Raw genomic sequence first — 123,686 nt, forward strand, 5'->3', positions numbered from 1 at the left:
TTAGCTGCACCGTTTTATAATTTGCAGGGTTCAAAGCGTAGGAAAAAAGTAGTGGTTTATTTGATTTGATTTTTATTAAGGATCCCCATTAGATGGTTGCCACAACAACCCACTAGTCTTCCTGGGGTCCACAATTCAATACAGTTACAAGTAAAAGCATATAATTATAACTACACAATACAGGGGAAAAAATAAAATAAAAGTATCAATTAGAAAACAAGCAAACAATTTACAGTCACAGGATAATAATTACCATATAAATGAAACTACACAATATAAAACCAAACAAATCATCAATTATAATGCAAGCTTGATTACATTACAATAGCACGTACTAATGTGCATGAAAACATGTGACAATTTAGTAAGTATGAATAGTTTTAGTTATTTTGTAAAACTTACAAACGTTGCTTGGATTGATGAACGAAGAAACCATACGAGTAGAAACGCTATGGACGACGAGAAGAGTGCACGACGCTAAAGAGAAGAAAATACTAGACGTTCAACCCGCAGCACCTGCGGTGAGCCAACTCGTCCAAAAGTTGGCTCCCTATCACAAACAATAACACACGTTTTAATCCTTCAACGAGCCGCGAAGTTGTATAAGCCGCAGGGTTCAAAGCGTAGGAAAAAAAAGTAGCGGTTTATAGTCCGAAAAATACGATATGTATGATTCATGCAGTACTCAAGGCTCCAAAATCGGTATTGTTTCAGAAGTGAAAAGCTGTATCGGGACACCAATAACTAAACTAAACCTTAACTGTAGATTGGAACCCTCACTATAATCCTAACCCAGGTTTTACCTTAATTTTAGAAGAACATAAGTGTTTTCAAAACGAACAATTTCATTATTAAATTATTAATATATGTAAAATACACACTAATATATAAAATATTAATTTGAATTTAGAAATTAATGTAAAGTTGAAGGTTAACGTTTTTGTAATGTAATTTATTCTTGAATCTTGTCCCTAAGTATGCGCTAATGATGCTTTCATAATATTGAGTCTCTCCTGAAGCAGCATTTCACAAACTTGTCAACAGGTGATGTAGCGCCCTCCAGTGTTTGTTTTGCAGAACTACACTATTTACACACTTAGAAAGGAATACTGCACTGGTGATTCATGCTTTGTTGGACACGTTTTCATTTTCAAAAGCATGATTGCGTTTCAAATAGTCTGTGATCGCTACTGCATTTTGGATTAAAAGTCAGTAGGGGAAGGTATTTTGGGAAATCACTTGACTTTATTTTTCGTCTTTCTGCCCTGAAATTGCTCTTTGCTTGTAAGAGGAATTGACTTAAGTTTGGTCGAGCTGTTTGTGGAATAATCTGTCGCCATCTGCTGGCACTAACATGTAATGCAGTATGATAGTATTCGTGTGCTTTTTAAAGTATTTTAATAAAAATGTATTTAGTAGTATTTTTTCACATTTTTGCCACAATTTAAATAAAATATTCGGTATCCGAATGTATTTTACAATAATATCAAATATTCGTTTTAAATAATTGTTTTCACATGTTTACCAATAATTAAATACTTGATACAAAAATATTGTGTACAACACTTTACATAAATATCCATTATTGTGCTGTCCAAATGCATTTTATAATATTGAATATATTTTCCAGAAATAAATAATGACGCCTAATACAAACATGTCACATTGCCTAACATTAACTATTTATTATTGTGCTTTCCAAATGCATTTTATAATATTAAATATTATCTTTGAACATTTTTGCCAGGATTATTGTATTATATTATTGTGCTGTCCAAATAAATTGTATGATATTTAATATTTTAAATTTTTGCTACAATTATATAGTGTTGCTTAATACAAAAAACACTTTTTAATATTGTTTTACAGTAAATAATATAATATTGTGCTATCTTTATGCATTTTCAAATCTTTAATAATACTCAATGATAATCAAAAATGTTTAACATTTTAATATAAAAACATTTCCTCTTACAGACTTACACCAAATACAATTGTGCATTTTTCAATATTTAATCATGGAAAATGTTTCAATTTTTTACAAGAATTAATATAACTTAATACAAAAAGCATTTTATATTTGTTTACAATAAACATGTATTATTGTACGGTCCAAATACATTTTGTGATATTAAACGATTTACATTTTTTTTGACAGAAGTAGTGTCGCTTAGTAAAAATGATTTTTGTTTCCAATCAATATGAACAGTATTATTGTGCTGTCCAAAAAAATACTGTGTATTAAATATTTTGCATTTTTGACACAATTGTATAGTCTCACGCAATACAAAAAACTATCTATATTACTTTACAGTAAATATGTTATTGTGCTGTCCTTATGCATTTTCAAATAATTTAAAATAATTTTTAAAAATGTATATTTTTGCCAGAATTAAATGGCGCTTAATACGAAAATATTTCCTATTACACTAAATGGGTATTATTGTGCTATCCAAATTTTTTAAAATATTTTAATCATGGAAAATGCTTAGTTAAGATAATTAAATGACACTTAATACTAAAAGCATTTTATACCTTTAAAATAAATAAATTTGTATTTGTGTGGTGTCCAAATTGAATTTATAATAATAAATTATTGAAAAATGTTGACAGAATTAGTGTCACTTAGTAAAAATACTTCTTCTAACTTTACAATCAATATGTACAATGTTATTGTGCTCTGCAAATACATTTTATATTAAATCATTTACAATAGTATAGTGTGGTTTATATTACTTAACAGTAAATATTTATTAATGTGCTGTCCAAATGCATTTTCAAATATTTAATAATAATCCATAATGTATAAAAACGTTTGCCAGAATTAAATGGCACTTAATACAAAAATATTTCATATTAGACTAAATATGTACTATTGTGCTGTCCAAATGCATTTTATGATATGAAATTTAAATATTTTTGACAGAATTCTTTCATGTTGCTTAGTAAAAATATTTTTTATAACTTTAAAATATGTCCAATTCTATTGTGCTGCCAAAATAAATTACTTATTACATTTATATTTTTGCCACAACACTTCATATTACCGTACTTTACAGTAAATATTTGTGCTGTTCACATGCATTTTCAAATATTTAATAAACAAAAAAGTGTTTAAATGTTTGCCAAAATTAATAGGCGCTTAATAGAAACATATTTCTTTTCTTTTTTTCATTTTATTTTTATTGACATCCAGCATCAGACATTCCTATCCATTGCATCATATTCACATAAATCATATATATATTGTCTGCACTAAATGTTAAAATATTTGTGTTTATATCCCATCCATACCCCCCCTCAAAAAAAAGAAACAAAAAAAAAAGAATATCTACAAATACATCGATTAAACAGAGAAAAAATAAATAAATTAACAAATAAAATATAAACATATTTCATACTACACCAACTAAAAATGTAGTGTGCTGTCCTGATGCATTGTATATTTTTATTTTGCCAGAATTAAATACAAAAACATTTGATTTACTTTACCAAATCCAAATGCATTTCATATTATTGAATGTTTTCCAGAATTAAATAATGATGCTTAATAAAAAAAATTATATTATTTAATATATATGTATTATCGTGATGTCCAAATGCATTTTATATCAAATATTTTCTTTTAAAAATTTTTCCAGGATTAAATAATAATTGATAATGTTGTGCTCTCCATAGGCATTTTCATATATTTAATATTCAAAAATGCCAGAATTAACTGGTGCTTCATATTTAATATTACACTAAATACGTATTATTGTGAAGTCCAAATGCATTTTTGCAATATTTAACTATGGAAAATGTTTTTTTACAATAATCAAATGAGGCTTATTACAAAAAACATTTCATATTTCTTTTCAATGAATATGTATTATCATGCTTTCCAAATGCAATTTCTTTTGACAAAATTAGTGCCACTTAAAAAGTACATTTTATTACTTTTTTCACATTTTTGCCCGAATTAAATGTTTACAAAAGAAAATATAGTATTATATAAAAAAAAACATTATCCATATAAAATAATGATGCTTGATACAAAAATGTTTTTTGCTCTCCATATGCATTTTGAAATATTTAATAATCAAAAATGCTAGAATTAAATGGTGCTTCATTCAAAAATATTTAATATTACACTAAGTACATATTATTGTGAAGTCCAAATGCATTTTTGCAATATTTTAACTATGGAAAATGTTTTTTTTACAATAATCAAAGGAGGCTTATTAAAAAAAAGCATTTCATATTTCTTTACAATTATGTAATATTGTGCTTTCCAAATGCAGTTTTTTGACAGAATTATTTCCACTTAATAAAAAGTACATTTTACTACTTTTTTCCCCACATTTTTGTCTTAATTAAATAATGCTTATAAAAGAAAATACAGTATTAGAAAAACTTTCCCCCTGGCGTGTCAATTAAACAGAGAAAAAATAAATAAATTAACAAATAAAATATAAACATATTTCATACTACACCAACTAAAAATGTAGTGTGCTGTCCTGATGCATTGTATATTTTTATTTTGCCAGAATTAAATACAAAAACATTTGATTTACTTTACCAAATCCAAATGCATTTCATATTATTGAATGTTTTCCAGAATTAAATAATGATGCTTAATAAAAAAAATTATATTATTTAATATATATGTATTATCGTGATGTCCAAATGCATTTTATATCAAATATTATCTTTTAAATTTTTTTCCAGGATTAAATAATAATTGATAATGTTGTGCTCTCCATAGGCATTTTCATATATTTAATATTCAAAAATACCAGAATTAACTGGTGCTTCATATTTAATATTACACTAAATACGTATTATTGTGAAGTCCAAATGCATTTTTGCAATATTTAACTATGAAAAATGTTGTTTTTTTACAATAATCAAATGAGGCTTATTACAAAAAACATTTCATATTTCTTTTCAATGAATATGTATTATCATGCTTTCCAAATGCAATTTCTTTTGACAAAATTAGTGCCACTTAAAAAGTACATTTTATTACTTTTTTCACATTTTTGCCCGAATTAAATAATGCTTACAAAAGAAAATATAGTATATAAAAAAAAACATTATCCATATAAAATAATGATGCTTGATACAAAAATGTTTTTTGCTCTCCATATGCATTTTGAAATATTTAATAATCAATAATGCTAGAATAAAATGGTGCTTCATTAAAAAATATTTAATATTACACTAAGTACATATTATTGTGAAGTCCAAATGCATTATTGCAATATTTTAACTATGGAAAATGTTTTTTTTTACAATAATCAAAGGAGGCTTATTAAAAAAAAGCATTTCATATTTCTTTACAATTATGTAATATTGTGCTTTCCAAATGCAGTTTTTTGACAGAATTATTTCCACTTAATAAAAAGTACATTTTACTACTTTTTTTCCCACATTTTTGTCTTAACTAAATAATGCTTATAAAAGAAAATACAGTATTAGAAAAACTTTCCCCCTGGCGTGTCATCATTTTTGGGATACTCTCCCATTTTATTAGAATTATATTGTATAAATCATAAGCTCAGTGGTATAAAAAAAAAGGTATATTTCTTGGAGGCAACATTGTGTTACATCATCTTAGATGGCAGAAACAAATGAGCTGGAGGCATTAACTTAAAGAGACTTTAATTCACTTTGTATTCATCTACAGCAGTCATATCCACAAAACCACCTCCTTCCCTTCCCTAAGCTACGTGTCTTATCTACAGGGATGCAGCTTGATAAGTGAGGAAGGCACACGCTTGGCTTCCTACTCTTAGCCTGAAAGCTCTGCAGACAACTCAAGAAAACGCCCGGTGAGTAGAAAGGAATGGCCGTTATTGTCGATAAAGCCATTTTGTTGACACAGCGAGAGAGACAAACAATTTTAAGGCCATTTGCGGAGCTGCACAGAGATGACACACACTTAGTCGTGACAGATGCATGCTTGAATATGATAACATTTCTTGGAAGACTTTGAAATTAAAACAAAAATAACATTTATTTTTATTGATACGCGTTTGATACAATATTCCTATAATAATCAACAAAAACATTATTCAAGTCTTTGAATGGATAACATGGAATTTTACAAGATTGTGGAAAAAGTACATTCAACATTTTTATTTTGAAGGGAACTAAATTAGGAGGCAAAGGAAAAACACAGACTAAGGCGCTTCTCAACAAAAAAAAAAAAATACAGATAAATTAAACATCTTGATTGTCAAAGTTGCACAAAATAAAATCAAACTGTCAATGTTCATTTTACACACACGCCATTAAGAGAGAAAAAAACCAGCAAACTCTACTAATTGTTTTGTCTTTTTTTGCACATTTTGTTATACTACACGCACGTTTTAATCATAAATATAATCAGACGTTTTTTGGGTGGAGGGAATATGCAATAACTCAAAATTACAACAAAAATGCAAAATTCACATCAAAAGGTGCATACACAAAAAAAAAAAACGTAAAAAGTGCTTAAACAGTGTTTGCGTGGCGTAGAAAAATTTAACCAAAAAAAAAAAAAAAAAAAAGGAATATTTCAAAAGCGGTTTTCAGAGTGTTTGAGTGAGTGGAAGAAAATGACACGATGAAGGCGAGCGAGAAAAGCAAGTCCACAGCAGGTAAGGCAAGTTTCCGGCCCAACAAAACGAGATAAGTGTGTAATTTAGACGTCGACTTTGTCATATTCTGATAACACGCTGCTGAAGTGGTGCACTTTAGTAAACACCAGCGGATCAATTTACGATTTTTGCTTTAAAAAAAAACAACCAAAAAACATACCGTATTTTCCGCACTATAAGGCGCACCTAAAAACCACAATTTTTCTCAAAAGCTGACAGTGCGCCTTATAACCCGGTGCGCTTTATTACGATTCATTTTCATAAAGTTTCGGTCTCGCAACTTCGGTAAACAGCCGCCATCTTTTTTCCCGGTAGAACAGGAAGTGCTTCTTCTTCTACGCAAGCAACCGCCAAGGAAAGCACCCGCCCCCATAGAACAGGAAGCGCTTCACCCGCCCCCGGAAGAAGAAGAAAAAACGCGCGGATATCACCGTACGTTTCATTTCCTGTTTACATCTGTAAAGACCACAAAATGGCTCCTACTAAGCGATCCGGTTCATAAAAAGACGCAATCTCTCCATCCGCACACGGATTACTACCGTATTTCACAGCTGATATTCCTGTGAACCGCACTGTGGAACGGGAGCACGTACGGTGAATATTCGCACCACAGGGAATGAGAAGTCATCCTTCACTGTGGTTCTAGCTTGCCATGCTAACTTCCACCCATGATGATATTCAAAAGGAAGACCTTGCCAAAAGAGACCTTTCCAGCCGGCGTCATCATAAAAGCTAACTCGAAGGGATGGATGGATGAAGAAAAGATGAGCGAGTGGTTAAGGGAAGTTTACGCGAAGAGGCCGGGTGGCTTTTTTCACACAGCTCCGAAGGCGAACACACCTTCACTAAGACGGGCAGATAGCGCCGGTCGACATACGCCAACATCTGCCAGTGGATCGTAAATGCCTGGGCAGATAGTTTCGGTCACAACTGTGGTCCGAGCTTTCCGGAAGGCAGGATTCACAGAACTGCTGCACAACAACAGCGACACTGAATCCGATGACTTCGACGAGGCGGAGCCGGCCATTTTTGGATCCCACGCTTGCGCAACTTTTCAATTCGGACACCGAAGACGAAGAATTCGAAGGATTTACGAATGAAGAATAACTTCAGAAGGTGAGCGCTATGTTTATTTTGTGTGTTGTGACATTAACGTTCGAGCAACATTATGTTGCTATTTATTGCTCTACACCATTTTGAATTTTACTATGTTTGTGATTGCACATTTGCGTACATTTTGGGACAGAGTTGTTAGAACGCTGGTTTTCAATATATTATTAAAGTTTGACTGAACTATCTGACTGTTTTTTTGACATTCACTTTAGCGCAGCGTTTTTTTGACATTCACTTTAGCGCAGCGTAGGCGCGGCTTATAGTCCGGGGCGGCTTATTGGTGGACAAAATTATGAAATATGTAATTCATAGAAGGTGCGGCTAATAATCCGGTGCGCCTTATAGTGCGGAAAATACGGTAATAGAGCAGATTGCTGTTCTATTCTGCCTCCGTCAACAAGTAGCCCGCTTGCTAAAAAAAAAAAAAAACAGTCAGGAAAAACAAAACAACTTCCGAGCATCTCAATGCCGCTTTTCAATTCAAGAAGTGAAATCAGTCAATATTGATGATGAATACTCACATCGTTGTGTTTGGTGATGATGCACAGGTGGATTTATTTGCAGTGACTATTATTTGAGTGGCGCCGTCTGACAATTTGTAAGGTTTCTCCAAAGACTTTGGGCGAAAAAAAACAAAAAACCCAGCTCTGGCTCATTGCCGTCATTAAGAAACGGACGTGTTAATGCTAAAAGAAAAACAAAGACGGATGAACAAGATTTACGTTAAAAAAATATATATTTGGCTCGAACTTCAGGGCTAAGGAAGAACCCATTATTTTGTCGTTACTATTTGTACGTCGGTCTGAAGCACCCAGGAAGTAGCCTGCTAATTAAAACAAAAACAAACAAACAAACGCTACCAGTTGAGCCTGAACTCGCATTGTTGCTATTGTTAGTCGCTCAGCACTGCTTGGACTCCTTTAAAATAAAGAAAAAGTACATTAATCGGTCTTCTCCGTTTCGTGCCCTGCTCCTGCACCCCGTCTAGGCGGGTGGTGAACAGATGGAGGTAAGCAAGCGAGCCGGATTGTATGGATGAATGTGTCAATCGTCTTTAAGGTGGGCAGCTGTGTGGTACTGCATGTTGTGATATGGCAAATCAATTGTTATTAGCAACAATGACAACACAAAAAGGTTCCTACATCGTATGTACACCACGGATGCAGGCACTTGTATCTTTGGTTGGATAATCCCAACATTGCGAGGAGGAGTTCAATCATTCGCCGAGCTCTTTTGTCTTTCTTCTTCTTCAACTTTAAAGTCCGCACAGAGACCAACAGGCAACCGAGTGCTTGTCCCTGGGTCTTTGTTTAGAACCGGTCTTACAACTGATCTTCTCGTACCGCCCGATTAACCTTCTGACAGAGCCACCTGCAAGACAAAACGATGGGTTGAAGCGCAGCTTAATTCCAACAGAATTATTAATTTAAACAAAAAGGTGAACATGTGAAAAGGCAGGCTTCACTGCACGTGTTAAAATAAACCTTGACAAGTTTGAACTTTTTCCTTTTTCGTCGGTGAATAGGCTGACCAAGCATTATAGCGCACTCATACTTGCCAACCTTGAGACCTCTGATTTCGGGAGGTGGGGGTGGGGAGGGGGGGCGTGGTTGGGAGCGTGGTTAAGAGGGGAGGAGTATATTTACCGTACAGCTAGAATTCACCAAATCAAGTATTTCATATATATATATATATATATATATATAAATAAAAATAAATCTCCTGACGATTGAGGGTACCCCCCCCTCATGAAACAGGCCTGTAGAGATGAAATAGTCTTGTGATTTTTTTCCCCACACACATATATTATATATATATATATATATATATATATATATATATATATATATATATATACACTCAAGTATTTCATATATATATTCATATATATGAAATACTTGACTTTCAGTGAATTCTAGCTATATATATATATATATATATATATATATATATATATATATATATATATATATATATATATATATATATATATATATATATATATGTATGTGTGGGAAAAAATCACAAGACTATTTCATCTCTACAGGCCTGTTTTATGAGGGGGGGTACCCTCAATCGTCAGGAGATTTTAATGGGAGCATTCGCATACCATGGTTTATATAGGGCACAGAGTGGGTGGGTACAGGCTGGCCTAGGGGCGTGGTGATTGGCTCATGTGTTACCTAGGAGGTGTTTCCGTCTGTGGCGGCATGTTGTTACAATTTCGCTGCGCTTGTTGAGGGATGACAGGTCTGGACGGTAAATAATAAACAGTTTCTCTTTCAAGCATAGGTTGCATCTTTTATTACCACTATTGTAAGGTGTGCTGGATGCAAGAATTTACCATGTTATTGAATATTCAACATTATTGTCTTTGAGGTCCCAAATGTGTTTGCTGAGTTCTGTGGTATTTCGCAGGTTTTTGTTCCTGAAAGAAGCCTTGTGATTGTTCCATCTGGTTTTGAATTCTCCCTCGGTTAATCCTACATATGTGTCGGATGTGTTAATGTCCTTGCGTATTACCTTAGATTGGTAGACAACTGATGTTTGTAAGCACCCCCCGTTGAGAGGGCAATCAGGTTTCTTTCGACAATTACATCCTTTGTTGGTTTTGGAGTCGTTCTGTCTGAGGGCCGACGGCTCATTTGCAATTGTTTTGTTGTGGTTTGAGATGATTTGTCGTATATTGTTCATGCAGCTGTAGCTCAATTTAATGTTGTTCTTGTTGAATACTTTTCTTAGGATGTTGTCTTTGGGAAAGTGTTATATATATATATATATATATATATATATATATATATAGTATAGCAGTTGTTCACTGCACTCTCTAAAAGCCGTAGATGTTATTGTCACATATGCATGTACAGTAGATGGCAGTATTGTCCTGTTTAAGAGTGTCACAACATTGCTGTTTACGGCAGACGAACTGCTTTACGGTAGACGAAAACGTGACTGCTGTTGTTGTGTGTTGTTACTGCGCTGGGAGGACGTTAATGAAACTGCCTAACAATAAACCCACATAAGAAACCAAGAACTCGCCCTCCATCATTCTACAGTTATAACGTGATCGGGCAGGCATGCTGTTTATATTGTGGGAAAGCGGACGTGAGAACAGGCTGGCCGCTGTCGACACGTCACTCGGGTCCGCATGGAGCTGGAGGGGGCGTGGCCTCCAGCTCCGCCTGAATTTCGGGAGAAAATTTGTCTCGGGGGGGTTTTCGGGAGAGCCGCTGAATTTCGGGAGTCTCCCGGAAAATCCGGGAGGGTTGGCAAGTATGAGCGCACTCAGCTATGCTAGTGTTGCTAATGTTAAGATCAGGGGTGTCCAAACTTTTTAACTGGGGGGCCACATTGGGCTAATACAACTTGGCTGGGGGCAGAAAGCATGTAAAGTAACTATATATACACACACAGTATAAGTAAGGCTATACATACTTTAGATATGTGTATATATTGATATATTTATACATAATATATTCACATAAAGGATATATAATTAATCATTAATATAATTGGATATTAAGTAGGGATGTCCGATAATGGCTTTTTTGCCGATATCCAACTTTCCGATATTGTCCAACTCTTAATTACCGATTCCGATATCAACCGATACCGATACATACAGTCGTGGAATTAACACATTATTATGCCTAATTTTGTTGTGATGCCCCGCTGGATGCATTAAACAATGTAACAAGGTTTTCCAAAATAAATCAACTCAAGTTATGGGGGAAAAAAGTGCCAACATGGCACTGCCATATTTATTATTGAAGTCACAAAGTGCATTCTTTTTTTTAACATGCCTCTCAAAACAGCAGCTTGGAATTTGGGACATGCTCTCCCATGAGGAGGTTGAGGTGGGCGGGATTGGGGTTATTGTAGTGTCCCGGAAGAGTTAGTGCTGCAAGGGGTTCTGGGTATTTGTTCTGTTGTGTTACGGTGCGGATGTTCTCCCGAAATGTGTTTGTCATTCTTGTTTGGTGTGGGTTCACAGTGTGGCGCATATTTGTAACAGTGTTAAAGTTGTTTATACGGCCACACTCAGTGTGACCTGTACGGCTGTTCACCAAGTATGCCTTGCATTCGCTTGTGTGTGTGAAAAGCCGTAGATGTTATGTGATTGGGCCGGCACGCAAAGGCAGTGCCTTTAAGGCATTCCCCCAATATTGTTGTCTGAGTGGAAATCGGGAGAAATTCGGGGGAGAATGGTTGCCCCGGGGGATTTTCGGGAGGGGCACTGCCGAAAATCTGCGGTATTGGCATTTTTTTGGATCTATCCAAGGCCTTTGACACAATAGACTTTGAGATCTTATTGTATAAACTATATCACTATGGTGTCAGAGGGGTACCTCTCGATTGGTTCCGCTCTTACCTATACGGAAGGCAGCAATGTGTATGCGTCAATGATCACAATTCACCCTGTATGACCATAAATTATGGGGTTCCCCAGGGATCCATCTTGGGGCCTCTCCTTTTTATCCTATACATAAATGATTTTGTAAACTCCTCCGAAACTTTTCATAAAATAATTTTTGCTGACGATACAAATTTGTTTACCTCACACAGGAGCCTACACGATCTACAAGTAACTGTCAATTCAGAGCTTGTGAAAGTAGATTCCTGGTTCAAATGCAATAAGCTCTCACTTAATGTAAATAAAACAAATTTTATTCTATTTCGTTCTAATAAAAACCGGACAAATACTGAGCACTGCCATATCAACATCAATGGGCAGGAAATACAGAGAGTGTACTCCACAAAATTCCTGGGGGTCATCATTGACGAATACCTCAATTTCAAATGTCACATTAGAAACAAATTATCCAAATATGTTGGCCTGTTCTTTCACCTTCGTTATTATCTTCCTCTTTATGCTCTACTCACCCTATATAAAACTCTCTTTGAACCACATCTAAACTACTGTAATGTCATCTGGTGTAACACCTTCCCTACCTACCTCCACAAATTAGAATCTATGCAAAAGAAAATCATACGGGCCCTGTCATGGTCCAAGTTTAATGCCCCCACTCGACATCTATTCCATAATTATCATCTCTTAAGACTGACAGAGTTCAATATTTATCAAAATGCTTGTTTAACCTATCAAGTCATTTACAGGCTGAATTTAAGGCTCTGTAGCTTGGTTCCTATCTACCATCCCCAGCATGCCCACAACACTCGTAACTTAGATTTGATATCAGGGAAACATCGTTTACTGGATTGTACCGCTCGAAGTGTTGTATGCAGGGGACCAAAGATTTGGAACCGGCTTAATGAGAGCCTCAAGATGCTGTATCCATTCTCCAACTTCAAAAATAAACTAAAAACTTATCTATTAACCACCTATATTTAATGCCTCATGTAGGGTAGACTACTGTTGGGTTTTGCATGGTTGAATGAATGTATGTATGTATGTGTATGCTTGCTTTAGTACTATTATCTTGTGTTAATTATATAGCGTTGTTTTTTGTTTTGTTTTTTGTTGTTGTACTTGCTACCATGTTCCATCATTCCATGTATATTCCATCATTTCATGTATATTCTATCCTCTGGACCCCCTGTCAAAAGCTTCTTCTAGCTTATTTGGGGGACCCTTTCACGTACCAACATCTTTAAATGATGATATTTTACTACTATTGTATTTGTTATATGGTATTGTGAATAAACTTGAAACGAAACTTGAAACGAAACTGAAATTCGGGAGTCTCCTGGGAAAATCGGGAGGGTTGGCAAGTATGGACCATGTGTGTTGACTTTTTGTGTTAGTTTTGTTGCGCCGTGAGTTTGAAAGGTTGTGTGGATTGGGTCATATGTAAAAATGTAACCGGAGTTGCTCACTGTGTACACAAGATGGGGGGCATTAAGTTGGAGGTACCCCGCGGGCCAGTTTCCTATTAACACGTTCATGATTTTCCCGTGGGCCAAACGTAATACGCCAGCGGGCCGAAGTTTGGACACCCCTGGTTAAGAGTCAACCTAATGTTGCAAGTGTGCGATGTGACGCCCGTTAGCGCAGAGTGACAAGCGTAGATGCACAATGGCGGCTGTACCTTTTCGGGGAAGAAGTCAGGGCTGCTTTGCCGCACTTTGCCAGGCCTGCCCTTGATGACCGCATAGCAGAACATAGTGATGACCATGACGAACAGGAAGTAGCTCGTGTGCATCAGGTGGAGGTTGATGAGGGAGCGGTCATCCTGGTGAGAAAAAAGGCTAAGCTATCACTTTTCTACACTGTGTGGATGTCAAAAGTTTTAGGGACACATTCTCATTGGATAACAAGACAAAGTGTCCCTATTGTTTTGCTTGCGACTACAGGTAAAAGCCAGTAAATTAGAATATTTTGAAAAACTTGATTTATTTCAGTAATTGCATTCAAAAGGTGTAACTTGTACATTATATTTATTCATTGCACACAGACTGATGCATTCAAATGTTTATTTCATTTAATTTTGATGATTTGAAGTGGCAACAAATGAAAATCCAAAATTTCGTGTGTCACAAAATTAGAATATTACTTAAGGCTAATACAAAAAAGGGATTTTTAGAAATGTTGGCCAACTGAAAAGTATGAAAATGAAAAATATGAGCATGTACAATACTCAATACTTGGTTGGAGCTCCTTTTGCCTCAATTACTGCGTTAATGCGGCGTGGCATGGAGTCGATGAGTTTCTGGCACTGCTCAGGTGTTATGAGAGCCCAGGTTGCTCTGATAGTGGGCTTCAACTCTTCTGCGTTTTTGGGTCTGGCATTCTGCATCTTCCTTTTCACAATACCCCACAGATTTTCTATGGGGCTAAGGTCAGGGGAGTTGGCGGGCCAATTTAGAACAGAAATACCATGGTCCGTAAACCAGGCACGGGAAGATTTTGCGCTGTGTGCAGGCGCCAAGTCCTGTTGGAACTTGAAATCTCCATCTCCATAGAGCAGGTCAGCAGCAGGAAGCATGAAGTGCTCTAAAACTTGCTGGTAGACGGCTGCGTTGACCCTGGATCTCAGGAAACAGAGTGGACCGACACCAGCAGATGACATGGCACCCCAAACCATCACCCAACCATGCAAATTTTGCATTTCCTTTGGAAATCGAGGTCCCAGAGTCTGGAGGAAGACAGGAGAGGCACAGGATCCACGTTGCCTGAAGTCTAGTGTAAAGTTTCCACCATCAGTGATGGTTTGGGGTGCCATGTCATCTGCTGGTGTCGGTCCACTCTGTTTCCTGAGATCCAGGGTCAACGCAGCCGTCTACCAGCAAGTTTTAGAGCACTTCATGCTTCCTGCTGCTGACCTGCTCTATGGAGATGGAGATGTCAAGTTCCAACAGGACTTGGCGCCTGCACACAGCGCAAAATCTACCCGTGCCTGGTTTACGGACCATGGTATTTCTGTTCTAAATTGGCCCGCCAACTCCCCTGACCTTAGCCCCATAGAAAATCTGTGGGGTATTGTGAAAAGGAAGATGCAGAATGCCAGACCCAAAAACGCAGAAGAGTTGAAGGCCACTATCAGAGCAACCTGGGCTCTCATAACACCTGAGCAGTGCCAGAAACTCATCGACTCCATGCCACGCCCCATTAACGCAGTAATTGAGGCAAAAGGACCTCCAACCAAGTATTGAGTATTGTACATGCTCATATTTTTCATTTTCATACTTTTCAGTTGGCCAACATTTCTAAAAATCCCTTTTTTGTATTAGCCTTAAGTAATATTCTAATTTTGTGACACACGGAATTTTGGATTTTCATTTGTTGCCACTTCAAATCATCAAAATTAAATGAAATAAACATTTGAATGCATCAGTCTGTGTGCAATGAATAAATATAATGTACAAGTTACACCTTTTGAATGCAATTACTGAAATAAATCAAGTTTTTCAAAATATTCTAATTTACTGGCTTTTACCTGTATATCTTTCAGAAAGCTAGGATAATGCCAGGGCTGGACGATTATGGCAAAAATTATAATTACGATAATTTTTTTTATTCATATTGAAATCACGATTAAGTACGTGATTATTCATTAATTTAAAAAAAAACGAGTTGTTATGTACCACCGAAACTCAACTTGAAATATAATTCAAAAGAACAACCGGATATAAAATGGTAACATACAAGGAAAAAAATAATAATACATTTAAATGACAAGAAAAAAAAAAGTTTGTTTGAATTTTTTTGAATTCCATTTTACCTTTTGATTTATTATGGGTCTACTGAAAATGTGAGCAAATCTGCTGGGTCAAAAGTATACATACAGCAATGTTAATATTTGCTTACATGTCCCTTGGCAAGTTTTACTGCAATAAGGCGCTTTGGTAGCCATCCACAAGCTTCTGGTTGAATTTTTGACCACTCCTCTTGACAAAATTGGTGCAATTCAGCTAAATTTGTTGGTTTTCTGACATGGACTTGTTTCTTCAGCATTGTCTACACGTTTAAGTCAGGACTTTGGGAAGCCCATTCTAAAACCTTAATTCTAGCCTGTTTTAGCCATTCCTTTACCACTTTTGACGTGTGTTTGGGGTCATTGTCTTGTTGGAACACCCAACTGCGCCCAAGACCTAACCTCAGGGCAGAAGATTTTAGGTTGTCCTGAAGAATTTGGAGGTAATCCTCCTTTTTCATTGTCCCATTTACTCTCTGTAAAGCATCAGTTCCATTGGCAGCAAAACAGGCCCAGAGCATAATACTACCACCACCATGCTTTACGGTAGGAATGGTGTTCCTGGGATTAACGGCCTCACCTTTTCTCCTCCAAACATATTGCTGGGAATTGTGGCCAAACAGCTCAATTTTTGTTTCATCTGACCACAGAACCTTCCTCCAGAAGGTCTTATCTTTGTCCACGTGATGTCAGATGAAACAAAAATTGAGCTCTTTGGCCACAATACCCAGCTAGAAATAAGGTTTTAGAATGGCCTTCCCAAAGTCCTGACTTAAACGTGTGGACAATGCTGAAGAAACAAGTCCATGTCAGAAAACCAACAAATTTAGCTGAACTGCACCAATTTTGTCAAGAAGAGTGGTCAAAAATTCAACCAGAAGCTTGTGGATGGCTACCAAAAGCGCCTTATTGCAGTGAAACTTGCCAAGGGACATGTAACCAAATATTAACATTGCTGAATGTATATTTTCAGTAGACCCATAATAAATTAATAAAAAAAACCAAACTTCATGAATGTTTTTTGTGACAAACAAGTATGTGCTCCAGTCACTCTATCACAAAAAAATAAGAGTTGTAGAAATTATTAGAAACTCAAGACAGCCATGACATTATGTTCTTTGCAAGTGTATGTAAACTTTTGACCACGACTGTATATGTTGATGTCATATTGACCACGCCCATAGCCATGCCCCCACCGCCACGTATATAGTGGCAATGTAGGGGAAACCCTGATCGTGACATCCCAAACTTCTAGGGAATGCGCTCTTTTTTTCACTAATTGGCTCCTCATCCGTTTCACCGGCACAAGCTTAGGAAACTGCATGCTCATTGCTCGTCGTTTTTCTTGATTATAATATTTTTATGACCGTGAGAAACCGAAATCTAGATTAAAAATTTAGCGAAATTCTCCAGCCCTAGATGACGAGTGATGAGCTTACATCGGGCACGATGACGGTGAGTTTGGGGTTGAGGGCGTGGTACACCTTGCCGATGGCGCCCTTGTAGCACCAGAAGGGGTTGTAGTCCTGGCTGTACTTGGTGTCCGAGTCCCGCACCGTGGTAAAGACCTTATACCAGGAGGTGGCGTTGGTGTACGTCTCTGGCATGCAGTGTGGCGGCTGACTGCAAAAAAAAAAAAATTATTATTATTACATTATATAATATATACAGGTAAAAGCCAGTAAATTAGAATATTTTGAAAAACTTGATTTATTTCAGTAATTGCATTCAAAAGGTGTAACTTGTACATTATATTTATTCATTGCACACAGACTGATGCATTCAAATGTTTATTTCATTTAATTTTGATGATTTGAAGTGGCAACAAATGAAAATCCAAAATTCCGTGTGTCACAAAATTAGAATATTACTTAAGGCTAATACAAAAAAGGGATTTTTAGAAATGTTGGCCAACTGAAAAGTATGAAAATGAAAAATATGAGCATGTACAATACTCAATACTTGGTTGGAGCTCCTTTTGCCTCAATTACTGCGTTAATGCGGCGTGGCATGGAGTCGATGAGTTTCTGGCACTGCTCAGGTGTTATGAGAGCCCAGGTTGCTCTGATAGTGGCCTTCAACTCTTCTGCGTTTTTGGGTCTGGCATTCTGCATCTTCCTTTTCACAATACCCCACAGATTTTCTATGGGGCTAAGGTCAGGGGAGTTGGCGGGCCAATTTAGAACAGAAATACCATGGTCCGTAAACCAGGCACGGGTAGATTTTGCGCTGTGTGCAGGCGCCAAGTCCTGTTGGAACTTGACATCTCCATCTCCATAGAGCAGGTCAGCAGCAGGAAGCATGAAGTGCTCTAAAACTTGCTGGTAGACGGCTGCGTTGACCCTGGATCTCAGGAAACAGAGTGGACCGACACCAGCAGATGACATGGCACCCCAAACCATCACTGATGGTGGAAACTTTACACTAGACTTCAGGCAACGTGGATCCTGTGCCTCTCCTGTCTTCCTCCAGACTCTGGGACCTCGATTTCCAAAGGAAATGCAAAATTTGCATGGTTGGGTGATGGTTTGGGGTGCCATGTCATCTGCTGGTGTCGGTCCACTCTGTTTCCTGAGATCCAGGGTCAACGCAGCCGTCTACCAGCAAGTTTTAGAGCACTTCATGCTTCCTGCTGCTGACCTGCTCTATGGAGATGGAGATTTCAAGTTCCAACAGGACTTGGCGCCTGCACACAGCGCAAAATCTACCCGTGCCTGGTTTACGGACCATGGTATTTCTGTTCTAAATTGGCCCGCCAACTCCCCTGACCTTAGCCCCATAGAAAATCTGTGGGGTATTGTGAAAAGGAAGATGCAGAATGCCAGACCCAAAAACGCAGAAGAGTTGAAGGCCACTATCAGAGCAACCTGGGCTCTCATAACACCTGAGCAGTGCCAGAAACTCATCGACTCCATGCCACGCCGCATTAACGCAGTAATTGTGGCAAAAGGAGCTCCAACCAAGTATTGAGTATTGTACATGCTCATATTTTTCATTTTCATACTTTTCAGTTGGCCAACATTTCTAAAAATCCCTTTTTTGTATTAGCCTTAAGTAATATTCTAATTTTGTGACACACGGAATTTTGGATTTTCATTTGTTGCCACTTCAAATCATCAAAATTAAATGAAATAAACATTTGAATGCATCAGTCTGTGTGCAATGAATAAATATAATGTACAAGTTACACCTTTTGAATGCAATTACTGAAATAAATCAAGTTTTTCAAAATATTCTAATTTACTGGCTTTTACCTGTATATATATATATATACTATAATAATTGTAGCAAAAATGCAGAAACACGATAACTTCACCAGCTTGGGGAACCACACTTCTGTCATTTCACCCATCATCTGATTCACAAGCCCTCTATCACCCTATTTACTATATCTATAGCTACAGCAGCCCGTTTAAACAGCAACACTTGTATTAGTTCCCCCCTCTACTGTTAGGTCAGTCCAATCTGTTTTGCTTCAAAACTAATTATGTATGATTAGAGTTGCGCGATTTATCCACCCATCCATTTTCTACCGCTTGTAAACTATATAAATAATATCAATTTGGCCGACCATTGAGCTTTTAATGCTGTCGTTATATCATGATAATGCATGTTGATGACACATTCTAGCTGTGTGCCACAAATTTGACAACAAGCGAACCAAGTGTCAACGCAATAGAGCATCCTTGCTAGCGAGCCAGTTGCTAATGTCCCTCCACAGTGCAACTACCAAATCACTAATTTCCGCCTCCATGGCAGAAAAATAAACTGTTTCTTGCATGTATTATTAACACTGGAGGACTAGAGCACAATTAATAGCTAAACATGCAACAAACACACTGTTGGACGGTAGGAGGATACAAAAAAACATAGCTAAGCTGAAGCGCTTGAATGTAAACAGGGGTGGGCAGATCAATACAAATATCGACAAAAACAAATCAGCAGCGTCATACAAAAAAGCTTTTATCAATTACGCCAAATAGCGAAAGTGAAACCGCTTCTATCAGGGCATGATCTCGAGAAATTAATCCACGCCTTTATCTCGACTCGTTTAGACTACTGCAATGCCCTGTATGTAGGCATTAGCCAGGCCTCCCTGGCCCGCCTGCAGCTCGTGCAGAACTCTGCTGCTCGTCTGCTAACACAGACCCGCAGACGTGAGCACATCACCCCCTATATTAGCGTCCCTTCACTGGCTCCCTGTGCGTTACCGAATCAATTTTAAACTCCTTCTATTTGTTTTTAAATGTCTAAACAACCTCGCTCCAACGTCCTTCAGCCTTACTGCCCCACCCGATCCGTAAGATCAGCCGATCAGCTGCAACTGACGGTCCCTGACACAAGGCTGAAGCTTAGAGGTGACAGAGCTTTCGCCGCTGCTGCTCCCAAGCTCTGAAACGACCTACCTCTGAGTGTTAGACAGGCCTCCTCTCTTCCTGTTTTTAAATCTCTCTTAAAAACATACTTTTATTCCATGGCTTTTAACACTGAGTGATATCCATCCTGCTATGGCGCCCCATAATACACCTGCTGTGAACCTGTTTTTATGTTCTATTTATTTTAGTTATTTATTTTTTTATCGTGCTCTGTTTGTGTTGTGTTGTGTTTGCTCGTTCTCGTATTATCTTTTAACCTGCCCTGTAACAGCACTTTGGCTACCCCTGTGGTAAATTTTAAATGTGCTTTATAAATAAAGTTGATTTGATTTGATCTGATCGACAGTAAGAATACCAATACCATTATATGGTAAATACGACAGGGATTACGTCAATATTTTTTGTAATTGATTAATCGTTTCTGTGGTTTGTTATTGTTTATATATTAGGGAAATAAAAACCAATAGTAGTTTGTGCTTTTGTTGTTTTGCACCATTGACTATTATACATTTTGTATGTACAGTCATAAAAGGGAATAAGGAAATTATTTGAATATTAATTGATATTGTTACACCACCATCCTGTTTTTTGTCACATTACATTTAATGATCCTGCAAATTTTAAAGGGGAACATTATCACAATTTCAGAAGGGTTAAAACCATTAAAAATCAATTCCCAGTGGCTTATTTTATTTTTTGAAGTTTTTTTTCAAAATTTTACCCATTAAGCAATATCCCTAAAAAAAGCTTCAAAGTGCCTGATTTTAACCATCGTTATATACACCCGTCCATTTTCCTGTGACGTCACACAGTGATGCCAATACAAACAAACATGGCGGATAGAACAGCAAGATATAGCGACATTAGCTCGGATTCAGACTCGGATTTCAGCGGCTTAAGCGATTCAACAGATTACGCATGTATTGAAACGGATGGTTGTAGTGTGGAGGCAGGTAGCGAAAACGAAATTGAAGAAGAAACTGAAGCTATTGAGCCATATCGGTTTGAACCGTATGCAAGCGAAACCGACAAACGACACGACAGCCAGCGACACGGTAGAAAGCGAGGACGAATTCGGCGATCGCCTTCTAACCAACGATTGGTATGTGTTTGTTTGGCATTAAAGGAAACTAACAACTATGAACTAGGTTTACAGCATATGAAATACATTTGGCAACAACATGCACTTTGAGAGTGCAGACAGCCCATTCGTAAAACCGCGAGTAATGAATAAAGTTTTCATCAATTAATATATTCTGTAGACATACCCTCATCCGCTCTCTTTTCCTGAAAGCTGATCTGTCCAGTTTTGGAGTTGATGTCAGCATCTGCTTTGGATATCCACACATTCTTGCCATCTCTGTCGTAGCATAGCTTTCGTCGGTAAAGTGTGCGGAACAACTGACTGACCATTTCGTCGGCTTTCCCCACAGCCTCGTATTTTGAACAAATTTCGTCCAATTTCTTGCGACTTTCGCATCTTTGGGCCACTGGTGCAACTTGAATCCGTCCCTGTTCGTGTTGTTACACCCTCCGACAACACACCGACGAAAGTGAGAAAATGGCGGATTTCTTCCCGATGTGACGTCACAACGTGACGTCATCGCTCCGAGAGCGAATAATAGAAAGGCGTTTAATTCGCCAAAATTCACCCATTTAGAGTTCGGAAATCGGTTAAAAAAATATATGGTCTTTTTTCTGCAACATCAAGGTATGTATTGACGCTTACATAGGTCTGGTGATAATGTTCCCCTTTAAGTATGAACATTGGTAAGACCGACACTGCCCCTGTAACTATTTGGTTACGGGGGCAAATGTAATAAGTGCTTATTACAATTGAACAGAATTGTAGATAGAACCATGTTTGAACAGAAAGTAACCATATATTACTACTACATTTAACAAGTATATTAATAATAATTTGATAAAATCATACAACTGTAAATTATGCAATGTTCCTGTATTTGTCATCAGCTATATTTGGAGTCTTTGTAACCCATTTTGAACAGGTTCTATTGTTTATTTACAGTATACCAAAATATATTGTGATATATATCGCAATATAGGCTTCAGGCCGTATCGTCCATCAGTCCTTATGATGGATTGGTGTGTTGGATCAATGAAGTTCTGCATGCAAATAGTTGGGAGTGCATGTTACGCTTTCCTAGTACACAAATCAGGGCAATAGTCCTAAAGTAGGAGGATCCCGTCCAACTCACACTGTGACCGGGAAGATATTGCTGGCGGCAGAGATGGTCATGCACGTGCTGAACACCACCTGCTCGCAGTGGCCGTGCAGGATGCAGTCGTCAGCGTTCCAGGAAACGGGCAGCGTGAACGTGATGTTGATCTCTTCGTGGGCTTCACGGCCTGAAACACCAAAAACGTGTGAAACAAACATTTACAGCTGGCAACACGGGGAAGTGGCATAGGACAATAATGGCTACATGTGGCATCATTTTCAGTGAATGGAACATTTTTACTGCTGTATAACCTGCACACTGGCTACTTTGAAGTGTATCAAAGTATTGAACTTTAAAGTGACAAAAATTAATTGGGCAACATTGTACTTTTGCCTTGGCAGGCTCGCCCCTGGTATATGCAGGGTGATAACTAGATGGAAGGAACCATTATGATTATATAAGGGGAGATGCTTCCACTGATGTCATTGGGACTCAAATGCACCTTGTCCACAGTGCGACCCGCAGCTAATTTTTTTAACAGCCCGTGGAACATTTAAGAAATATTTTTTTTTTTTAAACATAAAAAAGTGGTATAAAAGAGTAAAGAGATTAAATATACAAGAAAAAGTTGCAATATTGACTAATGACAGAAAGATGCCATGCAGGCTGTTTTTCCTTAAAGCTGTTGTTGTTCAAAAAACAATGACTCAAAATTAATGTTATGAAGTATTGAGCTATCCAAGGCTCCAATTACTTCACATCAAAAACTCCACTTTTAAATATTTTGTGTGTTTGCCATATGAACATTTTTTTTTTGACAAAAAAGGCATAAAACAACCAACAAAAATAATAAAAACATAATCGACGGATAGCTCTGAAGGGCTCCCCTCAAATTCGGTCCCGGGGAAGGATCTCAGTCATAAAACTGTTAAAAAATAAGTTATGTGTGCATATAGGTGTGTGTATATATATATATATATATATATAATATATATATACACACACACAGACACACACATGTATTCTCACGCACACACATACACAACTTATTTTTTTAACATTTTTATGACTTATTTATTTACTTATTAACTTATTATTTAAAAATAAGTTGTGTGTGTGAGATTTTATATATATATATATATATATATATATATATCTCACACACACAACTTATTTATATATATATATATATATATATATATCTCACACACACAACTTAAATAATAAGTTATAAGTAAATAAATAAGTCATAAAAATTTTAAAATAAGTTGTGTATGTGTGAGAATACATGTGTGTATATATATATATATATATATATATATATATATATATATATATATATATATATATATACATACATACACACACCTATATGCACACACAACTTATTTTTAAACATTTTTATGACTGAGACCCTCTCCCGAGCTTGAGGGGAGCCCTAAAGGTTAAAAAAAAGAAGTCTATGTTGTATTGGTTTTGAAAATTAAACTATGCTTTGATTTTTCAGTGTGTGGCCCTCTGTGCAGCCCCCTGTACTGTGACTAGGGATGTCCCGATCCAGGTTTTTGCACTTCCGATCCGATACCGATATTGTTTTTGCACTTCCGATCCGATACTGACCGATACCGATACCGATACTGGCCTATCCGAGCATGTATTAAAGTTTAAAGTTATTTAGCCTACTTAGTTGTCAGAATCATGTTGAAAAGGGTTTTAGTACCCTTGATAACAACTAGCCAGCTGAATTAGGGGTGTTTGAATAATACACAATGGTTGGTAACAAGAAACTGACCTGTTTATTCAAGGATAAACACAAAATAGACAAAATTATACATGACAAACAGAAATGGCATCATTGAAACTAGGGCTGGGCGATATGGCCTTTTTTTAATATTGCGATATTTTAAGGCCATATTGCGATACACGATATATATCTCGATATTTTGCCTTAGCCTTGAATGAACACTTGATGCATATAATCACATCAGTATGATGATTCTATGTGTTTTGATTGATTGATTGAGACTTTTATTAGTATACATTGGCAAATATCGGATCGGGACATCCCTAACTGTGACCATGCTTTGGTTGCCTTGGTTTCATGTTGACGAAATAAACTCAAACTCACCAAACAGGCCGACCTGTTGCCCGAGCACGGCGGCGTACAGATGGGTGATGTTGCGCGAGTAGCCCCCGAACGGACGCTGGGGATCCAGCGTAAGCGTGATGGGCACCGAGATGTTGACGGAGCCCGGGTCCTCGGAGATCAGCGGCACCTGCGTGCTGGAGCGCGCCTGCCCGCTGGTCAGCACCAGGCTCTCGGGCGTGGTGGACTCGTTGAGGCCGTGCTTAATGGTCTCGTTCTCCGACACACACAAGTCCAGTTCGTTAAAGCGCAGCAAGAATGTGTTCCAGTCCTAAAGAGGCAAGGTGCGGGCATAAAAATTAGGGACTGGGTTACAGTCGTCATTGGTAATTAATAAGCATGTTTAAAAGCAGGAATGTAAAAAAATAAGTAATACAATAATCCATTAAATTGCTCTGAAGCAAAATAGCTGTCGCTGATCACTTTTGCGTGGCATCAAAACACACCTTGCTGAAATGCACACCCACTTAACATGCTTATTGATTTATACTGAATATTTGAAATGATATGATGTAAAAAGGTCTGTGCTCTGCACATGAATGCCATACATAAATATTATGTTAAGCTTAGGGCAGGGCGATATTGCCTTTTTTTAATATCTCGATATTTTTAGGCCATATCGCGATACACGATATATATCTCGATATTTTGCCTTAGCCTTGAATGAACACTTGATACATATAATCACAGCAGTATGATGATTCTATGTGTCTACATTAAAACAATGTTCTTCATACTGCATTAGTATATACTCATTTCAAACTTTCAGGTAGAGAAGGAAATCACAACTAAGTCAATTGACCAAAACTGTATTTATTAAACTGTTATTAAGCAGAGGCACAAACATTCATGTCATTTCCAAAACAGAAAGTGCAAGATTGTCAGAGACATTTTAAACAAGACATTTTAAAACAAGCTATTAGTGCACTTTTTTGTGCATGACGTCACTAAGATGACATATCAAAACAACACTAAATTAAAGTGCACTTTTTGTACAGAACGCCACTACAATAGTTTAAAACATGTCACCAAGATATTTCAATAAGTGTCAAATAAAAATGAGCTGCATAATAGGAAATCAAATAGTGTTCGTCCTCAGTGTTGGGTTAGTTACTGAAAACCAGTAACTAGTTACAGTTACTAGTTACTTTATTTCAAAAGTAACTCAGTTACTAACTCAGTTACCTAAACCAAAAAGTAATGCGTTACTGTGAAAAGTAACTATTTAGTTACTTATATATATTTATTTTTATTTTTTTAAGGCCCCATTTAATGCCCTTTTAGCCTTCATTTTAGTACTGTTATTGCACTGGAGAATAATACAATCTGTTGATCAACTTGACATGCATTTGCATCACTGAACTCTGCTAAGCAATGTGCTCTACATACAACACACAAAGACAAAGATATGTTTTAAAGGGCCAATTTGTTTCAGACCAGAACAAATTGACAAAACTATTTTAAATAGCTGCAACTTAACATACATAAGTAACAAACAGCATAATAACAACATAGCTGTAAAACAAGAAAGGCACACACTACATACATAAAGCCTAACCAGGCGTTTTCTCAAGGAATTCTGAAATAAAATCATGTCTGAAGCCCAGAACACTCTACACATTTCCCCACTTAGTTTAGAGAAAAGGAAATATTAGCCTGGCCCACTAGTATCCCTCTTTAGGTTTGTGAACTTTATAGTCTAAACATTTAGAGTGATGTGATAATCAAACACTCTAAAAGTTTAAAATGAAAGAGTATATAAGAGAATTGACAGAGTGTGTGTACCTTCAGTGTGCAGTGCCTCATTAAAATCCAGCCGCTGTTGGAGGTGAAGTGTGTGTCTCTTTACTAGCTTCGTCGAAGCATGTTGTTTTTGTCGCGGTTTCAGCATATTTGAAACTTACATTCAGCTAAAATGTTCTTTTCTTTGTGGTCGATAAAAGAAACGTACTGAAAATATCTCCATTTTAAGAAACTCGGCTTCGGGGTTCGCCATGACGTCTTGATAGTAGACACAGACACAGACACACACACACACACACACACACACACACACACGTACACACAGACAGCGCGCGGCGCGCCTCTTTTTTGTCGCCTCTTCAGCAGCGCTGCAACACTCAGATCTTCTCAGTTTCTAGCCAATACTACATAAAAAATAACGCAAAATAACGCAGTAACGCATCATGTAGTAACGGTAACGGAGTTACTGAATATAAAAAATAACGCGTTAGATTACTAGTTACCGCCGATAGTAACGGCGTTACAGTAACGCGTTACTTTGTAACGCGTTAGTCCCAACACTGTTCGTCCTTCGCTATGTGGTAGGTTCCTGCGGACGTTATCTCCTTTTGTCGTGGACTCTTTTTTTCATACGGTGTTGATGTGGAAATGTTTGCCTCGGCATTTTGATGGTGTGGCACTGAACAAAGATGTTGACATGCGGAGTAAGCACTCTTGATTCTCTAGCGGGTGACTTTTCAAATGATGCTACGTATTGGCAGTAATGCTACTTTTTGTAGAAACGCTTTTGCCCCACACTTGACAAATTACGGTTGTCTGTTCAACATATTCCCACTTGAAGCCAAACCACTGCCAGACGATGGACCCCCTGTTGTTCTTCTTGGGAATTAATTCTTCCTTAATTTGTTACCAGATTCGCACCTTCTTTCTTTCAGCTAACTTTAGCCATGCTGCTACGTCTCTGCGCCGCGAGGGCGTATGCATATACTTATGTCATGACAGTATGTGACGTATGTAAGAATGTGCGCTTGCTGTCTGTGAGAAGGAGACCCAAGAAAGAGTGGGAAGAGCTTGTCGTGTAATGCCAGCAGCTAAAAACAATTGCGTGAGAACGTATACTCCGATATCACGACATAGTAATTTTTTATATCGCACAGAGACAAACCCGCGATATATCGCGTATATCGATAGATCGCCCAGCCCTAGTTAAGCTGAGTAATTGTAATGAATAGAAACACTGATGGATCTGTATGGTCTTTATAAGATGACATAACTGCATTACACCTTGCACTGCAAACATAGCTGACTTGTTAACGCCTTTAAAAAAAAGGTGTTTACAAAGGACTTCCGTGTTGTGCGATGTTACATGATATTGGTGATGTACAACCTCTTGTCCGAATAAAAATGGTAATAAAAATGCATTTTTAATCACATCATTATTTACACCAATGGATGTAAATTGCGGACTATAAGGCGCTACTTTTTTTCCTACGCTTTGAACCCTGCTGCTTATAAAATGTGCAGCTAATTCATGAATTTTCTTCGCTGACGACTATGGTGACTAAAAGGCATACTTGCCAACCTTGAGACCTCCGATTTCGGGAGGTGGGGGGTGGGGGGCGTGGCTAAGAGGGGAGGAGTATATTTACAGCTAGAATTCACCAAGTCAAGTATTTCATACACACACATATATATATATATATATATATATATATATATATATATAGAATTCACTGAAAGTGAAGTATTTTCTTGATATATATATATATATATATATATATATATATATATATATATATCAAGAGGGACAGAGACAGCACACAGTGCATGTGGATCACATGTTACCATGGCAAGAAAACATGGAGAGACTGGAATGTAATAGAGTGATCTATGTTTGTCTGTTGCCATCTCCTGGTGAATGTTGGCTATAGCGTACTGTGATTACTTTTTGGTTGGCCAACGATTTACGTGGTGTTGCGCACCTGAACGTCAAGTCAAGTGTGTGAGTCTGTTCTGAAGTCTACAGTAAAGAGACGTACTTCATCCCCTCGCCTGTTTATTGCCTCCAACTCAATATATTACAACAACATTGCTCCATGCGGACCTGGAGGGGGCGTGGCCTCCAGGTCCGCCTGAATTTCGGGAGATTTTCGGGAGAAAATGTGTCCCGGGGAGGTTTTCGGGAGAGGCGCTGAATTTCGGGAGTCTCCCGGAAAATCCGGGAGGGTTGGCAAGTATGCTAAAGGGTGTGTTTGTGCTATGGCGCCATCTTTTGGACGAGTTCGCTCACTGCAGTTGCTGCAGTGCCCTTCAGTTTAGAGCTTTTAACCGGAACGTCCATAGCGTTTTTACTCGTATGGATTCTTCATCCATCACTCCAAGCAACGTTTGTAAGTTTTAAAATATAACAAATATGCATTGAATGTTTCCATTCATATTTGCACATGCTATCTAAGATCTAGATTCACTCGACATCCATTACAAAGGTCGCCCAGGGGTGGGGGGTCCCCACATCTGCGGTCCCCACCAAGGTTTCTCATTGCATCCCATTGGGTTGAGTTTTTTCTTGCCCTGATGTGGGATCTGAGCATAGGATGTCATTGTGGCATGTGCAGCCCTTTGAGACACCATTTAGGGCTACATATATATAATCTTTGATTGATTGATTGATGATCTTAAAGTAATGAAACTAGCGTTGGTGGCATTAGCTAACACGTTTACGAGTGTCTGTGTTAGTATTAATCTACAATGGCATTCTTTTTGTCTTGTTTCAGTTTCGTAAATTCACCAAAACGTCGCTGTGGAAGTCTGTTTACCTAATCGGAGAGCTAGCTTCCGCAGCTAGAGGGTCCATGACAATGACTTCTGCTTTACTGCGGTGTGACAGACACCGTATGGAAACAATTAAGGTATGTAAAAACACATTTACAAAATCTTTCTGTGTAAATACCTCATTTAACAACATATACATATGCGGCTCATAATCCAGTGCGGCTAATATAGGGAAGGGAAAAAAAAATCCACAATTTTGCGGGTGCACCTTGTAGTCTGGAAAATACGGTAAATATATTACTAATAAGAGTACTGATAAATGCTGATATCGATAAGGTATCCGAATCAATAAAATTCTAACTATATACTAGGGATGTCCGATAATGGCTTTTTTGCCGATATCCGATATTGTCCAACTCTTAATTACCGATACCGATATCAATCAATCATCAATCAATCAATGTTTATTTATATAGCCCTAAATCACAAGTGTCTCAAAGGGCTGCACAAGCCACAACAACATCCTCGGTACAAAGCCCACATAAGGGCAAGGAAAAACTCACCCCAGTGGGACGTCGATGTGAATGACTATGAGAAACCTTGGAGAGGACCGCATATGTGGGTAACCCCCCCCCTCTAGGTGAGACCGAAAGCAATGGATGTCGAGTGGGTCTGACATAATATTGTGAGAGTCCGGTCCATAGTGGATCCAACATAATAGTAAGAGTCCAGTCCATAGTGGGGCCAGCAGGACACCATCCCGAGCGGAGATATCAACCGATACCGATATATACAGTCGTGGAATTAACACATTATTATGCCTAATTTGGACAACCAGGTATGGTGAAGATAAGGTCTTTTTTTTTTTAAATTAATAAAATAAAATAAGATAAATAAACTAAAAACATTTTCTTGAATAAAAAAGAAAGTAAAACAATATAAAAACAGTTACATAGAAACTAGTAATTAATGAAAGTGAGTAAAATTAACTGTTAAAGGTTAGTACTATTAGTGGACCAGCAGCACACACAATCATGTGTGCTTACGGACTGTATCCCTTGCAGACTGTATTGATCTATATTGATATATAATGTAGGAACCAGAATATTAATAACAGAAAGAAACAACCCTTTTGTGTGAATGAGTGTGAATGAGTGTAAATGGGGGAGGGAGGTTTTTTGGGTTGGTGCACTAATTGTACCGTATTTTCCGCACCATAAGGCACCCTGGGTTAAAAGCCACGCCTTCAATGAACGGCATATTTCAAAACTTTGTCCACCTATAAGCCGCCCGGTGTTGTAAGCCGCATCTAACTGCGCTAAAGGAATGTCAAAAAAACAGTCAGATAGGTCAGTCAAACTTTAATAATATATTAAAAACCAGCGTTCTAACAACTCTGTTCACTCCCAAAATGTACGCAAATGTGCAATCACAAACATAGTAAAATTCAAAATAGTGCAGAGCAATAGCAACATAATGTTGCTCGAACGTTAATGTCACAACACACAAAATAAACATAACGCTCACTTTCTGAAGTTATTCTTCATTCATAAATCCCTCGAATTATTCTCCTTCGTTGTCCGAATTGAAAAGTTGGGCGAATGTGGGATCCAAAATGTCGTCTGGCGCTGTCTCCCTGTCTTGGTGAACGTCACGTGTGTTCGCCTTCTGTCATCCACTGTTCCCACGCAGTTAGCAGTCTAGCTTCGAATGCCCTGTTGACACCAATATCTAGCGGCTGGAGGTCTTTTGTCAATCCACCCGGAATGACGGCGAGTATTGAATTAAGCGCGTAAGCGTGTCTCTTAATGTGATGTTATGAGCTAGCAAATATAACAACTACACTACCCAGCATGCAACGATAGTGACGAGCATGCGCGGTAGCCCTGAGAAGCGTTGTTGTATGCTGGCAGTTAGAATGTGGTTATGAGCACGCTGTGAGTAAACGTTGAGAACTCAGTTAACACGCCTCGTCTGCATTATTTATAATTAGACAGACAACACACTTAATAGGAGCCATTTTGGGGTCTTTACATAAACACACAAATGGAAATGAAACGTCACATATCCCAGCATGCACCGCGCGCTTCTTCTACGGGGAAAAAAGATGGCGGCTGTTTACCGAAGTTGCGAGACCGAAACTTTATGAAAATGAATCTTAATATTTATCCATATATAAAGCGCACCGGGTTATAAGGCGCACTGTCAGCTTTTGAGAAAATTTGTGGTTTTTAGGTGCGCCTTATAGTGCGGAAAATACGGTAAGTGTATCTTGTGTTTTTTATGTTGATTTAATTAAAAAAACAAAAAAAAAAACCGATACCAATAAAAAAACAAACAAAACGATACCGATCATTTCCGATATTACATTTTAAAGTATTTATCGGCCGATAATATCGGCAGGCCGATATTATCGGACATCTCTACTATATACACATCCCTACATTGGGGTATGTCGTTTGTTAATGGGGAAAAACGTTAATGCCTCCCGTATTCATGTGAAATGTTACAGCAATATTAATAACATGGCAGTTTTACGTCAGCTCTAAATGTTGGTTCCAATTATTTTCTCCGAAGAATGCCCTAGCATGCTCCTCACCTCCGTCAACCCTGGCGACTTGATCTCCTTGATCTTGAAGAAGTAGCCGACAGTGAGGAAGGCGATGGCCAAAGCGCTGACGCTGATCATGAAAATGACCAGCGGCGGACGGTTGGTGATGTAGCTTCTCAGGTTCTCCAGAGGATTCAGCAGGTACACCTGCACGGGCACAAAACACACCATGTGACGCAGGTCTCTTAAAAACATTCGAGCATACATTGCACAACGACTTGAATGCTAGAAAAGCGCCTTTATGTAGATGTGTGTGTGTGTGTGTATTCGCAGTGGTCACTGGGCGCAGCATCTGAGTAGCGACCGGACCGCTGTTTTCAGAATTCAACTGTGTTCCTGTGTTTTAATCACCTCTATACACCAATACCGATGACGTACAACACGTGTCCCAGTTAATCCAGAATATCAACATTTTCGGACACGCGCCACAAAGCTTACACAATTTGGCATGTTTACAGGTAAAAGCCAGTAAATTAGAATATTTTGAAAAACTTGATTTATTTCAGTAATTGCATTCAAAAGGTGTAACTTGTACATTATATTTATTCATTGCACACAGACTGATGCATTCAAATGTTTATTTCATTTAATTTTGATGATTTGAAGTGGCAACAAATGAAAATCCAAAATTCCGTGTGTCACAAAATTAGAATATTAGTTAAGGCTAATACAAAAAAGGGATTTTTAGAAATGTTGGCCAACTGAAAAGTATGAAAATGAAAAATATGAGCATGTTAAATACTCAATACTTGGTTGGAGCTCCTTTTGCCTCAATTACTGCATTAATGCGGCGTGGCATGGAGTCGATGAGTTTCTGGCACTGCTCAGGTGTTATGAGAGCCCAGGTTGCTCTGATAGTGGCCTTCAACTCTTCTGCGTTTTTGGGTCTGGCATTCTGCATCTTCCTTTTCACAATACCCCACAGATTTTCTATGGGGCTAAGGTCAGGGGAGTTGGCGGGCCAATTTAGAACAGAAATACCATGGTCCGTAAACCAGGCACGGGTAGATTTTGCGCTGTGTGCAGGCGCCAAGTCCTGTTGGAACTTGAAATCTCCATCTCCATAGAGCAGGTCAGCAGCAGGAAGCATGAAGTGCTCTAAAACTTGCTGGTAGACGGCTGCGTTGACCCTGGATCTCAGGAAACAGAGTGGACCGACACCAGCAGATGACATGGCACCCCAAACCATCACCCAACCATGCAAATTTTGCATTTCCTTTGGAAATCGAGGTCCCAGAGTCTGGAGGAAGACAGGAGAGGCACAGGATCCACGTTGCCTGAAGTCTAGTGTAAAGTTTCCACCATCAGTGATGGTTTGGGGTGCCATGTCATCTGCTGGTGTCGGTCCACTCTGTTTCCTGAGATCCAGGGTCAACGCAGCCGTTTACCAGCAAGTTTTAGAGCACTTCATGCTTCCTGCTGCTGACCTGCTCTATGGAGATGGAGATTTCAAGTTCCAACAGGACTTGGCGCCTGCACACAGCGCAAAATCTACCCGTGCCTGGTTTACGGACCATGGTATTTCTGTTCTAAATTGGCCCGCCAACTCCCCTGACCTTAGCCCCATAGAAAATCTGTGGGGTATTGTGAAAAGGAAGATGCAGAATGCCAGACCCAAAAACGCAGAAGAGTTGAAGGCCACTATCAGAGCAACCTGGGCTCTCATAACACCTGAGCAGTGCCAGAAACTCATCGACTCCATGCCACGCCGCATTAACGCAGTAATTGAGGCAAAAGGAGCTCCAACCAAGTATTGAGTATTGTACATGCTCATATTTTTCATTTTCATACTTTTCAGTTGGCCAACATTTCTAAAAATCCCTTTTTTGTATTAGCCTTAAGTAATATTCTAATTTTGTGACACACGGAATTTTGGATTTTCATTTGTTGCCACTTCAAATCATCAAAATTAAATGAAATAAACATTTGAATGCATCAGTCTGTGTGCAATGAATAAATATAATGTACAAGTTACACCTTTTGAATGCAATTACTGAAATAAATCAAGTTTTTCAAAATATTCTAATTTACTGGTACACCAATACCGATGACGTACAACACATGTCCCAGTTAATCCAGAATATCAACATTTTCGGACACGCGCCACAAAGCTTACACAATTTGGCATGTTTACACTTGACAAAACTCCCCCGCAAAACATCTAAATTGAGTAAAATGTTAATTGTGATCCCTATTATCCGATATAAACCGATACCGATATATACAGTCGTGGTATTAACACATTATTATGCCTAATTTTGTTGTAATGCCCCGCTGGATGCATTAAACAATGTAACAAGGCTTTCCAAAATAAATCAACTCAAGTTATGGAAAAAAATGCCAACATGGCACTGCCATATTTATTATTGAAGTCACAAAGTGCATTATTTTTTTTAACATGCCTCAAAATAGCAGCTTGGTGTTGGGGACATGCTCTCCCTGAGAGAGCATGAGGAGGTTGAGGTGGGTGGGGTTAAGGTGGGGGGGGGGGGGGGGGGGGCTAGGGGGTATATATTCTAGCGTCCCGGAAGAGTTAGTGCTGAAAGGGTTTCTGGGTATTTGTTCTGTTGTGTCTATGTTGTGTTACGGTGCGGATGTTTTCCCGAAATGTGTCATTCTTGTTTGGTGTGGGTTCACAGTGTGGCGCATATTTGTAACAGCGTTAAAGTTGTTTATACGCCCACCCTCAGTGTGACCTGTATGGCTGTTGACCAAGTATGCATTGCATTCACTTATGTGTGTGAAAAGCCGTAGATATTATGTGATTGGGCCGGCACGCGAAGGATGGGCCTTTAAGGTTTATTGGCGCTCTGTACTCCTCCCTACGTCCGTGTACCACTCCGAACAGCGGCGTTTTAAAAAGTCATAAATTTTACTTTTTGAAACAGATACCGATAATTTCCGATATTACATTTTAAAGCATTTATCGGACATCTCTAGTCCTTGGGCGAGACACTTTACCCGCCTGCTCCCAATGCTACCTACACTGGTTTAGATGTAGCTAAAAGATGTAGGTAATGGGCTTCATTATGTCATCCTTTCTCACTGGCACTCATCGAGGGCGGACGCTCCCCTTTCCTCTCCCTTATCCGTCCTGCTTGCTTCTTTGTCTGGTCTTAACTTTCTTGTCGCCTCGTTTTGCACTGCTCTCCAAATCCTGGGGAGCCTGGCCGAGACTCTCCCGAAGGACAGTGCGGCGAAGACACAACAAACTCCCTTAATATGTACATGTGCTTTGTTATGGAGGTTTTTTTCCCCACTCCACACTGGGCCCCCCTTAGGAGCCCAGTCTAGATTGTATTTTTTATTTTTTTTACTCATCCTTCCCCAGCATTGACCCTTTTCCCCATCTTTTACGGGGCGCCTGGTGGCGACCCATGAGCGTTACTGTTCTGTAACCCTGTTTGTTTGTCTAACCTTGAACGGGTTTGTGCTGAAAACAAAGTTTTGTTGCACTCGTGCAATGACGATAAAGACCTACCTACTAGAGATGCGTGGATAGGCAATTTATTTCATCCGCAACCGCGTCAGAAAGTCGTCAACCATCCGCCATCCACCCGATGTAACGTTTGATCAGAACTGCACCCGCCCGCCATCCGCCCGTTGTTATATATCTAATATTACCGGTAATTAAAAAAAAAAAAAAAGGGTGAAAACTACGCGAATTGCACCTTGTGCAGACAAGATTTTTCGATCGGACACGGAGGAATTAGCGATGTAAAAGACCACGTTGGGACAAAAAAACACAAGTCTAATGCCGTTGCTAGCGATACAAGTGGAAAACTTTCAACGTTTTTCGTCGCCCAAACAGATTCTTTGGATGTGATGAATGCCGAAGTTTTATTTACGGAGGCAATAATTGAGCATGGACTTCCAATCGCACTGGCTGATCACATGGGACAGTTAATAATGTAATGCAACCTTTAAAAATCATTACGCGGTGATCGCGATCCCAAAAATAAACTTTTCTTGCATGATAATGTCCAGAAAAATTTGCTTTATATTACTATAGAGTCCTTTTAACGAATGAGTTTGATGGTTTATCACAAACCTTAAATGAAATTCCATGGCCACCGTCCTGCTCTCTATATCAACCAGGGTGAGCCCCACCCCTTTCGTGAGCGCACTGCGAAAGCGGACGAGGCGGGGTGTCGGTGCGGTGGGCGCGGTAGTGACCCTGGACGTGCGTCGGGCCCTTCTCGCGGATCGCCTCAGCTACGGCTCCCGGTGGGGCCCTCTCGGGGGAAGGGGCCTCGGTCCCGGACCCCGGCGAGGCGTCCCTTCTCCGCTCCGTAAAAGTGTCCATCTCTTTTCTTTTTTCTTCTTCTGTTGTGGCATATGCAGCAGGTGCCTGCTCGTTTTTCGTATGTGGGTAACAACATTTAACTATGTATATATATTTCCGAATTGGTTTAACTGCCACCCGCAAAAAAAAATAAAAAAATAAAAAAAATATCTAATTACGGTAATCCGCCCGACCCGACCCGCGAGCGGATAAAATCTTATTGTTTTTAATTTCATCCGCCTGATCCGCGGATAATCCGCGGACTCCGCGGTTGTGTCCGCAAACCGCGCATCTCTACTACCTACCTATGTAAAGCGCTTTGAGTCTCTAAAGAAAAGCGCTATATAAATACAATTTACTACTACATTTACAAGTCGAGTTCGACCCGCCATGTTCACTCAAATTTTCTCTCACTTCCAATGCTAATTTAATCAATTACAAATATACTGTAACTACAGATGTCCGATATTATCGGCCGATAAATGCTTTAAATTTAATATTGGAAATTATCGGTATCAGTTTCAAAAAGTAAAATGTATGACTTTTTAAAACGCTGCTACTACGTAGGGAGAAGTACAGAGCGTCAATAAACCTTAAAGGCACTGCCTTTGCGTGCCGGTCCAATCACATAATACCTACGGCTTTTCACACACACAAGTGAATGCAAACATACTTGGTCAACAGCCATACAGGTCACACTGAGTGTGGCCGTATAAACAACTTTAACACTGTTACAAATATGCGCCACACTGTGAACCCACACCAAACAAGAATGACAAACACATTTCGGGAGAGCAGCCGCACCGTAACTGTAGGAGCCTAAATGCTGTTTAAGTTCATTTACATTTTTATGGAAGGTGCTTTATGTTTATTCAGCCAAAATGGGAGTATTTACTTTATTTGCATAATACGAAAATGTATATATTTGCATGCTTAGAATATTTATAAGGTACACTTTATTTGTAATTATTACATTTGTCTAAATTTGATGACGGAACTGTTTGATTGCATATATGGCGGAAGGATCTGTGTGTTTTTTTGGACACAATGCATTATGGGTAATGGCAGTCAGGTGCGGGGGAATTGAGCCACACCGTTTTTTGACCTCACTCTTACTTTTTCTAACTCGTTCTTGCCGTAACAAACTCGCTTTATTTTGCCATTCATTTGTTCCCACATCGTTATTGTTTTACGTTTTTGAATTATTAAGTAAACGATACAAAACGAAGAGGAGCGTCTGGAGTTTTGTTTGTTGTCGCCGCAGCAAGCGGAGCAGGAGAAAGTAGAGGAGCGTCAAGCTAAAGGCTTCATTAGGAATCTACAGTAACACAACATAAACACAACAGAACAAATACCCAGAACCCCTTGCAGCACTAACTCTTCCGGGACAGTAAAATATACACCCCCCGCTACCCCCACCCCACACCTGCCCACCTCAACCTCCTCATGCTCTCTTAGGGAGAGCATGTCCCAAATTCCAACCTGCTGTTTTGAGGCATGTTAAAAAAAATAATGCACTTTGTGACTTCAGTAATAAATATGGCAGTGCCATGTTGGCATTTTTTTCCATAACTTGAGTTGACTTATTTTGGAAAACCTTGTTACATTGTTTAATGCATCCAGCGGGGCATCACAACAAAAATTATGCATAATAATGTGTTAATTCCACGACTGTATGTATCGGTAATTAAGAGTTGGACAATATCGGCATATCGGTAAAAAGGCCATTATCGGACATCTCTAACTGTAACTATGGAACCTATTTTTTCTGCTTCTTTATTTAGCAAACTTTTAATAATCCATAACTGTCTTTGTTTATCACAGAAAAATTATACGTACATCACTGAACTCGTCTTTACAAGACCGGTCTGCTAATACTAGATTCATGTATATCAATTAATCTTTCAAACTTTGTTATGTCTTTAACGTGTTCTCTGTGACGTTAAAAGGGAAACTGGCGGCGTGTCAACAAAATAAGGTGACGTCATTTATATATATAAGACATATTTACTATGATGAAAAGGATTGTCGGTGCTTAACACCACAAAAAGCGATCATTTTTGGTCAACAGCCATACAGGTCACACTGAGTGTGGCCGTATAAACAACTTTAACACTGTTACAAATATGCGCCACACTGTGAACCCACACCAAACAAGAATGACAAACACATTTCGGGAGAGCAGCCGCACCGTAACACAACATAAACACAACAGAACAAATACCCAGAACCCCTTGCAGCACTAACTCTTCTGGGACAGTACAATATACACCCCCCGCTACCCCCACCCCACACCCCAACCACCTCAACCTCCTCATGCTCTCTCAGGGAGAGCATGTCCCAAATTCCAAGCTGCTGTTTTGAGGCATGTTAAAAAAAACAATGCACTTTGTGACTTCAAAAATAAATATGGCATTTTTTTCCATAACTTGAGTTGACTTATTTTGGAAAACCTTGTTACATTGTTCAATGCATCCAGCGGGGAATCACAACAAAAATTATGCATAATAATGTGTTAATTCCACGACTGTATGTATCGGTAATTAAGAGTTGGACAATATCGGCATATCGGTAAAAAGGCCATTATCGGACATCTCTGACTGTAACTATGGAACCTATTTTTTCTGCTTCTTTATTTAGCAAACTTTTAATAATCCATAACTGTCTTTGTTTATCACAGAAAAATTATACGTACATCACTGAACTCGTCTTTACAAGACCGGTCTGCTAATACTAGATTCATGTATATCAATTAATCTTTCAAACTTTGTTATGTCTTTAACGTGTTTTCTGTGACGTTAAAAGGGAAACTGGCGGCGTGTCAACAAAATAAGGTGACGTCATTTATATATATAAGACATATTTACTATGATGAAAAGGATTGTCGGTGCTTAACACCACAAAAAGCGATCATTTTTGGTCAACAGCCATACAGGTCACACTGAGTGTGGCCGTATAAACAACTTTAACACTGTTACAAATATGCGCCACACTGTGAACCCACACCAAACAAGAATGACAAACACATTTCGGGAGAGCAGCCGCACCGTAACACAACATAAACACAACAGAACAAATACCCAGAACCCCTTGCAGCACTAACTCTTCTGGGACAGTACAATATACACCCCCCGCTACCCCCACCCCACACCCCAACCACCTCAACCTCCTCATGCTCTCTCAGGGAGAGCATGTCCCAAATTCCAAGCTGCTGTTTTGAGGCATGTTAAAAAAAACAATGCACTTTGTGACTTCAAAAATAAATATGGCATTTTTTTCCATAACTTGAGTTGACATATTTTGGAAAACCTTGTTACATTGTTTAATGCATCCAGCGGGGAATCACAACAAAAATTATGCATAATAATGTGTTAATTCCACGACTGTATGTATCGGTAATTAAGAGTTGGACAATATCGGCATATCGGTAAAAAGGCCATTATCGGACATCTCTAACTGTAACTATGGAACCTATTTTTTCTGCTTCTTTATTTAGCAAACTTTTAATAAACCATAACTGTCTTTGTTTATCACAGAAAAATTATACGTACATCACTGAACTCGTCTTTACAAGACCGGTCTGCTAATACTAGATTCATGTATATCACTTAATCTTTCAAACTTTGTTATGTCTTTAACGTGTTCTCTGTGACGTTAAAAGGGAAACTGGCGGCGTGTCAACAAAATAAGGTGACGTCATTTATATATATAAGACATATTTACTATGATGAAAAGGATTGTCGGTGCTTAACACCACAAAAAGCGATCATTTTTGGTCAACAGCCATACAGGTCACACTGAGTGTGGCCGTATAAACAACTTTAACACTGTTACAAATATGCGCCACACTGTGAACCCACACCAAACAAGAATGACAAACACATTTCGGGAGAGCAGCCGCACCGTAACACAACATAAACACAACAGAACAAATACCCAGAACCCCTTGCAGCACTAACTCTTCCGGGACAGTAAAATATACACCCCCCGCTACACCTGCCCACCTCAACCTCCTCATGCTCTCTTAGGGAGAGCATGTCCCAAATTCCAAGCTGCTGTTTTGAGGCATGTTAAAAAAAACAATGCACTTTGTGACTTCAAAAATAAATATGGCATTTTTTTCCATAACTTGAGTTGACTTATTTTGGAAAACCTTGTTACATTGTTTAATGCATCCAGCGGGGCATCACAACAAAAATGATGCATAATAATGTGTTAATTCCACGACTGTATGTATCGGTAATTAAGAGTTGGACAATATCGGCATATCGGTAAAAAAGGCCATTATCGGACATCTCTAACTGTAACTATGGAACCTATTTTTTCTGCTTCTTTATTTAGCAAACTTTTAATAATCCATAACTGTCTTTGTTTATCACAGAAAAATTTTACGTACATCACTGAACTCGTCTTTACAAGACCGGTCTGCTAATACTAGATTCATGTATATCAATTAATCTTTCAAACTTTGTCATGTCTTTAACGTGTTCTCTGTGACGTTAAAAGGGAAACTGGCGGCGTGTCAACAAAATAAGGTGACGTCATTTATATATAAGACATATTTACTATGATGAAAAGGATTGTCGGTGCTTAACACCACAAAAAGCGATCATTTTTGGTCAACGGCCATACAGGTCACACTGAGTGTGGCCGTATAAACAACTTTAACACTGTTACAAATATGCGCCACACTGTGAACCCATACCAAACAAGAATGACAAACACATTTCGGGAGAGCAGCCGCACCGTAACACAACATAAACACAACAGAACAAATACCCAGAACCCCTTGCAGCACTAACTCTTCTGGGACAGTACAATATACACCCCCCGCTACCCCCACCCCACACCCCAACCACCTCAACCTCCTCATGCTCTCTCAGGGAGAGCATGTCCCAAATTCCAAGCTGCTGTTTTGAGGCATGTTAAAAAAAACAATGCACTTTGTGACTTCAAAAATAAATATGGCATTTTTTTCCATAACTTGAGTTGACTTATTTTGGAAAACCTTGTTACATTGTTTAATGCATCCAGCGGGGCATCACAACAAAAATTATGCATAATAATGTGTTAATTCCACGACTGTTATGTATCGGTAATTAAGAGTTGGGCAATATCGGCATATCGGTAAAAAGGCCATTATCGGACATCTCTAACTGTAACTATGGAACCTATTTTTTCTGCTTCTTTATTTAGCAAACTTTTAATAATCCATAACTGTCTTTGTTTATCACAGAAAAATTATACGTACATCACTGAACTCGTCTTTACAAGACCGGTCTGCTAATACTAGATTCATGTATATCAATTAATCTTTCAAACTTTGTTATGTCTTTAACGTGTTTTCTGTGACGTTAAAAGGGAAACTGGCGGCGTGTCAACAAAATAAGGTGACGTCATTTATATATATATAAGACATATTTACTATGATGAAAAGGATTGTCGGTGCTTAACACCACAAAAAGCGATCATTGTGATGAATTGTTGGGTCTGAAATTTAAATATTGATGAAATAACAAATGAGCGCTTACCATTTTCTCTGAGAGTGAAAGCGGTCGTGGTGGAGCTGCGTGGGGTCGCCGCGACCGAAAAGGTAACTTAGCCGAGCCCCGCGCTAGCGAGCCCGTTAGCCTCCCTCGTCGGCTAGTCCCGGGATAAAACGCTGCGAGACAACCGTTCGGCGGCGACCCTGGGGCATGCCGTGCGACAAACAATGACGACGGCTCGTCCCATTCTTGTCGGTGTCGTTGTTTTGCAGCCGCTGCAAAAAGGAAGTGTCAGTGTTTGTTATGTAGCTTCTGTTCAGTGATTGCGTCAGGGTGGGCAGACTCCGCCCATCCGCAGTGCTTCTTCTTCGTTTTGTTTAACGGCGGATGCAAACTGTATTAGTGCGCAATACCGCCACAGCCCGGATGTAAATGGTCGTCCCACTAATGGCTTACAGCAGGGGTGTCCAAACTTTTTTTTCCAGCGAGGGCCGCATACAGTTGAAGGCTGTAAGAGCCACTTTGTGCTTTTTTTTTGGTACATTCAAGATCCTTAAAACCTATCATGATCTCAATTTTATTATGTAGGAGCCACTTTGTACTTTTTTGTACATTCAAGATCCTTAAAACCAGAGGTGGGACCAAGTCATTGTTTTGCAAGTCACAAGTAAGTCTCAAGTCTTTGCCCTCAAGTCCGAGTCAAGTCCCGAGTCAAGACAGGCAAGCCCCGAGTCAAGTCCAAAGTCAAGACTGGAAAGTCTCAAGTCAAGTCCTAAGTCCTGCATTTTGAGTTTCGAGTCCTTTCAAGTCCTTTTAACCACAGACTAATATATTAACATAGATTGTGTATGCTTTTCAAACGCTGTATTTATTTATTAAAACAAGTGCATTTTAAATTGCAGGAAAGAAAATTGTGCTGACATTGCACTTCATAATAGCACTATTAACCAGTCATTTTAAACATTAACTCATTCCTTTACAGAACAAACACATTGAAAAATAAAGTGCAAATGTACTTATTTGTACAAAAGTGTTAACATTGAAAAAACATGACATATACGTGAACATAACAAAAAAGTTGTACTTTTTATATGTCAGGGCCCTATGCTGCATTGCATTTGCAAAAGACCAAATTAGCCAAGAGTCTGTCAGTCATTTGTGCACGATGGGGGCGTAGTATGATGCCACCATGGCTGAAAACTCGCTCCACTGGAGCACTGGAGGCAGGCACTGCCAAGACTCTCATGGCCACTCGGAACAGTGAAGGAAGAGTCTTCATGTTCAATGCCCAGAACAAAAGGGGGGGGGGGGGGGGGGGGGGAGTTTTTTTGGGTTGGTGCACTACTTGTAAGTGTATCTTGTGTTTTTTATGTTGATTTAATTAAAAAAAAGAAAGAAAATTTTTTTTTTTCTTGTGCGGCCCGATACCAATCGATCCACGGACCAGTACCGGGCCGCGGCCCGGTGGTTGGGGACCACTGAGGTAAACAACCAACAGTATGTCAGAAAGCTAGCTAAAACGGTACACATATTCATAATATAGTATACATTTTAACTGACCTTTATTTTACTATTTTTGTCTTTTTTTAGGTGGCTAAAATACGCGGTGCTGCTGACCGCCGTCTAACGTTACGTGTGATATATTGACTAACGTAACCCTGCTTAAAAAAAATCACTGAACAAAAAGTATGAATAAGGTAGTGAACTGCAACAGATTCCCGTGTTTGCAATAACGTTATAACGTTAGCAGTGAGTTTACAGCCTCACTGATTTAACTACACAGCAAATAAAAGTCACGTTACTTAGCCAATAAACGTTATCTTTCATTCAAAACTTACCGTTCTTTGTGCAACTTCAAATGCCGGACGAAGTTGGAAGTTGTTTCCTCTCCATCAGTAATTTTCGAACCGCATGTGTTGCATACTGCAAACCGTTTTGTGTTGACCACCTCGTAATTTTTATACCCAAACAAAATTATTTTAGGTATCATTTTTTGTTCACTGGCGTGTGGTTTGGACATGTCTTCTTCGTTGGTTGTCCTGCAATTTGATTGGATGAATGCTGTGTGATGAAAACAAAGTAGATCTAATTTGATTGGCTGTTGTACTGAGAGCACACCAGCTGACACACGCAACGCTGATAGACAAGTACACAATGAAAAATACGGAGCGCTCCCGAATAACTTTTTCATCTTTGGGTTTTGGGGAAAGTAGCAAGTCATGTCAAGTCATGTCAATTCAAAAGGCTCAAGTCCAAGTGAAGTCACAAGTCATTGATGTTAAAGTCTAAGTCGAGTTGCAAGTCTTTTTACATTTTGTCAAGTCGAGTCTAAAGTCATCAAATTCATGACTCGAGTCTGACTCGAGTCCAAGTCATGTGACTCGAGTCCACACCTCTGCTTAAAACCCAGTGGCGGGCCGTGCGTTTCCCACCTAGGCCTTCAGTGATGTCCGACTTCTATGATGACCTCTCAAAATACCATCATTTATGTCCCCACATGACCATTGCTGGAGAAATACTATACAGGAACACAATTTTGCACTACTGTATATACATACAGTACATACATGCGTACGTATGTATGTATATACATATATATATTTGTATACACATACATGTATGTATGTATATACATACATGTATATTAGAGATGCGCGGTTTTGGATTATCCGCGGATCGGCCGGATGAAATTAAAAAAAATTAGATTTTATCCGCGGGTCGGGTCGGGTCGGGCGGTTGAAATAAAAAAAAATTAGATTTTAAATAGATTCAGGCGGGTGGCAGTTAAACCAATTCGGAAATAGTTAAATGTTGTTACCCACATACGAAAAACGAGCAGGCACCTGCTGCATATGCCACAACAGAAGAAAAAAAAAAAAAGAGATGGACACTTTTACGGAGCGGAGAAGGGACGCCTCGCCGGGGTCCGGGACCGAGGCCCCTTCCCCCGAGAGGGCCCCACCGGGAGCCGTAGCTGAGGCGATCCGCGAGAAGGGCCCGACGCACGTCCAGGGTCACCACCGCGCCCACCGAACCGACACCCCGCCTCGTCCGCCTTTGCCGCGGCCGGCGTCACGCGCAGCAGGTAAGCAGCTTACCTGCCCGCCACCCCCGTGGCCGGGGGCTCGTAACAGGGGTCACTCCGCGCACTCCGCCCGCGCAGCTTACCTGCCCGCCACCCCTGTTGCCGGGGACGCGTAACAGGGGTCACTCCGCGCGCAGTGCGCTCACGAAAGGGGTGGGGCTCACCCTGGTTGATATAGACAGCAGGACGGTGGCCATGGAAGTCGGAGCCCGCTAAGGAGTGTGTAACAACCCACCTGCCGAATCAACTAGCCCTGAAAATGGATGGCGCTGGAGCGTCGGGCCCATACCCGGCCGTCGCCGGCAGCGAGACGCGCTTGGAGGTGCGCTCAGCGCGGCTCCCATATGATTGCGCACTGGTGTGCGTCTGGGTCGTGACAGCGTGGCACGCGAATGTCTGTGCTGCATTGGATCAGTCTCCTTTCTTTAACAGGCAAAAGCTTTATAACCTCACTAATGCCTTGCATCGTCTATATTAGATATATAACAACGGGCGGGTGCGGTTCTGATCAAATGTTAGATCGGGTGGATGGTGGATGGTTGACGACTTTCTGATGCGGTTGCGGATTAAATAATTGCCTATCCGCGCATCTCTAATGTATATACATATATACATATATGTATGTATGTGTATACATGTATGTATATACATACATATATATGTATATACATACATATATATATACATATATGAATCACCACCAACAGTGTACATAACGGGTTATTTTCTGGCACATTTAAATATCAATAAACCCGCATCAGCAATTAAAACATATCTTATGCGGTACTGTCAAAACTGTCTACATATATACATAAATATATGTATATATATGTATGTACATACATACATACATACATACATATGTATATACATATATATTTATATACATACATACATACATGATATATATACAGTATATATATATATATATATATATATATATATATATATATATATATATATATATATATATATATATATATATATATATACAGCTTTCTGTGTGGAGTTTGCATGTTCTCCCCGTGACTGCGCGGGTTCCCTCCGGGTACTCCGGCTTCTTCCCACCTCCAAAGACATGCACCTGGGGATAGGTTGCTTGGCAACACTAAATTGGCCCTAGTGTGTGAATGTGAGTGTGAATGTTGTCTGTCTATCTGTGTTAGCCCTGCGATGAGGTGGCGACTTGTCCAGGGTGTACACCGCCTTCTGCCCGATTGTAGCTGAGATAGGCTACAGCGCCCCCCGCGACCCCAAAGGGAATAAGCGGTAGAAAATGGATGGATGGATGGATATATATATATATATATATATATATATATATATATATATATATATATATATATATATATATATATATATATATACTCCAACCTGCTTTGTTAATGGGGTCATATTATGTTTTTTTTCCCTACATTTACAACACTTCCTTTTGGTCTACATAACATGTAGCTCAAAATAAAAATGAAGTCTGCTCAAGGCCCCTTTTATGCAAATACATAAAATATATATGAGATTAAAGTGGCCATGTTGCAAGATAACAAACTTAAATTTACAGGAATAAAGTGGCAATATTTGTACAGTATATTACAAGAAAAGTTGTCACATTTGCACACAATAGAATTATAATAAATGTATTTCGTATAATTATCATTTCTTTTTTCTCTTTTTCTCCTTCCTCTTGTTTTATGGCAGGGGCACTCAGAGCCACCTACTGTATTGGAGTGTGAACAAAACTTCCTTCCCTTCTCCCTCCCTCACATACATACATATTCCTTCCCATACTAAATTGTATTCCATAAACTGTTCTATAAACGTCACTAGCATTTTCTGGTTGCTGCTTAGTACCCTTTTGTGAGTAACCTCCTTCTGTCCATGTCTTCCAGTGGCGGGCCGTGCGTTTCCCACCTAGGCCTTCAGTGATGTCCGACTTAAATTATGACCTCTCAAAATACCATAATTTATGTCCCCACATGACCATTGCTGGAGAAATACTATACAGGAACACAATTACGCACTACTGGGCATTGAATCACCACCAACAGTGTACATAACGGGTTATTTTCTGGCACATTTAAATATCAATAAACCCGCATAAGCAATTAAAACATATCTTATGCGGTACTGTCAAAATTAAAATTGCAAAAAACATAATAAACGTGAAAAAATAAATAAAATATCTGATCTCACAGTCAGTAGAAACCATTCGAGCTTCCGGGGTTGGCCGACATGGTCTCACAAGATGTAGTTTATCTTTAAATATCCTTCTTGAAAATGGCCTTGCAAATATATCTGTTGTCTTATCTAATCATAAAAGATGCAGACGAGGCATGTTGGCTGAGTTCTTAAAGTTTACTCCACAAGGTGCTCATCAAAAACATCCCGCTACTGTGCATGCTCTTCACTACTGTGGCATGCCGGGTAATGGAGTTCTTATGTTACCTAGCTTATAACATCACTATATATATCTGCCTTAGGCCATCTAGAAGGCCTTACTGACAACAACCCGTGATCTGATTGGCTATCGCAACTGTCTGTCAACTGTATGTCCCCGTTCCTTACAGTGCACGGACGCCCGCATTGCTGAATCTGAAGGCTTCGGGCAGATTTGGTACAAACGTGTACGACATAGCAACATAAGCTGGCTCAATTCTGATTGGATAAAAACTCTATAACCTAAAAACAACAGCGCTGGAAGGAGCATATTATGACATGAAGAGAATATGAATACTTTTAGATATTTAGGGAAAGTAAATTAAAAATTACTTTTATCTTTAATTATGATCATGATTTCTGGTTATGTTAGGTCAGCAGAGAAGGCCTTGCTGGCCCTGACGGCACACCACTGTTTTAAACCTATCATCCATCCATCCATCCATTTTCTACCGCTTGTCCTTATCATTGTCTCAGTTATTAGTGTCTTGTATTGTGTATCATTTCCTTTCCAGCGCTCTTATTTTTTTATTCCACTTTCTGTTTGCCTCCATTTGCTACCACTCCCCTGGATCTGAGTGCTAGTTCCGTCACCTGCCCCTTATTATCAATCAGGGAACACCTATCCCTGATGTGATCATCAGGATGCTTTTCGGGACTGGATCATTTTGCGTTGTACCTTTGCTGGCTTTGCGCTTCACACGCCTGTTTTCCATCCGCACTTCCCAGCTTTGTTTTTGTGTTACCAGTGTTTCCGTAATAAAGAGGGCTTCTTTTCTGCACTTGGCTGCCGTCTCTGCATCCCGGGACCATACATACACCGAAACGTAACAAAAACCAATACAATGCAGTTTAATCAATTATTCTTAATATTCTTTATTAATATTAGTATCACTATTACACCAGGGCTTTAGCACACTCAAAATCTTGCCATATCGTGCATGAACTGTTTACATATGTTCATTAAATACACTGTCCTAGATGCACACTTTTGGGGGAAACTGGCAGCTGAGATCGGCTCCAGCACCCCCCCGTGACCCCAACAAAAGGGACAAGCAGTAGAAAATGGATGGATGGATGGATGGATGGTCTGGTTCCAATTTTATATATATATATATATATATATATATATATATATATATATATATATATGTATATATGTATGTGTATGTATATATGTATGTGTATGTATATATGTATATACGTACATACATATATATGTATGTATGTATGTATGTATATATGTACATATTTATGTATATACATACATATATATATATATATATATATATATATATATATATATATATATATATATATATATATATATATATATATATATATATATAGGTAAAAGCCAGTAAATTAGAATATTTTGAATAACTTGATTTATTTCAGTAATTGCATTCAAAAGGTGTAACTTGTACATTATATTTATTCATTGCACACAGACTGATGCATTCAAATGTTTATTTCATTTAATTTTGATGATTTGAAGTGGCAACAAATGAAAATCCAAAATTCCGTGTGTCACAAAATTAGAATATTACTTAAGGCTAATACAAAAAAGGGATTTTTAGAAATGTTGGCCAACTGAAAAGTATGAAAATGAAAAATATGAGCATGTACAATACTCAATACTTGGTTGGAGCTCCTTTTGCCTCAATTACTGCGTTAATGCCGCGTGGCATGGAGTCGATGAGTTTCTGGCACTGCTCAGGTGTTATGAGAGCCCAGGTTGCTCTGATAGTGGCCTTCAACTCTTCTGCGTTTTTGGGTCTGGCATTCTGCATCTTCCTTTTCACAATACCCCACAGATTTTCTATGGGGCTAAGGTCAGGGGAGTTGGCGGACCAATTTAGAACAGAAATACCATGGTCCGTAAACCAGGCACGGGTAGATTTTGCGCTGTGTGCAGGCGCCAAGTCCTGTTGGAACTTGAAATCTCCATCTCCATAGAGCAGGTCAGCAGCAGGAAGCATGAAGTGCTCTAAAACTTGCTGGTAGACGGCTGCGTTGACCCTGGATCTCAGGAAACAGAGTGGACCGACACCAGCAGATGACATGGCACCCCAAACCATCACTGATGGTGGAAACTTTACACTAGACTTCAGGCAACGTGGATCCTGTGCCTCTCCTGTCTTCCTCTAGACTCTGGGACCTCGATTTCCAAAGGAAATGCAAAATTTGCATGGTTGGGTGATGGTTTGGGGTGCCATGTCATCTGCTGGTGTCGGTCCACTCTGTTTCCTGAGATCCAGGGTCAACGCAGCCGTCTACCAGCAAGTTTTAGAGCACTTCATGCTTCCTGCTGCTGACCTGCTCTATGGAGATGGAGATTTCAAGTTCCAACAGGACTTGGCGCCTGCACACAGCGCAAAATCTACCCGTGCCTGGTTTACGGACCATGGTATTTCTGTTCTAAATTGGCCCGCCAACTCCCCTGACCTTAGCCCCATAGAAAATCTGTGGGGTATTGTGAAAAGGAAGATGCAGAATGCCAGACCCAAAAACGCAGAAGAGTTGAATGCCACTATCAGAGCAACCTGGGCTCTCATAACACCTGAGCAGTGCCAGAAACTCATCGACTCCATGCCACGCCGTATTAACGCAGTAATTGAGGCAAAAGGAGCTCCAACCAAGTATTGAGTATTGTACATGCTCATATTTTTCATTTTCATACTTTTCAGTTGGCCAACATTTCTAAAAATCCCTTTTTTGTATTAACCTTAAGTAATATTCTAATTTTGTGACACACGGAATTTTGGATTTTCATTTGTTGCCACTTCAAATCATCAAAATTAAATGAAATAAACATTTGAATGCATCAGTCTGTGTGCAATGAATAAATATAATGTACAAGTTACACCTTTTGAATGCAATTACTGAAATAAATCAAGTTTTTCAAAATATTCTAATTTACTGGCTTTTACCTGTATATATGTATATATGTATGTGTATGTATATATGTATGTGTATGTATATATGTATATACGTACATACATATATATGTATGTATGTATGTATATATGTATATACGTACGTATTTATGTATATACATACATAGATATATATATATATATATATATATATATATATATATATATATATATATATATACACAGGTAAAAGCCAGTAAATTAGAATATTTTGAAAAACTTGATTTATTTCAGTAATTGCATTCAAAAGGTGTAACTTGTACATTATATTTATTCATTGCACACAGACTGATGCATTCAAATGTTTATTTCATTTAATTTTGATGATTTGAAGTGGCAACAAATGAAAATCCAAAATTCCGTGTGTCACAAAATTAGAATATTACTTAAGGCTAATACAAAAAAGGGATTTTTAGAAATGTTGGCCAACTGAAAAGTATGAAAAAGAAAAATATGAGCATGTACAATACTCAATACTTGGTTGGAGCTCCTTTTGCCTCAATTACTGCGTTAATGCGGCGTGGCATGGAGTCGATGAGTTTCTGGCACTGCTCAGGTGTTATGAGAGCCCAGGTTGCTCTGATAGTGGCCTTCAACTCTTCTGCGTTTTTGGGTCTGGCATTCTGCATCTTCCTTTTCACAATACCCCACAGATTTTCTATGGGGCTAAGGTCAGGGGAGTTGGCGGGCCAATTTAGAACAGAAATACCATGGTCCGTAAACCAGGCACGGGTAGATTTTGCGCTGTGTGCAGGCGCCAAGTCCTGTTGGAACTGGAAATCTCCATCTCCATAGAGCAGGTCAGCAGCAGGAAGCATGAAGTGCTCTAAAACTTGCTGGTAGACGGCTGCGTTGACGCTGGATCTCAGGAAACAGAGTGGACCGACACCAGCAGGTGACATGGCACCCCAAACCATCACCCAACCATGCAAATTTTGCATTTCCTTTGGAAATCGAGGTCCCAGAGTCTGGAGGAAGACAGGAGAGGCACAGGATCCACGTTGCCTGAAGTCTAGTGTAAAGTTTCCACCATCAGTGATGGTTTGGGGTGCCATGTCATCTGCTGGTTTCGGTCCACTCTGTTTCCTGAGATCCAGGGTCAACGCAGCCGTCTACCAGCAAGTTTTAGAGCACTTCATGCTTCCTGCTGCTGACCTGCTCTATGGAGATGGAGATTTCAAGTTCCAACAGGACTTGGCGCCTGCACACAGCGCAAAATCTACCCGTGCCTGGTTTACGGACCATGGTATTTCTGTTCTAAATTGGTCCGCCAACTCCCCTGACCTTAGCCCCATAGAAAATCTGTGGGGTATTGTGAAAAGGAAGATGCAGAATGCCAGACCCAAAAACGCAGAAGAGTTGAAGGCCACTATCAGAGCAACCTGGGCTCTCATAACACCTGAGCAGTGCCAGAAACTCATCGACTCCATGCCACGCCGCATTAACGCAGTAATTGAGGCAAAAGGAGCTCCAACCAAGTATTGAGTATTGTACATGCTCATATTTTTCATTTTCATACTTTTCAGTTGGCCAACATTTCTAAAAATCCCTTTTTTGTATTAGCCTTAAGTAATATTCTAATTTTGTGACACACGGAATTTTGGATTTTCATTTGTTGCCACTTCAAATCATCAAAATTAAATGAAATAAACATTTGAATGCATCAGTCTGTGTGCAATGAATAAATATAATGTACAAGTTACACCTTTTGAATGCAATTACTGAAATAAATCAAGTTTTTCAAAATATTCTAATTTACTGGCTTTTACCTGTGTATATATATATATATATATATATATATATATATATATATATATATATATATATATATATATATATATGTATGTATAGCGACATCTTTTTTTTTTGTGTCCTGTCCAGCCACTAAGGCAAAGCATATTGTTGATGTAGATGCCCATATTTGCAGATTTTTATTTTACAAAAGAGAAGCATGGGATACTTCTTCTGTTGCCTTATTTGTGTTTGACTTCATTAAATTCATTTATATTAATGTTTGGCGCAGCCGGATCGGAGTAGGAGGTGATACAAAGAATAATAAAAAGGAAGACAGAAGGGCAAAGAGGAGGGATAAGACAGAGAGACAACAACAGCAACAACAACAACAAAAACAGAACAACAGCAAATACGATATGTACAAATATGATACGAAAAGTGATAGCAGAGAAGCAGTTAGTGAAGTAAATATTAATAACACAGAAATGACAATGAACATTATTGCACTAAATGGAGCAATAAAAATAACAATATAAATAGCACTATTGATAATGACTAATAATAATAATTACCTCTATTATCAACAATACAATTGTTTCAAATGCAACAATACGTATATGTAATGATAACTTGAATTACAAAATAAAGCAGATAAATGCAGGGGAAGAAAGAGAAGCGAACTCTATTAACCTTGTAGATTGTTATAGTAACAGGTTAAGCTTTGTCAGTGTGCCGTATTTTACCCAAGGTCATGTTAGCTCTAATCTAAACTAAACAAAATTTATGCTAATCCACCTTTTTTTAAATCTTTTTTTTCCAAATAAAAGTCGATAAGAGAACCGACAAAGAACCGAATCGTTAAGCAGAATCGAAAGTGGAATCGGTACCGAAAAAATCTTATTGATTCTCATCCCTAGCCGTGTGTGGTGGGTGGGGTTACTGGCCCACTATTGCCTTGCCATCCTGTAGCAACTTCACTTCCTGGAGGCCAGCCATGGAGACCTTGAGGCGAGAGAGTGCGTTGGCGAGGAGCTGAGGGTGACCAGGTTCGTTCAAGTTCAGCACATTTTAGGTTCAGGGTTTCTTTAGGTAGCTATGCAGATAGGGAGTTTCTGACGATGTTAATGTGTGGTGGCCTTCCTGGTGGTCCATCAGTGAAACCCCTCCCTTGTGGGTTTGAGGGAGTCCCGTCGTAACGACTGCCAGTGTGCCTGGAGGGCCCTCAAGGGCCCAGCCTTTATTCAATTGGTGTACGGTAGAGGTTAAATAAATGATAATGAGTTATACTTGTATAGCGCTTTTCTACCTTCAAGGTACTCAAAGCGCTTTGACAGTATTTCCACATTCACCCATTCACACACACATTCACACACTGATGGCGGGAGCTGCCATGCAAGGCGCTAACCAGCAGCCATCAGGAGCAAGGGGTGAAGTGTCTTGCCCAAGGACACAACGGACGTGACTAGGATGGTAGAACGTGGGGATTGAATCCCAATAACCATCAACCCTCCGATTGCTGGCACGGCCACTCTACCAACTTCGCCACGCCGCCCCTTCCAAGTTTTTACAGGGGCTGAGCTGCTCATACTGCCGCCAACCCTCCTTCTTTCTCATCCAGGGTTTGGGACAGGCAAAGCCGCTACCGAGACCTTTGTACCATTTTTTACTTGGTACTTGGCCTCGACAGCTCTGATTCAACTCTAAGCATACCTTTTAATATCCGCAGAGCTGTAGGCCTATAATTGCTCGTGTAAGTAGGATCTTTCCCTGGCTTTCTAATCTGGACATTCATCACCACTTTCCAACTTTAAGGCAAAGTTCCAACCTCTCATACTTTATCATAAAATCCCAGAACTTTCATGACAGCTATAGACCCCATTTGCTTAAGCATGATGTAACACACTATCGTGTATCCTTACCCGGAGATGATGGCGATGCTCTTTCGATTGCCCTTCTCATTTCACTTTGTTCTCCCTTTTTCATAACATAACCAGGTCAAGGCTGTGATGCAAATGATGTCATGTGACACACAGAGTGACGCAACTTTGACTTTGTAGGCGTGTAGAAGTACTACCTTTGACATATTAGTCATTGTGATGTCAACATCACCTAAAGTATTTGTGTTGGATCTGTAGGATCTGGTACTTTCAAATTTGTTGCTAAGTTGATCAAATATGCAGAATCAGGAGGGTGCCACGGCCCACGAGGAGCCCCAAGCAGACGCCGCCGAAGAGGCGATGACGGCCAAGAGAGTCATCTACTTGCACCGAGACCTCTTGGCTTTCCTCACCGACCTCCAGACGGCGGCCGACGCCAAGCAATCGTTGCGACGGACCAAGTCCGAGGAAGTTATCCGGCTGCGGCTGGAGCGGATAGAAAACTCCAGGGTGTTCAGCAAGGAGAAACTGGAAGAAATTAAGGAAGGGTGGCGTCAGACCGAGAAGAAAACCAACCTACCGGATCTTCTGGAAGCTCTGAACAGGCAGGAGACCTTTTGTTCAGAACTAATGGAATACAAGATGAAGCTCATAGCGGATCTGCAGAGAGAGTGGGAGGACGGAAGCGAGCGCCACTCCATCGACCTCAGGAAGCAGACAGAAGCGCTGGACGTGATGATAGATCGCATGAACCAAGTGAGGCGCATGACGATGGACAACAAGGAGCTGGGCCAGATCGAAAGCCCGCATGACGTCTTTCTGACGCAGAGCCTGAGCGAGTGGGACAGCTACCAGAAGGATCTGCGGGCCAAAGCTCAAGAGTGGCTGAAGGAGAGGAAGGCGGCCATGGACGAGTACGAGAACGCCATGCCCAAGCTGGAGCTGGCCCAGAACGAGTGCACCACGGCCAAGCGGGCCATCGACATGAAGCTGACCGAGCTGGAGAGGGAGCAGGAGGAGATCAAGGGCAAGCGGGCCGTGCTGGACGCCAGGAAGCTCAGCTGCGACGAAAAACCTGAAGTCATTTACCTCCTGAGGAAGCGCGTCAACACCCTGAAAGTGCAGCTGAGCGACATCATGAAGATGATCTCCACTGAGGAGGACACCTTCCAAAGGCGAGAGCAGCACCTGCTGGAGGACATCAGGAGCAGCATGGCGCAGCACAAGCGCATCCAGAAGAAAATCAAGCACTTCGCACTCAGCGACGCGCAGACCTTTGTGGAGATGTCGCAGATGCTCGTTTCTGAGGTGAAGCTGCTGGCCGAGAGCGCCCTTGCCGCCGACTCACACCTTTGTACGCACCTGGGCTTAACGTGGAAGAGGCCCGAGGCCGTCATGGAGCGCTGCTACCCCATCCAGCCGCAGGACGAGTTCGAAATGGCGGCGCAGGTGTACGCCGAGAGCCTCGCCGAGGTGGACGCCAAGACGATGACGGCGCTGCTGGAGCTGCTGTGCAACGAGCTGAGCTTCCTCATCGACACCAGCGACAACCTGAGTTTGCTGGAGACCGACCACCGGACAGCGGAGAAGATGCTGGCCCTCCTCAACGCCTTCGACTTTTACGCTGACGACCTCAACAGGCTGGTGTCATTCCTCCTCAAGTACGAGGAGCAGCACAAGGAGCGGGCGGACCAGGCCGATGGAATCGCGGCCAGCGTGACCTCTGAACTCATCCAGCCCAACAACGTCCTTCCCGCTTTCCTGAGCTTTGTCAGCTACCGCGTGCACTGCATAAGGAGCTCGGCGCTACGTCATCACTTGGACTGGGACGCAGACGCCGATAAAGCCTTCTGGGAGGATATGGTCCGCGTCATCCCGGAGGAAAAACTCAGACTGTGGGACGCGGCGGAAATTGCCCTGACGCAGTACTTAGAAGTGCTTGAGAAAAACTCCAAAATATTGCAGAAAAACTTAAATTTGGAGGAAGAGAACAGGGCGCTGAGGAAGCAATTGTCATGCGAGAATGACACAAGCATTTTTTTGCTGAAGGATTTCCTCAAGAGAGAAACTTAACTGTAATCCTAATAACTAAAGTGAAATGCATTCAACAAAATTAATAAACAACATTTTGTTTTTCTCTGAAACAATCCTACTTAAAACCAACTTCTAACATGCATGCTATGTAGCTGCGTGTACCGCTCCAATATGGCTGCCGTAGTCGCGCATGCGAGCGGGTGATCGAAACAGAGCATGCGCCAACTAGCCGCCGCCCATTTGTTTGGCTGGCCCTTTAAAAAAAGGGCACGTCTTGTGCTGAAGTTGTACCGGAAGTAAATGGTGTACACTTCATAATAAAGTAAGTATAGTGAACAATTAGTCAGGCTTTACGCGGTCTGTCTGGTTTAAAAATACATGATTATGAATATATTATACCAGCAATACCCGGCAGCTAATTATAACAAGTTTTTAACAAGGCACATCCGCCACTTCGACGTTTTCAAACCGGAAGTGACCATACCGCGACTGTCTAATCAAAGCTGGCTTGACGTCGTCGCAACAATGACACGAAGCCACGGTTTAAGCAAAGATCCTGCATTTTGCCAAACGTTTACAAGGTACAGTTGCCAAACTTGTCCATAAGCATAAATTAAACGCCTAAATATTGTCGATATGTGTGTAGCATGTGGTTCTAGTTGTTTTTTTTTGTATCGTAGTGAGTGAGCTTGTGTGGAGGCAACAATGCTAGCCGACCTGTTAGCTTAGCTTTAGCCGACGTGTAGTCATATTTACACATCGCTTAAAAATGTTTTTTTAAGATTATATTTGTATACTTTTAGCTACTAACATACGTTATACTGTTAACAACCGAGATGTTGGAGAATTTTAAACATGAAATACACCTGCACAATATATCCACAATATAGAACCACTTGTGTAAATAAGGCAACCACATTATTTAAAAACATGTCTCCCTAGCACCTATTTTGTGCCCCTGCAAGTGAGTTGAGGCACGTCGTATATTCACTATCTTTTTTGCAAGTTTCCTCCTTAATGTTGTATACTTCGCTCCATGTTCTGTATTTTATCAACATTCATTAATTCTCCCCTCTTTAGGTTGTAATTTGACTTGCTGATGCAGCGTTCGCTCATCGTAATAGCAAAAAAGACCTTCAACCTACGACCCCTCACCGCTCATCTCTTCAGAGCCTCTTCATATTTCAAACCCCCTTCCGCTCACACCCTTGAGGTCCACCATCTCTTCTCGCCACTGCCCTTGCGTAACGACCCGCTTTTCCCACGTCAGCGCCTCTCCCAGCCCGCCATGTCTGACCAGCGCTTCCTGGTAGAGTACGCCAAGCGCGGCACGGCGGGATGCAAGAAGTGCAAGGAGAAGATCGGCAAGGGCATCACGCGCATCGGCAAGATCGTGCCCAACCCTTTCAGCGAGTCAGCGGGCGAGATGAAGGAGTGGTACCACGTCAAGTGCATATTCGAGAAGCTGGAGCGTGCCCGGGCCACCACCAAGAAGATCGAGGACATCACCGACCTGGAAGGCTGGGAGGAGCTGCAGGATGAGGACAAGGAACTCATCAATAAACATGTCTCGGGTACAAAACCTACTCAGTGGCCTAGTATACCTACTCAGTGGCCTAGTGGTTAGAGTGTCCGCCCTGAGATCGGTAGGTTGTGAGTTCAAACCCCGGCCGAGTCATACCAAAGACTATAAAAATGGGACCCATTACCTCCCTGCTTGGCACTCAGCATCAAGGGTTGGAATTGGGGGTTAAATCACCAAAATGATTCCCGGGCGCGGCCACCGCTGCTGCCCACTGCTCCCCTCACCTCCCAGGGGGTGATCAAGGGTGATGGGTCAAATGCAGAGAATAATCTCGCCACACCTAGTGTGTGTGTGACAATCATTGGTACTTTAACTTTAACTTTAACACGTAACTTGGAAATCTATGAGTGACTTTGTAACTCAAATCAATACTTTGAAATTGAAATCAGTCAAAAAACACCAGAATTTTAGCATGTGAATTACCTTTTAAAAAGAAAAACAAACTTTTAGTTATGAAATATTGTTGAAAAAATTTACAATATAATGTAGTACAAACTACAATAGTTTTAGGAATGTAATTATGTTCAGCATTTACCTTGGAGAACAGACTTCCACGGTATCTATGAGCTGCTTTTCCGTCACATCAGCAGCTTATCCATATTTTCATGCATAAATGTCCGCTGTTAAAAGATATTATTTCAACTGCGTTATCGCTGGCTTTTGTATGGGGCTACACTCACTGCCTCGCTAAATCGGCGACACGGTCTGTCATGATTTTGATGATTTCTTTCTCCAGTTCTGTCCTTCAAACTCGATCACTTTCTCTGTTCCAGTGGTTGGAAAAAAATAATCATGTCAATCTCTAGCTCTAAATTAATGCTAGTGACTAAGACTGGATGTTTTGTGTGACGTTCAAGGCATATTTATTTTAGGTCAAAGTCCAAATTATGCACATTTTAGGGCTGCAACAACTTATCGATTGAAATCGATTATAAAAATAGTTGGCGATTAATTTAGTCATCGATTCGTTGGATCTATGCTATGCGCATAGGAATTATTTTATTTTAAAAAATTTTTCATATGTATATATTTTTTTATAAACCTTTATTTATAAACTGCAACATGTACAAACAGCTGAGAAACAATCAAAATAAGTATGGTGCCAGTATGCTGGTTTTTTTTCAACAAAATACTGGAAAGGGTAGAAATGTAGTTTGTCTCTTTTATCCGATTATTAATCGATTAATCGGAGTAATAATCGACAGATTAATCGATTATCAAATTAGTCGTTAGTTGCAGCCCTAGCACATTTCAGAGGTTTCTTGTATCTATTATTGTGCTGTCAAAAGTTTGGAGACACCTTCTCATCCAATAACATGCATTTTTTAAAAGTTTCTCTTGTTGTTCATGTATCGCAGACTTGATGGCTAAAGTCAACTCCACGCCAAAAAAGAAGGTGCAGGCCAAGTTAAACACGTCAGGCACGCTCCAGTCCCCTCCCCTGGCAGACCCCTCAGCAAACGCACCACGAAAGTTTTCAGGCTTTACCGGTAAGACACTTCTATCTCCCGAAAGACGACAAGTCCATTCTGGAAAGCGTAACCCCTTGCGTGTCCTATGCAGCTGCGAAGGCAGGCGCTTCGAGTGGGCCGTCGTCCTCCACTTCCTCCCCTTCCTCATTCTCTTCCCCGCCTGCCAAAGCCAGCCAAGGCAGCACCTTGGCCGCGCAGCTTTGCGATCCCCAGCACAAGGACTGCCTCCTTCGAGAGTTTCGGAAGCTGTGTGCCACGGTGGCTGAGAACAACAGCTACAACGTCAAGACACAGATCATCGAGAAGTTCCTCCGGAAGGGCACGGGCGGAGGTTTGCACGGCTAAAACTGACAAGTAATTTAAACATTTTTTTAATCCAAAGTGAATTGTTTTTATTCGCTGTGTGCAATGGTAGATAAGTTCCATGGAAATCTGTACCTGACGGTGAAGCTGCTGCTGCCCGGCGTCGTCAAAAGTGTCTACAACCTCAACGACAAGCAGATTGTCAAACTCTTCAGTCGCATCTTCAGATGCAACCAGGACGACATGGTGCGCGACCTGGAGAAGGTTGGTCCTCTCTCGTGCAATAAGCTGCTCCTGTGCATTCGCACTGTTTCACTTGCACCTCATTACCGCATGAATGCTGAGACATAGGCCTTCACACTATTCTTGATGTGTGTAAAAAATAATGTATTTTAGCATCTCTCACTATTTACACATTTTGTTGTATAACAGCAAAAGTGTGATTTTTTTTTTTTGTCTTGCTAATAGGGGGAAAAAATCGATTCAAATTCAAATCGCCATTCTCACGTTGTATCGATTCTCATTTTTCAAAAATCGATTTTATTTAATTTTTAATTTTTTAATTTTTAATTTAAAATTTTGTTTTTTTTTATTTAAATTTTTTTTTTTTATAATCAATCCAACAAAACAATACACAGCAATACCATAACAATGCAATCCAATTCCAAAACCAAACCCGACCCAGCCACACTCAGAACGGCAATAAACAGAGCAATTGAGGGGAGACACAAACACGACACAGAACAATCCAAAAGTAGTGAAAAAAAAAGAGAATATTATCAACAACAGTAATTTCAACATAGCAGTGATTAAAATCCCTCATTGACATTATCATTAGACATTTATAAAAAAAATAAAAAATTAAAGAATAGTGTCACAGTGGCTTACACTTGCATTCCCTCTCATAAGCTTGACAACACACTGTGTCCAATATTTTCACAAAGATAAAGTAAGTCATATTTTTGGTTCATTTAATAGTTAAAACAAATTTACATTATTGCAATCAGTTGATAAAACATTGTCCTTTACATTATAAAAGCTTTTTACAAAAATCTACTACTCTGCTTGCATGTCAGCAGACTGGGGTAGATCCTGCTGAAATCCTATGTATTGAATGAATGGAGAATTGTTTTGAATCGGAAAAATATCGCTTTTGAATCGAGAATCGCGTTGAATTGAAAAAATCGATTTATAATCGAATCGTGACCCCAAGAATCGATATTGAATCGAATCGTGGGACACCCAAAGATTCGCAGCCCTACTTGCTATACTAATACAATTGTGTGAATGCTGAGACATGGGTATTCATACTATTGCTAGTGTGTCTTGAAAATAATTTCTGTTTAGGGTGGTTTTTGATTTAAGATTTTCATGGTCAAATCTGATGAGATTCTGTCTGTCGTCGATGATCAGTCGACATTTTTTTATGGGGGTCATATGATTTCTTTATACATTTAAACATTTACTTGTAGTCTACATAACATGTAATGATGATTGTTTGGTCAAAATTGTGCATAGATTATGTTTAATCCTCTCTTCAGTTTTGTGGGCGGTATTATTTACGTGCCTCCACTTTTATAGCATCTTCTCCCCGTCAGCCATGTTTTAGTTTTTAGTGCTTCCATATGGAGTCTAATGTCAAATATAAATGAGCACTATAGAAATGGCAAAAGCGGAAGATGCATGTCCATCTACGAGCCAGTCTGCCCCACAAAAGATAGAGGAAAAAAAGGAACTTTTTGATTACAGCGTCAGACTACAATGGCGGACCCGCGCAAAGCTCTTTGGGTAAAACTATACCATATATGGAGATATTCGCTGACTTCACATGTTGGAAAAACGTCAAGTTGTGCAAATCCCAAACAGTTTGTTTGGAGGAAGTATGAAGGAAGGCAAGATTGTTTTATGAATACCTCTACCATGCCTCCATTGTTTGATTTTGCATTTGCATTATGCAGATCTCAAATACAGAAAAACAGGAACCAATAGGTAAGAAAAGTTGGTTTTGCATATCAGGGGTTGGGGGATTACGGCTATGTGCCTCAACCACTACGAGGTTGATAGTGAAATCGAACCATCGAATCCCTGACTATTTGAAGACAACCCTTTAGCACCTCTCAATTTTCACATATTTCATTGTTTTATAGCAAAAGTGTGATTTTTTGTCTCACAGCATTCACACCTGCTATACAATAAAAATAGTGTGAATGCTATTATACCATAAAAATTGTCTTAATTCACAGTATTGCTAATGTGTACAGAACATAAAATACTACATTTGTACTGTAGGCCTCAGTGGACCAAATCAGATTTTTTCAAAATCAGATTTTTTTTCCCAGCCGACTGTTTACATTGCAAGTAAAATGTGATCTTTATCAGACTGCAGTGTAAATGCGCACAGGCCCCAAATGTGGCCTCGACATCACTTGAAAGGGCAGTTCGATAAAGTGAAAACAAAGGAAGTTGACCGAATTTCATAAATGAACAAGGAAGTCGCTGCTACTACTACTAAATAAAGTAAAAGTCGCAACACCTTAAAAATGAGTGTTTTTTTTTTAAAGTAAAAAGACATTTAAGTGATGTATAGTATTAATGGATATGTATAGTGTAATATTTTTGGGAGTGTTCTAATTTTTTTATGGCTGTTAATTAGAGGAGACACGGACATCAGCGTGGATCATCGTTAGCTTTATTTTTCAACTCACATGTAAGCGTCAATTCCGGTCCTTCAACAATCGTTATTTCTTCTGAATCAAAATACATATTTATATATTACATATTGCCATTATTTGTGCACTATTGACTAGTGATGCACAGAAAAACCTGCTGTCCAAAACAGACTTTGCTCACCGAAACCGGATGTTGCGATGAAGTATCCACATCCGCTGGCGGGCTGCATCTTTTCCCGCGCACACAAATAACATAGCTCGCCCAAGGCTGACGAAAAAGTCACATAAGGGTTACATTCAGGTTGCATTGCGTATAGACTGAAGTCACAATTGAAAAGATCAGATTCCAATCAGATTTGGACTACCTCCTGATGTGGCCTGAAACTGATGCGAAAAGGTCAGATCTGAAGCACTTTGGAGCGTTTAAACTGGGAAAAAAATCAATCTGTGTCACTTGAGGGCAAAAAAGTCAGATTTGGTGTGCAGTATAAACGGGGCCAGACTGTATTTTCGCATCGGTCAACATATAATGTGAGACTTGGCCCGCACCTCTCATCCTCCCGCACGCTGAGCATCGGCTCCCCACAGGGCTGTGTGCTGAGCCCCCTCCTCTACTGCCTTTACACCCATGACTGCAGTCCGGCCCACAGTGACAACCTTACCGTCAAGTTCGCCGACGATACCACAGTGGTCGGGCTCATCTCCAGGGGTGACGAGGCTGCCTACAGAGAGGAGGTCCTGAAGCTGACGGCCTGGTCTTCGGAGAACAACCTCGCTCTCAACACCAGCAAGACCAGAGAGATCATCGTCGACTTCAGGAGGAGCAGCACCGACCCTGCCCCCCTCTACATCAACGGCGAGCGTGTAGAGAGGGTCCACACCTTCAGGTACCTTGGAGTCCACATCTCTAATGACTTCTCCTGGACAGTCAACACCACATCAATCATCAAGAAGGCTCAGCAGCGGCTACACTTCCTTAGAGTCCTCGGGAAGTACAACCTGAAGCCTGACCTGCTGCTGACCTTCTACCGCTCGTCCATCGAGAGCCTGCTGACCTACTGTATTACGGTATGGTACGGCAGCTGCACTGCAGCAGACAGGGAGAGGCTGCAAAGAGTGGTCAAGACGGCTCAGAAGATCATCGGCCGCCCTCTCCCCTCTCTGACAGACATCTACACCTCCCGCTGCCTCAACAGAGCCAGTGCCATCATCAAGGACAGCACCCACCCTGGCTCTGACCTGTTCCACCTGCTGCCCTCTGGGAAGCGCTACAGGTGCATTAAAACCAAAACAAACAGGCTAAAGAACAGCTTCTTCCCCAGGGCCATAACCATCCTGAACGGACTGCCCCATTGTCCCTCATAACTGCCTTCTCTTCGGTGCAATAACCCATTCCACCAACCACCCTGTTTTTGTTTTTTTGTTTTTTGTTTTTCATGTATATATTCATTTCACACCATATTCATTGCACTTCTACATTTTTTATATTTTTATATATTTGCACATTGTTTTTCTAGCATGCACACATCGCACTGTATGGAATGGCCTCAATCTCGTTACCTTGCGTAATGACAATAAAGCTGATTCTGATTCTGATACACACTGTTTATTGTATAATAACATAAGCGTTAATGCTGAGAAACGACCATTCACACTTTTGCTATTGTACAACAAAAATCGTGTGAAAGCTGAGACAAGCACATTCACAGTATTGCTAATGTCAAAAATGTTTTAAATGTCTGTTAGCATCTCTAGCTTACTTTATATTTACATTTACATTCTGTTTAGCATGGCAGAAATGAAGCCTAAAAACAAACATGTAAATTTTTTGTGCGTTACTCTGTTTTTTTCTAAGGGTGATGTGTCAGAAACGGTACGGATGTTCTTCGACGAGAGCAAAGCATTTCCGCCGTCGGCTAAGAGCCTCCTGACCCTCCAGGAAGTAGATGCGTCGCTGACCCGCCTCGCCCAGCTCACCAAGGAGGACGAGCAACAGAGCGAGCTGGAGGACGTTGCCAAAAAGTAATCTAATCACTACCTCGTTACTTGTTAATTAACGGGTATGGGCGCCGCCTGCAGAACTTTTAGCGCCACAAAACGTATGAAGCGAGCCTACATCGGTTTTTACCAGAACATAACTAACAATGAAACCTCTTCCATCACAGATGCACCAGCAACGACCTCAAATGCATCATACGTCTCATCAAGCACGACCTGAAGATGAACTCAGGAGCAAAACACGTGTAAGTGTCTCCTTTCACACATTAACCCTGAAAAATAAAAATCTAAATTTTTATGCTCGCCTCCCACTTTTGTCAGGCTGGACGCCGTCGACCCGAACGCCTACGATGCCTTCAAGGCCTCCCGAAATTTGGGCGACGTGATCGAGCGGGTACTGAAGAATCAGCAGGAGGCGTCCAACGGGTCGGGACCAAGGAAACTGTTGACCATAGAGGCGTCGCTCATGACCCCGGTTCAGCCCATGTTGGTGAGTCCCGCTAACAACGATATACATATGCTAATGATAGCTTAGTCCACTTTGCGGCAGCGCCCTTAGTCACCACTAGGATGAATCAACAGCCCCCTGGCCTCATTTATTGAGAGCTGCGTGGATTTCTTACTAAAAATTGGCATACGCTCAAATCTAGAAAACGGCGTACGCAAAAAAAAAAACAGATGTAATAAAGTGTCCGCACGCACTAATCCAAGCACACTACATCCCAATCAACGTGGAATTGACTGCACATGTTGGCCTGGCTGGGCACGCCCAGGCTATGCCCCCTTATAAATGTGCAAATCATATTGAAATTTGCCATGTGCCTGAGATTCCACCTTCTGCCCAATCACAATTTACCGCCAAGCAGTAGGAGGAGCTTCTTTCTTCGATTTCAAGTGAACAAAAAAGGTTTGAGTGGGATAAAGTGTGTGAGACTGTCAATGCTGCTGGCCTCGGAGAACCTCACACAGGCTGAAATGAAAAATAAATAGTTGGACATCAGGAAGAAGTTGAAGAATAAGATGGATGTGCTGGCCAAAACAGGCGAGAGGACCGAAAATAAAGTAGTGCTGCACCCGAGGGCTGCAGGATTATGGCCAAAATAATAATCACAATTATTTTTTATCAATATTGAAATCACGATTATTTACTGTTAATTAGTACATATTTTATTGCACTTTATATTTTAAACAAACCGTTTGTGAACTTGGCTTTTATTTTAAAATGAAACTATAAAAATGTATTGTTAATAAAATAAAATGTACAAAAGACAAAGGGCTAACCAAAATAAATGTGCCATTGCAGGGTGCGATTATAAAGTGCAAACAAATGAAAAAATAAGATTAAGCACCAAAGTCACATACTAAGGAACACATTCATTGTACTGCTCACAGTATATATAGGACGTATGTCTTTGGCCAAACAAAACGTTATTACAGCCGTTATTTTGGCGCGTCTTTGAGCAGTAGATGTATACGGTACGGTCATCTGTAATTTGGGCACCCCTGCTTTTGTAGCTGTTCGTTGGGGCTTTGCGCCGGTAGCGGCAACCCGCTCTGTTAGCAACCAGCTTTACAGTGCGGTTGAGGAAAGAAGGAAGTTTTGTTAATGCTTAACGTATTTCCGCAAATCGATAATTTGTTTGGATTTTGCATTTCAGGGTTTCACATAACAAGCGGGGAGTGCCTCGTAGGGATGATGTTCGAAACCGGTTCTTCCGGTTGTTCGAAAAGAAAAGAACCGTTCGATAAGAAAAGAACCCATTCCATGGACTCAAATCCCTTTTTGAGAATCAAGGCCACTATAGTAAAGAAAAAGAGTTGGTTCTTTATTCGAATTCCGGGGAACGAATCCCGTCCCACAAGAAATGCCCTGTGGGACATCACAGGAAATGACGTAGCTCAGTCATTAGACTGAGCTAAGTCATTTCCTGTGATGTCACACAAGCAGCAAAAATAATGGACCGGAAAAAACGCCTCAAGGCATGGCTATTCACAGAGACAGGTTGTTTTTGTGTTACTGTATATATTTGTTTTTCTGAAAAATCCCACTTAATATACTTTGGGTAACAACAGTCAATATTTATTTTTTTAATGTTTTTAGGGGGGTAACAGTCAATATTTATTTATTTATTTTATTTTATTTTTTCTTATAAGATAAAAGTGAGCTTTTGTAAAACCAAATACTGTGTTTTTTTCCATATACAACAACCTATCTGGATTCGATAAGAGAATCGATAAGGAATCGGTTCAATAAGAGGATTCGATAATGGGCTCGAACTCGATAATTTCTTATCAAACATCATCCCTAGTGCCTCGAGAACGGCGAGGCGTGCAGTCATGTTCCGGGGTTAAAATGTGTGCCTGTGGTTCCCTGTGGGTAACTCTGTGGGAGGACCGATGTAATAATGTATATATTTTTCCTAATATTTTTGGGAGCTCCTGGCTGATCTACCTTCAACCTCTCACCTCACACTCATTCTTACTCGCTCTCACATGAGTGCGCTGTCTATTGGTCGCCCCCTGGTGGTTGGCTGACTTGTGAACGAGCTTGGTTTGAAATGCAGCTCAGCTTGTTTTTTTAAATATTATCACTGACAATCACCCTCATTTAATCGTAGCTGCCAAAATCGTGATCACGATTAAAATTTCATTAATTGTGCAGCCCTGCTGCACCCTGTTTGAAAAGATCGCTGCAATGATAAGTAATATTTTATAGGAGGTGAGTGACAACACAATGTTATACAGTAGCCTGCTCACAGCCAGATTAGAGTTTCATGTGAAAATTATGTACCGGTAATATTTGGTTTGAAATATTTTAAATTTAAACGTGCCAGCACTATCAAAAAGGATTCAAAAGACTTTGACTCTTGTTTGATTACTCAATGTATTATTATAACACAGGAAAGCTACTTGCAGTAGCAGCCACGTGACACAAAGTCGGGCCATTCCTCCTCCGTCTCCAGTGCCATTTGTGCCTCAACCCTCAGCGGCTGCTGTCCAAGCTGTGCTGGAGTCACAGGAACACATTGTGACAGCAATTGGTGGCAAAATGATCGCCTAGTTAAATTCATAGAAGTTCTCACAAATTATATATGAATATGGAGCATTAAATGCATTGGCGAAAAACGACTATGACTGTGTTGCCAAAGTATCCACAGCATGTAGAAATGTGCGTACGTGAAACATGAAGTTGGCATGAGGCACCCCACATTTCTACGTTTTGGTCACTCTTGATACAGCTCAGCTCTGCTGTGAAAAAGGGCGTACGCCAGGTTTTTGTGCCTCTACACACTTATTAATACATGAGGCCCTGTTCTCCTATTGTTGCTTAGCATCTTTTTCAGATTGATGATTTTAAGTTGCATATTCCAGCTTCAAACATAGCCTGAGGACCAAAGAAGGCATTTACAAAACATGTATTGATTCACACATTACTTTTAAAACACATCTGTGGACTCACAAACATAATTCACGTTAGCCTCCGGGCCAACTTTATGCCTTTTACAAAGTGCAAAAAGGACTAGATTAGACATAGATTTCCAATATTGCTGCAACGGAATAAAAGAAAATAATGGCAACACAATAACCCTTGTTGACAGCTAAATGTTCTCTTGGTTTTGTGACTTTGTCTTTTTTATTTATTTTTTATTCCCAGGCAGAGGCGTGCAAGTCAATCGAGTACGCCATGAAGAAATGCCCCAATGGCATGTATTCGGAGATCAAGTATGACGGCGAGCGCGTGCAGGTCCACAAGAACGGCGACAACTTCAGCTACTTTAGCCGCAGCCTCAAGCCTGTGTTGCCGCACAAAGTCAGTACCAACAACAACACACACAAACACATGATGCATGTGATGCTCTTGTACGATTAGCAGCCCCCAAGTGATTGTCACAGCAGGAAACGGAGACACATCCCACCAGGGTGTATCAACATTTGTTCTCTCAGCATGCAGACATAAACACTGCAGGCTTCACATTGTCCTTAGCTTATTCTCACCACTAGAGGGTGCTGCGGGACATCAAATCCCCATATTGGCAAGCCACCAGTAAATACAATTCGATGTGGGTTCAATTAAAAGTTTCCGATCTGCACTCCAGGTGGCCCACTTCAAAGAGTACATCCCTCAGGCGTTTCCCGGCGGCCACAGTATGATTTTGGACGCCGAGGTGCTGCTCATCGACACCAACACCAGCAAGCCGCTGCCCTTTGGGACTTTGGGCGTGCACAAGGTAACAGCGTACACTGAATGTGTGTCAAATTAGCACCTTTGGGATCACTCCAAAGTCATGGTGGTAAAACCTAATGTCCTGTGTGTCTTTTAGAAAGCTGCCTTTCAAGACGCCAACGTGTGCCTTTTTGTTTTTGACTGCATCTACTTCAATGGCACCAGTCTAATGGAGAGGTATACGCTGTAAAATACACTCATTTAAAGTAAATAACTGGCTACAATAATATTAATAATTTTTTTTATGTAGAATAACTATGTAATTTTAAAATGTAATGTTGCAAAAAAAACTAATACGTTTGTAATGGATTACAATCTTTTTCTGTTGTTAAAATGAAAAGTTTTATATATATATGGATTACAAAGGTAGAAAATAGTATTAATCCGTTTTTAGCCTTAAATTTTTATACATTTAATGTTTTGTTTTTATAACAAAGTTTTAATATAGGCCAAAAATGTGTCCTACACAAAGTACCTGAATTTTATTTCGTATAATCTTTTTTTTAGTAGGTTAAGCTGTCTAAATTTTCTATTGTTACAATTTTAGAATAATTTCAATATTGTCATTTCAAGTGATTAAGTTAAAAAAAATCTTATTTTTGAATATTAACTAAAGTTGATTGTATGAATGTTTACATATTATTATTTTAAGTCACCAAAAAAAGAGTCTTAACAATTTTATATTGTTGAATCTATATTTTAGTAAATAAAATATTGATATTTGTATACATTTTTTTCGTTTGTCATTCAGATTAAAAAAATATATTTTAAGGAATCACAATCATTTTCTGGAGTTTTAGATATGTATTTTATGCATATGATAATGGAATTTAAGCAAAGAAATTTACTATTTATATATAAATATATTTGATGGTATTTTATTCTACACTTGTTAAAAATTGGCATGTAAGCACAAGGTCTGATCTGACATTGATTTCGGTCCAAAATGAGTAAAACAAGTATCAATTGATATCGGTTTGCATTTAAAATCTTCGATATATATTTTGATACAGTCATGCAGCGTGTTTTACTGCTGCAAAGAAGAAGGCAGGGAAGTGTGTTCGCAGTCGAAATGTCATCAAATTCTATCCATAACTATTGAGTTTTGTTGCTAACAAACAGACGGACGCAAACATTACCTCTTTGGCGAAAGTAAGAAAAGACTGCATTCTGGCGCACCACTTTCGTGTCGAGCATTTCCAAGACAGATCCAGCCGGTCAAGTCGCACCGCACGGAGGGAAATCACCCAAAAAACAAATGTACAGTGCGGGATATATGAGGAAACTGAAAAACTACTCGATAAATCCACAATCAGTCCATCTATTTTCCAACGCTTGTTCTTCTCGATGTTGTGGTGGGGCTGTAGCTTATCTAGCTGCACTCGGGCGGAAGGCATTGTACGCTCTGGACAAGTCGCCACCTCGTAAACCGTCATCCAGAAAATATATTTGAGGCCAAACATCAGTTGTTGTTTTTTTGGGACATATACCCCAATATCATACCGGGAGATTTGATACTGTTACGTTCCTAGTTAATACTAAAAAAGTAAGATTTTTCATGCCTACCCCTGTCCTCTGCTTGATTAATTTCACTTGATCAAACCTTTTCTAACTTTAAACACAACAAAATAATACAAGTACCGTATTTTTCGGAGTAAAAGTCGCTCCGGAGTATAAGTCGCACCGGCCGAAAATGCATAATAAAGAAGGAAAAAAACGTATATAAGTCGCACTGGAGTTTAAGTCGCATTTTTTGGGGAAATTTATTTGATAAAACCCAACACCAAGAATAGACATTTGAAAGGCAATTTAAAATAAATAAAGAATAGTGAACAACAGGCTGAATAAATGTACGTTATATGAGGCATAAATAACCAACTGAGAACGTGCCTGGTATGTTAACGTAACATATTATGGTAAGAGTCATTCAAATAACTATAACATATAGAACATGTTATACGTTTACCAAACAATCTGTCACTCCTAATCGCTAAATCCCATGAAATCTTATACATCTAGTCTCTTACGTGAATGAGCTAAATAATATTATTTGATATTTTACGGTAATGTGTTAATAATTTCACACATAAGTTGCTCCCCGGCCAAACTATGAAAAAAACTGCGACTTATAGTCCGAAAAATACGGTATGTATGATTCTTATTGTATTGGATCAGTATTGCTATGGAACAATACGCAATGCTTCAATATTAGTGAAAAAGTTGCAATAACTATTTAGGTGTACAATGTTCTCATACTGGAGTGTTAAAGTGTTTTATTGTGTTTAGGCCGCTGTCTGAGCGCAGGAAGTTCCTGCACGACAACATGGTGGTGGTGCCCAACCGAATCCTCTTCTCTGAGATGAAGCACGTCACAGTAAGTCCGATCACGATGACTCTTCACTATAAACTGTTGGGCTAGACTTACACACACGTGTGTGTGCGCGTGTTACAGCGTGCAGGAGACCTTGCTGACATGATCACTCGAGTCATCAGAGAAGGTCTTGAAGGCCTGGTGCTTAAAGACGTGAAGGTCAGTGTAGACTTGTAGAAAGTGTTGGAGTGTTGTTGATGAAGTGTGTGTCTGTCAGGGCTCTTATGAACCAGGCAAGCGCCACTGGCTGAAGGTTAAGAAAGACTACTTGAATGAGGGAGCCATGGCCGACACAGCAGACCTGGTGGTACTGGGGGCTTTCTACGGCAAAGGCTCCAATGGTGCGTGTGTGTGGGTGTTTGAGAAGCCAAATGATTTCTTCTTCCGCTTCTTCATTAGCGCAAATGCTGCAGAGTCGTTTTCCCGCCGTAAAACTTTACGTCATTTTGCCTCCTGACAGCTTTAGTGCTGCGTTTAAACTCCCAGGAAGTTGGCTCGCCGCGCACTTCATCATCTCACCGAGCTGGCTGGGAAGTGTATTAATTATGATTTTATTGCTCCTACACCAGCGCCAACACACTTGCCCAAATCCACATCATCAGGCACCATATCAAAGCCAATGACACATATCAGTGAATTCAGCTCATATCCTCAATTAATGATAACGAAAATGTCCGCTTTCCCAAAATCTGGCATACAATTTCAAAATATTAAATTTTTAACTTTAAATGTATCAATACTTTAAAACTGTTTGAGCTTGAAATTAACATGATTTTTTTTTAAGCTTTTAGCATTTTAAGGCCAGTATGCTTACGTAACAGCTTTATTATTTAAAATATTATCTAAACCATTTTAAAAAATATGAATCTTTTCAAACTATTTCTGCCTGAAACAAATATAACACATTTTTTGTGGGTTTTAAATCAGAAAACAAAAAAAGGTGTGCTGCATGCTTTAAATGGGAAAAAGTAGGGCCATCTGGTGGACTAATATGAAAATACAACATGGAAACGCCAGCAAATCCAAATGTGAAATATCACAAAGGATTACATTAGTTTGTTTAAGAAAAAATGTTTTTGGACCGAGAACAAAGTTGTTTGCCATTTTAGGCTAATTTAATTCAAGGAATAAATGCTGATTCTAATAACGCTTATAATCAAACATTCTCTGGCAAGTATTGAACAAATCTAATGGATTTTTAAATGTAAAATGTCTCTCTCTCACCACCAGGGGGCATCATGTCCAGTTTCCTCATGGGTTGCTTTGACCCAGCCTCCAAAAAGTGGTGCACGGTCACCAAGTGCTCGGGAGGCTACGACGATGCCATGTTGGCTCGGCTCCAGAAAGAGCTAGACGTCATCAAAATCAGCAAGGTCAGCCAAAAGAGGGCAGCCTGCCCGGAATACGAAACGAAAAACGTCTTCGCTCTTCTATTTTCTTTTCAAGTGTTTTTGTAATCAGACCATATTTCCGGTATATTGGATGGAATTTTTACCTGACATGTTTCGACTGCCATCTGCAGTCTTCTTCCGAAGGGTCACCTAACCAAATTTGAAAAGCATATGCATAAGAAGACATAATGAACCTTTTTTGAGCAACTTCTATTTTCTGATTCTGTTTTTTAGGACCCCAGTAAAATCCCTAGCTGGCTGAAAATTGTGAAAAACTACTATCCCGATTTTCTTATTAGAAACCCTGAGGTGAGTCTCAATCGACATTTAGAACATACAACAAATATTAAATAAAAGTAAAGTAAAAATGTAAACATTTACATGGCCACACCCCAAAAACAAAAGCTGTTAAGTATTTTAAAGTTTGACACATTATATATTATTTAAATTTTTTTTAAGCGAGCAAAACACTTATTCATTTACATTTATGTCTCAACAGCAATGTTCCCTCTAATTTTTCATGTGTGTGAGCGAACGCACAAACTCCCTGAGCATTCAGTGGATCACATGTGAGCAACATCAGACGTGCACACTGTGGCCACATCAGCGTCACACCTGTCCCAAACCTGACATCATAACCATTTAAATGTTTTATTAAAAAAAAATTCTGATATAAGTGATTTTGCCGGAGGGGTTAGTGTGTCTGCCTCACAATACGAAGGTCCTGGGTTCGATCCTGTGCTCGGGATCTTTCTGTGTGGAGTTTGCATGTTCTCCCCGTGACTGCGTGGGTTCCCTCCGGGTACTCCGGCTTCCTCCCACCTCCAAAGACATGCACCTGGGGATAGGTTGATTGGCAACACTAAATTGGCCCTAGTGTGTGAATGTGAGTGTGGTCTATCTGTTGGCCCTGTGATGAGGTGGTGACTTGTCCAGGGTGTACCTCGCCTTCCGCACGAATGCAGCTGAGATAGACTCCAGTACCCCTGCAACCGAGAACGGGACAAGCGGTAGAAAATGGATGGATGGATGGATGGAAGGGATTTTGCCCTCTTACAATGACAATAACAAAAAACATGTTTTTCATGACCTATGTGCTAGTATTTTATGTCTGGCTGCGGGTCCTGCCTTTAAAAGAAATGTTACACCTTTCAGAGATTACATTTAGTTCCTGTAACTTTCTGTCTGTAAAATACATCTTTTTATTAGCATTTATTAAATCTAGTGACAATATTTCATGAATAATATCCTTAGATTAACCTTCTTAATAAATGGCAGTAAAATAAGCACACATCTGATTGAGGAGTCAGAGTGTTACAACCTGGCATTTACACATTGTGTGGCGTTGGGGTTGTCCGACTTTTTGTGTGGCCATAAACGCAGCACTTGCTAAGTGCCATGAGTGCGTGTGTTGGTGCAGGTGAGACAGAGCGAGCGGCTTCTGTTGAAACGACGGATGACAACGTTGGTTTAAGCCTGGTTTGTATGGCAGAAAATTACCAGTTTTTATAGATAAAAGTTTTTTTTACTCATGTTTTTGGTGTGGTTACAAACAGTTTTGCTCAATAAAGTGATTGATGGAATTCCTGTCCGTAAAGTGTATCGACAGACGATAATTGAACTGTTGACAAAGATTGTTTTATTCATTGGGGCCACTCTTGTTGTCACCTGTCACTCACAGAGTTGCATTGCAAAATCATACAGAATAAATTGTAATGTGTTTATTTTGTTTAAAATTCAGATGGGATTTTTGATTTTCTGCGCTGCATTAATTTGCTGTGCGCAGAGGACGCGTGAGCAGTGCGCAATTGCGCAGGCGCGCACCTTAGAGGGAACGTTGCTCAACAGTATTGTAGAACTCAGCCAGAATGAAGTCATTTTATGCTGTAATTACCTACTGTCCCCTTAAGGGGGAGCACTCCTTGTGACTTCCGAGTAGTTTAAAAAAAACATTTTTTCATAGTAAAAATGCATTGAGGTATTTAATCTGTTCCAGAGTCAAAACTGGCACCCTTGTAAAATATTTAAAGTTTGGAGTAACAGGCAAGATTTCTACAAGTGTAAAAAGAAAAGCAAACGACAGTAAAATGACTCACTTGGCGACACAAAGCATGTAGTTTTTGACATGGGGGATGCGTTGTAGTCGTCTGCGAGTCGAGGCAGCAGCGTGTTTTCCTGATGAGTTTTTGTGTGGTGGCAGCAAGCGCCAGTGTGGGAGATCACAGGCGCGGAGTTCTCCAAGTCGGAGATGCACACGGCCGACGGCATCTCCATCCGCTTTCCCCGCATGACTCGTATCCGCGACGACAAGGACTGGAAGAGCGCCACCAACCTGCACCAACTCAAAGTACGACTCGGCGCCTTGTCGCGGCAAATGTTGTTTTTGACACACGGTCTCTTTGCCTCAGGACTTGTATCGAATCTCCAAAGAGAACTGCGACTTCAAAGTGACGGCGGGACCGTCCGGTGAGGACAAGGGCTCGCCGCCAGGGGACAGCGGCGGAAACTCCCCCGCCCCCTTGTCATCAGCGAACGGAAGAGCCACGCCCAAAAAGACAAGTGAGTAGCAGTCTTAAAAACATGTTAACTCCGGAGTTATAGATGTGTAATGTTTACCGAGCAATGCTGCCATCTAGTGGTCTTTTATAGGTACTGCTGGGATTAAGGTGTTGTGAAAAACAATGTGTCATGCAAGTGTAAAAAATAAATAACTTTATTATTGGTTTTATTTTAATATGATACATTACATATTTCCAGTTTCTCAATACAACAAGTCCGAAAAGAAGTAGGTAGAAGCAGAGCTTATTTATTCCAACCCCCTTTCTGTTTTGTAGCAATTTCTCTCCATCTCCTGTACTCGATCTGGAACACAAACAGAAGAATAAATGAGAAAATAAATAAAGTTGTGTCTGGCAGGCATAACTTAATGAAACGCTCGTACACAGAGACATGCTTTGCACACGGAGGCATACTTGGGCCCATCCAAAAGTTTGTAGATCGTAAACTTCGCAAATAGAGGCGATTGTAAATCAAGGTTCCATTGTACAGAGCAACAAAATGCAGACGTGCTTAAGTAGGGAATTGAGTATCTGATGTACAGTATATTCTTGATCAAATATGCATAGTTATAATCTCATTATGCTGACATATGATAATAAAATCATTCTATTCTAATCTAATACGTAGTGAGAATGAATGCATATGCTGTTGATAAGGCTATTTGCAAACTAACAGGGCAAAAAGAACTATACAGTTCTGTTTCTGATTTAAGAAATAGTGGGAATTACCGTATTTTCCAGACTACAGAGCGCACCAGGATATAAGCCGCCCCCACTAACTTTTAGAAGAAAAATATATTTTTCCATACATTAGCCGCACCGGACTTTAAGCAGCAGATGTATCTGTTGTGAAATGAGTTATTTGCACAGTAAGATTCTGTAAATGTTTTATTAAATAACTTAATTGTTTCCAAACAGTGTTTGTAACACTGCAGTAAAACGGCTTATCAAACAAAACGGAAGTCATCGTCATGGACCCACTAGCTGCGGAAGCTAGCTCTCCAGTCAGCTAAACAGACTCAATAACTCCACGGTGACGTTTTGGTGAATTTACGAAACTGAAACAATACAAAAAGAATGCCGTTGTAAGTTAATAATACTAACACAGACCCTCGTAAACGTGTTAGCATGTTAGCTAATGCTAACAACGCTATTGTTATTACATTACGATAGCATGTAGAAATATGCATGAAAACACTCCTACAGATATCACACATGGGACAGTTTAGTAAGTATAAACAGTTTTAGTTATTTTGTAGAACGTACATGTTGCTTGGAGTGATGAATGAAGAATCCATACCAGTAGAACTGCACTCAGGTTGGAAAAAAAAAGCACTGCTGATAAATGGAAGGCCACCGCGGCACCTGTAGTGAGCAAGTTTGTTCAATAGGTGGTGCCATAGCACAAACATTAAAACACCATGTCAGTGTTTTTTTATTTTAAAAATAACATTATTTTTATTATTGCCGTCAGCGAACAAAAATCCATAAATTAGCCAAACCTTTTTATAAGCCGCAGGGTTCAAAGTGTAGGAAAAAAGTAGCCGAGAATTCACGGTAATTTGTTTTTGTTAAACCATCGCTTGAATTTGTTCATTTCTTCTGTTATTTGAATTATCTTGTGTTCTCTCCTGAACAAAACACAGTTGTATCGTCTGCAATAATACTAACTTCAAGTTGTTTTTGTAACTTTACTAATGCCGTTTATATAAAGATTAAACAATTTAGATCCCAGTATTGATCCCTGAGGTACGTCACAAGACATCTCTAGCGTTGTAGAAATGTGTTCTCCTCGCTTCACATATTGTTTCCTGTTGGTTAAGTAGCTTCTAACCCAGTTCAATACCAACCCTCTGATTCCATACCTTTCTAATTTTACATTAAGATGTTATGATTGATTGTGTCAAATGCTTTTGTAAAATCCAATGCAGCTGAGATAGGCTCCAGCACCCCCTGCAACCCCGTAAGGGACAAGCGGTAGAAAATGGATGGATGGATAAAAACACTCTTACCATTTATTGCATTGGTGATCTCTTCCCTTGTTTTGGTTAAAAGTCATCCTCGTTGAAATATTAGCTTTGTATCCTTATTGGTTGTCTGCGAGTGTTCCACTTTTCTTCACAAATTTGTCCAATCTGTTTTTAAACATGTTTTGAATAAATTGTGGAAGTAAAGAAACAGGTCTGTAAACTGGTGTTTGTCTCCAGTTGTATTAATCTGTTCGACTTTTGCTATTTTCATTTAGTCTGGGGATTTGCCAGTTTGAAACGATGGTTACTGATATCTATGTTAAAGGTTCTGCAATATTTGTAATAATCTTTTTCATCGTTTCCATATCAATTCCGTTACAATCAGTTAAGTCTTGGATTAACATTTTTTCCACAATATGGATTATTTCTTTTCTTACACCCTTGAGGAGTTGGAGTGTATGTCTGTAGTGTCATTCAAGTCCCCAAATCAACTTGGATCTGGAATCTTTTCCCCCACTTTTGGTCCAATATTTACAAAGTAGTTATTGAAGCTTTCAATTACTTTCTTCATATTGTCATTTTTTTACGTTTCCGTCTGAGAAGTAAGCACCATTTTAAGTATTTTAAATTGTTATTTTGTTCTTGTCTAATAATTAACTAATAGGATTTCCTACGTGTTCTTAAGATGCTGGTTAGCTTGTTCTTAGACGTTTTGTGCCTATTTTCTGCTTCCGTAGATCTTAGTGTTGTAAATATTCTATATCATGTATTGTCAGGTTCAAACACTGATGACATCTATTAAACAGACAAGAAGCAAGGAATTAACCAGAGACAGAATTAAATTTGGCTCAATGAGGAGAAACGCGTAGACCTGTACCCTTGCACAGTGTCCCACCACGCTCTGACGAAAGATTGTACGCCTCCTCTTTTATTTGGACTTTCCCTGATTACGTGGCAACAGTTGTTTCTAAAGGACGGGGGGTCGTAAACAGCCGTCGCCTTTGGTTACAAAACAATTCAAAGAAAAGGTACCTGGAGGGGGGTCAGGTCCTGCTTCCTCTCCGCTTTGTAGATCTCGGGGTCAAGACAAAATCTTCCTGTGGATTACAATACATCAAAGAAACCGACACCTTCATCACGCTTCCCATCCTACACTGTGGAGTTTTACAAGCGTTTTGCTTGGTAAGATCAAAGACAGCTTTTGTCTCTGCTCGTAGCTAATTTAACGCCCCGCGGCACAATCGTTAGCATTCTAATATTAGCATGATAGCTTTTTTTTTTGCTAAATTTGCAGCTATGCACCTCAGCGTCAAATATTTTACTTGCCGAAGGCTACTAGTTAGCTTTTTTTTTTTTTTTTTTTTAAATAAAATTTTATAGGTATACCCTTGTCATATTGTGGTACTTAATGTATGCTAACGTAGCATGCTAACTTTTTAAACACATTTTTCAGGTACATATCGCAGAGTAATATTTTTTGGTACTTCACGTATGCTACAGTTAGTATTTTAGTATGCTTTAGCATGTTGGCTTTGTTTTAAGTAATTTTGCAGATATACCTCCGTGTCATTTATTTTGGTATTTTACCAACGTCAACTGCAAGCGGGCTATTTTTAGCGTAGTACTAATAGCATGCTGACTTTTTTAACACATTTTTCAGGTATACATCGCAGAGTGATATATTTTGGTACTTAACATATGCTACAGTTAGTATGCTTTAGCATGTTAGCTTTTTTAAAGTAATTTTGCAGATATACCAACGTTAACCAATGTGTATTTATAATATGCTGTGAAAAGGAAATTTCATAATTTTTGGAAGCTCATCTTGTATTTGACTTTGTTTATAGGGTTAGGCACAATAAGTGTTCAACTTCAGCCTAAACCCTTTCGGTCTGCAACATTTTTAATTTATGAATGTACAACTGTTTGTTTATGTAAAACTGTTTGTTTATTTTGTTGACCATTGACAGAAGAAATAAATACTATACTATACTATTAACTAGAGATGTCGATAAATGCGTTAAAATGTAATATCGGAAATGATCGGTATCGTTTTTTTTATTATTGGTATCGTTTTTTTTTGTTGTTTTTTTATTAAATCAACATAAAAAACACAAGATACACTTACAATTAGTGCACCAACCCAAAAAATCTCCCTCCACCATTTACACTCATTCACACAAAAAGGTTGTTTCTTTCTGTTATTAATATTCTGGTTCCTACATTATATATCAATATATATCAATACAGTCTGCAAGGGATACAGTCCGTAAGCACACATGATTGTGCGTGCTGCTGGTCCACTAATAGTACTAACCTTTAACAGTTAATTTGACTCATTTTCATTAATTACTAGTTTCTATGTAACTGTTTTTATATTGTTTTACTTTCTTTTTTATTCCAGAAAATGTTTTTAATTTATTTATCTTATTTTATTTTATACATTTTTTTTTAAACGTACCGCATTTTTCGGAGTATAAGTCGCACCGGAGTATAAGTCGCACCTGCCGAAAATGCATAATAAAGAAGGAAAAAAACACATAAGTATGAAAAAAACTGTGACTTATAGTCCGAAAAATACGGTACCTTATCTTCACCATACCTGGTTGTCCAAATTGGGCATAATAATGTGTTAATTCCATGACTGTATATATCGGTATCGGTAATTAAAAAGTTGGACAATATCGGAATATCGGCAAAAAGCCATTATCGGACATCCCTACTATTAACGTATGCTACAGTTAGTATGCTTTAGCATGTTAGCTTTTTTGAAGTAATTTTGCAGATATACCAACGTTAACTTTAAGCGGGCTATTTTTAGCGTAGTACTAATAGCATGCTAGCCTTTTTTTAGCATCATTTTGCTCACATTTTTTGTTGACGCTACCTGTCTAGCGTGCTAACTGTTAGCATTTCAGTTTGGCTTCGGCTCTTTCGCATTCACACGAAATTTCCACCAAAATTGCATTTCCTAGTTCTATGCGTCCCTGAAAGGGACAAGCGGTAGAAAATGGATGGATGGAAAAAAAAAATCTATGCATCGTACTGTACTGTTTTGAAGGTAAAAAAAAAATACTAAAATGCCCCTCCCCTATCCTTTAGTTTGTCTGTCTGTGGCCCTGAGTGGAAGAAGATGGAGCACCATTGCATTAATCAATACTCAAACATTTCAACACCGTATTTGTTCTCTATATAAAGATGATCAGTACATTTATCAGTAACACTTTAAAACAGATTTTATCCGGCCCGCGGGATGAGTTTGCAAAGCATAAAAATCAGCCGAATTTTGGAATGAAAGAAACTGCTGTTCTAAATGTGTCCACTAGATGTCGGAATAGCAGTTCTTTGTATCTTTGTAGATGATGCTACATATGTAAAAAAAAACAAAACAAAAAAAACCCACATGACGTTAGTGCACCAGTCAAGGAAAATGAGCAAACTACATACCGTATTTTCCGCACCATAAGGCGCCCTGGGTTATAAGCCGCGCCTTCAATGAACGGCATATTTCAAAACTTTGTCCACCCATAAGCCGCCCCGTGTTGTAAGCCGCATCTAACTGCGCTAAAGGAATGTCAAAAAAACAGTCATGGAATCGTATATCAACATGGACGAAGCTGCGTGAAAAAAGCCACCCGGCCTCTTCGCGTAAACTTAAACTTACCTTAACCACTCGCTCATCTTTTCTTCATCCATCCCTTCGAGTTAGCTTTTATGATGACGCCGGCTGGAAAGGTCTCTTTTGGCAAGGTCTTCCTTTTGAATATCACCATGGGTGGAAGTTTCTGGCCATTAGCATGGCAAGCTAGAACCACAGTGAAGGATGACTTCTCATTCCCTGTGGTGCGAATATTCACCGTACGTGCTCCCGTTGTATCCACAGTGCGGTTCACAGGAATATCAGTTGCTGTGAAATAGTAATCCGTGTGCGGATGGAGAGATTGCGTCTTTTCATGAACCGGATCCCTGTCACTTGGTAGGAGCCATTTTGTGGTCTTTACAGATGTAAACACACAAAGGAAATGAAACGTACGGTATATCCGCGCGCTTTTTTTTCTTCTACGCGGGCGGGTGGTTGCTTACAGTAGAAGAAGAAGCGCTTCCTGTTCTATGGGGGCGGGTGCTTACCTTGGCGGTTGCTTGCGTAGAAGAAGAAGCGCTTCCTGTTCTACCGGGAAAAAAGATGGCGGCTGTTTACCGAAGTTGCGAGACCGAAACTTTATGAAAATGAATCTTAATATTTATCCATATATAAAGCGCACCGGGTTATAAGGCGCACTGTCAGCTTTTGAGAAAATTTGTGGTTTTTAGGTGCGCCTTATAGTGCGGAAAATACGGTAAATAACATCCTGTAATTTGATTTTGATATTATTTTTTTATCTTGATAGATTGAAAATTAACACCAATGAGTTGACTGATGAACATTATCACATCATTTATTCAGAAAGTATAAATAACGACAAATAAAGGTAGAATACTATTAACCGCAACATGTAAGTGTAAAAAAACCAACAACAACATTATGATTTGTACATTTTCAAAATGTGCTTGTTCTATTTTTAAACAAAGAAAACAATCTGAAGTTGTCTTTATTTTTAAGTAATCGTGCCGTGATTTTACCAGTCCGGCCCACTTGGGAGTAGATTTTTCTCCATGTGGCCCCCCCATCTAAAATGAGTTTGACACCCCTGCTCTAGACCAATAACATCCAGCTAAACAGTAATAATTTGGGTGTTGTTTTATCCCCCACTTTGTTTTCATTCCATTTTTTTGTTTCAAAACCCAAGCTGAAATGAAGACAAATACAATAGGACAAGTTTTTTTTGGCAAGTTATCAAAAAAAAAATGCAGTTTTTGTATGTCAAGTTGGCGCTTAGTCCTTTATCTTGTCCATTTCCTCCAACTGGCGGTGAACTCTGACCCCTGTAGTGACCGATCAAAACCAGTTGATCCTTGTATTTTTGACTGATTGAACAAATATAAAATATTTAGCCGAGTGGTCGCTCCTTTTTGACATATATTGGAAACCGAAATTCAAATTCTTTGTTGTGCGTCTCCGTAGGCAAAAGCACGCCCGCCAAACGTAAGATGGTCAAGTCTGAACCAAACACCCCCGTCCGAGAAGCTCCCGCGGCCAAGAAGGTACTAAACTTGTTTCTGAAAGAAATGTGCATGCAAGTGATCTGCCATCGGTTGCTTTCCTCGCAGGTGAAGAAGAGTGAAAGTGTTGACAGCAACGGACACGCCAAGACCAAAGCCGCACCGCCTCAGATGCTGGAGCCCAGGAACGACAAGGTCAGTAAATATCACTCATTGTTAACACTATTTAAATGCTAATTTCAACAATTTGCAGAATATAATGAGTAAAAAAAAAAAATCTGCTTTTGTACTATCCTATTTAAAAAAAAAGATTACCATAGTTGCAACAAATACATCCATGTTGCCTTCAGGCATAAGTCAGCAGTTAAAAAAATGTATACAAGTTTTCCAAAAGACGGCAATCTATCTGTGGCGGTGGGTTGGTTTCATCTAATTTGCATAATAGGTCATGACAGATGTCATTCTTATGCTCATGTGGTAGTGGCAAAAACATGCTAGATGTTAGTTTAAAAGTGTCATTAAAAAAAAAAAAAAAAAAAGTGTCCAAACTACAGCTTGCCAGCGTCCTCAATCTGGCCCGCAGTGTATTATTTGTATTAACGTTGAAATGAATGTACCCTTCTATTCAGGCAAATGTGAGCCAATAACCATGTGCATTATGACAGATTCATGCACACAGCATCTATGTATGTATAAATACTGTATATGCATGTACCAGGGGTCGGCAACCTTTACCAGTCAAAGAGCCATTTTGACCAGTTTCACAAATTAAAGAAAACAATGGGAGCCACAAAAATCTTTTGAAATTTAAAATGAAATAACACTGCATACAAAGTTTATTTTTTGCTTTGTGCTATGTATAAACCAAGAGTCTCAGACACGCGGCCCACACCTTAACATGAAAATTGAATGTTAGTGCGGCCCGCGGGTTTTATATGAATGGCGCTTGACAGCGTCATACTTGTCAACCCTCCCGATTTTTCTGGCAGACTACGAATTTCAAGGCAACTATTTTCTCGAACGTGCCGTAATGGTGCAGCATTTAGCGCCCACTACAACCAGCATGCCGTCCCAGCCACACGTTGTAAGGGACTTCTGCTTGCTCACGTAAGTGACAGCAAGGCATACTTGGTCAACAACCACACAGGTTACACTGACGGTGGTGGTATAAAAAACTTTAACACTCTTACTAATAATGCGCCACACTGTGAACCCACACCAAACAAGAATGACAAACACATTTCGGGAGAACATCTGCACCGTAACACAACAGAACAAATACCCAGAATCCCATGCAGGGGTGTATAATGTAGCCTGAAAGAGTCAGGGCTGCATGGGATTCTGGGTATTTGTTCTGTTGTGTTTATGTTGTGAAGATGTTCTCCCGAAATGTGTTTGTCATTCTTGTTTGGTTTTGGTTCAAAGTGTGGCGCATTATTAGTAAGAGTGTTAAAAGTTTTTTATATGCCCACCGTCAGTGTAACCTGTCTGGCTGTTGACCAAGTATGCCTTGCTGTCACTGCGTGTGCAAGCAGAAGATGCATATAACAAGGGGCTGGGCTGGCACGCTGTTTATACAGAATGCAGAGGGCGCTAAATGCTGTACCATCATGGCACGCCCTTATTATTATTGTAAGGGTGAAAATCGGAGAATATTAATCCCGGGAGTTTTCTGCGAGAGGCACTGAAATCCGGAGAGTCTCCCGGGAAAATCGGGGGGGTCGGCAAGTATGCAGCTGAGCCGCATCAGAGTGATCAAAGAGCCGCGGGTTGCCGACCCCTGGCATATACTATGTATATTCATACATATATGCCTATACATATGTGTGTGTATATATACACACAGAGACATACTGTATATACACATGTTTACATGCATGTGTGTGTATTTGGGCTGTGAATCTTTGGAGACCACATGATTCGATTCAAAAGCAATACTTTTTAATAACATTGGGTGCCAGTTTTATGATTAACTACATTCCTCCATAAAATAAACAGCTCTGATACATTTCTATATAACCTAAAATAAAACCGTTTAAAAAAAAAAAAATTTCTACCCAAACATTTAATAAAGTGAAATATAAATAAGGTAACAAGAGAAGTATCCAACATTTATTTTCTAAAGTAAATTTGACTGCAGATTTACATTAACAATATGATTAGCCTGAGTGGCTAATCAGCAGACAGGGTATACCGGTATTTAAAAAAACAGTTAATTTTTTGGATTAAGAATCGTTACGTTAGAATTGCGATTCTTTTGAAAATCGATCATTTTTGACACCCCTAGTATAAATGGTGCTTGGCGCAGTCGGTAGAGCTTTTGTGTCAGCATCTTGAGGGTTCCAGGCTCAATTCCAGCTTCTGCCATCCTCGTCATTGCTGTTTTGTCCTTGGGCAAGACACTTTACCCAGAGACACTGGTTTAAATGTAGCTTAAAGATGTAGATAATAGGTTTGACTCTCTAGAGAAAAGTGCCATATACCGTATTTTTTGGACTATAAGTCGCAGTTTTTTTTCATAGTTTGGCCGAGGGTGCGACTTATGTGTGAAATTATTAACACATTACCGTAAAATATCAATATTATTTAGCTCATTCACGTAAGAGACTAGACGTATAAGATTTCATGGGATTTAGCGATTAGGAGTGACAGATTGTTTGGTAAACGTATAACATGTTCTATATGTTATAGTTATTTGAATGACTCTTACCATAATATGTTACGTTAACATACCAGGCACCTTCTCAGTTGGTTATTTATGCCTCATATAACGTAAACTATTCTTTATTTTAAATTGCCTTTCAAATGTCTATTCTTGGTGTTGGCTTTTATCAAATACATTTCCCCAAAAAATGCGACTTATGTTTTTTTCCTTCTTTATTATGCATTTTCGGCCGGTGCGACTTATATTCCGAAAAATACGGTAAATGTAATTCACTTCACTAATCATTAATGGTCACATACTAGAGATGCGCGGATAGGCAATTTATTTCATCCGCAACCGCGGCAGAAAGTCGTCAACCATCCGCCATCCGCCATCCACCCGATGTAACGTTTGATCAGAACTGCATCCGCCCGCCATCCGCCCGTTGTTATATATCTAATATTAATTAAAAAAAAAAAAAGGGTGAAAACTACGCGAATTGCACCTTGTGCAGACAAGATTTTTCGATCGGACACGGAGGAATTAGCGATGTAAAAGACCACGTTGGGACAAAAAAACACAAGTCTAATGCCGTTGCTAGCGATACAAGTGGAAAACTTTCAACGTTTTTCGTCGCCCAAACAGATTCTTTGGATGTGATAAATGCCGAAGTTTTATTTACGGAGGCAATCATTGAGCATGGACTTCCAATTGCACTGGCTGATCACATGGGACAGTTAATAATGTAATGCAACCTTTAAAAATCATTACGCGGTGATCGCGATCCCAAAAATAAACTTTTCTTGCATGATAATGTCCAGAAAAATTCGCTTTATATTACTATAGAGTCCTTTTAACGAATGAGTTTGATGGTTTATCACAAACCTTAAATGAAAGAAGTCCTTTGTTCTCCTGCAGCATGGCCTTGCTTTGTGTTTGGTGCGCCATCCTGTCGGCTGTATTTCACAGCACGACATACTGTTAAAAGTGTTTATACTATTTATACTTTCAATTAACAAATTGAAGTCTTGTGAAAGGTTGACAGGATAACTGGCATTAACTGTCAAAATAATTTCAAACTATTGAAGTTAGCTTACAGAATAAACATGTCAATCAACCCATATGATTTTTGCTGTAATATTTTTGTTTTGAAAAGTCACTGTGACTGATAGAAAAGTGATGGTTTTAGCAACATTTTAACCTGTCTGAATGCTAATAATCATTTTGCGAGCAAGCAGGTTAGCTACGCGGGCGGAGCGCGCGGAGTGACCCATGTTACGAGCCCCCGGCCACGGGGGTGGCGGGCAGGTAAGCTGCTTACCTGCTGCGCGTGACGCCGGCCGCGGCGAAAGCGGACGAGGCGGGGTGTCGGTGCGGTGGGCGCGGTAGTGACCCTGGACGAGCGTCGGGCCATTCTCGCGGATCGCCTCAGCTACGGCTCCCGGTGGGGCCCTCTCGGGGGAAGGAGCCTCGGTCCCGGACCCCGGCGAGGCGTCCCTCCGCTCCGTAAAAGTGTCCATCTCTTTTTCTTTTTTTTCTTCTGTTGTGGCATATGCTGCAGGTGCCTGCTCGTTTTTCGTATGTGGGTAACAACATTTAACTATGTATATATATTTCCCAATTGGTTTAACTGCCACCCGCAAAAAAAAAAAAAAAAAAAAATCTAATTACCGTAATCCGCCCGACCCGACCCGCGAGCGGATAAAATCGTATTTTTTAAAATTTCATCCGCCCGATCCGCGGATAATCCGCGGACTCCGCGGTTGTGTCCGCAAACCGCGCATCTCTATCACATACTGTACAATCGCAGTCATATTTAAATAACATATATTGCAATTTATTGGTAAAAAAAAAAAAGTCCCACAGGCAGTGAAGCATGTTGGGTAATAAACACTTCATGTTTTTGAAATAACTATATTAAAATGGGCCTGATTCACACTCTCTTGCAGACGCTGTTGGACATCTTCAGTGGGGTGAAGCTCTTCCTGCCTGCGGGCGCCGACGACTTTGACAAGTTACGGCGTTATTTTGTAGCGTACGACGGTGACCTGGTGGCCGAGTACAACTCCACCTTGGCCACGCACACGCTGAGCGAGCCCGTGGAAGACAGCCGGGCGCAGAAAGTGTCGGCGCGGTGGATATGGGAGTGCATCCGCAAGCGCCGTGTGGTCGCCCCCTGTTAGCGTCTCAGGATTATTTCTTCTTTGTGTTAAAGTCATCACTTGAACCACTCTTTCTCATTGACCGACAGAGTCACATCGTCGCCATGGTAACCTAGGGGCTGAAGACTGTTTTCAGAGGGGGAAAAAAATTGTTAAACATTTTTAATAAACAAGACACACACCATGCTTTTCTTTTGGTAAAAGGACAACTGGCTGTTTTTAAACAAACCATGAAATATGCTTTTTAAATAAAAGATCATGTTATAAACCACTTGAATGCATCTTTTAGATCAGTGGTTCTTAACCTTGTTGGAGGTACTGAACCCCACCAGTTGCATATGCGCATCCACCAAACCCTTTAGTGAAAAATAAAATGTTTTTTTTTCAAATTCAAGACAAAGTTATATGTTTTTGGTAACACTTTAGTATGGGGAACATATTCTAAGTAACAAAGACTTAATTTAGAGTCATTTGGTTAGGGTTAGAGTTATAATAAGGCCATGCCGAATAAGGCATTAATAAGTACTTAATGACTAGTTAAGAGCCAATATGTTACTAATTTGTAGTGATGGGTCCGGCAACACCGATGCATCGGCGCATGCGTCGAGCTCATAGAGCAAAACCCTGTGTCAGTGCGCGTACCGCTTTTAGAAAGTCACGTGACCGATTATGAGCTGTTTTGGTCACGTGACCGATACGCGAACTGTGTCGCACTGACGCCTCCTCTGTGCCCTGTGAGCGTGTCTTTTCTACAGCCGGAGAAATAATAACTAAGAAGAGAAATCGTCTAAAATGTAATACGTCGGAAAAACTTTTTTTTTTTTTTTTTTTAAATAAAAATGTGTAAAAAAATAAAATAAAAAAAATTCCCAGTCCACAATCATCCACAACACGTTCTCTTAGATTTCCATGTTATGATACATGTTCACATTATTTATTGACTATCTAAAAAAGATACAAATATATTTTTATTTAAATGAAGATATGAAATAAACCTAAATGAAATACAATGACTTGGTTTATATTATTGTATATACTAGGGCAGGGGTCACCAACGCGGTGCCCGCGGTCACCAGGTAGCCCGTAAGGACCAGATGAGTCATCCGCTGGCCTGTTCTAAAAATAGCTCAAAGAGCAGCACTTACCAGTGAGCTGCCTCTATTTTTTTAAATGTCATTTATTTATTAGCAAGCTGGTCTCGCTTTGCTCGACATTTTTAATTTTAAAAGAGACAAAACTCAAATAGAATTTGAAAATCCATGAAAATATTTTAAAGACTTGGTCTCCACTTGTTTAAATAAATTCTTTTTTTTTTTTTTACTTTGCTTCTTATTACTTTTAGAAATACAATTTTAGGGAAAAAATACAACCTTAAAAATGATTTTAGGATTTTTAAACAAATATACCTTTTTACCTTTTAAATGTCTTCCTCTTCTTTCCTGACAATTTAAATCAATGTTCAAGTAAATTTATTTATTTTTCATTGTAAAGAATAATAAATATTTTAGCTTCTGTTTTTTCGACGAAGAATATTTGTGAAATATTTCTTCAAACTTACTATGATTAAAATTCAAAAAAATTATTCTGGCAAATCTAGAAAAACTGTAGAATCAAATTTAAATCTAATTTCAAAGTATTTTGAATTTCTTTTAAAATTTTTGTTCTGGAAAATCTAGACTGATTTGTCTTTGTTAGAAATATAGCTTGGTCCAATTTGTTAAATATTCTGACAAAGTGCAGATTGGATTTTAACCAATTTAAAACATGTCATCAAAATTCTAAAATGTATCTTAATCAGGAAAAATTACTAATGATGTTCCATAAATTATTTTTTTAATGTTTTCAAAAAGATTCAAATTAGCTAGTTTTTTACTTCTTTTTGTCGGTTGAATTTTAAAGAGTCGAAATTAAAGATAAACTATGTTTCAAAATTTGATTTGATTTTGTTTGTGTTTTCTCTTTTAAACCGTTCAATTAAGTGTTTTTTTCATCATTTATTCTCTAGAAAAAACCTTCCGTAAAAGGAAAAAAAAAATGTACAACGGAATGACAGACAGAAATACCCATTTTTTTTATATATATAAATTTATTTATTTAGCTATTCTTGTTTGAATCACACTTACGTGTAACTTACAAATGACAATATATTTATTTATTTAAGTGTGTGTCAAACTGGTAGCCCTTCGCATTAATCAGTACCCAAGAAGTAGTTTTTGGTTTCAAAAAGGTTGGTGACCCCTGTACTAGGGCATAAAATCAGTGTCAGTTGAGTCGGTCCATAGGTTGCCTGTAGGGATTTTTAATGTCCAGCAGATGTCAGTATTTAGTGACACAGTATCGACACAGTATCAATACAGTTTTGCAATGTGTCGAAACGCTTCATGACGCCTCATCAACCCATCACTACTAATTTGCATGTTAATAAGCAACTAATTAATGGTGAATATGTTCCCCATACTAAAGTGTTACCATGTTTTATTACTGGTGCACAAAATGAACCGTGCATGAACATCACCTTGTTCAAAGAACAAAACCAACACAGTGCATAAACTCACAACAAATTACACAGCTGCAAATCAGTCTGACTTCTGCTGTTGCCGTATCCATAATATGCCGGTAGGGAGAAATTTTTATTTACGCGATGAGTCGGATGTGTCTTGACCTCCGCCGAACCCCTGAGCCCGACTCACCAAACCCCTAGGGTTCGATCGAACCCAGGTTAAGAACCACTGATTTAGAAGAAATGACTGAACACTTCATTAGGTACACACGCTCAATCCTAAAATCAATAATGTAAATACATTAATACAGTCAATGTTTCAAAAATAATCCTATCAGTTTCTTATATTGTCATTTATATTAGCCAACTGAAATGTAATATACGGTACTTCAGTTTAGACTATTTCACATGATACTAAGCAAAATACAAAGCATAAAAAGAAAGACTTATTTTAGTCTTTAGTTGAGAGAGTAAACAGAATGACTAATAGAAGTGCATCAGGAGCAGTGTTGGGTTAGTTACTGAAAACCAGTAACTTAGTTACAGTTACTAGTTACTTTATTTCAAAAGTAACTCAGTTACTTACACCAAAAAGTAATGCGTTACTGTGAAAAGTAACTAGTTACTTCTTCTTTTTTTTTTAAAGCTCCCATTAATGCCCTTTTGGCCTTCATTCCAGTACTGTTATTGCACTGGAGAATAATACAATCTGTTGATCAACTTGACATGCATTTGCATCACTGAACTCAGAAAGCAATGTGGTCTACATACAACACATAAAGACAAGGATATGTTTCAAAGGGCCAATTTATTTCAGGCCAGAACAAATTGACAAAACTATTTTAAATAGCTGCAACATAATGGCACTTTAACTTTAACTTTAAGTAGATAGGATCTTTGATCCAAGACAACTTACATTTAACTAAAATGTTATTTTCCTTGTGCTTGACAAAAAAAAAGTATTGAGAATGTCTCCATGTTAAGAAACTTGACTTCTGGCTTCACCAGGATGTCTTGTTAGTTGTTATGAGAGTAGCGTATGTGTGTGTGTGTGTGTGGCCCTTTAAGATATGACAGCATGTGAGGTGAGTGAGTGGGCGAGAGAGGTGAGGAAACGGCGACAGTGAGTGCGTGCAGCCTGCAAGGTGCTCTAGCTTGGTGGATGGCTGCTACCAATAAAGTCACATCATTCACCCTCAGCTGTAAAAACCCACTTCCGGGTAAAGTGAAGGTTGTTAGCCCCGAAGTACATAAGCCCTGGAGGAACGTCTCCCCTGCGCCCCTCAACTACGGTCTGGGAGCCCTCCTCCGCCCCCACCCACACAAAGCAGACCTCTTCTTTTCCTTGTGACACAGAAGGAAGACACCGCAGCGCTGCAATAAAACACACTCAGATCTTCTGTTCCTAGCCGATACTACATCAAAAATAACGTAAAATAACGCAGTAACGCATCATGTAGTAACGGCAACTGAGTTACTGAATATAAAAAATAACGCGTTAGATTACTAGTTACCGCCGAAACTAACGGCGTTAACAGTAAGTTAGTCCCAACACTGATCAGGAGTACATAATGTGTTACGTAGCAACAACACACCACCAACATACTTCTTTGTCAGGAATCCGTTTGGTGCAGCTTCCTCTTGCCTGTTGCTCCGTGCTTGGAGCGACTCCACCACTGAAGATCAAACTCGGCTTGGATGAAACACGGCTGATGAAAACACACACATGTCAATGTTAGTCAAAAAATATCAAAATGAATACGGAGTTTGTTTAAAGCGTCATTTTGTATTGTTTCCATACTTGCCACCCTTGAGACCTCCGATTTCGGGAGGTGGGGGGTGGAGGTGGGGGGGTTGTGGTTAAGAGGGGAGGAGTATGTTTACAGCTAGAATTCACCAAGTCAAGTATTTCTTATATATATATATATATATATATATATATATATATATATATATAAGAAATACTTGACTTTCAGTGAATTCTAGCTATATATATATATATATATATATATATATATATATATATATACCGTATTTTCCGCACTATTAGCCGCACCTAAAAACCACAAATTTACTCAAAAGCTGACAGTGCGGCTTTTAACCCGGTGCGCTTTATATATGGATAAATATTAAGATTCATTTTCATAAAGTTTCGGTCTCGCAACTTCGGTAAACAGCCGCCATCTTTTTTCCCGGTAGAACAGGAAGCGCTTCTTCTTCTACGCAAGCAACCGCCAAGGTAAGCACCCGCCCCCATAGAACAGGAAGCGCTTCTTCTTCTACTGTAAGCAACCACCCGCCCGCGTAGAAGAAGAAAAAGCGCGCGGATATCACCGTACGTTTCATTTCCTTTGTGTGTTTACATCTGTAAAGACCACAAAATGGCTCCTACTAAACGACAGGGATCCGGTTCATGAAAAGACGCAATCTCTCCATCCGCACACGGATTACTATTTCACAGCAACTGATATTCCTGTGAACCGCACTGTGGATACAACGGGAGCACGTACGGTGGATATTCGCACCACAGGGAATGAGAAGTCATCCTTCACTGTGGTTCTAGCTTGCCATGCTAATGGCCAGAAACTTCCACCCATGGTGATATTCAAAAGGAAGACCTTGCCAAAAGAGACCTTTCCAGCCGGCGTCATCATAAAAGCTAACTCGAAGGGATGGATGAAGAAAAGATGAGCGAGTGGTTAAGGTAAGTTTAAGTTTACGCGAAGAGGCCGGGTGGCTTTTTTCACGCAGCTCTGTCCATGTTGATATACGTATGTTTGTGATTGCACGTTTGCGTACATTTTGGGAGTGAACAGAGTTGTTAGAACGCTGGTTTTTAATATATTATTAAAGTTTGACTGACCTATCTGACTGTTTTTTTGACATTCCTTTAGCGCAGTTAGATGCGGCTTATAACACGGGGCGGCTTATAGGTGGACAAAGTTTTGAAATATGCCGTTCATTGAAGGCGCGGCTTATAACCCAGGGCGGCTTATGGTGCGGAAAATACGGTATATATATATATATATATATATATATATATATATATATATATATATATATATATATTTTTTTTTTTATATATATATATATATATATATATATATAAATAAGATAAATACTTGAATTTCAGTGTTCATTTATTTACACATATACACACACATAACACTCATCTACTCATTGTTGAGTTAAGGGTTGAATTGTCCATCCTTGTTCTATTCTATGTCACTATTTTTCTAACCACCCTCTCAGATGATGCATTCTGCTTTGTCTCCTTGTTGTGTGCGCAGTTGTGCACTGCACTCTCTAAAAGCCGTGCTTTACGGTAGACGAAAACGTGACGGCTGTTGTTGTGTGTTGTTACCGCGCTGGGAGGACGTTAATGAAACTGCCTAACAATAAACCCACATAAGAAACCAAGAACTCGCCCTCCATCATTCTACAGTTATAATGTGATTGGGTAGGCACGCTAATTATATTGTGGGAAAGCGGACGTGAAAACAGACTGTCGACACGTCACTGAGGTCCACAAGAATTTCGGGAGAAAATTTGTCCCGGGAGGTTTTCGGGAGAGGCGCTGAATTTCGGGAGTCTCCCGGAAAATCCGTGAGGGTTGGCAAGTATGATTGTTTCTACCAGAACACAATTATTACCTCTTGCTTCTCTAATGAGACCTGCACATGTATTGAATATATGCCAAATGTCATTTTCATATCTTCCACTAAATAGCCACCAGAGGAAGGTGGACTTACCCTTCTGGAGGACTTGATGATGGTGGCAGAGCGCAGTGCGGGTGTGCGGAGGGCAACGGTTGGAGGTCTTTCCAGCAGAACTCTGGTTCTGGGGACGTGGCTCCAAGACACGCCAAGGCCCGGCTGCAGCTCGCCGTCGCCGTTCCTCGACACGTGATTGGTCACCTGCCAAAAATGAGACGTTTGCATGCTGGCCAGACTGACGGCTAATGGAATCGCTCTCACCAAAGCGGCCATGTTGAAGTCTTTAGCGATCGTCTTCAGAGCCGCCGACACTTGACTCATCATGAACGTGCCTGCAGACCAAAACATTCACATGTTAAACCATTACATGCCAACAATAACACTATACAACATATTAAACCATTCACAAAGTAATAATAATGAAAACATTTAAATAAGAAAGTGCATATGTCAAATATAAAGCGGAGAAAATAAGTCAGAAAAAACATTTTAAAAAAGTACAATTAAGTTGAAATATTACAAGAAAAAATATCTTACAACAATAAAGTTGCATCATTAAAATCAAAATATTTTATGAGAATAAGGTCATAATATTATAAGAAAAATACATTTTTCATGAGGAAAAAAAATGTCATTTTACAAGAAAACAGTGGTTTGCCAAAGAACACATCTGCAATATTACAAGAAAAAAAGAAAAAAAAATTAACAAGAATTAAGTCATAATATTATATGTAAAAATAATTGGCACTTTAAGAAAACATGTAATCTAAGAAGAATCTGAGGTCTGAGAGCCAGCTCCTGCTTGTGGTGCCCAAGACCAGACTTAAATCCAGGGGAGACAGGGCCTTCTCTGTGGTCGGCCCTAAGCTCTGGAACACTCTGCCCCTCCATGTTTCAACTGCTCCCACAGTGGAGTGTTTCAGGTCTCGTCTTAAGACCCACTTTTATTCTTTGGCTTTTAACACTACGTGAGTTGTGTGGTCCTCTGTTGCCCTCTGTGTTTTTTTTAAAATAAATTTTGATTTCTATTTTCTGTTTTAATTGGTTTTACCCTTTAAAATCGTTTTTAATCATATTTATTTTTATATTGTTTTTATATTTATTTATTTTTTGTTTTTATTCAGTCATTGGTGGAGCTAAGGATAATATTTGAATATTGTTTTTAATATTGTTGTGCAGCACTGTGGAAACATTTTTGCTGTTTAAATGTGCTATACAAATAAAGTGGATTGGATTGAAGAATAAACTCTTTAAACTTTTAATTCAAATAAAAATACAATACATTTCGTAATATGACCAGAAAATGTGAAAGAAAAACTCTGTAACATTATTATTAGTTTTATATATTATATTATTATAAGTACATTGTATTAAGCATTAACAAATACTGAATTCCTCATTTATAAAGTATATATAAAGCTGACAGTAATGCTATACAGTTATGCATGTATATGTCACTTTATCAGCAACAAAAAACGGATTATATTGACTTAAATGAAAAATCTTCCTAAATTAACATCTAAATGTCTTCCAATACGCACACAAGGTTGGTCTTTTCTCGTATTTTAGTCCAGTCATTTACAAAAAGTAAACATAGCTTCTTGGAGCTAGCTGCTACACAACAGCTTGGCACACACGAGCTAGAAATACGTAATTAGTCTCCGGAATTGAACAACATTGCAATATAAACAAGTATCAAATAATTATAATTGCATATTACTTACACATACCAAGTCTCTTAGGCAGAAGCACATGGGCGTATCCAGTAACAAACGTGTCCGCGTCATTCAACTTACTGTGTCATGAGCTTAATTTAATAAATTATTGTCGCCGATAGGTATTGTACAAAAACAATTACCAATCCACTTCAATTTGAAGACAGCATTAGTCCGTTAACGATAAATAGGTTAGTATTTTTCAAACCTACCACTGTTCTATATTTGACTAACTTCACTTGATCAAACCTTTTCTAACATTCCACACTGCAAAATAATACAAGTATGTGCCATGATGCATGCTGATATCGTATCGGACAAAATATGGATGTCGCCCGAATATTCAAGGCTCCAATATCGGTATTGTATCGTAGGTGAAAAAGTTATTTGCATACCCTTTCTGTCCAACAGACCTTTGACAATACATAAACAGCTGCTTTCTAAATGATGTCATACTTCATGAAGTAATGCTGACTCAAACATTTAAAAGTTTCAAAATGCAATCATCAGGATTTGTATAGATGAGGTAATTATGAAAGAGAAAAATATATACGTATATATAACTAAAAGGGGGAAAAAAAAAAAAAAAAAAAGGGTAATTTAACAAAAATATATTTGTACTATTAGGAAAAAATAATTAACTTGTAACATTTTGAAAAAAGTTGTGTAAGGAATGAAAAAAAAGTACAAAAATGTAATAATAATTTTTTTTTTTTTAAATGCCTAAATCTCCAAACTTTTTATTTGATTTTGTTGTTGTATAAAAATATATTTTTTTATCACTTAAAAAAGAAAAGAAAAGTTTTTGTTGATTTACTTGTCAAGGTGAGCAGCGGTTGTGATATTTGTTGTCATCTTTTCACCTTCATGATGTTTTCCTCCCAGCAGTGGAGCGATCACGGCCGACACAGAGTCCACAATCAGCGCCTTGACAGAACCGCCGCCAACGCCGCCGCCGCACGCCTGTCGCCACAAAAGTGATGAGATCAAGATGAAAAAGACAAAGTGAGTTATTTTAGTGAGGCGTGACGGCGACCTGCTGGAGTTCTCCGCTGCGAAGACGATGCAAACACCGGAGCAGAGAATAAACGTCAAAGACGCGATGGACGTGAATCCTCTGCAGAGCTTCCATCTGAGAAACAACACGCTCGTTTGTCACCTCGTTACTTTCTATAAAGGCCTTCTTGTGTCTTCGCCACCTGCTCCTCGGCGCTGCTCGTCTCGCTTTGCAACATTTCCTGGAGGCGACTCGCCGACAGACCCCCTGTGGTGTCCACGTAGACCACCTTTTGCCTCAGGTGGTGCGAAATGTGCACCGCCACGCCAAAACACACCTGCCAACACGGGACAACTTTATTCATACACAATTTTCCACCTCACCTGCTCAACATTAACACGTAAATATTGTCAATATCATCAAATATAGCCGGAGAATCACGGAAATATAGTCTCAATTTTCTCGCAACCCTCGCAAAAGCTGTTAATATCTTTTAAATTAGACTGTAATGTCATGAGGGAAAGATGTATTTATAACATTATGACAAATAACTCAAAACATGTCTTTTAACGAGAGTAGAGGAATAATTAAAAAATTAAGAATCCCCCAAAAACTTGGGTATATGTCAACAACTTTTAATCTAAAGTGAGAATATTACAAATAAAAACAACAATTTTATTCTGTAAAACTAAAACATTTTCAAAAAAAAGTCACAATACAACAAATATATTCCTATTTTTTCTAAAATTATTCATTTTATTTTACTAGAATTAATATTTTAAGAAAAATATAAAACCTTCAAAATAAAAAATATTGACATTACATTGTATTTTTAAATGAATACAAAGGTACAATTTGACCACACTAATTATGTACTATTACAAGAAAAACATGTAATCTTATTAAAATAGATTAATATTTTAATAAAAATATAAACTTCTTAAAATAAAATAGAAAAAATATGTTTTAATAACTTTACCACACTACAAGAAAAAACATTATTTTACTATTAAAATAAAAATATATTTGAATAAAAAAATACAGTTATAAAATACAAATGACTACCGGTACATTAAATTGTTTTGTTTTCAAATAAACAATATAATTTTACTGTATTAATTCTACATTACATGTAATTTTTTTGTGGAAAAACTTTACATTTTCCCTAAAATAAAGTCTTAAAAACATGTCATCTTATTAAAATAGATTCATATTTTAATAACAATAGAAACTTCTTAAAATAAAAAATAAAAATGATATGTTTTAATAACAACTTTACCACACTACAAGAAAACATTATTTTACTATTATTAAGATAAAAATATATTTGAATAAAAATACACTGTTATAAAATACAAATGACTACATTATATTGTTTTGTGTTTTCAAATAAACAATATAATTTTACTGTACTAATTCTACATTAGATGTAATTTTTTAGTGGAAAAACTCGACATTTTCCCTAAAATATCTTTAAGAAGAGTTAAGTCTTGATATTAAAATAAAGACATGTAAAATATACCGCCTGTTTCCCCTTTATCGCTTCTTTTTGCTGTTCTGCATTGTAAAAACATAATAAAAAAAGTTTTAAAAACATATACAGATGTCCCTCGCCACATCATGCTTCAAAGTTTCAGGCTTTACTCTATTGCTGATTTTTTTTTAACATGCATATTTTACATATTTTTATCTTCCTAAAAGCATTTTCAAGCATAAAAAAAGCTAAATGAACTAAAAATATCAATATTACAGTAGCATTTGCCATTAGAGGAGCACAAAACAAATCAGAGCACGTTGTTCGGTGTGGTAAATCATGCCATTTAATTAGGAGTCAAGTGAAGGAAATGAATACATAAAAATGTCAGAAAGTTGTCAAAAAAGAAAAGAAAAACTTGCAATATCCTGAGGGAAAAGGGTTATATTATGAGAATTAATTTGTAATTGTATGTGTTGTTAGTAAGACTATAAACTATAAACAGATTATTAAGAGAAAAGTATTTTACAAGACAAAAAGATCATAATCATAATAAATCAGTCATTAAAATAAAATAAGTTTTACATCATTTTACAAAAATAACCATTCAATATTTGAAAAACCTTCCTATAATTTTACCACACTAATGATAGTATTAGAATCATTTTTTCTTAATTTCCTAAAAAATATATTATTTTGTCCAAGAATAAAATCATAAAATTAGGATAAAAATGGTCAGTTTTAAAAAGTCTAATATATCTTTACATTTTAATAATAATAAAAAAAACAGTATATTTTACAATAATAAAGTCCCAGTATTTGATCACTAATTTAACAAGAATATAGTAGAAACATTCTAGTAATAGTTGAATTTTGGTTCAGGATACATTTATATCCTGACACTAAAGTCATAATACTATGAGGAAACTTTTACAGTTTTTGTAAAAAGTCATTTTTGCAGAAGAAAAGTTAAAAAAACAACATATTCCACCTGAGACTTGCCACTTCCTGGTCCACCTGCTAGCTCTGTGATCTCTCCGGTGTACACGCCTGAATCCAGTAAAACATCCAAGCTGTGGGAGAGACAAGCAGCCATCTAGCACATGTCGTCGTCATAATAATAATCATCACCATAATAATAATAATAATAATACAAATGGTAAGTCATTCTGGATAACTGACTTTATTTTGAAGGAGCCATGTGATGTGATTAAAAGTGCAGCGGTGTTGTGACGTGGCGCCATCTGATCTTGTTTAACATGCTCGTTGCGAGGCTTTGTGGTCATGTTCTGCAAGCGTGATGAATGCTATGACACTCTCCTCATATCTACACAGCCCATGTGAAGGTTAAACATGGCCCCCAGTCGGCGATGGACGCTTGGTCGGACACTCTCGTCACGATTGTAAAGAGCGTAGGAAGATATCAGGGGGCGATGGAGGAGGAAGAAGAGGTGCTTGTCCTTGGAGGATGAAGATGAAGATGAAGAAGAAGAAGGAGGAGGACATGTTTGACTAATTTCCAGACATCAGTGACAAACGTCCTCCAAACTGGAGAGGAAGCAACATTGATGGTTCTGCTTGGTGAATCATGAATAAACATGAGGACTAGAGATGTCCGATATTATCGGCCGATAAATGCTTTAAAATGTAATATCGGAAAATATCGGTATCGTTTTTTTTATTATCTGTATCGTTTTTTTTTATTTTATTGAATCAACATAAAAAACACAAGATACACTTACTATTAGTGCACCAACCCAAAAAAACCTCCCTCCCTCATTTACACAAAAGGGTTGTTTCTTTCTGTTATTAATATTCTGGTTCCTACACTATATATCAATATATATCAATACAGTCTGCAAGGGATACAGTTTATAAGCACACATGATTGTGCGTGCTGCTGGTCCACTAATAGTACTAACCTTTAACAGTTAATTTTACTCATTTTCATTAATTACTAGTTTCTATGTAACTGTTTTTATATTGTTTTACTTTCTTTTTTATTCAAGAAAATGTTTTTAATTTATTTATCTTATTGTATTTTATTAATTTAAAAAAAAAAGGACCTTATCTTCACCATACCTGGTTGTCCAAATTAGGCATAATAATGTTTTAATTCCACGACTGTATATATCGGTATCGGTAATTAAGAGTTGGACAATATCGGAATATTGGATATCGGCAAAAAAGCCATTATCGGACATCCCTAACGAGGACCACTCATTTGAACTTTTCTAGCTAGTGAATATTTTGGAAATACTAATATATATTTATATTTTTTTCAGTAATGCAACAACAGTTGTAGAATATTTACAATTGTTTTACTGAAGTAGAAAACATTTTAAAATGTATTTTACGGGGTTAAAATAAAACTGTGCAGCCTAAAAAAATGAAAACCAGTCCTCAAACACTTTTTATAAACACAAACAATTATAGTTGTTTTTTTTGTTTGGTAATGTTACTAAAGTGGAAGACATTTTTTTACACGCAAACTTTTTTCATTGGTGCAAGCAGATATTTATTTTATTGATATCTAGATAAACTTTTGATGATAAAAACAAATGTTTGGAATATCTTATTCGGTATTATTAAAGTTTAGAAGATGACGAACATTTATCAAAATTAAGTGCGTCCTTTTTTTAAAATAAATATTTAAAAAAAATCTGAGGCTTTTGTGGGCCACATAATATGATGTGGCAATCTTTGGGTTTGACACCTGTGCATTGCAGTATTGCAATATTGTGAAATGACGATACAGTGCGATATATTACAGAGTTCAGTAATACATTTAAAATGCAGCTTAAAATATATATATATATACATATATATATATATATATATACACAAACGTGAACAATTACTGGTACTAACGATAAACCGCAGTAAAACCCGAATCCCAAATGAAAATATTGTAAACCATGTTTGACAACTGCACTTTGATAAACTCATGGACTGGTGAGAATGCTAATTTCTTGAGAAAAAACCTTGTGCTCATTAATCCCTTGCTTGCAGCCAGCGCACCTAATCGCTATTGGCACTAATCGCTAGCTAGCAAGCTGCCATCGCTAACTGCTAGGTAGCTCGCTCGCAAGTTGCCATCCCTAATCGCTTGCTCGCAGCTGGCTCTGATAATCGCGATTACACGACGCAGTCTAAACCAATATGGCAATCAATCAATCAAACTTTATTTATAAAGTGCTGTTCATACATAAAAGAAATGCAACGCAAAGTGCTTTACAAAGTTAAAAACAATACCCCGATAACCCATATCCCCCATTATCACATACGTACGCACGGACACAGATAACACACACACACATAACTATTTGGACAAATGATTGCATGGCTGAGTACAGAGGAGACATGTGAGTAAACACTATCACAGGAGCCATCTCCACCAGGAGGTCATCAGACCATGGCCACTAGGACGCTGACATAAAAGCGCCCCCACAAGCACGGCCGCTAACCCCTGAGGCAGATGGCTCATCTGAGGAACGTTGGAAAATAAAAAAAAATAAAACTTGTAAAATAATAAGAACCATGAGTAGAGATAAAGATTAAAATCAAAGTTAAAATCATTAATATCAGGTAAAAGCCAAATCAAAAAGGTGGCTCTCAAGCCTGCTCTTAAAACCATGAACGTTCTCCCCAGCCCTGAGGTCCTCCGGCAAAATGTTTCATAGACGGGGGCCAGAATGGTGGAAAGATGCCATCCCGTGACTTTGTGTCCTGACTTCTGGAATAACTAGGAGATGAGTGCCGGAGGATCTCAGGGCCCGAGAAGGCTCATAGGGGTAAAAGCAAATCTGAAAGATAAGAAGGCCCAATACCATAAAAACATTTATAGAGCATAAGAAGAACCTTAAAATTGATCCTAAAACACACGGTGAGCCAAGGCAGATTTTAAAACTGCTGTAATGTGAGCCCGTCTTCTGGTCTTCGTCAGGACACGTGCCGCTGAATTTTGGAGCAATTGCAAAGGTGTAGTAACCTTTTCAGGAAGACCAGAAAGCAGGGCATTACAATAATCTATACGACTTGTAATAAAAGCATGCATTAGCGTCTCCGTGTTGCCCTGAGAGAGAATTGGGCGAACTCTGACTATATTCTTAAGATGACAAAAAACTATTTTTGTTATATTTTTTTATACGTGATATAAAACTAAGGTCAGAGTCGAAAACAACGCCCAGATTTTTCACTTGTCGTGATGGAGTTAAAGACAATGATTGTAGTTTTGATATGTGTTTCTCTCTCAGTATATAATCACTAAATTGGCCCTAGTGTGTGGATGTGAGTGTGAATGTTGTCCGTCTATCTGTGTTGGCCCTGCGATGAGATGGCGACTTGTCCAGGGTGTACCCCGCCTTCCGCCCGATTGTAGCTGAGATAGGCTCCAGCGCCCCCCGCGACCCCAAAGGGAATAAGCGGTAGAAAATGGATGGATAATCAATCTAAACTTATATAAACACAGTGCTGTGTTTCTACACATTGACCTTACAGACTGTGCTTTCTTAGGACAGACTAGTAAATATAAATACATAAAAGTATATTTTATATCTGTTTATTTATGTCTTTAAATAAAGTTTGGTTAGAAAGTTTCAGTGTGTGTATACACAGGTAAGCAGCCTACTTTTTGAACATGCTCAAAAATACCGTAATAATTTTGTTTGATTCTTGCCACTTCAATGTGAAAAAAATAAATAAAAAATACCGGCTACTTCTTGTACTGCCTTGCTCACCGCTTTTGAGGTAGCAGTACTGCAACACTTAGTTATAATTGTTTCATAACATGATTTAAAAAAAAAGACAAAAACTGGGGTGAAAAAAAATCAATACATAGTATAATAAAATAATAATATGTTATAATAATAATACTTTAGTGATATTTTTAATAATTGTATTGTTAATAAAATGATTAAAGCAGCTATCGGTGTCATGCAGTAAAAACTACAACCACAATATCAAATACATGAAAACAAAGGATTTTCAGTTTTGATAGAGAACTTGTAGTGCAGGCGTACCTAATAGAGTGGCCTCACCAACACATCAAACAGGTTTTTAATCTACAAGACTGGCTCTTTATATTTTTACCACTAGAGGGCAGCCAAGCTACATCCCAGTTTGAGTCCACAACACAGCCTCATTTAGGCTGAGCTTGAGGACTTAAAAAAGTGTAACAATAAACCAATAATGACAATTTAATTTAGGCGCCTTTGTGTGCCCCGCTGGAGGTAAAAGTGTTTGCGACAGGAAGGATACTCAGTAATCCAACGTTTAAAAAAAAAAAAAAAAAAGCATTAAAAGATTTAGTTGCCAGTGGTGGTTGTTTTAGCTGCCTTAAAGGGCCCCAATTGGACAAAGTGGAGTCTTTGGAGGCTCCGCTGTCGTGCGGGGGATGATGGCGCACGCACACATGCAGTGGAGACGCTCTGATGAATATTCTACTAGTGGCACGGCTCGATGCAAATTCAATTTGACGCACGCTGACATGACACCGCTTTGATTGATCGGGCGCCGTGCTGTGGAATCTACTTACAACCTAAAAAAAAGGATTTAAATGTCTGACACTTTAAATAGGGACACAAGTCTGAACAACAGTATCGGATCGACGTGGTGGCAGTTTTTGACTAAAAGCCGGGATGTTCAACTAACTTGTTTAGGGGCCACATTTCCAGAAAGCTAAAGACCCGGGGACCAGACTTATCACGTAACTATTAGTCTTATTCTGTGTAGTCCGGAGAACCAGCGTCCTCTACAGTAGACATTTGATTTTCGTCTCTTAGTTGTTTCGGTTATAGGAGCGCTGTGCTGATTTTTAGGATCTTCTGCAAAAAAGCTAGTCAGAGATCATTTCGATGAAATCACTTTAGTGTTTTTAAGAATCTGCTGCAAAAATGTCGAATCTCTCACAAGTTTTATAAACTGAACTTACGGGCCAACAGTTAAATAGCCAAATGATTAAAAAAGAGAGGACCTAAAATGGAACCTTGAGGAACACTACTAGTTAGGGAAATATACAGAGTACCGGTTCCTAATTGGGTCGGTCCTCCTGGACCGTGAAGCTTCTGGACTAACGGTACTGCTATCTGTATTTTTTTATCCATCTGACCGTGGTAGTTATGACACATTGTCACATTCCTGTTCAACTGCCGCTGCATACACAACAAATCAGCTTTGAATAAATACAAATAAGAAGCAACACAACACAATAGTTACCGGTAGTGCAAATTCATCCTAAGCTTCGACCTGTACTTGGTAGAGATGTCCGATAATGGCTTTTTTTGCCGATATCCGATATTCCGATATTGTCCAACTCTTAATTACCGATTCCGATATCAACCGATACCGATATATACAGTCGTGGAATATATATGCCTAATTTTGTTGTGATGCCCTGCTGGATGCATTAAACAATGTAACAAGGTTTTCCAAAATAAATCAACTTAAGTTATGGACAAAAATGCCAACATGGCACTGCCATATTCATTATTGAAGTCACAAAGTGCATTATTTTTTTTTAACATGTCTCAAAACGGCAGCATGGAATTTGGGACATGCTCTCCCTGAGAGAGCATGAGGAGGTTGAGGTGGGCGGGGTCTGGGGGGGATAGCAGGGGGTATATATTGCAGCGTCCCGGAAGAGTTAGTGCTGCAAGGGGTTCTGGGTATTTGTTTTGTTGTGTTTATGTTGTGTTACGGTGCGGATGTTCTGCCGAAATGTGTTTGTCATTCTTGTTTGGTGTGGGTTCACAGTGTGGCGCATATTTGTAACAGTGTTAAAGTTGTTTATACGGCCACCCTCAGTGTGACCTGTATGACTGTTGACCAAGTATGAATTGCATTCACTTGTGTGTGAAAAGCCATAGATATTGTGTGATTGGGCCGGCACACAAAGGCAGTGCCTTTAAGGTTTATTGGCGCTCTGTACTTCTCCCTACGTCCGTGTACCACTCCGTTCGGCGGCATTTTAAAAAGTCATAAATTTTACTTCTTGAAACCGATACCGATAATTTCCGATATTACATTTTAAAGCATTTATTGGCCGATAATATCGGCAGTCCCATATTATCGGACATCTCTAGGACTTGGTATGATGTCATTACCGGGGCCTGATTTGACCCGGGGCCGTCAATTGAATAGCACTGTTTTAAAGAAACAGACACAAATGCATTTTACTAATTTACATGCGCTCACTGCTGGGAAGTATGCCGTCAATGCTGACCCAAAGCGTTTATTTACCTAAACCGGTTAATTGAAAGCATGTGATCTTATTTTCCTTTATTCAACGTTATTAAGGGTTTGGAGTGAATGAGAAAGTGGAAAGGGAAATTCATAGCTCTCTATGACCACACGGTCATACAGAAAAGGTCCTTTTCCACGGCAGGAACTTTTACAGCAGTTTTTCTCAAACAGTGGTGTGGGCCCCCTTGGTAACATGCTTTATCAGTATCATACAGTATCATGCTTCGAAAAACTGTGCACTACAAAACGTGCTCATTGTAGCCATAATCTTGACTTCCTCATTTTGTCAAAGTTCCACCGGAACTACTTCAGTTCCTACAAACTCGGTGGTATGTTTAAAACTTCCGGAGGAACTTTAAAGGGGCAGGCTGTGCTGTCGAACGATGATTGGTTGAACATATTTGGGGCGTTTCCAAAACGTAATTGAAATTTCATCTGCAATTGCAGTATGCGAGGACAACTAGATTATTTCTTGGTCCGTGTGTATTTCTATCACAACATACTTGACAATGGAGAGAAAGAAGAACGAAAGGAACTTCTGATTTGCAGGAATTTGTGTGACATCCGAGTTTTGAAGAACGCTGATTAGTGAAACTATCTTGCAGTGTTTTTACTCAGCCATACTCTCTAAACTATTTTATCGCTGTTCACTCATTTTTATAAACTTCATTTTGTTACGCAAAGTTAGGAGAAGTGGACAAACTCTTCAGTACTCAGACAGACTTCGAAACGTCGACTCCAGCTGATCACTGGGGCTCGATGACCTTGGTTGAGGATGAATGTGAAAAAAGAGACCTTAAACGAGTGAAACGAAGATAAATCAGATCAAAAAATGTGTTATATGCTGTAAAATTAGTCAGTGACACATTATTTGTGTTACTAGCCTCAACCCGAGTGACTCAATGCTAATGCTAACAGGCTAATGCTAAATCTGAAAGGTTCGTGTGACATTTATTGCCTTTTTCCAGCAACTTTGTGATACATTTTTACTTCCTAATCAACACTTTTTTAGATATCAGGAGAACCGCAGTTTTGTTCGTAATACATTCCCTAGGTTTCCAGATATTCCGACTGACACACTTTTAGACGTGTTTCTGACACTGCTTACAACTTTAAAAGGATCAACTACATGTATTTATAACCAATTTTTTATTTTACGTTCTGAGACTCTAAATTCAATCAAGTCACTTTGGGAGGAGGATTGAGGAGTGACCCTATCTGAGGATAGCTGGAGAGAGATTTTAAGTAGCGTTCTATTTGTGCAAGACACAGCCTCATCCAATCCAAGCTAATACATCGTATTAATTATACCAAGGTTTGACTAGCTAAGATGTAAGACGGAATATCTGTATCGTGTGATCGGTATCAACAGTCTCCAGCTAATTGAATACTTATGTTTTGGCTCTGCCCATCCCAGAACAGCGATTGAACAGAAATTGTTTAACATCTTGTCTGTGATTTTTGATTGATTGATTGAAACTTTTATTAGTAGATTGCACAGTTCAGTACATATTACGTACAATTGACGACTAAATGTTAACACCCGAATACGTTTTTTCAACTTGTTTAAGTCGGGGTCCACGTAATCAATTAATGGTACAAATATATACTATCATCATAATACAGTCATCACACAAGTTAATCATCAGTGTATATACATTGAATTATTTACATTATTTACAATCCGGGGGGTGGGATGAGGAGGGTTTGGTTGATATCAGCACTTCAGTCATCAACAATTGCATCATCAGAGAAATGGGCATTGAAACAGTGTAGGTCTGACTTGGTAGGATATGTACAGCGAGCAAAGAACATAGTGAGTTTAGATAGCATAAGAACAAGTATATACATTAGAAATACATTTGATTATTTACATTTGGTTATTTACAATCCGGGGAGGTGGGATGTGGAAGGGGGAGAGTGTTAGTCAAGGGTTGAAGTTGCCTGGAGGTGTTGTTTTAGTGCGGTTTTGAAGGAGGATAGAGATGCACTTTCTTTTACACCTGTTGGGAGTGCATTCCATATTGATGTGGCATCGAAGGAGAATTAGTTTAGACCTTTGTTAGATCGGAATCTGGGTTTAACGTGGTTTGTGGAAGTAGTTTGACATGTACTTCGGTATCAGGGCAGTGTAGCGGATTTTATAGACTAGGCTCAGTGCAAGTTGTTTTACGCTGTCCTCCACCCTGAGCCAGCCCACTTTGGAGAAGTGGGTTGGAGTGAGGTATGATCTGGGGTGGAGGTCTAAAAGTAACCTGACTAGCTTGTTCTGGGATGTTTGGAGTCTAGATTTGAGGGTTTTGGAGGTGATAGGGTGCTTTGGTCACTGGCAAAAAGGATTGAATCCTCTAAGTGGACTATTTGGGGTAGCACCTCAGTCAAACCCATAGCAAATCCAAAAAGAATATTGTAGCATTCACTACTTTGTTGGCTAGAAGACTCATTGTGTTAAATTGGAAGGCCTTTTGTGTGCTTGTTAGTTGTTATATATATCTCTCTAAGGCCATTCAGGAATGCAGCTGTCTTTGTTTCATTATTCTCTCTTTTTTCTTTATTGTATTTATTTATTATTAATGTTATTACTATTATTTTCTCTTTTTTTTGGTATCATTATTCTCACACACACACGCACGCACACACGCACGCACGCACGCACACACACACACACACACACACACACACACACACACACACACACAGACAGACAGACGCGCGGGGGGAAAACAGCTTGTGAAGTATTTGTGTTTACTTTTGTCAATTGTATGTCTGTAAAAACCCAATAATCAGGTGTTAAAAACAAAATAATGTGGCTCTCTAATAGAAAGCCACATCCAACACAACAGGGCTAGACTGATGAGTGTCGGGTGCTAAAACATCACACACTGCAGAATACATCGTCATGGTGGGAAAAAAAGCTGTCATAGTCCCGTCTATACAGAATAATGACAATTGTCTTACTTGGGATTCCCAGTAGACAAGATGGCGGTGGAGCTGAGCAGTTCATCGTAGAGATCGGCGCCCGACACCGGGAAGGCGGCGTGCTGTGCCAGCAGCACTCTGCGGATGGTTAGCAGAGCCTGAAAGACAACGATGACATTTGACCTTTTTGTAGGATGTGCAGTCACTGTCGCTCACGAACCCAGTTTAAGCGGTTAATTAATGGATAAATGCTACAGGGCACGAGCTGCCGAGTGCTGCTAGGCTACATGCTCATTAGAGCGCAGGGGGTCAGTGCTAAGGTCGCTAACAGGTAGCACATATGCTTCTTCATTATAGCTACCCTACACACACACACACACACACACACACACACACACACACACACACACACACACACACACACACACACACACACACACACACACACACACACACACACACACACACACACACACACACACACACACACACACACACACACACACACACACACACACACACACACACACACACACACACACAATGAAGTGACAACTTTATCTGGATTGGAGCACATTTAGTGCAGAAGACCACTTGTATTTTGATGAAACTCTTCTTCCTGTCACATAGGACTTCCTGTATAAAAGTCCAAAAGTAGAAAAGTAGTCAGGCAACTTTGGCAAATCTGCTGGGTCCCAATTAGTGGAAATGTTCGCAGACTCAGAAGACAGGATTTTTTTTTCTCTAAACATAAATCTTCCTTTCGGTCAGTTGCCAAGAGAAGATTTAGTCTAAAAAAATGGTAGTGAAACTCTGAGATGTTCTTTATATAGGGGAACCTCTAAGGTGGCCCTCCATTTTATTCAGAACCAATAGATATAACACTTATGTGACATTGGCTCCTTTTATTGTTGCAAATTGTAAAATAACACTGCCATTTATTTGTGCTGCAAAAAGATTTTGTCTGTAATAGTTTTTATGTGACTCACGTTTTATTATTCATAACCAGCCCCTCACCTTGTCAAAACCTCCCTGAACGTGTCCCATTTATTTGTGCTATGCTTGTGTTGCAATTTTTTTTGTCTATTGTAGTTTTTATTGACATTTAAAGTTGTTATCTTATTAACATGTTATTATTCATAACCAGCCCACAACCATGTCAAACTCTCACCAAACTTGTCCCATTGGTTTGTGCTGCAACATTTTTTGTCATATTATTACCGCATTTTTCGGAGTATAAGTCGCTCCGGAGTATAAGTCGCACCGGCCGAAAATGCATAATAAAGAAGGGAAAAAACATATATAAGTCACATTTTTGGGGGAAATTTATTTGACAAAACCCAACACCAAGAATAGATATTTGAAAGGCAATTTAAAATAAATAAAGAATAGTGAACAACAGGCTGAATAAGTGTACGTTATATGACGCATAAATAACCAACTGAGAACGTGCCTGGTATGTTAACGTAACATATTATGGTAAGAGTCATTCAAATAACTAACATATACAACATGCTATACGTTTACCAAACAATCTGTCACTGAGTCCTAATCGCTAAATCCGATGAAATCTTATACGTCTAATGATATTATTTAGCTAGTCTCTTACGTGAATGAGCTGAATAATATTATTTGATATTTTACGGTAATGTGTTAATAATTTCACACATAAGTCGCACCCCCGGCCAAACTACGAAAAAAACTGCGAATTATAGTCCGAAAAATACGGTAGTTTTTATGTTAACATTTTACGATTCATAACCAGCCCCCTGCTCCCCACCTCCAACTTGTCGAACTACCTGCAAACTTGTCCCAAATGTTTGTGCTGCAAATATTTTGTCTAACTACTATAGTTTTTATGTTAATTAAGTTTTAGTTTTTTTTGTCAAAATCTTCCCAAACTAATAATGACAACAAAAAAAAACTATAATTGTTAAACAAAAATGTTTGCAGCAGAAACGAGCACAAACAAATGGGACATATTTGGGGAGATTTTGACAAGGTGGGGAGGCTGGATGTCATCATTAGTCAGAAAATGTATTTTAAAATTACTTAAACCGTAACAGCACAAACAACAATTTTTACGGCAAGAGGCCAACTTCACACAGGTGGGCCTGGAAAATAGGCGGACATACGGCACATGAAAGTGGTGGTGTGTGGGTGCCGTGATCTGTGTGGTGGCGAACTGCAAATAGCTTTTTTCCCTACTCAATGTTAATGTTGTGCATTTAAAAAAACAAAAAAGAGAAAGCAAAATTTTTTTTTATTTCAAATATTTTTCTCAAAATAGTGATTGACACAAAAAAAAAAAAAGGTGTTTTATTCGATTACTGAATTAAACTAATTGATAAATTACTCGATTACTAAAATAATCAATACGTTCTTGTGGTCGAGAAAATATTTATCGGATATGCTTTGGGATACATTGCGCGTAAATTTTGCTTCACAGTCAAATTTATAAACAACTTTCTGCAATTTCTCCAAAAGTATCATAAATTATCTTTTGAAAATGTATACTGTTAAAATATAGCCCAACAGTGTCAATTTTGGCAACCGTTTTTAATTTAGTTTTAGTCTTTTGACGAAAATGTATTTTAGTTTTAGTCATATTTTAATCATCTAAATTTATTTAGATTTAGTCTTGTTTTACTCTAATTAATTCCTCAACATTTTAGTCGACTAGAATTACAGTAAATTTTGTTGACTAAAATATAAAGTATAAAGTATATTCGAAGTTGTCTTAATACCATTTTTCCATCCATCCATCCATCCATTTTATTAAGGCTAATTAATTTACAACTTATTAAATCAACTCTGCATAACCGATGCATTTAAATAAATCTGAATATGGTGTATCACATTATTTCAGAATCAATTCAGACTAAGAGACTAATTTAAGCCTCAGAATTTTATTGGGTTAATTTCCGAAAGTGAATTCAAGAGTGTATTATAAAAATTGTCGAGCAGATAGTCCACAATTTTCTTAAGCAAACGGGCTGGGTCGAGCTAGGTGCACGGAGGGGTACAACGTATTCACTTGTTCTGAGCGGAGTGTAAAATTAAATTAGGCGCAGTGCGTACACTTGTATTAAAATAATAGTATTTCTTTAACAGGCAATAATGGAAACGCTCAACCCTTAAAATTAAGAATGTATTGAGAGTTGCTATAATTCAGTGTTAAATTGTTTACACACAAAGTTGTATACATGAATTGTTGGCAATTTGGAGTGCATAACCGCGAGAAATCATATTTTTTATATTATGTAAAATAAAATTGGAACTACTTTCTGTTCCATTATTAAAATGTAATGTGTACATTTTATCATGAAGGTCTACCATCTATTTGGACAATTATGACAACAAAAAAATATAACTGATCTATAGTTTGTTCAAAAAGAACACTCAGCACCAGTGTACAGTGCATGAAAATATGTGTGAATGTTTATGTTCATATGAAGAAATAAACTAATTGTATTCTATATTATGTATAACTACACTGAGTGCATAATAATTTGCGTCTTCTTGGTCACCGTCCGGTGTTAACACAGCAACCAGTGTTAAAGACTAATATGTCTCACATGGCTGTCTTTCTTTGTGTGTTAGCTTGAAAATGACAAATATCTTCTTTTGGGTTGTCAATTAATATCTGAACAATGTGGCGAGGATATATATCATAAAGTGCACTGTTCAGGTATCTTGCTTATTATATCCCACACACAACACAGGAGTTGCAGCACGACTGCAGCATGAGAGGTTTACTGGCGACGCTTGATGGCCTCATCAAACCGCCGCGAGCACAGCATAACAACAACAAGAGTGTGTTGTTGTCGGTGCTGTAGCCGTGGCTAACAAGCCAGCGAGCTCGGTGACTGACTAACGACACCATGTCTATGGTTTGGGATTATTTTAAAGTGTGTCCGACGGATAAAAAACTGGCAATTTGCAATGACTGCAAAAGGAACCAAGACGTCTTCCTTTAATACGAGCAATTTGATCTCCCACCTCTTCAAGAATCATAAGGAGATACACGATGAATACAAGCGGAAGATGGATGAAAAGCAAACACCGAAAAAAAGTAGTACCACACAGTTGTCGCTTAAAGACTCCGCCGAGAAAAAACAAAAATACAACAAAAAACACCCCAGGGCAAAAGCCCACTTTGTGGTCAGGGACAACGCACGCAATATGGCAAAAGCTACGGTGGAGTTTGGTGTGGCTAGTCTGCCCTGTGTGGCGCACACTTTGCAGCTTGCAGTGAACGGAGGTACCCTGTCTCAACGCAGCATTTCAGAAGCTCTGGCTGACTGCTAGGCCACTTCAAGCACTCACCACTAGAGATGCGCGGTTTGCGGGCACAAACGCGGAGTCCGCGGATCGGGCGGATGAAATAAAAAAAAAAACGATTTTATCTGATTTTTTTTTTTTTTTTTTTTTTTGCGGGTGGCAGTTAAACTAATTCGGAAATATATATACATAGTTAAATGTTGTTACCCACATACGAAAAACGAGCAGGCACCTGCTGCATATGCCACAACAGAAGAAAAAAAAAGAAAAGAGATGGACACTTTTACGGACCGGAGAAGGGACGCCTCGCCGGGGTCCGGGACCGAGGCCCCTTCCCCCGAGAGGGCCCCACCGGGAGCCGTAGCTGAGGCGATCCGCGAGAAGGGCCCGACGCACGTCCAGGGTCACTACCGCGCCCACCGCACCGACACCCCGCCTCGTCCGCCTTCGCCGCGGCCGGCGTCACGCGCAGCAGGTAAGCAGCTTACCTGCCCGCCACCCCCGTGGCCGGGGGCTCGTAACATGGGTCACTCCGCGCGCTCCGCCCGCGCAGCTTACCTGCCCGCCACCCCTGTTGCCGGGGACGCGTAACAGGGGTCACTCCGCGCGCAGTGCGCTCACGAAAGGGGTGGGGCTCACCCTGGTTTATATAGAGAGCAGGACGGTGGCCATGGAAGTCGGAACCCGCTAAGGAGTGTGTAACAACCCACCTGCCAAATCAACTAGCCCTGAAAATGGATGGCGCTGGAGCGTGGGCCCATACCTGGCCGTCGCCGGCAGTGAGACGCGCTTGGAGGTGCGCTCAGCGCGGCTCCCATATGATTGCGCACTGGTGTGCGTCTGGGTCGTGACAGCGTGGCACGCGAAAGTCTGTGCTGCATTGGATCAGTCTCCTTTCTTTAACAGGCAAAAGCTTTATAACCTCACCATACCTGCCAACTTTTGAAATCAGAAAAACCTAGTAGCCAGGGTCCAAGGGCCGCAGGCCCCGGTAGGTCCAGGACAAAGTCCTGGTGGAGGGTTCAGGGCTTCGCCCCCCGACGCAAAATGATTATTAGCATTCAGACAGGTTAAAATGTTGCTAAAACCATCACTTTTCTATCAGTCACAGTGACTTTTCAAAACAAAAATATTACAGCAAAAATCATATGGGTTGATTGGCATGTTTATTCTGTAAGCTAACTTCAATAGTTTGAAATTATTTTGACAGTTAATGCCAGTTATCTTGTCAACCTTTCACAAGACTTCAATTTGTTAATTGAAAGTATAAACAGTATAAACACTTTTTACAGTAAACAAATGGTAAAACAGTACTAAACAATTCCATTAAAAAAAAAATTGGTGTCATTATTAACTTTCTGTCCAAGCTTGTATAATCTACTGCCTTGTTCAATTGTAAAAAATATTCTGTGCCTAAAATTCACATTTCTATCACAATTATCATACTGTAAACATGATAAGCTAACTTCATTAAAATTAATAGTCCTGTCAATAGCATGGAATTACAATTCAAATGTAGTTTTTTTGTAAGCCTTTCAAAAGAATTCAAAATATGAAAAATTAATGAAAATTAATTTAAGCCATCAGACACTTGAAAAGTGGCACATCACATCTCTAATGTAATCATTTGAACTTTTCAACAGAAATAGCACTGCAAAAATATTAAGGACATACTTCTGTATTTTGGTAGTTATGCTGTCAACATTTAACAAGATTTCTTCAACTTGGACTTGAAAGCATAAATAGTATAAACACTTTTAACAGTATGTCGTGCTGTGAAATACAGCCGACAGGATTGCGCACCAAACACGAAGCAAGGCCAAAGTGCACGCATGGTGCAGGAGAACAAAGGACTTATTTCATTTAAGGTTTGTGATAAACCATCAAACTCATTCGTTAAAAGGACTCTATAGTAATATAAAGCGAATTTTTCTGGACATTATCATGCAAGAAACGTTTATTTTTGGGACCGCGATCACCGCGTAATGATTTTTAAAGGTTGCATTACAAACATTTAACTGTCCCATGTGATCAGCCAGTGCGATTGGAAATCCATGCTCAATTATTGCCTCCGTAAATAAAACTTCGGGCGGGTGCGGGCGGATGGCGGGCGGGTGCAGTTCTGATCAAACGTTACATCGGGTGGATGGCGGATGGTTGACGACTTTCTGACGCGGTTGCGGATGAAATAAATTGCCTATCCGCGCATCTCTACTCACCACTACCTTGCAGCACATTTTTGTTACTCATACAAATACGTTAGAGCAGGGCAGATTGAGCCCAGATTATAATTTCCTGTTATACAGTATGCCAAGCAGTCTTGCACTAAAGGAGGACTATGTTATTGTTTACTTTATTACTCTAGTATACTCTGGACTGAAGCTGTGTGCCTTCATTGTTTTCGTAGCTGTTGTTTTGAGGCATGTTTAAAGAAAATAAAAAATAATGCACTTTGTGAAAGTCAAAGTATAGTACTTCCTATAGTTACAGTGAGTATCAGGATTATCTCAGGGAGAGCATGTCCCAAATTCCAAGTTGCTGTTTTGAGGCGTGTTAAAAAAAATAATGCACTTTGTAACTTCAATAATAAATATGGCAGTGCCATGTTGGCACCTTTTTCCATAATTTGAGTTGATTTATTTTGGAAAACCTTGTTACATTGTTTAATGCATACAGCGGGGCATCACAACAAAATTGGGCATAATGTGTTAATTCCACGACGGTATATATCGGTATCGGTTGATTTCGGAATCGGTAATTAAGAGTTGGAAAATATCGGAATATCGGCAAAAAAGCCATTATCGGACATCTCTAGTCGTGAGTTCAAACCCCGGCCGGCCGAGTCATACCAAAGACTCTAAAAATGGGACCCATTACCTCCCTGCTTGGCACTCAGCATAAAGGGGTTGGATTTGGGGGATAAATCACCAAATGATCCTTGAGCGCGGCCACCGCTGCTGCTCACTGCTCCCCTGACCTCCCAGGGGGTGGAACAAGGGGATGGGTCAAATGCAGAGGGTAATTTCACCACACCTAGTGGTACTTTAGCTTTTTTTTAAACGCGTTATCTTTGACAGCTGTAACAAATATAGACACATACATATACACACACTTTTTAGAGTACCGGTAACAACGTTGGACTGGTTTTAGCCTGTTTTCTAATTTCCAAATATCAAAATGGCGCTCGCATGCTTTGATTTGTTGTAGCGGCCCTTAAAAGGGCAACGTTTGAACACCTCTGATTTATAGCATTCATTAGCAGCTTGAACCCACCAAGACATGCAAGCCCTTTTGCTCTTTCATCATTTGCAGCGAGGAGAGATGCTGGAATAAAAATCTCAGCCTGACCTCACGGGCTGCAGAGCGTAAACTTCATCATAAATAGTTCCTCCAACAAACTTTTTCTGAAGTGTAAGAGCACCCGTAATCATGAAACAAGGCCCAGCGGAGCACTTTGGGAGAGGCTATGAATATTTGTGTGGGTAGAAGAGGTCAAAAAGCAAGCCTAGAATATATCCTAAAAACACAAGTTTTAGTTGGATAGTTGTGGTCATTGTCTCTGCGACAAACAACTATGTTTACCCTTTAATAATCCAAACTGCAAGGTTAAGGTGCCACAAATATTTCATATTGCCTTTACAGTTTTCTATATTCTTCCACGAGTGACCTCCCAAACCTGACATTTTATCAAGGAGGGGAGGGTTAAATAGTGCTTTCCCAACACTGCCCCCAGCTCTTTTGGCTCCATCCAAGTGACCGAGTTGACGCTTTCTGACCAGTTGGTTTGTCTACTGATCACGCATGCAAAAAACAACCCTTGAGGTCAGAAAACTGCAGCCGATTTAATCAAAATTTGCATGAGACTTTGAGTTTGAAACAAGTCCGACGACACGATTGACTTTATTTTGCTCAGACAAATGTTTGCTTGTATAGCTACGTTAAATATTGGTAAATTCATTATAATTGTGTTGATTAAAAACATTTTGTGTTAATTAATTTTTTCTCTTTTAAATCACTTAAAAAGTGAAAGTAAAATGTATCTTATCAGCGATACTGGCTATGTATTTACTTGAAATCGGACTTTGATTGATTGATTGAAACTTTTATTAGTAGATTGCACAGTACAGTACATATTCCATACAATTGACCACTCGGTCGTGAGTTCAAACCCCGGCCGAGTCATACCAAAGACTATAAAAATGGGACCCGTTACCTCCCTGCTTGGCACTCAGCATCACGGGTTGGAATTGGGGGTTAAATCACCAAAAATTATTCCCGGGCGCGGCCACCGCTGCTGCCCACTGCTCCCCTCACCTCCCAGGGGGTGATCAAGGGGGATGGGTCAAATGCGGACAATAATTTCGCCACACCTAGTGTGTGTGTGACAATCATTGGTACTTTAACTTTAACTTTAACTTAAATGGTAACACCCGAATAAGTTTTTCAACTTGTTTAAGTCGGGGTCCACGTACGGTAAATCAATTCATGGTTAAAAAAAAAAAAAAAAAAAAAAAAAAAAAAAAACGAACCAAAATTATTGGTGTTGTTTAATTCATATTTTCTTGTTTAATTGTACAGTGGTACTTCAAGTTGAGTGTTTTGGGGGAAAAAAAAAAGAAGAAATCATCAAAAACATAACCGATTTTGTAGTTGACTTGGCGGAGCAGTACCCTCCCTTTTCCAGGGAAGAGTCCTACCAGATTCTTCATTTCTAAGGCTATGTCTACACCAGGGGTGCTCATTACGTCGATCGCAAGCTACCGGTCGATCTCGGAGGGTGTGTCAGTCGATCACCAGCCAGGCATTAAAAAAATAGTCCTAAAAATGAGCGATCATAAATCTTCACTATGACGTCACTTTTGTCACTTGATTGACATTCACGGCACCCGAGGGTCTTCTGAGATGACGCTGGCTGCTGCCAGCTCATTAAAATTACCGACTGGAAGGCGAGAAACACTTTATTTCAACAGACTCTGGCGCCGTACCTGTCGTCAAAACTCCAAAGACCGACTGCACAGTTGCGCTAACAAAATAAGAGTCTCAGGAAGCTGGCGTGCACAAGCTAGCAAGCTACGGACTTTGCCGACAATGTATTTCTTGTAAAGTGTATACAAAGGAGTACAGAAGCTGGACAAATAAGATGCCAAAAACCAACCACTTTCATGTCGTATTGGACAGAAAGGAGGACTTTTTTTCTCCTCCATTCGAAAATGCGGACATTATCAGCACCACTGTCTGATTCCAATCAATGCAAGTCATCAGAATCAGGTAATACACCAACTTATATTCTTGTCTTCATGAAAGAAAGGAATCTATATGTGTTAAACATGCTTGTATTATCTTTAAACACCTTTAACTTATTAACGGTATAGCTCGGTTGGTAGAGCGGCCGTGCCAGCAACTTGAGGGTTGCAGGTTCGATCCCCGCTTCGGCCATCCTAGTTACTGCCGTTGTGTCCTTGGGCAAGACACTTTACCCACCTGCTCCCAGTGCCACCCACACTGGTTTAAAAATGTAACTTAGATATTGGGTTTCACTATGTAAAGCGCTTTGAGTCACTTGAGAAAAAGCGCTATATAAATGTAATTCACTTCACTTCACTAACAATATTAACTATATGTGTTAAACATGCTTGTATTATCTTTAAACACCTTTAACTTAACAATATTAACTATATGTATTAAACATTCTTGTATTATCATTAAACACCTTTAATTTTTTAACAATATTAACTATGTGTTAAACATGCTTGTATTATCATTAAACACCTTTAACTTGTTAACAATATTAACTATATGTATTAAACATGCTTGTATTATCATTAAACACCTTTAATTTTTTAACAATATTAACTATATGTGTTAAACATGCTTTCATTATCTTTAAACACCTTTTACTTGTTAACAATATTAACTATATGTATTAAACATACTTGTATTATCATTAAACACTTTTAATTTTTTAACAATATTAACTATATGTGTTAAACATGCTTGCATTATCATTAAACACCTTTAACTTGTTAACAAAAACATATATTTCATAAATAAGTAAATATAAATTATATATATGAATGAGGTAGATCCCCACGACTTGATCAATTGAAAAGTAGCTCGCCTGCAGAAAAAGTGTGAGCACCCCTGGTCTACACTAAGACGGATAACCCCTTAAATGAATAATTATTTAGCCTAAGCCCCGTTTCAGCCACACTAAACCAGCGTTTAAGGCCCCCCTCCTCGGACAATTTTTTACACGGGTAAGTGCGCTGTCTATTTCTTGAATCTCTGGCTCTTAGCTTTGTATGGACTCCTTGATCGTTTATAAACTGAGTTCGGAGAGGAAGTGACGCCAGAAAGACCGCGCATGCAGTACAAACAATAGCAATACCAGCGCTGGAGAGGAGACCGAGCTGTCTTAATTCCGGAGCTTTCTCTAAAATGGTCGCACTTGTCACATGCTTTTGTTTCCCTTGCTGCCAAGCTTTGGCAGAGATCAACACCGAAAGTTAACTTGGCGCGTTTGTTTAGCACAGACATTTCTGACACCATTAAAACTAGGGAGAACAATATGTTTGTGTGCGCATAGATAAGAAACAGGGTGAGATCAGTATTTTTATCTTATTAGAGCAGAACCAAGGCCAAAGTGAGTAACTTCTAAGGAGTTCCATTTTGCCCAAAGGAGGAAAACTATGTCAAAGTCAGCCATAGTTGTAAAACAATATCTAAAAGGCAGACATTTATCAATGAAAGTATGGAGAAGCCGCTGATGTTGTGTTTGACGGAAAAACAGTTGAAAGACGATATTGTAGAAGTCCACTCTCCACGGTAAATACTGTACATTATTATTACTCTACTTCATAAAATTACTGTAGTTGTTTGTAGTACATTCCATTAAAATTGTGACCAAATAAATAGATTAATTTATTTCGAAGAGTGATGTTGCTTTTGAGCTTCGTCACAGAAACAAATTAAGTTCATAAGTTAAGGTACTATTGTATTATCAGCCCAGTGGTAGAGATATGTTTGCGAAACGAATCAGGTCTTTTGAAAACCTCTTGAGACGGCTTCTGAAAGCGACGCGTTTTTATGCACATGCAAATTTTGTATCAGCAATTGCCCACTCTGCACGTGCTTACTACCAGACTGGCAACTGACTAAAAAAATGAGTCAAGAAATTTAGCAGCATTTGGATTAATTGTATTTTTCTTTTATAAAAGAAAAATATAGAATTTTACATTTGGAAGATATAATATTATTATTTTCCACGAGGAAAAGGCAGGCCATGAGGCAGCAAGTACCTCTGCCTCACAGTAGGGGGCGATATATTGTCAACTTGCAGTTCAATGCCTCAGCAGTACTCTGACTCGCCATACTGGGAGAAGTGGGGCGCTCAATCTAGCAGACACGTGTCTCTCCGGCGGAAGCCAGCCTTTTTTTTTCAAACTATTTATAACAAAAAAGGCATTTTTATTAGAGTAAGCCAGCGTTTGTGGGTGTTTTTTGTCAGATGCAAAAATATTGTTTTATGCTTGGAATGAAATTTAATTAAATGAATGTGTCTGCCAATATGGAGGATTATATACTGTATCCAAGATGAAATACTTGAAAACTTAAACTTAAGTCTTAAACTGGACTTTAAGACAAAATTAATGTGATCATACAAAGTACGTTTATGCTGCTTCCGATACAAATACAGAAAAGGTAAGATACACTCGCAATACTTGATTTATTTTGTTAAAAACCAAATGGGACCAAAATGTATTTAATAACTTTATCAAATACTTTTTGGACCCATTTATCATATCATAAAATCATTATGATAACGTTTTTATGAAAGCGAATAACTCCCTTCTTTTTCCTGTTACTTTAATGTGCAACCTAAATCAACAATGATTAGAGCTGCACATATGACTTTAAATAAAAAAGATAAGAAAAACATTTCCTAAAGCAGTGTTTTTCAACCTTTTTTGAGCCAAGGCACATTTTTTGCGTTGAAAATATCTGGAGGCACACCACCAGCAGAAATCATAAACTCAGTTGACAGTTAAAAGTAATTGTCACAATTGTTGGATATGACTTTAAACCATAACCAACCATGCATCAATATAGCTCTTGTCTCAAAGTAGGTGTACTGTCACGACCTGTCACATCACACCGTGACTTATTTGGAGTTTTTTGCTGTTTTCCTGTGTGTAGTTTTTTAGTTCTTGTCTTGCGCTCCTATTTTGGTGGCTTTTTCTCTTTTTTTGGTATTTTCCTGTAGCAGTTTCATGTCTTCCTTTGAGCGATATTTCCCGCATCTACTTTGTTTTAGCAATCAAGAATATTTCAGTGGTTTTTATCCTTCTTTGTGGGGACATTGTCGATTGTCATGTCATGTTCAGATGTACATTGTGGACGCCGTCTTTGCTCCACAGTAAGTTTTTGCTGTCGTCCAGCATTCGGTTTTTGTTTACTTTGTAGCTAGTTCAGTTTTAGTTTCGTTCTGCGTAGCCTTCCCTAAGCTTCAATGCCTTTTCTTAAGGGCACTCACCGTTTGTTTATTTTTGGTTTAAGCATAAGACACCTTTTTACCTGCATTTACAAAGCAATTAGCTACCGGCTGCCACCTACTGATATGGAAGAGTATTACACGGTTACTCTGCCGAGCTCTAGACAGCACCGACACTCAACAACAACAACAACAACACATCATTTGCAGACTATAATTACTGGTTTGCAAAAAAATGTTTTTATCCCAAATGTGTGAAATTAGATAATCTCCCACGGCACACCAGACTGTATCTCACGGCACACTACCGCAGCACAGTGGTTGAAAAACACTGTCCTAAAGTATCTATGCCTCACCTGGTGTATAGTTCACCGCACGTCACTGGTACATATGTAGCATCATCTACAAAGATACAAATAATTGCTATTGCGACATCCAGTGGACACATTCAGAACAGTTTCTTTCATTCAAAAATTTCCGGTTAATTTTTATACTTGGCAAACTCATCCCGCGGGCCGGATAAAACCTATTCACGGTAGCACAAACGTTGGGACAAGTTTGGGGAGATTTTGACATGGGTAGGTGGCTGGTTATGAATAATTACCCGTTCATAACATACAAAACATAAACGCTAATAATATAAAAAAAATATAACAGTTAAAAGAGTGTTTGACACCCCTGCTCGACACAGTGGTTGCACGTTGGACATCCCATTCAAAACCTCCATACAAATACGCAAATATTAACCAATTCGTGTTTGTCATTTTGAACCACTCTGTTGCACAATTACTCAGCAAACCCGTCATGTTCTCCCTCTAAAGGCCTTAGTGGCCACATGCGTGGACAGCACCTTTTAACTCTTATTTCCAAAATTGTGGACACTACTGAATTGGGGTCTTATGCCGACATATGGACACTGATACTGCTATCTGGTGGTGTCAGAAGAGTATAACATACAATGGAATTTTGGGGGGAAAAAAGTGTAAAAATAAAAATGTGCATGTCACTACACATGAAGTACACGTTTGTGTACTTATGGACTAAGTACATCATATTAAAATATGATTTTTAGTTTTTATTCTAATTAGAGTCCAATAAGCCCAAATAGCAAAGAGGAATAAAAAAAAAAGCATGTAAACAAACAGCTTGGGCCTTAAGAGGTTAAATACCGTATATGACACCGAACATTTCTGTGCAAGCTCTTCGATGCTGGACGAGACCAGGTCTTCCACTGTGGGAGAAAGGAAAGGAGAAACACTTTAGTTGATTTAATTTCAGCTTTTCGTTTAAGAGGAATGGTTGCACTATTACGTCACTGAGCAAATATACACCAACCTGTTTTAATATGAGCGTCTCGCAAGCGGCGTAGTAAAACTTCATCCAGTCCAGGACACATCCCTTCTCTCAAGAGCACCATGATAGTCTCTCATTGTCGAGAAACAGTTAGTTGGAACAAATAAGCGAGTTTTAAAAAAAAAGTTTAAATTCAAACTTGAAGTAGCTGTCAATCAGGAGAGCTAGCGACTCGTGTTTGTAGCATCGTTGCTAGCTCAGTTTGGGCGACGTCGCCGCCTGGTGAGGCCGTTTTTGTCGGAATAGAAGGACACGCCGTATAGCACGGACGGACTTTCTTGAGGCTCGGTATGTTGTTTATGGAGTTGAAAAAGGAAAAAAAACAAACTGTTTTAACAGTTCCTTTTAAGTCATGCTTGACGCGGCGGCTTCTGATGACATACAATCTAGGAAGTCGCAATGCATCATGGGTAGTGTAGTTTATTGAGTAAATAGACACACACTTGCTACCATAGACATCTTATAAGCAGACGCAGCATCGAGCGCTACTGCCTACTGGCGCTGACGAGACGCGGGGCCGCCATCTTGGAGTGGTGATCCGCTCCACTCAGTACAATTCATTTGGCAGGAGCAATGAACTGTCAGCGCATTTAATTCATTTTACCTCACTGAATATCACTGATTTTCCACGCGGTTTTTTGTCATGCGTGTAGCTATGATAAAGGACACATGTTTTGGCATGTTTTATTATTCATAGTTTGCTTAACAGTAATATTATATTCTTATATGCTATAAATGACCAGACGTCCGAGATCAAAACTGGGAATATAATACCAGAGAAGGGGGAAAAAACAGTCAGCTATTTTTAAGTTCAAGAAACAATATAATTAGGTTATATATACATGCGTATATCCTACATAAACAATGTATGAATACATTAGATATCTATATATCTTATAGACTGTATTTGTGTTGCTGCAGCAGCAGAGAGTTTATTTTGTTTTGACACTTTGTATTGATATTTTGTATTACATTCTTCCCTTAAATGATAATGTTTACAGTGATTGTTTTAGATGTATTTTTTTATGTATGTCGCTTTGGATAAAAGCGTCTGCCAAATACTTAAACATAAACATATATAAACACCTGGAAGTCTTTATATCAGCTAAAACCACCAATCTGGCTTTTACAATCTTTATCTTCATTATTTATTTCAACTTTATGTTATTCAAGTATGACATTTTTAAATTGAATTCATTTCATTGACAAGCAATTATATTATGGCTACGATTTCAGTACTATTGAAGATCTTTGCTCCTTCTCAACTCTGTGGTAATATTATTTTCACAAAATACAACCAATAGTACGTTAATGTTAAATCTTACTTGTGAAAAGTAATCCCCCGATTCCTATTTTCAACAGTCCGCTCATTTGAGCAGGAAAACGCTGAACACCAGCCCGGCATCTTTGTTTTCTACCTGTCAACTGTCAGTTTTGGCTGCTCGCCGGCTCCTCATCACCACTTCAAGATGGCGGCCGAATTTCTCGCGTCACAGGAGTGGAGGCTGCATGAAGGGGTATGGCGGTGAAGCAGGTTGGTGAGGTAGCAGGGGGCCTGGTTGTGGAGGGCTTTGTGGGTGAGGAGGAAGATTTTAAAGTGGATCCATGCAACCATGCATCAATATAGCTCTTGTCTCAAAATAGGTGTACTGTCACGACCTGTCACATCACACCCTGACTTATTTGGAGTTTTTTTGCTGTTTTCCTGTGTGTAGTGTTTTAGTTCTTGTCTTGCGCTCCCATTTTGGTGGCTTTTTCTCTTTTATGTTGGTATTTTCCTGTAGCATTTTCAGGTCTTCCTTTGAGCGATATTTCCCGCATCTACTTTGTTTTAGCAATCAAGAATATTTCAGTTGTTTTTATCCTTCTTTGTGGGGACATTGTTGATTGTCATGTCATGTTCGGTTGTACATGTCTTCGCTCCACAGTCTTTGCTGTCGTCCAGCATTCTGTTTTTGTTTACTTTGTAGCCAGTTCAGTTTTAGTTTCGTTCTGCATAGCCTTCCCTAAGCTTCAATGCCTTTTCTTAGGGGCGCTCACCTTTTGTTTATTTTTGGTTTAAAGGGGAACATTATCACAATTTCAGAAGGGTTAAAACCATTAAAAATCAGTTCCCAGTGGCTTATTTTATTTTTCGAAGTTTTTTTCAAAATTTTACCCATCACGCAATATCCCTAAAAAAAGCTTCAAAGTGCCTGATTTTAACCGTCGTTATATACACCCGTCCATTTTCCTGTGACGTCACATAGTGATGCCAACACAAACAAACATGGCGCATAGAACAGCAAGCTATAGCGACATTAGCTCGGATTCAGACTCGGATTTCAGCGGCTTAAGCGATTCAACAGATTACGCATGTATTGAAACGGATGATTGTAGTGTGGAGGCAGGTAGCGAAAACGAAATTGAAGAAGAAACTGAAGCTATTGAGCCATATCGGTTTGAACCGTATGCAAGCGAAACCGACGAAAACGACACGACAGCCAGCGACACGGGAGAAAGCGAGGACGAAATCGGCGATCGCCTTCTAACCAACGATTGGTATGTGTTTGTTTGGCATTAAAAGAAACTAACAACTATGAACTAGGTTTACAGCATATGAAATACATTTGGCAACAACATGCACTTTGAGAGTGCAGACAGCCCAATTTTCATCAATTAATATATTCTGTAGACATACCCTCATCCGCGCTCTTTTCCTGAAAGCTGATCTGTCCAGTTTGGGAGTTGATGTCAGCAGGCCAGGGAAGCTAGGGTCGATATTCTTCTCTTGATCATCTTCGGTGGCATAAGGGACGGTGTGAGCCAAGACATCCAGGGGGTTTAGCTCGCTCGTCTGCGGGAACAAACTGCCGCCATTGCTTGCCGTGCTACCGAGGTCCTTTGTCCCTGAATTGCTCACACACTCCGGCAGATTCAATGGGGGTCTGGCGGCAGATTTCTTTGAC

General features: G+C 39.1%; 4 protein-coding genes across 4 annotated transcripts; 2 read left to right on the plus strand and 2 right to left on the minus strand.

Moving 5' to 3' along the window:
- Positions 1 to 8,104: 8,104 nt before the first annotated feature.
- Positions 8,105 to 41,853, minus strand: tmem248 (transmembrane protein 248). Its single transcript, XM_061962752.2, has 7 exons — positions 41,543 to 41,853; positions 31,715 to 31,873; positions 24,583 to 24,871; positions 22,491 to 22,641; positions 17,335 to 17,518; positions 13,790 to 13,933; positions 8,105 to 9,110 (listed from the first exon to the last, which is right to left on the minus strand). Exons 1-7 carry the CDS (start codon positions 41,543 to 41,545, stop codon positions 9,090 to 9,092), a joined length of 951 nt encoding a protein of 316 aa, XP_061818736.1. The 5' UTR covers positions 41,546 to 41,853; the 3' UTR covers positions 8,105 to 9,089.
- Positions 41,854 to 53,792: 11,939 nt separating this feature from the next.
- Positions 53,793 to 55,907, plus strand: LOC133607168 (dynein regulatory complex protein 1-like). The gene has a single exon (XM_061961633.2). It carries the CDS (start codon positions 53,863 to 53,865, stop codon positions 55,636 to 55,638), a length of 1,776 nt encoding a protein of 591 aa, XP_061817617.2. The 5' UTR covers positions 53,793 to 53,862; the 3' UTR covers positions 55,639 to 55,907.
- A 147-nt stretch (positions 55,908 to 56,054) lies between these two features.
- Positions 56,055 to 86,231, plus strand: lig3 (ligase III, DNA, ATP-dependent). The gene is made up of 21 exons (XM_061962733.2): positions 56,055 to 56,180; positions 56,680 to 57,173; positions 58,543 to 58,674; positions 58,748 to 58,987; positions 59,072 to 59,223; positions 63,484 to 63,650; positions 63,794 to 63,871; positions 63,948 to 64,116; positions 67,282 to 67,437; positions 67,724 to 67,855; positions 67,949 to 68,028; positions 70,138 to 70,225; positions 70,304 to 70,381; positions 70,440 to 70,563; positions 71,453 to 71,595; positions 71,848 to 71,922; positions 73,814 to 73,960; positions 74,022 to 74,172; positions 81,204 to 81,283; positions 81,350 to 81,436; positions 85,835 to 86,231. The coding sequence occupies exons 2-21, from the start codon at positions 56,699 to 56,701 to the stop codon at positions 86,066 to 86,068; spliced, it is 2,988 nt and encodes a 995-aa protein (XP_061818717.2). The 5' UTR covers positions 56,055 to 56,180; positions 56,680 to 56,698; the 3' UTR covers positions 86,069 to 86,231.
- On the minus strand, positions 86,026 to 121,150 carry rad51d (RAD51 paralog D). The gene is made up of 11 exons (XM_061962735.2): positions 120,721 to 121,150; positions 120,555 to 120,616; positions 106,650 to 106,768; positions 97,441 to 97,522; positions 95,178 to 95,312; positions 95,015 to 95,110; positions 94,842 to 94,941; positions 92,525 to 92,595; positions 92,300 to 92,464; positions 90,154 to 90,256; positions 86,026 to 86,173 (listed from the first exon to the last, which is right to left on the minus strand). Exons 1-10 carry the CDS (start codon positions 120,800 to 120,802, stop codon positions 90,161 to 90,163), a joined length of 1,008 nt encoding a protein of 335 aa, XP_061818719.2. The 5' UTR covers positions 120,803 to 121,150; the 3' UTR covers positions 86,026 to 86,173; positions 90,154 to 90,160.
- Positions 121,151 to 123,686: the final 2,536 nt, after the last annotated feature.

Source organism: Nerophis lumbriciformis, linkage group LG09 (assembly GCF_033978685.3).
Source record: "Nerophis lumbriciformis linkage group LG09, RoL_Nlum_v2.1, whole genome shotgun sequence".
In the NCBI taxonomy this organism is placed as follows: domain Eukaryota; kingdom Metazoa; phylum Chordata; class Actinopteri; order Syngnathiformes; family Syngnathidae; genus Nerophis; species Nerophis lumbriciformis.

What these genes read in the sequence shown, in the direction of transcription:
- tmem248 (XM_061962752.2), bottom strand. An exon ending in GCAACAGGTCGGCCTGTTTG is followed by an intron (nt 22,642 to 24,582) that starts GTGAGTTTGAGT and finishes TTGGTGTTTCAG; the next exon opens with GCCGTGAAGCCCACGAAGAG. An exon ending in CTGACTTCTTCCCCGAAAAG is followed by an intron (nt 9,111 to 13,789) that starts GTACAGCCGCCA and finishes TTTGTCTTGCAG; the next exon opens with GTGGCTCTGTCAGAAGGTTA.
- LOC133607168 (XM_061961633.2), top strand. Translation starts at nt 53,863, where the DNA reads ATGCAGAATCAGGAGGGTGCCACGGCCCACGAGGAGCCCCAAGCAGAC.
- lig3 (XM_061962733.2), top strand. Translation starts at nt 56,699, where the DNA reads ATGCAGCGTTCGCTCATCGTAATAGCAAAAAAGACCTTCAACCTACGA. An exon ending in CTGGAGGACGTTGCCAAAAA is followed by an intron (nt 63,651 to 63,793) that starts GTAATCTAATCA and finishes CTTCCATCACAG; the next exon opens with ATGCACCAGCAACGACCTCA. An exon ending in TGGAGCCCAGGAACGACAAG is followed by an intron (nt 81,437 to 85,834) that starts GTCAGTAAATAT and finishes ACTCTCTTGCAG; the next exon opens with ACGCTGTTGGACATCTTCAG.
- rad51d (XM_061962735.2), bottom strand. Translation starts at nt 120,802, where the DNA reads ATGGTGCTCTTGAGAGAAGGGATGTGTCCTGGACTGGATGAAGTTTTA. An exon ending in CAGGAAGTGGCAAGTCTCAG is followed by an intron (nt 95,313 to 97,440) that starts GTGGAATATGTT and finishes CCGTGTTGGCAG; the next exon opens with GTGTGTTTTGGCGTGGCGGT. An exon ending in GGGAGGAAAACATCATGAAG is followed by an intron (nt 92,596 to 94,841) that starts GTGAAAAGATGA and finishes TTTGGTCTGCAG; the next exon opens with GCACGTTCATGATGAGTCAA.